This window comes from Sitophilus oryzae, unplaced genomic scaffold (genome assembly GCF_002938485.1).
Source record: "Sitophilus oryzae breed Bouriz unplaced genomic scaffold, Soryzae_2.0 scaffold_980_pilon_pilon, whole genome shotgun sequence".
NCBI classification, from domain to species: domain Eukaryota; kingdom Metazoa; phylum Arthropoda; class Insecta; order Coleoptera; family Curculionidae; genus Sitophilus; species Sitophilus oryzae.
In genome coordinates, this window is record NW_022147617.1 from 2483648 (window position 1) to 2627826 (window position 144179).

The following is a 144179-nucleotide window of genomic DNA, read 5'->3' on the forward strand; positions in this document are numbered from 1 at the left end:
CTATTTTCTTTTTCTACCCTATCTATAAGAGGGTGCATCGTCAAAGCGGTATTATAAGTGAAATCACGACTATACGAAATCACAACGTTATAAAATTTTACAGCATTATCCGGCATAGGGTGGAACATAATAGTGTAAAATTGAAAAATATAAAGCGTCTTTATCTATATTTGTACTTTATCGTGTCATCCTCTTCGTATGAATATAAAACAGATTGCACGAATTTTCTTAGTTTCACAAAAATGTTCCTGCAAGGACGTTATTTTGTCTGTTTCGCATTCTGAGGAAGTCTCTAGACTCTAATAATATACTTAGAATTGCCTTCAAAATAATTCAAATTGTTATTATGGAATATACATACTATACATACTATACCGGGTGCGTCTCAAAAGTGGCTCACCCCTATAACTTTTTTATTTTTTTAGATAAAAAAAACTAGATTTGGTATGTTAGCATATGACATCAATTAGGATTGATTGACGTATTCAACTGTTTTTGGTCACTTCCTGTTTCACCGGAAATCACTACAACTTTTGATTTTTAAATGGCACCCTCCGTATTTTTTTTACTTTATTCGATAGAAAATGACATTCTGAATGACATGAATAGAATGACATAGGTATCATATGTCAACGTTTGACATTCTCGCTTAATAAAAAATTGTATTTAAAAATTCAGTCTAGTCATGGCTATGTTAAAAGCACTAATTCTTCATCAAGGGCCTTGGAAAAATAGATTTGATCGTCTAATGTTTTTAGTGTCTTGCCTTGGCCAGTTAGAAAATGCTCAAATCGTATTTTTAATCAGATCACAATTTTTTCAAATGGAACGAGGGTGGCTCATTAGCATATTTGGAAAAAGATTTTTTACGAATAATTTGATATCTCACACTTGGTATTTCAAGCCAAATTTTCGTTACGAACCGCAAGTTATAATCTCAAATAAACCATATGCAAAAATGTCAAGAGTTGACGTATGATATGTCATTCTATTCAGAGTGATATTTTCTATCGAATTAAGTAAAAAAATACCGGGGTGCCATTTAAAAATCGAAAGTTGTCATTTCCGGTGAAACCGGAAGTGACCGAAAACATTTGAATATGTCAATCAATCCTAATTTATGTCATATACTAACATAGCTCATTTTTTTAACTAAAAAAAAAATAAAAAAAAATATAGGGGTGAGCCACTTTTGAGACGCACCCGGTATATGCTACGGCTAAAATGGATACTTGGCTAGTTTTCAAACTAGCTAGCTATTTTGCAAAAAGCGCTGTTATTTTGTTGGTTAGGTGTTTTTTGGTTAAACGTTTCATTATCATTATTATGAAAAATCAACTTTTGACGAATAACTGTTTTGTCCAATCAACTTTTGGAAGTAAAATTAGTTCTGTTAATCACTCTATGTCGTAAGAAATATACTAACAAAATGCCAGAGTGGTTAACATGTGGTTAAGTCTGATTGCAACCACTCTGGCTTTCTGATGTAACTCGTTGCGTCTTTACGGTTACAATTTTAAGTGAGATATATGAAAGTTTTTATAGACATTTTTAAAACCTCGTGAATAGATAGAAAACTACATCAGCAATCGTAATACATTGAAATTAGAAAATCCAAAAAAATTGACTTCGACCACTCTGGTTTTCAACGGCTCACATATGGGACTTATTGCAAAGATGTGTTAGGAATCGTGCATTGGTGTTCCAAACCAGAGCAGGAGAAGTGGCAACAAATTGACCAAAACGAGAAAGACACCATCTATCAGAAAGAGCTCAAAGAATACAAAATTTTAACTTTGCCCACTAGACCATTTTGATGTGTGTACATGAAAACAAACAATTACAAATTAGTTAAATAAACTTTAGAGTACCCCAATAAGCAAGATATATGTATGTAATGAGATTTATTGCGATCCAACATCGTTCATTGATCATATCGCAGCATCTCAATGACTAAAGAATATAAGGACATGTAATGCCCATATACGGGCTGCAGTAGAATTTGTGACCTTAGAGGCCATTCTTTTGATGGCAAACAATGAGTTATCAATTGGTCACCAGCGACAATTTTAGCGATTTTTAATAGTCTGTGTGTAGAAAACTTTGTATAAACTTTATTACAATGGTGATTAGTTGTTTAGATTTCAAGTGTAAAAGCAGCAAGCGATAAGAAAGAGCCAGGAGTTACGTTTCATAGGTAAATAAACAGTCCACTCCAACTTTTTAGCGTTTTCTTATTGAATTCCCGATAATTATTCTTCAATTTCAATTAACATCTATATGTACTTGATATGTGCTTTACGTCGATACTAGTTTTGTATCTTTTGTTAACACTTTAACACTTTTTTCGTAATTAATTAGTATGATACACCATAGGCGTAGTCAAAACAATTATCAAAAAATATAAATATTGCTTCAAACAGCTAGGTTAAGAAAAATATGTGCCACGGCCCTATTTGGTGACATCGGCACAATTTGCTCTCGGGTGTTATTTGTCCTTGGATTCTTTAGTCACTGCAGCATCTAAACAACAAGGCACGCATCACTCATCTAGGAATTGACACAGAAACACAAAACCACCAAATGTCAAATATTAGTAGAAAAAGTTCACAAAATGAACACCAACATCGTTAAAACCTCCAGCCAACTAATTCAAGATTGTCTTTTATAAACAACCAAACCAAACCCAGTATAGCCTCTACTATTGACGACGAGGCCAGGAAGTTAAGTTTAGTTTAAAATGGTATATTTTAAATAAATAAAATAGAAATATTGAATTTAATTTGTTATTATGTGAAAATTAATTAGTAAATAATTAGGTAAATATTTGCCTAAAAACTAATAACTTAAAATACTAATATCAATGTTTATCATTCCATATTATAGAATAGCATATAGAAAAATCAAATCGATATCTCACTCAAGTTCGACATATAATATACTCCATATATTGAGGACTGTCACTTGCATACTATTTGAAAGGGATTCGGCTATCACTTGACAAGCCATTATATTCAATCGGTCCCCATAAGTAAACAGTTATTGCCCTTTCCGAGACTTGCAAATGGCGTTTTTTAGGGTATCTGTTTATTTAAATGAAGACTCTCTTTTATCCTTATAATATCTGCGTATGTCTGCATATGTTGAATGTTAATAATAACAGAGTAGGGTTTTTTATTATTATTTTTGTTATATATTATGTAGCACATTTTTAAATGTTTTAGAGTTAGTTAGTAATACGTATCTGTTCTCTTTCATTTGTATTTGAATAATCATTTTAGTGGACTATCATTTCATTTTCATGCAGAAAAAGTTCTATAAGTTCTATACTGTTTTTATGTTTGTTTGGTTTGGTTTGGTTTGGTTATACTATAAATTTACTACATACGATCAAAAAAAAAAACAGCGTCAAAGACGGCTGGGCAATGATCCCCTGATTGATCGATGATAGTGTTTGCGAGGTCAAAGGTCAATCTCAAAACGTCATTTACAAAAAATTGACACAAAACTTCTCGAAATTTATCACTAATTATAGAAAGTATATCATTTAACGTACATCATTTAAAAATAATTCTTACTCAATATAAAAATTAAATTTAACCTTTTTAAGGGCAACTAGCAGTAAGCGCAATTAAAAAAAAATAAAGAAAAATGCGCACAAGTAAATGACGTCTACCGACAACAGAAGAATCGTGTCGTGCATGACGGATAATTTTTATTTAAAATGTTAAAAAATATTCGAAAATTATGGCCACTAAAACACCCTAAAAAACGGCAAATTATCAAAATACCGTGCTAATATTCAAGATGCAGAATGTAAAATGTAGAATGAGTGGAAGGGAGGTTAATAACCGCGACCTTCATCTATTGTGTACACCTTTCTTCAGTTATAAATCATCATACAGTCCATAACAGTATATAATAATCATCATACAGTTGTTACCTGTAGTAGGGGGGATAGGGTAATTCCCATCCTCCTATAACAACAAAATGTTCATCCTCCGAGGACTGTGTGGACATCTACCTCCTACGAGGGTATACACCCTTCCATGCTTGGAGTTTAATCCTCCGTACCCTTCATAGTCGAGGAGCTTGTCTCCGGCTGAGGTGGAGGCTGGAGGATCTGACCCATAAGGTGGAGGCTGGAGGATCTGTCTCCATTTTCTCCACCCCTTTAACTTGGCCTTTCCTTAGACCTGATACCGGTGTTGTCCCAAATTAATAGTAATATCTCTCTTTCTCTATTGCTTCTTTGGATTTGAGGTCAATTCCTATTGCGAGCACCTTACTATGGCCCTTGTCCCTCGATTCATGACTCGCTAACTCGTGGTCCTTATATTTCAGTTCTGGCAAAGCTGGTGATACGTCCCTACTTGCCTCCTGGTGTAGGACACCCTGACTTTTTCTCTTCTTGCCTGAGCAGAGGATAGCTGTTCTTCACTCTCCCCTTTTTCGAGGAATGTTTTCCCTTTTGCTTTCTCTGGAGAAAATCCTTCGTGCAGCAGTCGGAGGTATCTCCGTACTACTGCTGTAGGTTAAGCCAACCCACGTAGCATAGGAAGGAAAAAAACCATTGACCACGGAAAATTAACCACTATTTGGTTGAATTTTACTTATACTTAACTTAATAAATTTCTTGTAGGGAATTAAGTGCGAGAAATCTAAAAATGAGGTCGTAAATTAGTTAATAATAACTTAAAATTATGCCTTTGAAAAGTAGCAACGTTGGAGTTAGCTGACATTGTTAAAATCTAGTTACTGATAACATATTGAGGGCATTAAGACTACAGGGATTTAAAGTAGGTTAAATGTTATTTTATTATAACCTCAAATTTGTCTCGGGGGTCGAAGGCATTGTTTGGTTTTCAAGTTAGGTTAAAATTTAGTTGTTAATAACTTTAAATGAGACCTTATTTGGAGGAGTTCAAATTAGGTTGAAAATTTAATTTATTTCAACCTCATAAGCAGGGTTCAGAAGTAGTTAATTAAGACGTAATTTACCTGATTAACTACGTGTAGTTTTTATTCAAAAACTACGTCTTTTCCCGTTCATTAACTACATGAAAACTACGTTAATAAACTATGTATTGATATTATGAATAATTTTCCTTTGTATGATGTGTAATAGAGATAATATGATGTAAATATTATATTTAAAGCCATATTTCTTCTGTTTTCTTAAATACATTATGTGTTGTTAAAGCTTCAACTTATTAAAACCTCACCTCAGACCTTTGATATTTGAAAGTTACATACATAAGTTACATAAACTACACCCTCTACATAAACTACATTAACTACATGTAATGTAGTTTATGTAGTTTTTAAAAGTAACATGTAGTTTTCCGAACCCGGCTCATAAGTCGCTATTATGCTTCAAAGGTAAAAGTAACTTTTAACTTGGAAGAAACTCAGACATACGGTAGGTTAAAAATTACCTTTTTTAATTGCAAATGCGGGATCCCTCTAAGATTTCGCGGGATCAAAGTTGATTTACCGTGCGGGATCTGCGGGATCGACACATTACTACTTGGTAACCGAATCGATCTCGATCAAGATTAAAGCCTCTTCGTTCCGGTCCAATGCGTCGACGCTCGGAACCCGGGGGATTTCCCTTCTGGCTTGACCATTAAAAATAAGTGAAACAAACAGGTTAATTCTTAGTTTTCTTTCTGGCGTATGTGCGTAAGTAAAGAAAAGCGTTTAACTAGTAAACTAGTACTTGTGGACAATTTCGTCAAATAAACTGCCGGACATAATAATCGGGACAAGCAAAATTTTAGGGTAAATTTAAAGTTGAATAACTCTTGAGCTAAAAAAGATTTTGGGATGCAGTTTGGACCAGGTTTTAGATGCATCATTGTAATTAAAATAATTTCGCGCTGTATCTCATTCACAAAGCATAGCACCAAAAATGTCAGTTTTACTAAAAATAGGTAATGTTTCTGAAAATATATTATTCCTTATACTTAGATTCCTTATAGAGTTGATTTCATGATTAATTTTTCATTTTGTAAATCATTATATTTACCTCAATTATTTATATGGAAGTGTTGATTGTTCAAAAAATGTGGTAGTGTTAGTCTGTATATACAGGGTGCTACAAATTCGGGGTACGAGCATTGGTATATCAGTAACCGTAATAGATGCGAACATGGTTAAGTTCGAGCAAAGTTGCCCCGCCTTGGGATGTTCACCAAGATACAATCAAAAAAGTTTTAAAATATTCAAGTATTGCTGAGTTGTTAGGAAAAAAACGATTTTTTTGAAAGACAATTTTATTTTTTCCTGTGGTTACTTTTTAGAAAATCAAAAAACTAATTGCACTTTCTCATAGCCACTTTATCAGGGCTGTCTGATTTCCGTTTTTTTAGATTTTCAAATTAGCTGATGTTTATGAGATACATATTAGTTTTTTTTTGTTTGATTTTTTTAAATACGGACCTGCATTTTTTTTCAGATTTTGAAGAATTCGGTCTCCTGAGTACAATGATATGCCACACTTATTTTTTTTTGTTTCGCACACTATTTATTTAAACTAATTACCGGCTCTATTTTTTAAAATATTTAAACTAGTCATTGTTACAATGACTAGTTTAAATATTTTAAAAAATGTGAATGAAACTTAACAATGACGTGAGATAAAACATTAAACACAGAAAATCAAACACAATAAAATAATAAAAAATAATGTAAAATAAATAATATAAATATAATATAATATAAACAATCAAATAATTTCCCCTGAAGATGGATTGGAAATGGTAGAGCAGTATAATGGCCAGCGAAGTTCCTGGACCTATCGCCAATGGGTAGGGGTGGGAGCATTACTGGACGTCAACATAATACATACATAAAATTGAACGAAAAATAAAGGTTTGCAATAGGGAGGGTGGTAAGTAAATAAACTCTTTCCAACATGTAGAGTATTAGAAACTACCATTAATATTATGCATTTTATTAGATCCTACATTGAGATTTCAAATTCACAAAAAAGTTAGAAATAACATCTTTTAAATTGCTGACTTGGATATTATTTATTTGAATCTTTCAATTGGCTCGATTTTCCTTATTCAATGTTTCTTATTCAAATCTAGAGTCGGACTTGAAATTATTTTAAATAATAATTAAACAGTTTTGTTGTTGTAAAAAGTGTTCAAAAACCAAAAAAAAAATATAAAGCGTGGTATATCGTTGTACTCAGGAAACTAAATTCTTTCAAAACCGTAAATAAAAATGCAGGTCCGTATTTAAAAAAATAAGTTGGCCTATGTATCTCACAAATTATCAGCTAATTTAAAAATCTAACAATAGTATCAGATAGCCCTGATAAAGTGGTTATGAGAATGAGCAATTAGTTTTTTGATTTTCTAAAAAGTAACGACACGAAAAAATTAAATTGATTTTCAAAAAAATTCCGTTTTTCTGAAAAAACTCAGCAATACTTGAAATTCTTCAAACTTTTTTAAAAGCATGTTGGCGAACATCCCAAGGCGCAACTTTGCCCCAATTTAACCATGTTCGTATCTATTAGAGTTTCCGAGATACCAATACCCGTACCTCGAATTTATAGCACCCTGTATTTATAAAATATGAGCCATACAAGAGAGATTAGATTTTTTTACACAATTGCCCAAACAAGTTATTCGAGTCAATTTAATGTATAACTTGTTTTTTTTTTCCTCTGCGGAATCAATAGTCTGATAAAAAGTTCAAATGTCAATCGCCGTTGTTGTGAAAACGATTTCAAATGTTCGGTCATATACATACAAGTTAAAATGCAAGTGAAAAGTGTTTTTTGCGTAAATTTTCTGTTAGCTTGTGTCTATTCTAATTCGAATTTGAATTGTAATTCTTCAGAGAGTATTCCTGGATTAGAATGTAGCAATGAAAATAATACGGACAGCGATGAAATTAATACTGATGTATCTTTGGAACATAAAGACTTCCTTGAAAATATTTCAAATATAACGGATACACAAAGCCTAAGTAAGTTATGTTTGATACTGATATTTATTTTTACTTTATTTTACCAGTTTCCTTTAATTTCTAAAAACTACTATTATCTTTCCACCTATTTTGCATGTCAAATTATTCAAGCAATATAAATTGCCTTCTGTTCATGAAAAAAATAATAAATAATATATTTTGGAAAGCACAGATGCTAATTTTTTTATAATATATAAACAATAATCGCTTCTCAAAGATGATAATCGTTTTGATGCTCTTTCTACATATCGGGTCGTGCATGTGCAAGAGAAAATTCAATGCAAATTTTGAACTGTCGAAATATTGAAATATTGACTCCCCGTTGATTTTACAGCCAAGTCGTAAATACGTGTTTTAAAGGTCTGCATATTCTGAATAATATAAGGTTTTCGAAACCGGGAATTTCAATACCACACGTCTTCTGGTGTATGGGGGGCTAATAATTAATTAATAAGCTGGCGAAATGTAAAAAATGTTGTATTTTAAAATTAAAGTAAATTCACTACTAATAATAAATACTAAATGTCTGCAGTTTATTTTATGACCAATGTTTTGTCCAAATATACTAAGGGCTGGCAAAGGTTAGTCTTGGGTCGAGATTTCCGTATGTAAGAAGAGTACAATGCGTTTATAAGGTACTGAACAAAGAGAGAACAGTAAACACGTTGCCAAACGTATGAAATAAACCGAGAAACTGTGCACATTGCTAGAGACACGGATACGTGGAAGGAGCAGTTTTGTCGCAGCAGATTTGTCGCAGTCGACCGGTTGACCAAATCAGTACCTCTTTCAGTACTTCAGGTTCTAGGGAAAGGTCTACATCATGCGTTCAGCTCATAGACTTAAAATAAAATATAGACTACACTATTTACATCTCAACGCGGACAAACAATCTTTTTTGTACACCTGTTTACTTCTGGGTACAGTCGACCGAGCCTTCCTCATCCAGCCTATGTTGTCACGTCTTTAATATTATCAATATTTCTTTTCTTGTTATACACATATATTGAGATATTAATACTACAGTTTAATAAAGTAGGTTTTAATATTCCATAGATGTATTAAATAGTCCTTATACTACTAAATTATAAGTCGGATACTGTTTAATAAGGATAAGTTCTTTACAATATGACAACACCGATTAGAGGCGAGGGAGCCTATTCATTCATTTATTACCTTGTAGTACGTGTCGCACGTGTGCGGTAAAGCTTTGTTGCCGCTATCTCCCCGGCTGTATTAACGCATTCTCTTAGCTTGTAGTCCTTAAGTGTTTATTTTATTGACTTTTTCTGTTCAGGAACTATAAAATATGGTTCGCCAGTGCCAAATTTGCAAGAAATTTGACTTAAATAATCCATTTAAGTCTTGAAACGACTTTGGACCGGTAGGCAACTCTCAATTTACCCATTGGCAGTCAGTGGCGTTGTTGTAGAAAGGCGCTTATTTAGATAATATTTTAGTAAAATGTAAAATCTGAATTTTTTCTTTTACATTACATTATTTACTTACTTACATTGTAACAAAATCATAATTATAACCCTGTTAATAATTAATAATGTTTTTATTAAAAATATATTCCGGTTTATTTTAAAATTATCTTCAGAATCTAACTACTTTATTCGATAAAAAATGACACTCTGAATAGAATGACATATCATATGTCAACTTTTGACATTGTCGCTTAAAAACATATCCTATTTTAAATTTCAATCCAGTTTTTTTCAATCCACTAAGTTTTAATCAAGGAGCCTTGGAAAAATAGTTTTGATCGTCTAATAGGTTTCGTGTCTTGTCTAGGCCGGTTAAAAGATGTACAAATCGTATTTTTAATCATACATATGTCAATTTTTTCAAATGGAACAAGGGTGACTCATTAGCATATTTGGAAAAAGCATTTTTTTATGAATTAATTGATACCACACACTTGGTATTTCGAGTCAAATTGTCGCTATGAACCGCGTGTTACAATTACAATTAAACCATATGCGAAAATGTCAAAAGTTGACATATGATATATCATTCTATTCAGAGTGTCATTTTCTAAATAAAGTAGAATAAAGTAGAAATATACCGAGGGTGCCGTTTAAAAATTAAAAGTTATATTCATTTCCGGTGAAACAGGAAGTGACCAAAAACAATTGAATGCGTCAATCAATCCTAATTTATTTTATATACTAACATACTAAATCTTGTCTTTTTATTTGAAAATATAAAAAATTATGGGGATGAGCCACTTTTGAGACGCACCCGGTATAATAAAGACAGTACCGAGTTAAATAAATGTAGTTTTTATTTTATCCACTTCCTATCACCTTCCTTGCTTTAATGGAACAGATTTATGTTTTCTCTAATTTACATAATAAGACATCACTTAACCAGAAAAAAAATTACAACAATCATATTTTTTTTTCTGTCCCTGTCGCCGATTCTATTATATCTGTGGAATAGATCCTGTTTTGATTAATATTAGGGGTTGTAAATGTTTGACTAAAATTAATAATTTATTATTAATTTCAAAAATTACCTAATTTTGATTATAAAATTTTTTCTATAACGTGTATTTTATTATTTTTATCCTTTTTGGACTCTAAATTGTTTTTTCTAAACTTTTATTTAAAAAACCTGTCCTAAATCTTAATAAAATATAAAAATGTTTAAATACGATATATTTTTAATTTAATTATAGCTTCATTAAAATAAAAAAATTACCCGGCTATGATACGGAGAGTTCAGGTGTACTTGAGAAACGAAAGACAGTGTTGTGTTCCTCGGCAGTGTCGTCAGGTAACGACCGTTACGACAGAGACAACCTATCTATCGCTCGTGTCGCACTCGTTATAACCTAAAACAATAACACAACTATAACACAACAATAACAAGACAGTGTCTGACCGCATGTTCCAGCTATTTATGAATGAGATGCTCAGTCTATATTTTATTTTAAGTCTATGGTTCAGCTTAATAAATAAGTTCAGCAGAATAAAAAAGTTACACGATTACTGAAAGTTTACGATTAATGATCCGACCTCCAAAATAAAAAAGCTTCAATATCTAGAGTGGTTTTTAACAGGGGCGGATAGAGGAATTTAGGGGGCCCGGGATTTATTTTAGGGGGGGGTCCAAATAAAAAGTAATGTAGAATATGCTTTTTAGAGAGCCTTTTTAACCCAAAAACCTAATATTTAACCCAATTTATAGATTTTAGGGGGGGGCTTAGCCCCATGGGTCCCCCTCTGTATCTGCCACTGGTTCTTAAGTTATGGCGTGTTATGTGTTAAAAAGTTAAATTTTTATATTATCGCGATTACTGACGTTGTCTCGTTATAAAAAAATGGACACACTAACGATCCTTATAATTTAATTTCAGAAGCTCAGAAATATATCTATGATTTTATCTAGTTACCTTTTCGAAAAAAAAGTCTTAAAAGTAAGAGGTTTGCGATCGTGATTTTACTTTACTTGATAGGAAAAGGAAACCATCGCATTTCTCTCACTCCGACTTAATAAGATCCCTATGTGATTTACTTCCACACATATGTAAATACCGACCCAAAAGTAACAGTTGCCAGCACGGTATAGGAAGATTAGGAGCGTTAGTCATTTTCTAATAGAACTATAGCAGCTATAGAAATCATAAAATATAGTAAACTAAAAAAAAACTAAGTTATTCTCATTATGCATCATATGTCGTTTATTATAAATATGTTTGTTATCAAATGTTCAGATTAAGTACAGGATGGGGAATTCCAAACGGATAATTGTAAATAGCAATTAATATAATCTTTCGTATATTAAATTGTCTAATAAAAAATAACGCATTTCATTTATAAGTAAGGCAAAACTAACTAATATATATCAAATACTTTCAAAAAAAAAAAAAAAATATATATATATATATATATATATATATATATATATATATATATATATATATATATATATATATATATATATATATATATATATATATATATATATATATATATATATATATATATATATATATATATATATATATATATATATATATATATACATATATATGTACAGTGTGACCCACTCAGACCGGGCACCCTCCATAAAATCTGTGTTTATAGTCCGATTTTGATGATTTTTTTTTCAAATATAAAGTTTCAAAAAATGTACTTTAGAGCTCAATGTCATGTTATTTCACAAAAAACAAGGCCTACTTAATAAAGTTTTTGTGGTGAAAAATTTGCAAAATCATATTAGCGATTTTTTTTCAAAAAATTTGAGTACACCCCTACATTCGGCATCCCTCAAAACAGTTCTGTACCAAATTTCGTTTAAAAATATTAATTATTAATAATTCTGCAGTTAAATTAAATAATTCCCTATTTTTGCCAATTTAACGATGAGTTATAACGTAACCCTTGAAAAAAACAATCCACAACAATGGGTTTTATTAGCTGTCAATTCTTGCAGCGTAGAATTGAATATTAATTTAATAGCACGCAGAAAAGTGTTGTATCAAGAAATATTATTTGCATTATGGAACAATTAAATATTAGGGATAAAATTGAAATTATTCGTTTAGTGGGTGATAACTATCTTCAAGCAGGAGAAGCTGCCAGAGAATTTAACAACAGACATCCCGACAGACCTGCAGTAAGTAGAAGCACGGTTCAACGAATAAATAGAATTTTTAATGAAACTGGTTGTGTGTTGTAGTGTTCAATAGTTTAGAGATTATTATTATATAAAAAATGTACTCTGAATAACTGTAAACAACAATGTTTATCTTTACGTAATGCGGAAAGGCGAGTTCAGTCAATACATGATAGCCAGCAAGCAAACAGTATTTTATTTTAAACCCCAGAGTTTTCGTGTATTCTACAGTGGCGACGAGGACTAAACCAAACAGATATTGTGATTCGGTTAAAATACAATCAGTAAGTACCTAAAGTTTTAATTGGAAAATTACACCAAATATTTACTATATATTGACCGATTTCGAAAAATAAATTAACACTTTAACTGCCGCGTTAAACACTAGTGACTGACATTTCTTTGGTAAGGAATCGGCCGTGTCAAACGTTCTGGGTTTATTTTACATCGTATTGTATATTAGAATCATTTTCCTGGTTCCTTCAAGTATCAGAGTACATTAATAACAAGACAATGAAAATTTTATTTTATAAAGAAATGGAAATAGGCAGCTAAAATGTTAACAAAAAAAAAATTCTTTTGGTGTTAATTTATAATACTAAGTACATGTGTACATTTAAGCTTAATTTAATACAAATAAAAGAGACTAAGGTCCAAATTAGAGGGACGTAGGTCCAAACAGAGGGACGTAGGTCCAAACAGAGGGACGTAGGTCCAAATCAGAGGGACGTAGGTCCAAATCAGAGGGACGTAGGTCCAAACAGAGGGACGTAGGTCCATATCAGAGGACGTAGGTCCAAATCAGAGGACGTAGGTCCAAGTTAGAGGACGTAGGTCCAAATTAGAGGGATGTAGGTCCAAAACAGAGGGACGTAGGTCCAAAACAGAGGACGTAGGTCCAAATCAGAGGACGTAGGTCCAAATCAGAGGACGTAGGTCCAAATTAGAGGACGTAGGTCCAAATCAGAGGACTTAGGTCCAAATCAGAGGGACGTAGGTCCAAATCAGAGGGACAATAGGTCCAAATTAAAGGGACAGAGGTGCAAATTCGAGTTTCATTTATATGCCATTAAGAGATTAAGTCGAAATTAAATGACAAATATATATCGATAATAGTTAATATTTGGTGTTAAAATGTAAATTAATTAATTAATATGTATACTGTAAATGTATCATAACTAGGTAACAAAGTTATAACAAAAAAGAAAAAAAAAATCAGTAATTATTAATTTTTTTAAGCTTTTTTAAGCCATATTTGAAATAAAGAAATAATAATTGCAAATTGTTTATCTGAACATTAGATTTAGATCATTGTCCTTAATTATTAAAGCGTTAATGTTTATTTATACCTAAGATGTGTATATACGACTCAATCCTATATATATTTTTATTCCAGAAAATTAAAATCGACGATGAATTTATCAAGTCTTTCAACCCTGGAGAATTTTGATTGTGAAGGAGAAATTTCTTCTGTTGCTTTAAGATGGAGAAAATGGAAAAGGGCTTTGAATATATACCTAGAGGCAGCAAGTATCGACAGTCCCGCAAAAAAACGAGCTGTATTATTACATATGGGGGGAATAGGCATTCAAGAAATATACTATAATATTCCTGGGGCACATGTTGAAACTTCCGTTGATGTAGATATTTATGAAGTCGCTGTTCAAAAGTTGGATGAATATTTCGCTCCTAAACAAAGCAAGGTGTTTGAAAGACACATTTTTAGATTATTGAAGCAAGATCAAGGAGAGAAATTCGAGAGATTCCTCATACGCTTAAGACACCAAGCAGAAAAGTGTCAATTCCAGAATTTGGAGGAAAACCTTATCGATCAAATTGTGGAAAAAGGATGCAACTTAGAACTGAGAAAGAAAATATTAGCAGTTGGAGATAGCATGACTTTAGAGATGATTATAAATGAAGCTAATTCCTTAGAATCCGTAACACGACAGCTCGGGGAATTCTCAGGAAATCCAGATACGCTAACCCAGGACATTAATTTATTGCAACATAAGCCATCTGGAAGTCGTCGTGAAGAGGAATTTTGTAGGCGATGCGGTAGCACAAAACATTCTTCTACAAGTTTAAATTGCCCAGCTGTAAATCAAGAATGCGGAAAATGTGGATTTAAAGGACATTTTATGAGCCAATGCAGAACAGCTCCTGGAAAAAGAAAAAATAAAAGGTTAAACGTCATTCCCCAAAAGCGGCAATCCAAATTTAAAAAAGCGAAAATGTCGAACGCACATGCCATTGAAGAAAACTCCGAAGATGAAGGCGACTATGTGTTCCATATCGATCAAGACGACACACTATCATGCAAAATTGGTGGAGTGAACATTGATATGCTCATTGACTCAGGCAGTAAATGTAATTTACTGAGCCTAGATGCCTGGCAATATTTAAAACGTGAGAGAGTTCAAGTCCATAACCAGGTAAAAAATCCAGACAAAATATTTTTAGCCTATGCCAGTAAGGCACCCTTGACTGTCGTGGGATCTTTTGAAGCATTTATTGATGTTGGAAATCAGCCTATTAAAGCCGTATTTTATGTAATAAAAAATGGAAATAAAAATCTACTTGGTAAAAGAACGGCAATAGAGCTAGGTGTTCTAAAAATTGGTTTACATAATGTCAATGCCACAACAAGCCCATTTCCGAAATTTAAGGACACAGTTGTAGATATTCCAATTGACGAAACAATACAGCCGGTAAGTCAGCCATATAGACGAGTACCAATTCCACTGGAAGAAAAAATCAACAGGAAACTTAAGGAACTTATTGATTTAGACATCATTGAGGAAGTGGCAGGATCATCTAAATGGGTATCTCCAATCGTTCCAGTATTAAAGGACAACGGGGAGGTTAGAATCTGCCTTGACATGCGAAGAGCAAATTCAGCTATTATGCGTGAAAATCATCCACTTCCAACGATGGACCAGTTATTACCAAAATTTAGAGGTGCAAAGATATTTTCAAAATTAGATATAAAAAACGCATTCCATCAAATCGAAATTTCACCAGCCTCCCGTCATATTACTACATTTATTAGCAGCAAAGGATTACTACGATATAAAAGACTGATGTTTGGCATATCTTGCGCTCCAGAAATTTTTCAGAAATTATTGGAACGTGTACTTGCCAAATGTGACGGTGTTGTCAATTTCATCGACGATATTTTAATTTTTGGAGCAACTCTAGAAGAACATAATATGAGATTAAATAATGTTTTAACAACTTTAGATCAAAATAACATCCTACTAAATAAAGATAAATGCATGTTTAGATTGAGAAGCGTTGAATTTTTAGGTCATCAGCTCTCAGCAGTAGGTATCAAACCACTAGAGAGCTACATAGAATTAGAATTTAGAATTAGAATGAGTGGGAGGGGGGTTAATCACTTCGACCTTACAGATCCATTGTGTCCCCCTTTCTTGAATCATAACTCATCATACAGTCCCAGGGCTTTGACAAAAGCCAGTATCTGGGACGGTTTTATAGAGGGTAGTTCTCCATCTCCAATATCAGTGGTACCAAAATTCATGGCACGAATGGTTGTCGTCTCGGCGCACTCAGTGATGAGGTGTACTGGTGTTTCCCCATCTTTCCCACAGAATCTGCATTCGCCGTTTCTTCTTAGTTTCAATCTACTGAGGTGTCCATTGAGGAGACAGTGTCCTGTTAAAAACCCCGTGACAATCCGAAGATTGTTCTTACTCAGACCCAGGAAGATCTGTGATTTTTCTTGATCATAAGCCCTCAGAAACTTCTTCGAGTGTCCTAGACCATTGCAAGATTTCCATTCCAGGTTGCGGATGGAATCTTCCAAGTTCTTGAGTTCCGCCTTGAGTTGGTTACCACTTGGAAAGCAGAACGGTAGAGAGCTACATAGGAGCCATAAACACATTTCGAGCACCCAAAACTATTATGGAGATACAAAGTTTTTTGGGGTTGGTAAATTACGTGGGAAAATGGATCCCTAATCTAGCAACGCTGACAGACCCGTTAAGGAAGATACTTAGGTTAAAATTAGGAAAAAATTCCAACATAGAGTCCTACTGGAAGGCTGAACAGCAACATTCGTTCAAAAAACTAAAAGAGACCCTATCCAGCATCAAAACATTGGGCTATTATCATCCAGGTGACAGAACCCAAGTCATAGCTGACGCCAGTCCAGTTGGTCTTGGCTGTGTACTTATCCAATTTGACGAATCTGGTCCTCGAATTATATCATTTGGAAATAAAAGCCTGACAGCTTGTGAGAAGAGATATTGTCAGACGGAAAAAGAAGCTCTTGCGCTGGTATGGTCAGTGGAACATTTCCATATGTACCTATATGGAAAAGAAACATTTGAATTGGTTACAGATCACAAACCACTAGAAGCCATATTTAAACCAACAGCCAAACCGTGTGCGCGCATAGAGAGATGGGTCCTTCGACTACAATGTTACAATTATAAAGTAGTATACCGCCCTGGAAAATTTAATATAGCGGATGTTTTATCCAGACTGCCAAGAATAGAAAATATAAATAAATCATTTGATGAAAATTCTATTTGCCAAATACTAAGCTATTCAAGACCTGTTGCTGTTTCATTATCTGATATCAAGAGAGCTTCAGAAAAAGACCAAGAAATCACCAAAGTAAAAGAAGCAATATTTCAAGATGTTTGGGACCAATCAATTAATCAATATAAAATATTTAGTTCAGAACTGTGTTTTCATGAAGGAATTCTATTAAGAGGTGACAAAATAGTTATACCATCACAACTTAGGCCAAAAGTTATGGAAGCAGCTCACGAAGGTCACCCTGGCATCGTAGCTATGAAGAAACGTTTACGAACGAAAGTGTGGTGGCCTAAAATCGACGCCGACGCGGAAAAACTTGTAAAGGCTTGCAAAGGATGTACGTTGGTTTCAGCGCCGAATAGACCAAATCCAATGAAACGACGGGAACTGCCTTCACAGCCATGGGTAGTTGTTGCCATTGATTTCTTAGGCCCACTTCCAAGTAACGAGTTTATATTCGTCATAGTCGATTATTTTAGCCGTTACAAGGAGATTAAAGTATTAAAAGATATTTCAGCACAAAGCACGATTAGTACATTACAAGAAATTTTCTCTAGGCTAGGGTATCCATCTTGCATTAATGCTGATAATGGCAGGCAGTTTACAAGCATTGAATTTAAAAACTATTGTAAAGAAACCGGTATCGAATTATTTCACACTATACCTTATTGGCCTCAACAAAATGGCGAAGTTGAACGACAAAATCGTGACATACTAAAGAGAATTAAAATTAGCTGTGCTTTAAAACAAAACTGGAAAAGGGATCTTCTCGATTACATGATGATGTACAATAGTACACCGCACAGTATTACCGGTAAATCTCCATCCGAATTGTTTTTTCGAAGATTTTTTAGAGACAAGATTCCTAGCATCAGCGATCTAGAAAACAATAATTTAGACAGTGAAGTTAGAGACAGAGACAAAATATTAAAAGAACAAGGAAAAGAATACGGGGACAGAAAACGAAAGGCAGTAGAAACTAATTTGGAGCCAGGTGACAAAGTTTAAGTGAAAAATTTAATTAAAAGTAATAAAACTTGTCCAAACTTCAATCCAAGTCCGCATACAGTAATAAATATAAATGGAGGTGATATTCAAATTAGGAATGATGAAACAGGTCAAGATTATCGAAGAAATATAATACATTTAAAGAAAATTGAAGGAGAATGGAAAGTCACTAATAAACCAGAACAAAATGATAGTAGTCATGAGCATGACTAGGGAACTATTGAATGAAGTTAAATGTATTGTTTGGATAGTGGGTATTTTGTGATTTAACTTAATTTTATTGTTACAAAATAGTGTAGTCCCTAAGAGATTATTATTAGCATTAAGTTATACTAGTTCGTTGTTTATTGTAAATTAGAATTAGTTAAATTAATATATCTAGGTAATAAGTTATATCGTTTTAGTTATAGGTTGCAGAAGTTATATCTTGTTGCTAATTTTGTTAATGTATTTCAATTTGTTTAAAAGAAGAAGGTGGATGTAGTGTTCAATAGTTTAGAGATTATTATTATATAAAAAATGTACTCTGAATACCTGTAAACAACAATGTTGATCTTTACGTAATGCGGAAAGGCGAGTTCAGTCAATACACGATAGCCAGCAAGCAAACAGTATTTTATTTTAAACCCCAGAGTTTTCGTGTATTCTACATGTGTCAAAATACTTACTAAAAAACAGAAGGCCGGAACATCGAATAAATAGGCGGAATGAGGAAATATTAGAATATTTTCGTAACAATCCTCGTGCAAGCATTAGAGGCGCCAGTGTTGATTTGGATATACCAAGGGAAAATATTAGGAGATGTTTGCGAACTAATAAAGTTAAACCCTTTAAACCAAAGATTTTACACACTTTGGAAAACGGAGATGATGTTAGACGATTAGAATTCTGCTTATGGGCTCAAGCAGAGTATTTAAATAATAGAAATTTCTTAAAAGAAATTTTATTTAGTGATGAGGCAACATTTAGTACAAACGGAGTAGTATCCTCTCAAAATTCGCGATTCTGGGCAGTCGAAAACCCTGAATGGGTGATCAATACAAGAAGACAGTATTCTCAGAAATTAAATGTGTGGTGTGGCATACTTGATGATAGAATCATTGGTCCATATTTTTTTGAGAGAAATTTGAATAGTCCAACGTTTTTGAATTTTCTGATTAATGACTTTTGGGATGCAATACATAATTTACCATGCCAAACCCGTTTGAATTTAAAATTTCAATTGGACGGATCACCTGTGCATAACGCGGCAGTTGTCAGGGAATGGTTAAATGAAAATTTTGAAAATAAGTGGATAGGTCGAAATAGCCCGCTAATTGAGTGGCCACCGAGATCCCCGGACCTAACACCCCTTGATTTCTTTCTTTGGGGTTTCTTAAAGCAACAAGTTTACAAGTCTAGACCTCAATCTGTAGATGAATTACGTATTAGAATTACAGAGGCTTCTGCAAATATTACACCACAGCAGCTTAGGAATGTAACTGTTAATCTAAGAAAAGATGCGACAAATGTATTGAACTGAATGGAGGGCTGGTAGAAGCAACTAGAATTATTTGAATATGTTTAACTTATTATTCGGTTATTGTGTTGCTTGTAGTATTTTTATCATTGTTTGTAATAAAACTCGTTGTCGTGGATTGTTTTTTCAAAGGGTTACTTGATAACTCATCGTTAAATTGGCAAAAATAGGGAATTATTTAATTTAACTACAGAATTATTAATAATTAATATTTTTAAACGAAATTTGGTACAGAACTGTTTTGGGGATACCGAACGTAGGGGTGTACTCAAATTTTTGAAAAAAAAATCGCTAATATGATTTTGCAAATTTTTCACCACAAAAACTTTATTAAGTAGGCCTTGTTTTTTGTGAAATAACATGACATTGAGCCCTAAAGTACATTTTTTGAAACTTTATATTTGAAAAAAAAATCATCAAAATCGGACTATAAACACAGATTTTATGGAGGGTGCCCGGTCTTGAGTGGGTCACACTGTATATCCTTTAAAATAAGTGAAAACTGGAAAATTACAAATCATGTTCCAAATTGACTAATATAATCTATTTTCTGAATTTAATATACCTAATACAGAATGATTCATTTTATATTAATTTAAACTAACGCAATATTTTTAAACTTTTCTTTTCGTTTCATACACCGCGCCACTCCGATTAGTAATTAATATACCATAAAACAAAATTATAGAAACATTAGGTCAATTTTAATTTCATTGTTGTTTTTCCTTCATTGATTCTGTTTCATTGCACTTTGTTGTTTCATTTGTTAGATAACAAATAATAATTTATAAAAACAAATAATATAATTTATGGTTATATTGCAAATATTATAAATATTTCCTCGAATTACAACTCGATTTAAGTTCGATCCATCCCAAGTACAGATTTCTACAGTTCAGATTTAATAGTTCTACATTTGATAATAATGACAAAATATTGTTTTAATTCGAAATTAAATTAAGTATTGTATAACAAAAGAAAATCCAACCTCTGAATTTGTTATAGGATTCGCTACTCCTTGTGAAACTCCAAATCTAGAGATAACCTATTGTGTTGAAATATCAAAATGTCCAGTTCTTCAAAATGTGCGTAAAAGTAAGAAATACGCTGCTTATATTGAAGCATCACGTTGTGGACCAAAACTGGAAAATCAGAATGACTTCAAAGTTTGCTGTGGCCGATTCAACAACTTCAGAAATGTTAGCAACTCGATTGGTATAATTTTATAGTTTTATTATTTTAGGTAGATATTAAATATACAAGTTTCTCGATGCCTTAGTTGCAAATATAGTCAAACTTTCGAAAATTGTTTTTGTTATTTATCGAGACTTTCGCTGAAAAAAACACATGAAAAATTATGTAAACATAAATAAGTTATATTAGCCTTAAAATTTTCAAATATTTCAAAATATTATTGTTTTGTATATAATTAAAATCTTCTTCTAAGAGATGCGACTTCATCTAGGAGATGCGAGACCTTGTCGTTAGTGGGGAAGCCCCTAGTCAGTTGCTAGGGGAAATTCCCTCAGGCACTTTGGGCCCAGCCAAAGTGCCTGAAGCTGCACTTTGGCTGGGCCTAAGGAGCATCTCATTGTCTTGTCCCTGGCTGTAGCGTCTCGTCGTGGCCATGGAATTGCATCAAGAGGTATAACGATGCTGAATGGGACTATCCTGTCCATCATACCAGTCAGCCTCTACTGTCTGTGGTCATATCTGGGTCTTGGCTTAACCGCCTGGACCAAGAGGACCAAACCTCACCAAAAACCTAAATCCTACGATGATGGCGGTCTAAGGGATGCATGGCCAAACAGGAGACTAGCCTTTCCTGGTCTCAACCTTCCGGGCACCAAGAGGCACCCCACTGTATTTACCTTTAACTTCTACAGGTGGGGCTCTGTAGAAGTGGACCGACCCAACCCAACCAACCCTAACCCTAGCTACTCGTGGGAACACTCTGAGATTAAACATAAAAAACACCACCGGTGAAACTGTGGGCAAACCCCTAGCAACACTGGGAGCATTGTGAATGCAAGTCCAAAGGGACCCAATCCCAAAGGACCAATCCCAAGGAAAACTATAGGAGAGGCGGTTGACATTTGCATGAGACCAGCCTCCACAAGCGGCACACAAGCTACCGTTTTATCTACCAGGATGAACCAGGCGGCTTAGACGATTTGCCGAGAGTCGGTCTGGCGGAGTAGAGGTACGGAGATACCTCCGACTGCTCCAGGATTTGATCCAAAGGAAGCAAAAGCGAAAACACTCCACGAAAAAAGGAGGAGTAAAGGAAACAAGAAACAGCCTGGCGCATCTCCACTAACGGACAAGAGAGGGAGCGAGAATCTTTCACCTCTGCTCCGGCAAAGAGAGAAAAAGCCAGGATAGAAAGCCGTCCAACACCGGGAGGAAAGCAAGGGCGTATCACCAGCTTTGCCGCCATTGCTGGACAAGTAAAAATAGCGGTGCTGCCAACGGATTACCCAGAGGTTGCACTGACAATCTAACCTAACCTACCAGCAACCGGCTCTAGAAGAGGCCATCAAGACGAAGTAGTAGCGATCGGATTGCAACACAACGGTCCACAAAAGTCAGCTGCATTTTGCGGGGGTACACTTTCGGGTGGGCATGCTTCTCATAGATTGTGTATCTCAAGAATGGGTGTATTGTTTGCGAGGGAAACGGCACCTAAGCTTAAGAATTAGCAAGGGCCGGAACTGGTTTTAGTGAAGGGAGAAAACATCACAAAAAAGGCGAACAACACGGTCTTTCTGCCGAGGAGCAAGGGGAAAGACATCACCTCATAACTTAACCTAACAGAACACCGATTTATGGACATCGAGTTGGCGAGTCATCAACTCGAGGGAGGTTAGTGGTTAGTACATGGTTAGTCCCTCAAAATAGGAATTGACCTCAAATCCAAGGAGGCAATAGAGGAAGGGGGATATATCCTCTATTATAGATTCGGGACAACACCGGTATCAGGTCTAAGGATAGACCAAGTTATAGAGGTGGAGAAAATAGAGACAGATCCTCCAGCCTCTACCTTACGGATACCGCAGCCAGAATCAATCCTCGACTGTAAAGAATACGGAGAGTCAAACCCCAACCGTGGAAGGGTTAACCTCAGAGGAAGAACAACTGTTGTCAGAGGAGGATGGGAAATACCCTGTCCCCCTACAGGAAAGTCATCATGTATGATGGGTATATCATCATGGGTATGATCACCATGTATTATACATATGATTATAACCCATGATGATACATGATGATTATAACCCATTCTACATTCTACATATAATTAAAATAGATTACATTAAAATAAAAATTATTTCAATTGAATAATGCAACAAATCTTTCATTCGTAAGAAGATCATCATTTGATCACATTTGATACCAAAAAAATGTTTAAAATGGAAGGCAGTTGATATTAACAGCCTATACGGTGCGAAATTCAAAAATGATACAAATTCAAACAATCATACAGTAGTTCAAATGTAAAATTCAGCAAAAAATCAGTGAATCTTTACAATTACTTATAAGAGCTCACATTCCGTGTCTTGCTAACATTACAATAGTAAAAGTTCTAGTCGCGTTGATAGTCTTTTGAGATTTTGTAAATGGTACTCTCATTAGAGACTGCTAACAATTACTGGTAAAAATTGATATTTTTTTTAAATGTTACTATTAATTCAATGCATAATTGTTAGCATTTCCTAGTGATTGTTGTCCTTTACTGGATTTTAGACTTTCACTGAAACATATACTATACAATTATTATTGTTATAATATATATATACATATAGCCTGTTTAAAATATTAAAGAAAGTAAAATCAATAGATATTTTACAGTATAGAATTTTTTGTATGTAGATAATAGCATATTTCCAAAACCATGTGGAGTTCAAAAAATTATTATGAGAGGACGAATCTATGGTGGCACAACAGCTGCTTTAAAAGAATATCCCTGGATGGCAAGAATCCTGCATAAAAATTCTAGGGGTCGTAAAACGTATGGATGTGCTGGGTTTTTGATACACGCTAGAATTGTTGTTACTGCAGCACACTGCATACAAACCCCCACTAGAAAAATTAGAGGAGAGCCGTAAGTTCATATTGGAATTTATATATTTTATTTAAGTTGGTTGCGTATTGTCACAGACTAACTTAATAACTATAAGTTTAACCTTCCCCACCACTTTATTTCATGAGTTACAGAAAAATACTTTATAATATAAAAAATACAAATTTTCCAAAGATTAAAATAGTAATACCTATTTAAAATTTTGTGTCTCTGAATTGGCCATTACAGATGCGTCCCCCAGTAGATACCCATACAGCACATCAAATCACATTTACGATGTGTTTACATTACTAGATGTAGACACAGGGTGACACAATAATTCCCCCGATGTAAATATGCTACGTTTACATATTGTAGTTCAACACGTATGCACAAAGGTTAAATGTCCGCCTCACAATGTAGCCACAGTATAGCATTTACGTATACACAAAGTAAGCGATACACAGTGTGCCGTAGGGTACACAGTGCTTGTGTATTACGTTTAAACTCTGTACACATTGCAGTTGTGACTACCGCGTGTATACGTATGCATTTTGCTTCGTATCACATCTTATAGCTAGATAAAATCGTATCACATCTTATAGCCAGATAAAACTATTTCTTATGAACGAATTTAGGAAATAATACAAGTTTTGATGCCTAACTTTTCGTTCTTTTTGAGAAATATTTATTCAATGATACCAATTATATCTTTTTAGAACGAAAATTAGGAAGGCAAAACTTTGTATTTTCCAAAAGTATCTCGATCGTAAATTCAAGAGAAGTAGCCTTAAAATTGTTCCATTTTTGTTTTGTATTAAATGTACCATTTTTCTTCCATAAAATGGATTAAGTGGTTAAAAATAAAATTTTTATATTTCTTTATATCATGGAACGCAATAGCGCAAATAACACAATAATAATTATTATTTACACTGCAGAAACCAGAAGTAAGAAAACACTGTAAAAGAACAGAATTTGTATCAAAATGTATTAAAAATATAAGTACCGAGTATAACAACATACTAAAATGATAAACACTGGTATATATCGCCACGATCTGTTGGACCTCGTTTAGTCATTTTTTTCTCTTCTTTACCCTCCAAGCAGTTGGTTTGTAAGAATACTCATTCATCGAGATTAACAATCTCAGATTGACAACCTCACCCTTAAATTTTATATGAAACTGATTATTGAATATTAAACATACCTGTATATTGAGCCATCAATAACTTACCGAATATCAGTGTAAGAAGTTCTTTGAAGTGTTTAAATCTTTCTTTCTCTGGTCCATTTAGATTTTTATTATTTCCAAATTAAAAACAATTATATTGCAGAGCTAATTTCGTTATCATTATACGAGAATATTTCGAGTTTTTATTCATTGGAGTCAAAATTTGGTAAATTGGGTATCGAGTTCGAGTAAGGGAAGAGTCGCTGCTATAATATTAATAATACTCTTAGGAAGGTGTAACAAGGTAATTAAAAACTTGTGCTTACCTTAAAATCTCTTTTAAACTACACAAACAGAACATTTATATAGAGCTTCCGAATGATAAAACAATAATGGCTGCTAACACATACCACTCCTAGAAAGGAGAAAGGAGAGAGAACACATAAGATACACTTGGTCGGTGTGTCTACGCTGAGGCTATCCGCGCGTGTGCACACCTTCATTTCATGCTAGAATGTAGACACAACAGTACACTAATACAAAGTGTCTATATAGAAGTTTATATTATGTGTATACGTCACATTTTTACAAGGTGTGTACTATAGGTAGTTGTGCCTATAGTAACGTAGTACGAAGTATCACACATACATACATTGTATGTCTCATATACCGACGTCAGATTTCATCATTTTAATAATTATTTGTTACGTTACAAAAAACTCTTTAGAATCTTGAGTGCATACGGTATACAACTAGACAACACTGTATCACACAATTCTATCAATATAAACCTGCGTGTATCTCATATGTATATGTTAGAACTAGATGAACACTTAGGTTCACTTTAACATATTTGGTTTCTCATGTGTCTCCCTTGTAGAAACGTAATTTCATTTGAACGTGCTGTATGGGTATATCTTTACTTGTTGATTGATACACTTGAAAAGAATTCGATTTCTATTGACCGATTTACTTAGTAGAATTTATTCCCTAAAGTTATCCGATAAGTACTTTTTTAGAAACAGCTAGCGTCAAGAATATATAATGCATTTGAGACTGAATAGGCTTTTCTAGCTATAATAACTACTTTAGGACTGTACCTGAAATTAAGATAAGGATATTAAGACCAACTAAATTTCAATAATACTTAGACGACACTATTTTTGATTTTCTGACAACTCTATTTTATGATTTTTACGCCTAATAAATTTCCTTTTTCAAAACTAGATGTTTCTCCATAAAAGTTATTTTATTTGCAATGGAAACCATAATTTTAGTTAATTTACATAGCTTATAAAAAAATAAATTTTATCATAAAGAATGTTTATAATACCATAATTATTTTAGGTATGCTGTTGTTCTTGGAGAGCATGACATAACAACAAAAATAGACTGTACACCCCGAAACATTACATGTGCCGATCCTCTACAACAAAGTCGCATTTCCAATGTTATCGTTCATCCGAAATATGATGAAAATTCAACCAATCATTACAACGATATAGCTTTAATTCAAGTAAAGAAATCATTCAAATTCACAGGTACATATCGAGTGAGCTTTGTTATAGAACGCATTAAAATACTTTTTCTTTGTCTTTTACAGATTATGTTCAACCATTATGTCTTCATACCTCCTCGGACACAACTATCAACAAATATTACATTAGTGGCTGGGGGAAAACAGCTACCGGTATGCATTGGTAATTTTAAAGTTTTCCTTACAAAATATTTATTTAAATGTTGTTCTAAAAATAAATATTTATTATACAATAAATAAATAAATAGGTACACCCAAAACTAAGGTCAGTGGCCCAGTTAACGCCATATTAAAGTTTGACCCTCCGTAGTTTCTTAAATATTCTTCAAAATAATTTCAATTTTGGTAATTGTTTTCTCTAGGTATATTATAAGACATGGTTAGTTAATTTTTGTTTGTTTTCTCTAAGAATTTAAATTGGCGAAAAAAAATATATTCGGTTGCAACACCTTGTCCCAAATAACGCCAGTTGTAATTTCGATCAAGCAAAGCACACCAGAAGGTTAAAGAAGTTTTGTTTTTCTTACATTTCAGAATAAAAAAGGTATAATACCTACTCATCTTAAAAATTCAATAACACGAGTTAATAAACTAACAAACTTATTTAAAATAAACAAATGAAAAGTTATCCTCTTTAGATAGGCATACACATTTCTCGTGAATGTAACAGTTGCATACAAGACAAAGACGCATGTCGAGGACATGGTCTTCTTCATAAATAAAGCCAACTTTCTTGGATACTTTTTTTTAATTTATTTCCGTATAGCTCCTAACAACGCCAGTGGAATATTTTTTCACTGGCGTTATTAGGTGCATATGATTTAAAAAGATCTGTTAGGGATAAGTTTCCCCTTTATATCGTAGTTTTAATGAAACTTAAAACTATGATACAGTAACGTTGCGAACTTACCAGAGGGTACCGTTATGTTACCAAACCGAATTTTAAAGGTTATTAAATAGAAATAATCTTACATTGAAAACCGCATTTTTCACGTTATTTTTACCGGCAATATAATGCAACAAACATAGCGGCGTATCTCTTGAGTATAAAAAAAATATTTATATATTTGGTTGTTTTCTCTGATATCAATCTACAAATTGTGATGTACTGTTTTTTACAATTTTACTAGAATCGCCAAAAATGGCGGATGGCGTAATTGGGAACCTGGCGTTAATTGGATCACTATTACTCATTAACAAAGGAAAGGTTTTGAAAAATGTGATCAATGTAAATGTAAAATATTATAATCATCACAAAAGCAAGGTAAAACCGTTTTTTTTTTAAATTTGTTCTAGAGGAAGCAAGCTCAGTAAAACTTAAACTCGATTTGCCACCTGTTGATAAGGCTGTGTGCTACGATAAACTTTTAACTCTCAATTTGGAAATTGATGAAACTCAGATATGTGCCGGTGGTGAAGATGGTAAAGATAGCTGCACTGGAGATTCTGGAGGACCACTTATGATCAGAGATAACGGTGGGTATGATTCCTATATTTTGCAATTATAAAATAAATACAGGGTGGCGCCTCTCATACGCCGCGGAGGCTCCAAGGAGAACGGGAGTTTATATCGAACAGAAATTTTCGGAGCATATGTAGGTTAATTCAGAGCATTTTTTAAAAATATAGGGAGTTCTACAGGGTGTCCCCAAAAAAAGTTACATATCAAAGTTATGTTTTTTGTAATGGAACATCCTATATATTAATTGATTTTCGGATTCTGAGAGAAAAATAAAGGTGAGTTTTATAAGAGAAGTGTATGACTAAAATGTTAGGTTTTTGACATATTTAACATTTTCTAGAAATAAAGAACAATTTTTAAATTGCAATAAAAGCTACCTAAATTGGAATTTACCCGGCATAGTCTAATATGTAGTTAAATTAACTATTGTACTACTAAATCAAATTAAAACTTGATCCAAAAAGTTATACAGGGTGAGACAAAATTATTATTGAACATTAGTCACCTTTAAAAGCATGTTACTCTTTTATTTTAAACGGAACACCCAGTATATTATTCCGATATTCAATGGAGAATTCATGTCTCTTCAAAATACTACTAAGGTTGCCTACCCCTCAAATAAAGATTTTCCTAGATATTTTTATTTACATGATTTGATCTGAGTAGATCTTTATTATTTGATAAAATCTAGGTGGCTGTGATATGTCTGACGTTACTTCAATATAGCTGTCTAATAAATCCAACTTTAACAACTAGTTATCATTTTGTCTCAGTAAAAACAAAAAAATTTCTCAGAAATTTGCCAAAAATGCAAACTTATCCTACATCAGAAATAATTGACATGATTCTATTAGTCGGTGAATGCAGTGAGTATTCACCAATTAATAAAATACTTAAATGCTCGTGATTTTATCTAGTCTGTTTTTTTAAGGCGATATGTTACAGACAGTGTTTACAAAACTCGACCAACTATTGTCGACAACATGAGAGAAATGATTGTAGCTGCTTTTCGAGGTAGAACTCCACATATGCCTTTTAAAATGAAAAGACAATCATTTTATGCAGTTAACAGGAAAGGAAGCATTTTGAGCATTTGATTTCATCTAGCTAATTTTTGTCACATAATTATAGGTTTATATCTAGTTTTAATTCTGTAATAATTAAAATATGTTTTAAACGTGTATCTTTTTATTACCATTGAGTATTTTAATATACAATTTTTAATTTGTGTTAAATTAACAAAAGGTATATCGCACAGCCACTTAGATGTTTTCAAATAATAAAGATCTACTGGCGCAAAATCATAAAAATTACAATATCTAGGAAAATTTTTGTCTGAGGGGTAGGCAACCTTAATAATATTTTGAAGATATATAAATTCCCTATTGAACACCGGAAAAATATACTGGGTGTTCCATTTAAAATAAAGGAGTAACTTGCCTTTTAAAGTGACTAATGTTCCATATTAATTTTGTCTCACCCTGTATAACTTTTCGGGTCAAATTTCAATTTGGTTTAATATACAATGGTTACTGTAGTTAAATATCAGAATATACAAGGTCAACTAAAATTTAGGTAGCTGTTATCGAAATTTAAAATTTACTCTTCGTTTTCACAAAATGTGAAATATGTCAAAATCCTTAGATTTTAGGTATATGCTTCTTTAACAAAACTCACCTTTATTTTTTTCCTAGAATCCGAAAATTAATTAATATATTGGGTGTTCCATTAGAAAAAACACAACTTTGATGTGTACCTTTTTTTGGGGACACTCTGTATAATTCTATATATTTTTAAAAAATGCTTTCAGTTAACCTACATATGCTGCCAAATTTTCATTTCGATATCAACTACTGTTCTCCATGGAGCTTCTGCGGCGTATGAGAGGCGCCACCCTGTACATACCTTGTCGTCCATCGGAACACGGAACGTAAAATATCAAATATTATCTCCCCAGATGATTTTATGTAAAAGTTGTATTAGACTTTTTTGAAGAGGTGTGAAAGTTGTGTTTTCGTCTAAAATTTCGTATTATTTGGAATACGCATCTAAAAGATATTTGCAAAAATCCTTCAAATTACTAAAAATATGTATGGTCCAGAGAAAGCTACAATAATTAAAATACCAGCAAAAATGTGATTTTGTGATGGTCAAATTCGATGTCACATTTTGTTTTCTAACATAATCCATGATGTATACATTGTTAATGTGTAAATTTTTAATGTATAGTTCATATAAAATAAATTTTTAGTCATGTGATTAAGCTTGACCAGCACAGCGTTGCCCACTTTTACATATTTTCTTTTAATCAAAATATTTTGGGAAACAAAAATAAATTAATTATAAATATACAAATATACATATGCGTACGAGTGTACGTATTTTATAGCTCTCGCTCTAAGTAGAGTTTGTAGTGAATTGAGTGAAAGTGCGCCATTTGGTATGTTTTTGTGCGGAGTACAAATTAATCAATCATTCGGACATTTATCTTTCATATCAGCGATTTGTGAATAACAGAAACAATACCGAAATTATTATAAGTGAATTAACACAAAAAAAATAATACGTAAATACACGAGTAAGGCACTGATTGTAAACACACGAGTAAGGCACTGAACAGCCGTAAGCAAGTTGACACGATATCTACAGATTTCCCCAAGGCTTTTGATCATATTGATCATCATATCCTATATTTGATCAACGTTTATGTCTATTTTTCCAGTCTTATCTTTCTAGTCGCTTTCTTTTTGTAGAGCATAGAGGATATGTATCTGCTTCATTTGAAGCTACTAGTGGAGTGCCTCAAGGCAGCAACCTGGCCCCATTATTATTTTTATTATTTATTAACGATATCACTCTTCGACTGAGCAGTAATGCTTTGCTTTACGCTGACGTCTTGAAACTTTTTAGAACTGTTGATACAACAAATGATTGTATGGAGTTGCAAAGGGATCTGAATGTGTTACAGGAGTGGTGTCTGACCAAGAGATTGTCGCTAAATATAAATAAATGTAAAGTTCTGTCATTCACGCTTAAAAGAAATCAGATTATTGCAATCTCTAGTATTGGATCGTGTTGATTTATTTGAAGACCTGGGTGTATACTTCGATGGTAAACTAAGTTTTAACATTCATGTGCGCAATATCGGGAAATCTTCACTGTCTATACTTGGATTTATATTTAGAACATGTAAGAATTTTTGTAACATCCAGTCTCTCAATACTTTATTGATATATATTTTGCTTATATTCGATCTAGGCTCGAATACGGATGTATAGAAGAAGAAGAAGGAGAAATTTAGGTTTCAAGCCGGCATCAGCATCAAAGGCTATTTAGCGGCGTTTCACCTGCTATTTTAGTACGGTACAATATTTGACGTTTATAAACAGATTGTATATGTTAAGAGTACAGACATTGATTTCGTACAAATAAAAAGTAAATGGTACGGACAACATAGAATAAATCAATAAAACGTAAAAATGTATACAGTTGAATTAGTAATTGGTTGCTTTAAACCAACGAATGTATAATGTGGAACCCCTTCTATACTGAATATATCAGTGCACTCGAAGGTGTCCAACAAAGATTTCTTAAATACCTAACCTTTAAAATCGATGGCACTTACCCTGCTCGTGGTTACGATAACAACTTATTATTGCAAAGGTTCCAGTGTCAAACTTTAGCATAAAGACGAGCTTACCTATATATGTTTAATGTTTTTATTTAAATTGGTTAGGAATTTTATTAATAGGCATGTTTCATGTTTTTCAATTTCCACGTAATTATGCAGATTTCAACCTAATTAGTGCTTGCTACTTAGCCTTTTTTATATAAAACTTAATATTAGGCCAAAAAATGGGGTAAAAGTTTGAATTTCACACTTAAGCGCGCTGTGATAACGTATGTAGCCCTCGCCAATATGATTGGCTGGTTTTCGTCTCGAAATAAACTTGGTAAATTTTATAATGTTGGCAGCATTGCTGTTTATTCAATGTCAACATGATATTGTTTACAATTTTTAATTTGATTTTAAATTAAATTTGCATTTAAACTATTTTCAATAATGTTAATAAATTAATTGTTCCATTGTTGGATAACATTTACCAGCAACTGCATAAAATGTTTTTGTACGCGCCGAAAAAGATGGAAAATCATAAATGCTGTTTTTCAGAAAACTTCTCTTAAGCTATGAATGTGATTTCAAAGCATTTGAAAGTAAGTTTATACCTATTATGATTCATTTGTTAAATCATTAATGGCCTGTTTTTTACATGTGGAAGAAGGTGGGGGAAAACTAATTTGAGAAAAATGTAATTCCTGATAACTAGATTAATAGTATTTCCGGAAAATCACAGTTATGGTATAAAACAGGTATGTACGCTACAATCTGATCATGAAAATTACGTCTACTATCTGACTGAAAGTACGTCTACTATCTGACTCTAAACTCTGAAAAGTTAGAGAACATGAACAAGGCAATTAGAAAAATTGTATTGGCATTAAGAATCTTAATAAATACGTTCATGGTTAAGTTATTTCAGAAGACTATTAATAAAATACATTGTATAGACAAAATAAGGCTCTAATGCAGTGCCTTTTTACATAAAATCAAGTAAATATTTTATTTTAAAGTTTTGTTATTAAATGTATTAATATATGATCAATAATGTTTATTATATATGCATAAAATATTATTTTTTAAGAGTATTATATAAATCTATCAGGAAGATTCGAAGGAAACATACATTGTGTATTACCATAAAGTTAAAAATTAAAATGTATTACATTTTAATACATATATACACATAAATTTATTAAATTAAAAGGCAAGTAAATATAAAGTGTTTTAATTACAATATTGTAATAATTTGCATTTTGATGGTGATGACACTTACTGAATATCAGCGCAGTCAATTTACAATTAACCCGCTACAAGATTATAAAATATAAATATTATGAGAAGACAAGAATGGCAATAAAAGTTGCTAGAAAGTAAGATGTTATCTTCCTTCATTCTACATTAATCATAGCCATGGTATCTTTCTTGATTTTATTTGTTATGTATGACATATGTTTACATGCTGCCTAAAATTAAAATACAAATAGATAAATAAAAACATATACATATATTTACCTACATATTTAGTTATAATTCAAAAATCACCAGGTATGCACAACTTAAAAATTTAGTTCCCTCCACTTTCTGTACACTTTTATTATTGCAGTCACATAATGTTTAGGTGTACTTTTTGTTTGATTGTACAGAAGCCCTCTTTTTATTGAACGTATCCAATCGAACTGTTATCGTTATGATTCACTCTATGCTTTATAAATAATGGTTTTATTACGTTTAAATAACTTCTTCAAGAAAAAAAATCTCACCTTGATATTTTGACTTCTTTATTTCAGCACTTAAGTATTTTAAATAGTGTATATAAAAATTGTCCACCATATATTCCGTCAACATTCAAAAATTATCCGAAAAAGTTTTTTCATAGTTTTGAGCCATTTAGATAAAATTAAAAGTTATAACCAAGAAAATTTACCGCTGAACCAAAGCTGAACTGAAAAGCACGAAGAAAAATAATAACAAAATCCAAAAAGGCTGCGCCCGATACGCATGAGCCAAGCTATCAGTCATACCAACATATGATATGAAACTTCCCGTTCTACGATCTGAAACGTGATTGGTGAAGGCTATGTACGTCACGACTCAACCAGGAATGTTCAAGTCCGTCATTGAAATTATAATTTAATTTCTAAAAAAATATCATGGAATTTTTCCTAATTTCCTATGTATTGTAAGTAATGAAGACTTAATCTATGCAATACAATGATTTATTTGCGAATTTATATTTTTTGGAACATGCCTATTGCGAGACATTACTGAGTGATGTAAATATTCGAGTACCGTCAGTGACAACCAGAAATAAGGAATTTTTCTACCTATCCAACAATCTCTTGTTAAGACAGCCACTCTACCATATGTCATTTTCAATAAATTATCCACTGATTTGGACATTTTCCATATGATACTCGTGCAGTACCGCTCGAAGATCGTAAGACGGCTTTATTTTTAAATTCTTGTTACTTTCCTAATATATTCTACGTAATTCCTTTTATATAAATTTGTTTGAATTTTTTAACTTAATTTTCTATTGTATTACTAATATTTTCTAATCTTAGATTATTCCTTAACTTTATTTTGTATTTTCTATTATATAAGGTGTGACTGTAGTATATGTAATTCTTAGCTGTTATCTTAGCTTATCAATTGTTACTTTGTTTATTATATGTCTAATAAATGGGTAGATATACCTGTTAGACTGTATGCTAAATAAATAAATAAATAAATAAATTTTCTGCGAAAAACTAAAACCAAAGAGGCTCTAGCAAAAATGTAATAAGGCTTGTTTTTCATTTTTGCAATATATTGAAATAATAGCAAAAGTTAAGTATGCCAGAGCAGAAACTATTAAGGAACCTAGTGACCATAGACTTATTAGTCGTGATTCTCATTCACAATTTACAGTCTCATCTCTCATCACAATATTTTTGGTGGTATTTTAATTGTAGCTTTTTCTGGGCCCTTTTATAAATTTTACTAATTTAAAGGTAGATTTTTGCAAATAACTTTTAAATGACTATTCCGAATGAAACTAAATTCTAGACAAAATTACAACTTTAACGCCTCTTCAAAAAAGTCTAATAAAACTTTTGCATAACATTATCTGGGGAGATAATATTTGACCTTTTCAAAATTTACATAGGATTTCCTGTGTCCCGTCTTCCGATGCACCACGTGGTATAAAAAATATTTTGAATTTTCTGAATACTTCAATTAAGTTAACAGGGAACGGTAAAAATAATAATTTTAATTTGTTCTTATATTAATTTAAATATATTTATTTCAGATTCTATTCACTACGCGGCCGGTATTGTAAGTTATGGAATAGGATGTGGATTAAAAAATTGGCCTGGTATATATACGAATGTTACAAGTTTTGTTGGCTGGATTAAAACAGAAATGTTAAAAATGACTTTATCTGATAGACAAGCTAGAATTCTCAAAAAGCAACAAAAGAAGCACGAAGAAAAAAATGAGCGAGCGAATCTCTAGGGTCTAATAATACTATAGTTTATAGGATTACCTCATTTATATTTTAATGTATATTAGTATATAATTATTTCGATATATTAATCAAATTACTGATACTAATAACTACCCTTAAATTATTTTAAATAGAACATGTGGAAATTCTGTATCACAGGATTATTATTAAAAAAAGTAATTTAGTTATTAGTGATTCATTAAAAAATATTTAAACTGTGTAAAAAAGAGTAAAATAATTAAAAAATATATATTTTAGTAACGTATAAAAAATTTATATCTTATGAAAATATGGTCCAATATAAACATCTAATCTATACAAAACATAATGTAAAAATAAAAGAAAACTTCTATTGTATGTCATTATATTAACGCAGACTTCAATATTTGAAATTTTCCCAAGTACTCAGTCAATTTGAATACAATTTTCTTTTTCATACCATGATTATCATATAATATGAACATAATAAGACTGTCATAAAGACTAAGGGCAAAAACATAGTGGAGCAATTCAGTTCTCCACGCTACTTGCCGTCTTGTTGAAGTGCCAATTTTTGAAATTGTTACTGAAATTGGATTTGAGTTCTGATAGTCAGTGATTCTAGTTTGAGGTAAAAATAACTATATAATATATAATAGCTCCCGTATATAGCGTTTAACGCCTTGGGAGTAGCAAGGTACAGTTTGCTATACTAGAGCCGTTCGGTATACAAGAAAGGTAATGTGGCTAGCACTACGCTTCAACCGCCTATTATTACCTCAGGATTGTGAATCCCAAGTACTCATTTAAGGCTGAGTCGACTTCGGTACCCAAACTATTTTTATTTTAATAGAAATAGTCGGCTGATGAAATGGCGGGTGTGGGATTCGACCCCACTACCTTGAGATTGGTAGACGAGAGACGTGTGTTAAGTTAGCACAACCACTTTAAAAAAAATGTATGAAACTATGTGGAATAATTGCCGTAAATTAGCCGTAAATTTGCCGTGAAAACGAAAAATTTGCCGCTCTTCGCTAAGTATGTTAAATCGATGGTTGTGCTAAGTTAATATTAAGTTAGCACAACCACCATTGGAAATCAGTGAAAGAACATAGTTAGGAATTTTCTAGTATAGCAGGAATTTGCCGTTTTTTTGCCGTTCTTAGATACAATTAAAAAAATATCCTCCTATCATTCCCTATCCCCCTGCAACAAAAAATGTACTAGCGTCAAGGTCACATATTAAGTTAGCGCAACCATTCCAGTAAACGTTAAGTAAAATGTCTGAAATTAGGAGGAACAATTGCCGTAAATTAGCCGTAAATATACCATGCAAACGAAAAATTTGCCTCTCTATTATTTGTTTACAAAATCGATAATTAACGTAAACAATAACGTTAAATTAGTGCTATTTTTCTTAAAATTCACTAAATGGGATCAATAATAACTTTTTAGTACAAAAGGAATATGCCGTAAATAAGCCGTGAAATCGAAAAATTTGCCGCTCTTTTATTTCTTTATAAAATCTACAGGGTGATTCAGGCTTCCGAAAAAGCTCTATGTTAGGTTTTTGGTTTGTGAATTTCATTTCATTTATTTATATAATATGGGGGCATATCCAATGGTAACGCATATTTTGAAAATATTTTTGTCAGCATACAGGGTGATTCAAACATATTTTCAAACCAAAGTTGTATATTTTTAAATGGGATACTGTATATTTTTTTAGCTCAGTGAATTTGCCACTAAATTTCTGTTTCAAAATACCCCAATTTCATATACTATACCTAATGGTTTTGAAATATAACCGTTTTTAAACTAAATTTATTGATTATTTAAAGTTCTCTGAAAATTCTAAATTCGAAGAATTTAAAAAAAAAAATTAACAGGAAGTACTGAATAATAGTGTCTTCTTCAAAATTCGGTCTTCCAGAATTTGCAATCTTGTTTGATATATACAAGGCGAGTCAAAATTAAATGTTGTATTTTCATCTACTATTTTAAATGGAACACCCTGTATTTTGTGTCATAATCGAAATAAAAGAGCGGCAAATTTTTTGATTTCACGGCTTGTTTACGGCATATTCCTGTTGTACTATAAAGTCATTATTGATACCATTTAGTGAATTTTAAGAAAAATCGCGCTAATTTAACTTTATCGATTACGTTAATTAAAAAAAAATATCGATTTTATAAACAAATAATAGAGCGGCAAATTTTTCGATAGCATGGTGTATTTACGGCTAATTTACGGCAATTGTTCCACCTAATTTCAGGCATTTTACTTAACGTTTACTGGAATGGTTGTGCTAACTTAATATATGACCTTGACGCTATTACATTTTTTGTTGCAGGGGTATAAATAATTTTCTTATTGAATATCGATTTTCGGCATTAATAAAACAAAAAGATACCTTGTTCGATTATGATACAAAATACAGGGTGTTCCATTTAAAATAGTAGATAAAAATACAACATTTAGTTTTGACTCGCTCTGTATATATCAAACAAGATTACAAATTTTGGTAGACCGAATTTTGAAGAAGACATTATTATACAGTACTTCCCGTTAAACTTTTTTAAAATTCTTCGAATTTATAATTTTCAGACGGCTTTAAATAAGCAGTAAATTTAGTTTAAAAACGGTTATATTTCAAAAAAAAAAAAAATATATATATATATATATATATATATATATATATATATATATATATATATATATATATATTTATATTTATATTTTACTTAACGTTTACTGGAATGGTTGTGCTAACTTAATATGTGACCTTGACGCTATTACATTTTTTGTTGCAGGGGGATAGGGAATGATCGGAGGATATTTTTTTTAATTGTATCTAAGAACGGCAAAAAAAAACGCAAATTCCTGCTATACTATAAAATTCGTAACTATGTTGTTACACTAATTTCCAATGGTGGTTGTGCTAACTTAATATTAACTTAGCACAACCATCGATTTAACATACTTAGCGAAGAGCGGCAAATTTTTCGTTTTCACGGCAAATTTACGGCTAATTTACGGCAATTATTCCACATAGTTTAATACATTTTTTTTAAAGTGGTTGTGCTAACTTAACACACGTAGACGAGAGCCTGTACCTCTACGCCACCGGGCACCGGTATAAATAACTGCTTTCTGCAAAAAAAAAGACTGAAACATATATGTTGTAGTCTTCTGTAGTTCGTCTTCTTTTTGTTGATGATGATGGGATTTGTGACGCTGATTTTGTTTATCAGAAAACAGTCAACTGAGTCCATATTGACGCAAATATTAGAGCATAATTAATAATCAACTTTTGTACAAACCGAAAACGCATACAACAAACTAAGCAGCCAACTCGGGTTCCACATGTGCTCAAGAAATTACGATCGGTAGCTCGCAATGTGGGTCCAAAGCTGCAAGCTCACAGAAAACTTTTTCCTTTTCTTCTTCCTTCTTTTTTTTTATTTAAATCATTTTAATGACTAAAAATCGAATTACTTAAAGTCACATTTCGAAAGCTGTCTTAAGGCTTAAAATTTAATTCATTTTCAAAATGATTTGTGATTTAAGTTTTTATTCCTAAATAGAAAAAGACTTAGTCATTAAAAAAAGTTTTAGATATTTTTAAAGATTTAGCTTATAAGTCTTTTTTACATTGATAACTTAAATCTTCTAAACGATTTAATTCTTTTTAGAAAACATTTAAGTCAGAGTTTTTTACATAACAGCATTTCCTTTTGAACTTACATAAAATTTTAAATTTTAAAAATTTATTTTTAAAATTACTATTACTAATTTATGTTCTTGATCCTTACATTTTTTTAGTGTTAATTGTTTTTAGTTATTCTGAAAATAAAATCATTTTATTTTAAGTGGTTTCATTCTCATCTGTACCTACAATAAATTAATATCTAATATACTGGGTGGTCCAAACTGTATTCCAAACTTCGGCAGCCTATTCTGCAGATAAAAATAAGTAAAAAAGTTCGTATAAATGTATGTCCTAAAATGTTTAGTTTTAGAGGGTGTAGAAGTTTCATTTTTATTTCGATTAAATAATTTCTGAAGTAACGTTAATATTTGGATGAAAATTCGTGTCTGGGAGTTTTTTGACATGACGAATTTGATTTTGATGTCAATATGACCCGTACTAATAGAGGGCGCCATCTACAAGTATTTTAACTGATTTGAAGCGTAGTAACTTTTTGTCCGTACCAGTATAAAACTACCGACGAAAAAAATACACATCTCTGTGACTTTTCACGCAAAAAATATCTCTTTGTAAAAATCGCTACGAGCAACCGTTCTCAAGATATTTAGAATGGAAATAGTCAATACCTACATATGTTATTATTGAAGAAAAATGAACTTGTGTTGAGTAGATAAAAGAATAAATTTGGGAAATTTTTATTTTTTTTTAATTAATGGTAAGTTTTTCTGCAAACAATTATGATAAAACAGTTTTTATTGAACTTTTGGCACAAAAACATTTCATATTTATAATTTCAGTCTAATAACTATTTAGTCAACATGTTTAATTTATGTCAATGATGACAGGTATTGATAATTTCGATTTCAAACATCTTGAAAATTATTACTCTTAGCGATTTTTACCAAGAGATCTTTTTTACGTAAAAAACGTCGTAAATATCTATTTTTTACTCAGTCGTTTTATACAGGTACGGACGAAAAGTTATTACTCTTCAAACCAGTTAAAAAATATGTAGGTGGCGTTCTCTACTAGTAGGAGTCATATTGACATAAAAATTAAATTTTTCATGTCAAAAAACTACCAGACACCAATTTTCATCCAAATATTGACGTTACTTTAGAAATTATTTGGAAAAAATTGAAATAAAAATGAAACTTCTACACCCTGTATCTCCGAAACAAAGCATTTTAGGACATACATTTATACGAACTTTTTTACTTATTTTTATCTGCCGAATATGTTTTGGACCACCCTATAGATATTAAGAAAATCGGTAATCGGTAATATAAGAAAATTAATGTTAACATTTAAAAAATAGGTACTTAAACTGAATTCCGGTTGTCTTGTCGTGAGGGTAATTATATATATGTCCGGTTCTACAGCGTGATCCGCCTTCCGGTTCCTTGCCGCGATTGCCTTCTGTCCATCCAGTCATCGGCTTGTAAATTGCGCAATGACATTGCCTTTGTTACCCCCTTTAACCATGTCTCTCGGGGTCTTCCTCGTTTTCTTTTTTAAGTTGGGATCCATTTCATTATATTCTTTGGTAGCCTTTCTTCTCCCATTCTGTTTACATGCCCATACCAGATTAATTGTTTTTTTTTTAATTTCCTCTATGATGGTTATCTCTTTCTTCGTTATTCTTCTTATTTTTTCATTTCGCACTTTTTCCAATTTTGATTTTCTTGCCGATCTTCTGAGGAAGTCCATTTCAGTTGCTAAAAGCTTTCCTTCCATGGACTTCCTCATCTGCCATACTTAAGCGCCATAAGTAAGTGTGCTCTTAACTATGTGTCATATATGCGGGTTTTTGTTGTGGTATTTATATTTTTTTGCCAAAGAATAGAATTTAGTGCCCCTGTAATATTTCTGGCTTTGTTGATTCTATTATTGATGGTATTGTCGCTGTTTCCATTATTATGTATGTTAGTACCTAGGTATGTGAATTCTGTACATGATTTTATTTTGTTTCCGTTTTCCATTTCTAGGTCTTGTCCTTTGTTGCCCACGCATAGATATTCTGTCTTTTTAAAATTTATTTGTAAACCCCATCTATCATACTCCTCATTTAATTTTCTAAACATGTACTCAATGTCATCTACATCTCGGGCCAGTATTACTTGATCGTCGGCGTAGTGAATGGTATATATTGTTTTATTTTCGAGTGGTATGCCCATTCCACTACATTTTCGTCTCCATTGTTCCAGTGCTGCAATAAAATTGGAGATAGACCACATCCTTGTCGGAGGCCCTTACTTATATTAAATGATGTTGTGACTTCGGCTCCAATTTTAACTCGTGCTAGCGGGTTCTTGTAGATTTCCTTTATTGCTTTTATTAGGGTAATATTTATTGGTGACCGGTCGAGTACGTGAAAAAGTTGTTTTATTGGGATAGAATCATAGGCTTTGGTTAGGTCTACAAAAATCATGTGTATCTCTCCACCTATAGCTAACACTTTCTCACTTAGTTGTGTTATGCAGAAAATATTATCTACCGTTAAGCGACCGGCTCTGAAACCCGACTGCTCTTCTCTCTGGTACAAATCATAATCATTTGTTATTAATGTGCTAAGTATTTTGCCATAGAGTCTATACAATGAACAGTTAACAGAAATACCTCTATAATTCTCACATATGTTAATTGCGTCTTTTTTATGTATTGGAGTTATCCATCCTTCGTTCCATTCTTGTGGTATTTGTTGACCATTGATACAATTTTCAAAGAGCGTTTTAATACTATTGTGAAGTTTCGGTGTGCCACATTTTATTAATTCATTGGGGATTTCTCCTGGGCCGGCTGATATTTTATTTTTAAGTTGGGTAATTGCCGTTTTTAATTGATCTAATTCGATGTTAATTTTTTCACCTTCTAATAATGGTAGTTCTTCTGGTTGTAATTTATATTCATCTCTGTGTTCATTTAACATTTTTTCGAAATATTCCTTCCAGCTATCTTTCGCAATTACATTAAGTTTTAGCTTGGTCTTCTTATTATTTCGAATGGAATTTATGAATTTCCACTTTCCACGATTCTGATGTTCTTCTTCCTATGTAGCTTTCTAACTCTTGGCATCGTTTTTCCCATTGGTTAAAGGGTAATTATACTGATTTAATTCATTTTACTGATATAACTTGCAGATCATCATGATTTAAGTCAAAACTATAGCCTTAAGTCAAAACTATATAAATAACGTTATATTGAGTTCAGTCTTTACAAAAATGACTTGATTTGAAATAAAATGGATTTAAGTCAAAGACAAAACTTAAATCATTTAAAGAACACACGGGAAAAACGATGAGTGTTCAAAAACGATAAATGTTAAGTAAAGCGTTGTTTAATTCCCATTACGCACGGACTTTTATTGTTTTTCCCATTTTTAAATGCCTGTTTCTGTGACCGCTATCGATATTCCCATTTATTTGGGTACCGAAAGGTATATATTTTTAAGAAGGAAAATATTGTTCATTATAACCAAATTAGCAAAAATGGACTTTCGTCGTTTTCCCGTTCATTTGAACTTTATATTGAAATTGACTTAAGATTTAAATCATTTTCATTTTAGAAATGACTTAAGACTTTAAACTTAAAGAACTTAAAAAGACTTAAGATTTAAGTTTAATACTGATAGCTCTGTGTGGACCAATGAAATGTAGAGTGTCAGGCAGCAGCTTGGCACAAAAACATAAAATGCAGTAAGACGATTGGCTCCAATTTGTTTTGATGCATAAATTTGTAAAAGAATGTTTCAGTATCGCCAGTTTTGTAGCGTGCCGACCTGAACTGTTCAACCATGTTTTTACATAAATCATCGATATAAGGCAAGGAACCTTTAGAACCACCAAATATTAGCATACTCCATAAGCCACTTCGTAAAAGATATGGCAGAAATTTAATATTAATAAAAGTTGTTAATAGCGTACATTTAAGTCGCATATTTTAAATATTATTTTCCAGTTTATATAGAATAACAAACAGTAGGATACTATTTTTTAAATAAAGTCACAAATATATGAAGGCAAAAATTAAATTAAGTGTTTGTTAATTTTTTACCCAACTATTTAAAAATAAAAGACCAACTATATTTGCACAATGAATTACACTATCCTATTATAACGAATTACTTTTTTTAACAATTAATTAGATATCAATAACAACAAAACCTATAATTAACCGTTCTGTTTTCCAAGCGGGAACCAACTGAAAGCGGAACTGAAGAATCTGGAAGACTCCATCTGTAACCTGAAATGGGTGTCCTCCAACGGTCTAAGATACTCGAAAAAGTTTCTCAGAACTTACGACTTACGACCGAGAAAAATCAAATTTGTTTTTTGATTTAAGTAAAAACAATCTTCGGATTGTCAGGAGGTTTCTAACAGGACACTGTCTCCCCAACGAACACCTAAGTAGGCTGAAGCTGAGAAACAACGGCAAATGCAGATTCTGTGGGGAAAATGCAATAGCAAAATATAACCAAATAGCCACCGCTAGAAAAATATTTGACTAACAATCGACCACCATCAATTGTTATTTCTCCTTCTGCCACGAGTGTCGGCTGCTAACTTACATTTAGACTTAACTAATGTCGAACAACTGTGTAACTTACATCTACCACTTAACAACCAGATGAAAGAGACTGTTGACGTCATTACGGCATCGGCATTTCGTTGCACATTGTTTTTGGTAATTCTCATTTATTTGAAGTTATAATTTTATTAAATGATTCGATCAATGTCAAAATTAAAAAACCTTTTTGCTAGCAAACAAAATTCAATTTTTACGAGAGTTGACTTTTATATTCTGCATATTGAGGTGGAAAAAACAGTAGTTAACTTTTAAATACTATCGTTTTTCGAAGTATTCTCCACGAAAAGAAATGCATTTTTGCATTAGCTGAAACCAATTTTGCAAGCAGTTATTCCACTCGTGCCTTCAAAATTCCGTTTTTGGGGACTGCATCTTCTGGGTACTGGAACTTTTGACGACGCAGTTCATTCTTAATTTTTGCCAGATCAACGGCAGATGCCTAACCACGCCAGATCTGTCATGCACAGGGTAATTCACTATCAGCAGTATATAAGCCAGACGCATAGTCCTGAAAACCAGAAGCTAATCGAAAAGCTAAAAGCAAACAAGGTTTTGCGATTACCGCTAGATGCAACAGCTACAAAATATAGCTTTAACAATAAATATAAAATAACCATACCAGGAAGAGGCAGATGACATGGCTAAACAAGGCTCATCAATGGCATTCATAGGCCCAGAACCCTTCTGTAACATTGCGAATGACCTCATGACCTCACCAGTGCAGAGACAGGCGAAAAAGTTCATAATAAAATATTCGCCAAAATTCACAGCAGACCTGACAAACAAAGACAGAAAATCAGTCAATAATGTAGTGGGTCTAGTAACAGGGATTGTAAGTGGATTGACGGACGAAGCCATGTGCAGGTTCTGTTTAGACAATGTTTTTTACACATTTAACACATTTTATGTTGGCAAATGTGCGGTTCTCGGTAATAGATAATGATAGAGCATTGAGACAGAGAGCTACATGGAGCTACATGAATCTCCAAATTGCTAGACTTTTTGAAAATGATAGGACTGGAGACTGTAACCTATGGATCAGAAGAGGACCACAATAGTTCTGAAAAGGTCAATCAATGTGGATCAGGTTCATCGATAAACCACCAAGTCGAAGTCTCTCTCTATTAATATTAATTTTAAAAAGATTTCTAGTAAGTATGAAACAGTAACGACGAGTTTGAATATGATTTAATAATATTATTTGATCAAAAATTTTTTTTGTTACGATTCTATCGGTTGTACCTTATGTCATGTGGCCGGAATATTTCCATTCAAGGCTCTATGTTCATTACTCTGCGGACTATGTCCACCGTACCCAAAATAGCTGCTCTAATACATTGACTTATGATATTTTCTGGTAGTTTCAGCCCCTTTAAGTTCTTCTCAAAATAAATGTGAACCAAGCAATTGTTTGAAATGATGAGTGGTATTACTCGGGGTATTTTTAGATTATAGGTGTGTCTCATATCGAAAGCCAAGTACTTGATACTTCGAAATTTTTTACCTTGCAGTTTTGACTACGTTGTGATCTAGTGGTACAGCTACGTCGATTAAGTAGGTCTTCTTTTCGTTTTATCTATCATACAATGTCCGCCTTATTATGAACTACTGATCTGTCTGTCCTGATCTTGCCTTTTCTCAAAGTTCCCTCAGCTGTTCCTAAACCGATGGAACTTCCGTTGGAATATGGGAAGCAAGGTTCAAGGAAGAGTAGCCTCGGTCAATCTCGCATATTGCTCGATGAACGAAAGTATCGCTTTACATAAAATATGTTACTAGTTTGTTATTTTGTCTGTTGTATGCTCTTTCAACATTGATAAGTCCTCTCCCTCCATGGATCCTGGGGAGTTAAAACCTGATTTCTGAAGACGACTAATGGTGTAATCTGAACTATGATAGTGTTCTCCTAGTAGCTCTGTCTATTTCCTGCAGCTCTGTTCAAGACTCCGTATGTCTGCGTCAAGACAGGAATTGCCCATCCAGTGACTGCTGCAATCTTCTGTCTGCCCGGTACGTATGTTTTACCGATATATTTTTTTTCACGATTCTATCGATTGTACCTTATGACGTGTCGCCGGAAAATTTCCATTCAAGGCTACATGTTCATGACTCTGCGGACTATGTTCACCGTACTCAAAATATCTGCTTTAATACATTGACTTATAATATTTTCTGATAGCTTCAGCTCCTTTAAGTTCTTCTCAAATCAATGTGAACCAGTGAGTATTACTCGGGTTGCTTTTCGATGATAGGTTTGCCTCATATCGCAAGCCAAGTCTTGATACTTTCTTGATACTTTCTTCTTGATACGTCTTTGACTACGTTGTGATTTAGTGGCACAGCTACGTCGATTAAGTAGGCTTTCTTTTCGTTTTTATCTATCCAAACAATGTCCGGCTTATTATGAATTACCTACTGAACTGTCTATCTGTATTTGCGTATTCCGGTACATTATATAATGTTCGTTTTCCTCTAATTCTTGTAGCCTGTATTCATAATATTTTTTTTCAGGGTTCTTGATTTTTAGGTACTTTAGCATTTCCAGGTGAATAATCTTTGCTATGTTGTCGTGTCTTTCCGTGTAGTGGACTGACTGAGCTCTGACAAACTCTACATTTGTCAGTTGGTATGTTTTGTTTTAAAATATACCTCCTATACGCTCTAGTGCTAACCACTTGATCTTGTATTGCACATATGAAGCCCTAGGTTTCTCCCATGAGGTTAATGTTTGTAAGGAATTGTATAGATCCACTTTTATCAATTCCTTCTGCCCGGCTTTCGTTGGCATACCTTCCATGCAGAGCCTTTCCTTGAAGTCCCCTCAGCTGTTCCTGAACCTATGGAACTTCCGTTGGGATATGTGAAGCCAGGTTCAAGGAAGAGTAGCCTCGGTCAATCTCGCATATTGCTCGATGAAGGTAAGTATCCCTTTGCAAAAATAGGTTGCTTGTTTATTATTTTGTCTGTTGCATGCTCTTTCAACATTGATAAATCCTCTCCCTCCATGGATCCTGATTTCTGAAGAAGACTGATGGTGCAATTGAATTGTGATGGTGTTCTCCTAGTAGCTCTGTTTATTTTCTGCAGCTCTGTTTTGGACCATTTCAAGACTCCGTATGTGTGCGCCAGGACAGGAATTACCCATCTATTGACTGCTGCAATCTTCTGTCTGCCGGGTGAGTATGTTTTACAAACTGTTTTCACTCTCTTTAGGTAAGTATTTTTTATTCTGGTCTTCATTTCCTTATCCTTGATCTGCCCCGTTTGTAACATTCCAAGATATTTGTATGCAGATGTTTTGGCTCCATATGGATTGATTTGCTGAAACGGGATACCAATTCCAACAGACTTTGAAGCTGCTCGGGGTTATTTGCATATACCTTAAGTTCGTCCATGTACATAAGATGATTTAGTACTACTTTGTTTCGCTTGGTGATCTTATAGCCTAGGTTACTGTTTGAAAGTATTTTATTCAAGGGGTTTAATGCCAAACAAAACCAGACCGGACTCAGGCTGTCGCCCTGGAATATACCTCGGTTCATCTTTATGGTTCTCGTTTCTTATGTTTGTTCTGGTCCAGCCACAATTAGTTTTGTATTCCATAGTGTCATTGCATGACTGAGAAACTCTGTAATTTTTGGATTAATCTTATAAATTTCCAAAACCTTTTTAAACCAAGAATGAGGAACAGAGTCATATGCTTTCTTATAGTCGATCCAAGTAGCTGACATATGCCTCTGTTTATCTTGGACCTGCCGTCCTACAACATTGTCTATCACCAGAAGTTCTTAACAGCCTTTTGATCCTCGACGGCGTCCATTCTGTTCGATAGCTATTATGTTATTTTTACCAATACGTTATTAAAAAAGAAATAGCTATTATGTTATTTTACCGTAGCTATTTTGTTATTATACCGATAATATTTTTTTTTCTCAGCTTATAGCCGGTTTTAGCGACTAGTCGGGATAATTCTTATCAACGACCTAATCGCGGTTCAACACAGTGCGAACGATAGAACAGGTAGAAAGAATTGTGGACTTCTGCATGGTAGAGATAATTCTTTCCGGGTTGTGAAGTTGGAGTTTTTTAAGGCTTTGAACAAGGTTTACGTCTACTAGGCCGTTACAGGTAAGTATTATTGGTAATATAAAAGTCTTGCTCAAATGGTATATAGCTTTTAGTTCTTGCGCCAGTGCCAGTGCTTCATATTTTGTGATTTTCTCTTTTCTTGCATTTTTAATATTTTCGTCTAGTAGTATTGTGATATCCAGCAGGTAAGCATGTTTTTGTTTTTTTTTATAGAAGACTACTATATCAGGTCTATAATGCTGCACAGTACGATCTGTGATAATGTCAGTATTCCAGTATACTTTTAAGTTAAGTTGGATGGATATCTTCCGTGCAAGGCTTTCCCTTTCCACTCTTCGGTTAGTTCCTCAGCACCCCTAGTACCTGCAGGTAATCTTTGATCTGCTAAGTTTAAAGGAGATGGTCATTTGATTGGTCAAAGTAATGCTGCAGACTTCTGATGTGCTTTTCATGCATAGCAATGAGACTGATAATTCCTCTTCAACCTTTGTCCCTTGGCATGTAGAGTCTAATGGTTGAAGCATGGGGGTGGTGCATTCGGTGCCTTGTCATTGATGTCCTGACTTTCCTGTCTCTCTAAATTTGCTAGTCTCTACTCCAAGTCGGTTTGTGACCATTTTAGAACTCCGAATGTATTAAGAATTACAGGTGCTGCCCACACATTGATAGCAGCTATTTTATTCTTCGCATGAAGCCCTGTTCCCAAGACTTTACAAACCCTCTTCATAAATGCATCCTCCGCAGTCTTCTATATTACTCCATCATCAATTTTTAGAGCTTGATGGATATCAAGATATTTGTAGGTTTCACCCAGATGTAACGGCGAGAATGTTATTTCGTTAGTTAAAATAATCTCGTTAAATTTTTGGATTTTCCCTTTTTTACAGTGACTACTGCAAGAATGCACATTTTTCCATACCGAATGCTATATGAACAGCTTGGCTAAAGGATGCTACAAGTTCCATTTGCCCTTTAAGTTGTTCTGGGTTGCTCGTGTAACATTTTAAATCATCCATGTAAAGCAAGTGAGAAATCTTTACTTGGGGATTGTTCTTCACAGCCTAGCCGTATTTCCTAGACTTAAGCATGAAACTTAGTGGGTTTATATAGCGCTATATAATTTTATTATTGCAGTTTTATTTTGTTTGACTTAAATGTGGTATCAATATTCAACATATTGTTTTGATTTATTTTTGGCTTTTGATCAAATATAATATTAACGGTACTATTTTTTATGAAAGTTTGTTATTATTACGCGTATCATACTAAGAATGTCTATACATTTTATTTACAAATAGTTAGTAAATGCAATTTAGAATTATCCGTTTTCATGAGAAATATTTACCGAAGAACAATATTGCATATTATTATAAACAAAATTCAAGGTTCCAGATAATATCTGACCTCATGTGGACGCGTGTAATAAAAAATCCATTTCTATGAATCCATTGAGATTATTTTTACATTTCATATATATATTTTTACATTTCATATATATTTAATAGCTTAAAATATTTTAAGCTATTAAAATGTTTTATACCTTCATTACTTCTCCCAGTAATATTAGTCTGTTTCTGTTTATTTTTAACTTTACAGTAACTGTTTTCCTATTGTAGCATTTGATTTATTCAATAGGTCTGGCATACATACACATCAAATGATGACGTAAGTAGCGATTTGAAATAATTGCTATATTATCTTAACTTGTTTGTGTTTCATATGTAAAACATACAGAAAGAATATTATATTGTGGAGTAGCGAGTAATCAAAATTTGTAATGGAAATACCAAACTACTAAATACATACTAAACGTAAGAAAATAAAAAGCAGAGAACCAGTCTTTCAGGGTGTCGGTTTAAAATAAAAGTGTATGTTTCTTAGTATGTTCTTTGTGTTATTGTTGAAATGATGTACCTAATTCTTTTATTTGGTATATTCTGTTCTGTTAACGCACGTGAGTATCTTTAAAATATAAATATACTTTTCAAAATAACATTTTTTTAATCTAAAAAGTAATGAAATCAAAATTGGGAAAATGAAAATTAAATAGATGATTAATAATGCACCAATTTGAATAAAAATGTCGTTGAAAAATAGTTTCCCCCGATTTTCCAGATTAAGAATAATTATTGATTAAAAAAAACATAGGTATGACTTGTCGAAGAGACCAAACTACAAGGTCTCTTCACCTATTTCTGTAAACATAATAAGTTAAGTCTTTGAATTATACAGTCATTAAGAATAATTTTCTTCACAAATTAAGTGTTAGAAGGAATAGGAATAAAAACGTTTATTAAAAATTTACATATACCGAGGGTTTCTCAAAAATGGCTCACCCCTGTAACTTTTCTATTTTTTATATAAATAAACTCGATTTGGTACGTTAGTAGTTATATGACATAAATCAGGCTTGATTGACGTATTCAATTGTTTTAAATCAATTTTTGTTTCACCGGAAATGACTACAACTTTTGATGCATCCTCGGTATTTTTTTTACTTTATTTGATAGAAAACGACCTCTGACTAGAATGTCATATCATATGTCAACTTTTTGCATACCCGCTTAAAAAAATGTTTTTTAAACTTCAATCTAGAATTCCATGGTTAAAAACTCTAATTTTTAATCAAGGACCCTTGGAAAAGTAGATTTGATCATCTAATATTTTTCGTGTTTTGTCCTGACCGGTTAAAAGATCACAAATCGTATTTTTAATCATAACTCAAAATTTTTCGAATGGAACGAAGGTGGCTCATTAGCATATTTTAAAAAGATTTTTTTACTAATAATTTGGTACCACAGACTTGATATTTCGAGTCAAATTGTGGTTACATTTATGGCACATGGCACTCTAAATTGAAATATAAAATTCCATATTTTATTAACCAAAAATGTCGAAAGTTGACATATAAAATATGTCATTCTATTCAGGATGTCATTTTGTATAAAAAAAATAAAGAAAAAATGCTGAGGGTGTCATTTAAAAATCAAAAGTTGTAGTCATTTTCGAAACAGGAAGCGACCGAAAACAATTGAATACGTCAATTAATCATAATTTATGTCATGTAACTAAATCTCGTTTTTAGATAAAAAATAAAAAAAAGTTATAGGGGTGGGCCAATTTTGAGAAACATACGGTAATCATTATAATCTATTACTAATTCCATAAATATGCCAAATATTTGGTAAATATTAATTTAATTGAGGATAAACTGTGTGTAAGTAACGATTAAAAAATAAAACACTAAATCACCCAATAGACCAAAACACTTTTACTTTTACACTGGACGCGCGTTTCGCTAACCATGTTAGCATCATCAGCAGATGATTATAAATTAAAATACAATCTACAATTGGAGCGTTTATGTACTCGCTCAGTGGGCACAGAGTGGGCGTGGCAAGATCTAGCCAACCGAGTCAGAACCCCCCGAGCGTAATAGTTAGATTTCCGCAACTAGAGTAGTAGGAACAAAGAACTTGAAGGAATTGGACCATTGTCTCTGTTCATACTATCTTTACATTTATTAATTCTGATGCTTTCATATGCATCTAATTGTAATTTGAGACTTGTTTAAGTAATTTTAAGCTATTAGGATCTATACAATGTTCTTTATCAACAATATGTTCGGCAACGCAAGATTTATCAGGTCTACCATATCTTATCTGAGCTAAATGTTCTTTAAATCTAGTTAAATATTGATCTTCTAGATTGCCCAACATATTGCTGATTACAGTCTTTACAAGAAATTTCATAAATACCCGACCTTTCCAGTAGAGGTATTTTATCCTTTGGATTGCCTAATAATTATTGTATTTTATTATTAGCACTATACACAAGTTTAAATAACAGTCTTAATAACTTAAAATTACTTAAACAAGTCTCAAATTACAGGCAATTAGATGCATATGAAAGCATCAGAATTAATAAATGTAAAGATAGTATGAACAGAGACAACGGTCCAATTCTTTCAAGTTCTTTGTTCCTACTACTCTAGTGGCGGAAATCTAACTGTTACACTTAGTGTGTTCTGACTCGGTTGGCTAGATCTTGCCACGCCCACTCTGTGCCCACTGAGCGAGTACATAAACGCTCCAATTGTAGATTGTATTTTAGTTTATAATCATCTGCTGATGATGCTAACATGGTTAGCGAAACGCGCGTCCAGTGTAAAAGTAAAAGTGTTTTGGTGTATTGTGGTGATTTAGTGTTTTATTTTGCTGTGTAACACCAAAGGTTCCAACCCTCAACTGTAATATAAGTAATTATTACTTAGAAATAGCGACTGTATGTACAGACTGTCTCGTGTGATTTGCAGGATTTCTCGTTTATGAGTTTAAAGATGGATTCAAAGATGCGATTTTCACATAACTATACTTCTTTATGAAAATAACTATGCTACACAGATTTGTCCTAGCCCTCTTAATTCCTGAAATACAGGGAAAATTAAAAATGTTGCATTTTTCGACATCCTTTGTATCTCGGTTGTTGAAAAATTCATCGACAGGGTAAAAACTGAGTCTCATGGAGTTTTTTTTACGTATACAGAAAAAAACAATAAGGTATTTTTTTTAACAATAGTCTTATTATTGAGAGCAAACCCATTCATACAAACAGTGCAGTTAACAGAAATATTATAATCATTTTAATTTAAATATAGACATATTGTTAAAACTGAAAACATTTTATTATTCGACATAGAACAAAACATATTCAGCAAATAAAAAATACTCATTTATGGTAAACTGGTTCCTAATGTAATGTAACTAATAGTTAAAGCTTCTAATATTACATATTTTGCAGGGACATTTTATTATTATTTTTGCAAGTAGAGATGCTTTTTTTCTATCAAAGAGTTGCTTACATACAACGATTAGACATATAGTTTAGCACATTTTACCTTACAACGAATCAATTATTTAACGGTCATGTAAAATATAACGCAGGTTTACACCGAACGCAGTAAATTTTGTTCAATGATATGCTATCGTTCGCCCAACGCTTGTATTGTTTATACGACTATATCACAAATTAATTATACTTAAAAAGTTAAAAAATGTAATAAAATGCATTTTTTATCAAAAATAAGTATAGAATATATTATATTATTAGAAAGGCTCTTGACCAGGCAAATATAATAAAAAATAATATACAACATGTCCGATTTAAAAAATCAAAAATTTGAGTCATATTTTCGAAATAACAGCTACCAGCGAAAAACTAGTTACTCTACTGTTTTTTACGTAAAAGACCCTACAGGGCTCAGTTTTTCGATTATTTATAAGATAACTAAGATACGAAGAAGATCGAAAAACGCAAAATTTTTAAATTCGCCCTGTATTTCAGAAACCGAAGGGGTTAAGTCAAATCTGTGTAGCATCTTTAGTTTATACAGGGTCCGGCAATAGTGCGTCGGGCATCTGTAGCTCCTAGAATAAAAAACTTGGGAATTTTGTTTAACTGCAAACCTAAAGTATGTACTAGGATGTATTTCAGAAAAATATTTTAACTTCTATAGGGTGGTTCAAAAAAAGAGAAAAAAATGCAAAAATTTTTTGCATTTAGAGTATTTCAAAATTTTTGACGGTTTCGCAGATATTCCCGGTTTTGTATTTCATATGGCATTTCCTACAGTAAATTTTTATCAAAGCCACCCAATGATTTTTCTCTCGTATTTTACCATTGAAAGCGCCATATGAAATAATACTGCGTGTATCCGGAAAACTACTAAAAATTTTGAAATACTTTAAATACAAAAAATGTTCATTTTTTAATTCTCCATCAAATAAAAAATAATATACATACGAGTATATATATGTTCTATTTAAAAAAAAAACAAAAAAAATTATTTTATATTTTTGAAAGTTTGGCGTAAAATATTGAACATCCTGTATGATTTACGATTACCATACTTATAGCAAAGTAAGAACAGACCATCTAAAGTAAATATCTAATATAGTTTTGATTTCAGAACAGTTCTTGTATTTTTAATATTTTTTTTAAGAAGGGTTGAAAAATACATATTTTTTGATTTATTTTTTAATATCTCTGAAACTATCGAAACAGATTTACTCATATCTTAGGATTATGTAAAATGATCTGAAAGGAAGCCAAAAATGCAATAATATACAGGGTGTTCCATTTAAAAAAAATTATCCAGATCCACTCACACTTTTTTGAGCCACCCTGTAGAAGTTAAAATATTTTCCGGAAATACATCCTGGTACATACTTTAGGTCTGCACTTCACTCAACTAAAGTTTTTTATTCTAGGAGCTACAGATCCCCGATGCACCACTATTGCCGGACCCTGTATACTAGCCCTGGTCACTTTATTTCCGTGGTCTGTACTTTAATGCATACGACAGAGATAAATATATATAGTTGACAGACCGAGAGACAAAACAAAAAGCGGCATATAGTGTTGCCGGTTCGTACGAGAAATAAAATGATAAACGAAGATAATATATCTAAGCTATTTAATAATGCTCATTTCTGTTAGAAAATTGTTTAAAAATCTATTACAGCTGTAGTAAAATGGTAGTGTACTAAGCTACAAACTAATTGTGAAAAAAAAAGTTCCAGTCCTAGATGAAATATTTTTCGTAAACACCGGTGCGGTTTGAAATTTTGATTCAAAATCCAGCAATACCGAATAGAAGAAATGTATCACCTGGGGTTATATAGTCAAAGGTATCAACCTAGCTTTTATGACTTTTTAATACATTTCATTTTTCATTTAAGCTGTCTACGTCACTGTCTTACACGTTAAAATCCAGACCACGCAGTTTCTTAATATCTACTTTTGTTATAATCTTTATCACTTCGCTAATTTAAATAATAATTTTAGAAAACGTTGGTGGCTTCTGCAGGACACCTTCAGGAGAATCGGCGAAATGTATCAACATCTACCAATGTAATTCTATTCTTGTTCTTTTACGTTTGCCCTCAAGAACTAGTGATCAAGTGCAATTTCTTCGAGACTCTCAGTATGTATGGAATTTTGGAATAAAATAAAAAATAATATTTTATAAAAAAAATGTCAGTAACCTTATATTAATAATATATTACAATTTGTTCGTAACAACAAATGTAGTTAACATGCCAAAGGTATCTTACTTGTACTTCTTTACCTACATTTACATCTATGGCCACTCTACCCCTTCCGTAGCATTGAACTAAATAAATGTTGTGCTTCTTTAACATTTTAAAACAGCAAAAAATTTTACTTTAATTAAAATTCTATCAATAATAGCATCAAAGAATGAAATCGAAATTATATTATAGAAACGCGTTTTGATGCAACTATATTTTCAGTTTTTTTTTATTTTCTCTCATAAGGTCTGGAAATTTGGAAAAGAATAAATGGGATTATAAACTACTCAAAACAATTATCGCATATTTTCTAAAAAAAAATATTAATTTGAAAAACAAGACACTTTGAATTCCCTGACTTACGATTTTAAATATTATGGATACTGTGAAGGGAAATTTGATACAATAAGCCTACGTGCTGATCTGTAATTTTTAGTCGGCCGACTATTTATTTGCAAAAGTGAAAACAATACACACTTATGAAGTCGATCGGCCGACTATTCGATTGCATGTGAGCGCGGCTCCATAAGGACATATTGGTTACAAATATGCAACCAAAAATTCGGCCGATTACAGCGCATAGCCTAAGGTATAGCCTAATGTAAATATTGGGCCGATCGGCTCCATAAGAATGGATTGTTTTCATTTTTGCAAATAAATAGTCGGCCGACTAAAAATTACATGTCAGTGCGTACCTTAATTATCCTAAAAAAACTCACAAGAGAAAGGTAGAAAAATGCATGCTTCATTTAGAAATATGTAATAATTACTTTTATTCCAAATTAATATGCTATAATTGCTTTGAGTAGTGTATTATGGGGGAGCAAAATTTTTATAAAGAATGTGTTTTTCTCAAAATATCAATATTAAAAATGTTCTTCCTCTTGTAAAGACAATCTGGGGACATACAGTAGATGGCAAGTATCAGAGATGGTAAGAATCTAATGCAGTGCACTTTTAATATAATTATTTCTTTTGAAAATGTATACATTTAGTACATAAAGATAACTTACTTAAATTTATTACTGCTATTCTAGATGTGGAAGTGGTGCCAATGGAGCACCTCTAGTGTGTTGTGGATCGAGTTCAGCACTAGTCAAGACTACTCTTCCAGAAGAAAATATACCTTATAAAGCAAATTCTTTAATTCCAGATAGAACATCATGCGGAATTCAGGTAAAATTTCCATATAATATATCGAAAATGAAAATTCATTTATAAAGAAAATTTAATATATTTAAATCAAAGAAGCATCAGCCACATATAAGAATTTTACGCCAATAGTATTGGCTTAAAATTCTTACTACATTCATAAAGTAAAAAAAATGAATGTATATTATACAGGGTGGGTCTGAAATATGTGCAAATGTTTTAGGGACTGTATATTTCGACGGGTTTCTGAGGTGAAATTCTCGAGATGCTCTGAATTAATTTTATCTGAAGACTTACTTTTCCCTTATTTTGTTATAAATATTAATTGGTTTTCTGTAAATTTAGGTTTTTAATTATAGAAAAAATATTATCGGGTTATATAAATTTTAAATTGTGTATGCTAACGGCACATACACGCACAAGGACACCTGGGAAATGGCAATCGATGATAATTTTGGCTCTAGACGTAGTTTACTAGAAATTGATATAAAACTTGTCAAAAATTAACACTAATTATAGAAATATTGAAAACGGATAGATCGTTTCCAGACACGCAATTTTATTTCCAAAAAAAACATTTTTCTCGAATTTTAAACTGCACCATTTTTTTTTTAAATTTGGTACTTTTCGAAAAAAAAATAATTTTTCAATTTTTAGTTAAAGTTTTTTTAATTTTTAGTTAAAAAACATAATATAATGATATTATGGCAACATAGATAGTAGATTAAATTTGCAAAAAAGAAAACCCAAACAAATCCATTGGTTCTCAAAATATGAGCAAATTTTTTATTTTTTATTTTCAAAGTAAAATGATTAGGTTATTTTGGACTTATTTGAAAAACGCTAAAGAGAAAATATGTTTTTTTTATCGCGATCTACCAGCCCTGAAAATATTTGCACTTATTTAAAATTCATCATGTACATATAAAGATTTTTAGGAAAGACAAACAGAAGAATAATAATTAAGGAGTCATAGTTAATGGTAATTATTGTAAGTTTAAAAAAATAATTTTAATTTTATATAAAATCCATTAAAACTATTCTAGAGTCTGAAACGACTCCAAGAGCTCTTGCTTATCAGTGGCTCTTATTGAATATCAGTGGCTAACACAAATCAGGACATCATATTAAATCGAGAAAATCCCGTAGATATAGTTTAACAATGGATGTGAAATATCATTAGTGACTGTATTGTTAACAATTCAACTGTCTGACTGTAATTAAAGAAAAAATTATGGATACACCCATTATTATCTGAGAGATACCAAAAAAACTAAAAGAATTTCGGACTTTCATTGTCTTTATTTATTTTGCTTACACAACGAAAAAGATGTATCACTGACCGTTATCAAGTGTGAACTAAACTAAATCCTAAAACAACTGAGTTTATATACTGGAGTCGAGCATTCATCACTGAATTACTTGGGTGCAGTCCAGCATGAGGTGCTCCACTAAGAATACCTGCATTGGTGCGTTATATGAGTGGTTGCCATATTACTGAAATTTCCATATTTGGATTGCTAATTGCTAAAGATTTTCTTATTGTTAGAAATGAATAGGGACTCTTTAAATTTGCGCTTTTTGGATGGGGTTCTTTGTTGACAACCCCGGCTTCCGACCATATTATGTTGTGGTACTTGGACCATACGTGATTTGCAATGCCCGACTTCATTGTTTCACCTTTTTATGTATGTTTTTTTTATGTTCGTCAAGTCGTACATGTAGAGGATTTGTCTCTCCAATATACGACTCACCACACTCGCAAGTTACCTGGTAGATGGATGCACTCTTCTTCTTGATTTGGTAATTCCGGTTTTGTTCTTCTTAGAGCCTGATCTTCTCAGGTGTTCCTGCTGGGGTTGTCCTCAAAGATCCTCATTGAAAAAATAACAGTAAATTAGACGAGAAGCCATTTTTATACAAACAACAATATCATACTGCGGACAATCTGGCGCTTGACTGCATCCCACTTTTTTATAGAAGAATGGATTATTCTAGTATTTAAGCTCAGTAATTTTAGAATTTAGATTAGTTTATACCTGAGTATGGTACACATCTCACCGTAACGTTGTGTTCGAATCTCTTTTAGTATCAGTATCATTAACTTTGTATTTTGCAGACAAATTCGCGTATATTTGGTGGCGAGCAGACAGATTTAGATGAATATCCCTGGATGGCAATTTTTCAGTATCAAAATATAAGAGGTGAAAAGAAGTACGGTTGCGCAGGAAGTCTAATTAATTCGAGATACGTTTTAACTGCAGGCCATTGCGTCACTGGTCCGGTATTGACTAAACTTGGACAACTGTAAGTTACACTGAGAGATAATATTATAGGGTCAAGTGGGGGTATAAAAATGAGGCACGCTACAAGGGTGTTTTGTAGGCCGTTCAACGCCGATACAACTTTTAATCGGCATTAAACGGCGTTTTAAAAATTTTGCTAAAAGAGAAAAGAAAGTCAGTAGATCACAAATTTATTTTAGAAAAATATTCCAGTGATAACACATATCGTCGGCTTTATAACAAAAAGGCTGTGATTTTTGGCAATTTCGAGATACTAACTTCATGACATGCCCAATGGGCCATTTTTTAGCATGGAAAACTGGCTGTAACTCAATATTATACCTTATTAATTTTATAATAATTTAAAAAAATTCCCTATCATAAATCTTCTTCTTAAAGTGCCTATCCTCTTTGGATGTTGGCTATCACATTGATCCATATTACTTTGTTCACTGCCGTTCTGAACAAAGCTGTTGGCGTCAATCCGGTCCATGTTCGTAGATTTAGCAGCCACGATATTCGTCTGCGTCCCGCTGATATTCTGCGTTCTATTTTCCCCTGCAGTATGAGTTGGAGTATCGCAGGATCGGAGATTTCTCGTTCCGCATGATGTGTCCGAAGTATTCCAGTTTTCTACGTTTGACATTCACTAGAAACTTCAACTCCTTGTTGATGCGGTGTAGTACAGTCTCATTTGACACGCGATGCACCCACGAAATGCTAAGCATGCGCCGATAGCACCACATCTCAAATGCCTCCACACGCTTGCATGATGCGTCGGTAAGGGTATAGGCCTCTGCTCCATACAGAAGGGCTGAGAGCACGTAGCATCTTAGGATTCTGAGTGCGGACGTTGAGGGACAGGTTGCATAGTATATTTCGCATTTTGTTAAATGTCCCTCTCGCGATTTCGATTCGGTGTTTTATTTCGCGAGAGTGGTCCCAGTCTTTAGTCAGGGTGCAGCCCAGGTATGCAACTGTCTCGGCCGCTGGGAGAACGATGTTGTTAGCAGTGAACTGGAAGTTGTTGATGTAGTTCTTGCTAATGATCAACGTTTGAGTCTTCTTGCAGTTCATCTTCATTCCGTATCTGCTGCATGTATTCGCTACACGATCTATAAGCCTTTGGAGACCTTCAGTGGTATCGGCCAACAGAACGGTATCATCTACACATCTCAAATTGTTTACTATTTCTCCGTTTATTACCAGCTCATCCTCTGTGCCATCCAGTGCCTCTCTAAATAGATGTTCCGAGTACACATTGAATAGCAGAGGCGACAATATACAGCCCTGTCGCACTCCCCTCCTTACACTAAACTATTTTGAAGTTTCCTTCTCGATTCGAACCATGGCCTTTTGTTGACGATAAAGTTTTGCTATTATCCCTGTATCTCTATCGTCTATTCCTGATTCCTGTAAAATCGAGATGAGTTTGTCATGCTGGACTTTATCAAAGGCCTTTTCGAAGTATATGAAGCACGCAAAGACATCTACATTGACGTCGCCTACTCGTTGGATTAGGACTTGTATTGAAAACAAGAAATTTATGTAGGAGTGGGGGTATTTCATTCTTCCCGTCCTTTTTCTTGATTTTTGTCAAATGTTAAAACGTTTAACAAAACAACCCTAAAAATCGCCCACCCTCATCCACAAAATATTGGGACACCTGTATAGTCAGCATGTTGATTTTATAATAATAATGACATGTATTGACTATTTCCATTCCAAATATCTGGAGAACGGTTGCTCTTAGCGATTTTTACTAAGAGACCTTTTTTACGTAAAAAATGACGAAAATGTATATTTTTTCTATCAGTAATTTTATACAGGTACGGACGAAAAATTATTACTCTTCAAAACAGTTAAAAAATATATGTAGCCCCCTACAAGTAGGAGTCATAACACATCGAAATTAAATTTCTCATGTCAAAAAACACCAAGACACCAAATTTTACACAAATATCAACTTTAGTTCAGAAATTATTTGAAAAAAATCGAAATAAAAATGAAACTTGGCCGAAGACTATAATCACAATTTATTGTTACTATAATCCATGTATAATAGTTGAATCATTATAATTATTAGCTATAAAGTTGTGTAGAATATGCTGTAGAAATACTGCTATTATAGATAAACTCATTTTGGCACAAAATTTATATGTGCATTTGCTGCTTCAAGACATGGGTACACAGGGTTTTCTGTATAATGACACGCTAGTGTAGTGAACATGCGAGATCTGCGAAACTGTTAAAAATGTTGAAATACTCTGAATACAAAAAATCTTTATTTTTTGATTCTCCATCCAATAAAAGAAAAATATACAGAGTGTTCCATTTAAAAAAAAACGAAGAAAAATTATTTTATATTTTAGAGAGTTTGCAGAGTCCCTTTCTGAAGCCGAACTGATTTTCACCTATGTTTTCATCGAGCTTCCTATATATATACGTGTTTGGATGATATTAAGGAGGATTTTTAGGACGTGGCTGTACTGTGAACGTGTTATCCTGTGATCAGAGCATTTGGTCGCGCTTGCCTTCTTGGGAAGCGGTATAAATATTGATAGCAGCCAGTCGTTTGGGATTGGACCACCTGTATAAATTTTGTTGAATAGGGTGGTCAGTAGTTGAACTTGTTCCGAGTCAAGCAGTTTAAGAACTTCTCCGTTTATCTGATCCGATCCGGAAGTCTTGTTGTTTTTCAGACATTTGATAGCTGCTTCCACTTCTTCCTGTGTAATGGTGGGCCCTATATTGCCAGTTCCTTCAGTTATGTCGTCACTATTTTCGTTTCCGAAGAGCTCCTCCATATACTGTCTCCATCTTGAGAGTTTTTTTATCTGTTTCTGTAATGATGCCATCGTCCGTGTCTAGGATTACTCCTCCACCCCACTCTCGATGTCCTCTGGTTGCTGCCTTTATTTTCTTACGTAAGTTGAAGCTGTCATGTTTTGCTTGTAACATTTCGATTTCTACACATCTTTTCTGAAGCCATCGTTCCTAAGCCTCCTTGATTGCTTTCAAGACTTGTCTATGCGTTTCCTTGTATTTTTGGTTATCTTTGTTTCGGTGTTGCCTTCTTTCCTCCATAAGTCTCAGAATATTATCAGTCGTCCATTCTTTTCTTTTCACTGTCTTATCGGGCCTCAGTTCCCTCTTCGTTATGGAAGTTACGGATGTTCTTATTTTCTTCCACAGCTCTTCTACTTCTGTTTCAGGATTGCTCTCCTCGGAGATACTTCTCAGTTCGTTATTTATTATATTCTTTGTTCGTTGTAGTATATTTTCTTGTTGAAGTTTTCGTACGTCAAGTCGCTTCGAGGGCATTTTTTTGACTATTTTCTTTAATCGGAGTCTGATTCGAGCTAGTAGCAAGTTATGGTCTGTTGGTATGTCTGCGCCTGGATAGGTTTTACAGGACGTGACGGAGTTGCGGTATTTTCTGTTTATCATCACAAAATTAATTTAATTTCTCACGATTCTGTGGTTACAGTCAGCCGGAGATTTCCAAGTGTATAGTCTTCTTGGGGGTAGTTTGAAGAAGGTATTCATAATTGTAAAATCTGTTTGTTGGTAAAATTCTTTTAAGCGTTCTCCCCTCTCATTTCTCACTCCCAATCCGTAATTTAAAACTACGTTCTCGACTATTCCTTGTCCAATCTTGGCATTCATGTCACCCAAAATTATGTTGATTTCTTCTTTTGTTGTGTTTTGAGGCGCTTCGTAGACTTCTTCTATTTCTTGTTCACTGCTTTCTGCCGTCGGTGCATATACCTGTATGACATTTAAGTCGAATGGTTTCGTTCTGATTTTGATTAGCGCAACTCTACTCGAAACCGAATCCCTTTACTGCTTTATTGGTTTGTTTGCTGAGGACTATTGCTACCCCATTTCTGTTTCTGGGAGTAGTATCTCCAGAGAAATATATGTGGTGTTAATCTATAACGCAGTTGCCCGAGTTTAGCCATCTTGTCTTACTACATCCTAGAATGTCAATTTGGAGCCGTTTCATTTCCTTCACTATATTTGCCGCTTTCCCGGCTTGGTACATGCGTTGCACGTTCCACGTACCAATTCTTTTCTCTTTGTTTATCTTGAAGATATCGTTAATGGACCGGGGGATTCTTAGCACCGTCTCCCCACCTAAGGGGTGCCCGGGACTGAGGGCCATAGTTTTATTTTCTTTTTCCATTGTGATATCTTGGGGAATATGAGTAAGTCAGGTAGTTTGCCGTAGCTTTCCCGACTGTATAGAATTTAGCCGCCCCTAACATGGAGAACAGACGCTGTTCTCCATATCTGGCTATCCTCATTCAGTTTCGCCCGCAGGTGGATGCAGTTACCAGGGTGTGGCACGTGGAGCCATGAATGAGAATTGGGTGCCCTGCGAGGGCTAGTCATCGCCGGCCAGACGCCGAAAATATCGTTGCTTGCCACCGCCCTTGATGAAAGGTACACCTGTACAGCGCAACCCCTACACCCTAAATGCTGTCCTATGCTAAATACTAGAACCAAAACTTTTGGTACTAGTATTTCCCTTTTCGTCATAAATCCGACGATATGCACGTCTCTGATGAATACTACACATTTTTAGCATTACGATAGAGCTACCAACCATCCTCTATTCCAGAGGACAGTCCTCTTTTTCTCTCACGTATTGAAAAATTCTTCTTTTTTATATACCAAACTGAAAATCTAAAAAAATATTCATCTATCGCCACAATGCTTCAAAAAATTGTTAGCCTGTGTCTTTCGCTACTCCAATACGTTTGTACAGAAAAGAAAATGAAGAAATGTTTATGTACAAGAAATATTTGAGGAAGCGATAAACATGTTTAACTCCACAAGTTGTTAATTTGTTTATTACTCGCGGCAAGAGCTGTTGAAATATGGCAACCTCGGCCCGCTCGTTGATAGACGACGCGAGGGGCCGAGTCGGCAGAAAACCCTATAAGTGCATGCGTTCTCAATAGGCAGTATTGCCATTCTGTTCCCCTATAAGTAACTGTCCAGTTAACAACCTGCATGTATACTTACTCTTAGCTTATGTTTTGAAAAAAAAGTTTTGTTGAAAATGGTTTGTTTTATTTTAACAAGTTTTGAGTATAAATATTTTTAAGAAAGTAAGAAAAGCTAACAATCGCATACAGTTGACATACCTTTTTGGTAAATTCTAGACATTTGGGCGAGGTTTTAAAAGTTTCGCCTGTATCTGGTTTTTACGCTCTCGTCCTATATTTTTTATTTTGAAAGTTGGCAACCCTATTTTAAGATAGGTTGCACTTATAGTAACTTTACCCTAAAAATTTCATTCGAATCGCCAAGGCCGCCATTACACTATCAAATCTCTCTGTCAAAGATCTTTGATAAAAATATTTGATGAAAAATTTGACAGTGTTAATAATATTTTATAAAATCACACATATTACACTCTCAAATTCTTTGACAAAATAAAATCTTTGTATACATTTGGAAATTATAATAAATCGAAAAGAAATTAATACTTTAACCCCCCGTAGCTAGGAAACGAAGAAGAATTGGATCTGAGATCTGAGAATCGAAGCAGAATCGGATGTTCATATGAAAAATAAAAATATTGTTTTTATATGGGGATTCTCCTCACAAGAGATGGCACATGTTTTTTGAAACACCCTGTATGTTTAATTTATATTCTTCTTGTCTTATATTTATTTCAGCACTTATGGGACGAATTTTTGGGATACATATGTTCTGTCATTTTTACACTTTTTAAACATGAGACTTTTTTGAAATAGTTTCGTTACCGTCAAATGCCTTTTATAGAAGAAATACTTTACTTTTGTGGAGGGTGTATACTTTACTTTTGTGGTGTTTTCATCACATGTACATTTTCTTGGCAGTAGTTGGCATCAGTCTTACGGCAGTTAGCTATAGTTATATTATGGTAAACATAGTCAGTCTTCTTCGCCGTCATTGGCAGTACATGTACAGTACGTCTGTCCGTTCTTTAGCTACGGGGTATCCGTGAGAGGGGAAACGATATTCTCTCGATGTTTTTCGTAAAAAATTAGACGACGCGTCCCATCCATAAAAATTTGACAAATTTGCCAATAGCCAATAATTTTATTGGCTTGAGTGGGCGGAATGATAATTTTATCATTTGAGTGGGCGGAGCGATTTGCGGTGACTCCTCAAGTCGACGTATAAAATATATTGTTGTTTATTTAAATGTTTTTTGTCCGCATTCCTTTCATAGACACAGATCCAGCAGACGTACTGTACAGGGTGGGTCAAATTGGACGTTTTTAAAAGGAAATACCCTTTTCTGTAGAAGATAGATGAAAACTAATATCGGTGTCTGGAGCTCAATTCTTATCAAAAATAATATGATGGTTAAAACCGCATATCGATATCTATTACCGTTTCGGAGTTACGGGGTGTTTTTCAAAAATGTGCATTTTTAACAAATCGCTGTAACCTTTTTCTATGGAAAATTTTGTATTTCTGTGAAAACATTTTCAAAGCACCTTTTTACGTAGAATTTAATGGTTTCAGTATAATTTTTTTAAAATTAATAATTTAAAAATTACCCACAAAAATTTGATTTTTATATGAGACACCCCGTATATTTTTAGTTCATTGCAAATAATTTAAAATTATATTTCCAAAAATATAGCACACTTGCTATTTTGCTCGATTCCTCTTCGAGATATGACGGGACCGTTTTTGAATATTTCTCGTGGAATTAATTAACTCAGTGGAAGTGAAAGATACCCTCGCATAACCGCAAGTACTTCTAATTCTTGTCTAGATTATACGACCAATTTAAAAATAAGAACCTTTATTATTCCGCTAATAAAAAAAAAATTATAGGCTCTAAGTCCGGCGGCGTCGACGGCCAACAGCTGGGATCTTGGTTAGGTATTCAATTACTCTCAAAATTGGCTGCAAAAATTTGCTGATAACTTCAGCATTCTGATGTGGTGCCTCGTCTTGTTGGAAAAATATGTTTTCAAGTTCCACTGAGAGCAGATCATCAATAAGGGGTCCAAAGCCTACTAGTTAAAAGTGACTACAACAAAATATCAAGTATGCTATATTTTTGGAAAGGTAATTTTAAGTTCTTTTCAACTAATTAAAAATATGCAGGGTGTCCCAAATAATAAATCAATTTTTCTGTTGATAAGTCTTAAATTAATAATTTAAAAAAAAAATATACTTGAACCATTAAATTCTATATAAAAAGATGTTTTGAAAATCTTTTACAAAAATACAAAATTTTCCATAGCAAAAAAGTTACAGCGATTTTCTAAAAATGCACATTTTTGAAAAACACCCCGAAACTCCGAAACGGTAACAGATATCGAAGTGCGGTTTTCACCATCATGTTTTTGATAAAAATTGAGCTCCAGACATCGATATTAGTTTTAGTCTTTCTATTAGAAAAAGGTGTTTCCCTTTAAAAGCGTCCAATTTGACCCACCCTGTACATTCTTTACCCAAGTAGCACGACTTTTGTACTAAACGGTTGTAACTAAGAAAAAATTAAAAGTTTTAAAAATGTCTTTTTTTACACCACTTGATCCTATTTCTAAAAAGTATAATGTTGCCTATTTACTGAAATTTCTGCAAAAAAATTAAATTATTTAGTATAACCACGATAATTTACTTCACATTTAATAAACACAAAAGCCAAAGCAATAAGACTCGGTCTCAACATTACGAGATTATTTTTATAAAATTTCATATTTAATAGTTTGTTTACTAAATCCAGTAGCGGATCTTCAATAAGTGCACATTGCGTGTGAACTCTCAAATATAATGCCATTAATGCCATTTCTTAAAAAAAACAATTAGAATTTTATCATTCGTCATTTTTTCTATTTATAAAAATGACTCGTCATAGACTTGAAACTCTCAACACTAAAACATTGGCGGATTCGGACTGATCCTAGGAACTATATTATATTATATGACGATAAATTTAATAATTAATATAAATTTTTAATAGTAATTTTCTTTAGATTGGCGATTTGATAGGCAAAGAAGAGTCTTTTTTTTGGTCATGTGAAAATATTTATCTAAGTTTGTGCGCCCCCAAAATCAGATTAAAACCTATATTTTTAATGATTTTACATATTTCGTATTTTTAGTGTGAATGTCCGTTTAGGTGAATGGGATACGGATAGTCCAAATAGAGATTGTCGAGAAATTAATGGAAAACAGATATGTAACGATCCCGAAATAAACGTAGGCGTAGACGAAATAATACCTTACCCAAGATATAATCCAGATGACAATGACAAATCTCATGATATTGCATTAATAAGACTGCAGAGACCAGTTCAATTTACAAGTAATTATGCAAAATATTTATTCGATATATTTTGCGATATTATATACTTGTAGATATTCTTAACATATTTGACATATACCATACTTACAAAAAAGACGACATCAAAAATGGCTGGGAAATGAAAATCGGTGATAATTTTGGCAAGGTCAAGCCTTAGATATCATTTACGTGGCCTGTAATCTTCTAATTTTTTTTAATGGCGATAACATAGTACATGGCGATTACTACCTTAAGAGTGTTGTATTTTATTTTTATATTTAGTAAAAATTATTTTTAAATAGTTTAATTAGTTTAAAATTCTAAAAAATTTCTATCCTTTTTTAATCTTTCTATAATTAATGTTAATTTTTGACAAGTTTTATGTCAGCATTTAGTAAATGACGTCTAGAGACTGACACCACCAAAATTATCATAGATTATCATTTCCAGCCGTCCTTGACGCTGTTTCTTTTCGATCATACGGTATTTAAGCTATCCAATTTACTTTTTTTTACTTTCAGAGTATATATTTCCGATTTGTTTACCTCTGCCCAATGAAGGATCGGTTATAAATGACAGCTTAATAGTAGCAGGTTGGGGGAAAACTGAGTATGGAAGAAACAGCAATTTAAAACTTAAATTAGAAGTTCCATTTACCGATAAAACTTCATGTGCCTCATTATTTAGAACATATAATATAAATATTGGCAATGGTCAAATTTGTGCTGGAGGTGCAGATGGAAAAGACTCATGTACAGGTATATCCAAAAAGTATAAAGTTTTTATACTCTCAATTTTTACGGAATTAAATTTTTTGTGTCATTTAACCCTTAAAGTAATTAGATGAAATAATAGATGTAATTAGTAATAATTACTCTCTGATGATCTCTGATCATCGGGAAAACTGATAATCATCGGAGAGAGTAAATATTTGAACTTCGACATAAATATTTGTCGATTAGATACACGGAATACCTATATATTTAAGTAAAACAGGTACAAATTATACCTAGCCATAGTGATCAGTTAGTATAAAGAAGTTATTGATAAAATTATAGCTTTGTTCGGGTTCTTGTTATTACCGTTTCTGAACCGCCCTAGAACTCTGCAGCGCATGCGCAAATGAAATAATGTCTTCATATTTCCTTCTGCGCATACGCATCACAGTTCTAGGACGGTTCAGAATCGGTAATAAGAGAAACCGGAATTAAGCTTATATAAGAGTTTCTTGCCTTGAACTGCTAATATAGAAATTAATTCCACACTGTGTTCGTCATAATGTGGATCGACCTGCTCTCAATACCGGTTTCGGAGCCCTATTCCATCATCAGGTGAGCTTGGGTCGATTCCACAAAATGATAAACATAGCGCAGAGTATATAAATACGACTTGTCGGAAAGTAGCGGTTAGGTTAGGTCAGGTTGGTGTATAAATTTTCTACATCAAAACTGACAAATTTATCTGAAGGATCTAATTCTACGTTCTTAAGTATACCTACAAGGTGTTTAGAATTCTTATAAAATGAGGAAGTTTTTCCTACCAATATGGTTGGACAATTTGAAGGAGAAATTTATTTAAGCTGCTAGTTGGTGAATCTCTTGAAGTAGTGATAGGTTTAAGTAACACACCACCTTTTTGAATTATTGATAATCTATAAAGGTGTAGAGGATTACTATGATCTGGTGTTGTTCTAATATCGTCAGGGATAAAATTCTTAAATTCCTATAAAACTTGTTAGTTTTTCTCTTTTTTTATTTGGTTTGGATATTACATAGTACGCAGTTTCGATGGTAAACTGGCATTTTACGAATGACGCCCGCAAGACTTTTCTGAAGAATCCAAAAATTGAATCATATACAAGTAAAGTTAGAATACAAGTAAAGTTAGAATATATTAGTTACTTAAAATAAGAAAGTTGGTATTGGAAGGTCTTGGCCACTGTTGCATGACACATTCTGTAGATATATATTTTTTGTTAATAAAGATGCGCTACTAAATATATCAATCAACGCTGTAATGTACTTTTCTGTAAATACAGAAAATTAATAACGATACAGGTATACAACATTAATAGTGACCTCTCCGATGATTATCAGAATAACCTAAACAAAAGTTGGTTTCTGGAAAACATTATTTAATTGTAACATGCAACCTATTTTAAATTTGACTCTGATTTGGTAAGGTTCTTAATTAACTCTTTGACTAAGGTGAATGGGACCTGATTGATTTCTATTAGTATTGTTTGAATGGTATTAAAATTAGTATTATTTGAATTTTATTTTACTCGTGAATGGGACGATGATTTCTATTAGTATTATTTAATGGGATATTTATACTCCGTTAGTTTTCAAACTTGTCACCCATATATCGTTTGGATTAACACAAGATACTGCGAAAGTTCTTTCTGTGCTGAACATTTTTACAATGATGGTTTATCAGCTAAATACCCTTATACGGTTACGTCAAATATATTTAACAACAATGTATTGAGAAATTAAAATTAGTTCATCAAATTAAAAACTTAATTAACATTGGTTTATCAAATGCAAAAATGCAAAGTCACAACAAAAGTATTTAAGGCTCATTTTGCTTCATGGGGCAACTTCATGGCGGAAAAATATCACAAATCAACAGTTTATTCGTGTCTTTATTTTCCAAAAATATTTAGTCTCTGAGTTTATATTAAGATTTCATTATTATTTTGTTACATTTTAGGAGATAGTGGTGGACCATTGATGAGGACGTTTCCCAATGACCAATTTCGATGGTATATAGAAGGAATTGTATCGTTCGGTATGAGATGCGGTACAGAAGGATGGCCTGCTGTCTATACAAGAGTTGCTGAATATGTAGCATGGGTTCATCGGACTGTCAGACAATGACAAAATTAAAAGAAATAACGTTAATTTTATCAATATTATTTTTGTCAAAATGAATAATCATGTGTTGTTTTAAAATAAACATACTAGAGATTTATTAAAATTACTTTCAGACATGTGAAACACAAAATGAGTATTTTTATATTCATATTTTTTGTACTCATAAATACGTGAATTTTATAACCTGATTAGGTAATTATATATTTTTTATTGTTTATCATCTTTATACATGATTAGGTAATGAATCTACTAGTATACATATTTTGGTATGGGCACATAATTATACAAGACGAAAATATATCTAACTGTATAATTCATCAGACAATTTAACTCTAACGACTAGTGCTCACCTAAATTACTTATGCAAAAAGATCAATAATGTTCCTATTACTTTAAACTGAATAAAATCTTCAGAATTACCCAACCTCTTTTTTTCCTCAAATGCATTTTATAGATATTCCCATATTAGGGTGAAGAAATGTCATTATGAAAATTACGCAGAGCTATTGAAATATTCAAAGTACCTAACCTCGATCGGATTAAAATATTACAATAATTGCTGAGACGCTTCTCTCAGCTTTATGGAAAAAAATACAATAGTATGCAGACAGAATATAATGGATATGTCAAACAGGCCCTCCAGATTTGAAGCATTGAAGATAATAATTTTCCTCCAACTTACACACATCGTGGTTTGATATTATATACGATATCATGTTTTTATACTCACGATATCATGCTTTTTTAACCACAGTGGCAACGGCCCAGCTACTTCGAAACACCGGTTCCCATTAGAACACCAAAGTGAAGCGACGTAAGGCGATACTAGTGGATGGACGGTGACCGGTTTGAAACTCTGTATTGTGCTGTTGTCCAAAAAAAGGCAAAAGTGTAAAATCTATTGACACACACTGCTCATTCATGCCGGTTCGAGGCCGGATGAGATCGGATATCTCGTGAGTAAGAGTCGATTTAGACACCTGCCAAGTCGGTAGGCCATTGACCATGATATGGCCGAGGACCGCGGTTCGGATACCGCGTAAACAAAGTAGGCCCCGTCCAGATTAGCCCTGGCAGCAAAAAGGAGACGTTAACTGAAATCTTTACTTTACTTTACTTTTTTTTAACCAGAGCAGAACAATACGAGGAACTATTCTGGTGAGAGATGACTTAAATTGGATTTAGCTATAAAATATGAAACATTTTCTATAACTCTATTTATTTAGATTTCAAGCCCTTGAATATTGCACCAAAAATGGGACAAATTGTATTTTGCCGCCATGACACTACTTCATTAAATTTTATTTCATCAAAAATGTTTACAGATTAATGCACAACGATGTTGGTTTCTACTGCATTACCAATATACAGGGTGGTCCAAACTGTGTTCCGGAAACTTCGGCAGCATATGCTGCGCATAAAAATAAGTAACAAAGTTCGTATAAACTTATGTCCGAAAATGCTTCGTTCCGGAAATACAGGCTGTAGAAGTTTCATTTTTATTTCGATTTTTTAGAAATAATTTTTGAACTAATGTCGACATTTGGATGAGAATTGATATCTGTTTTTTTAACATAAGAAATTTGATTCCCTTTTCCATATGACTCTTTCTACGGAAAATCTTAAAGGAAGTGGGGGTACCGCAACACCTTATTTCACTTATCATCCCGTTGTATCAGCACACAACAGGATCAGTTAGAATACTGGATTCAGTTTCAAAGGAATTTTCCCTCGAACAAGGAGTGAGACAGCGGTTTATATTGTCTCCGCAATTATTTAACATATACGGAGAATACATAATGAGAAGGTCGCTAGAAACATGGGAAGGAGGCATTTTAATAAATGGCCAAAAAATAAATAATCTACGCTTCACAGTGATACAGCACTACTCGCTAGCAGTCAATCAATTCAAGAGTTAATCAATTTAGTAAATAGGGTAGAAAACAAAAGCATTCGGCTCGGTCTGGAACTAAATACGCAAAAAAACAAAATCATGATAGTTGATAGGCAACATAACAACCATCCAAATATAAGTCATATCGACCGCTTTGAAGTCGTTAAGTCATACGTATACCTGGGATCACTATTGACAAATACAGGCACATCGGAAGAAGAGGTGAAGCGTAGGTGCAACATGGCAAAGGTAGCTGTTGGGAGACTGACCAAGATCTGGTAAGACCGCCAGATTTCAAGAGCCACCAAAAACCGTCTAGAAACTGTTTGGTACTCCCAATATTGACGTATGGCTGCGAATCGTGGACTCTCAGGCAGGCGGAACGTAAGAAGATCGATGAGATGTATTGTTATAGACGTATGCTCCGTATCCCATGGACTGAACGCCGTACAAACGTTTCCATTATAAATGAACTTAATATTACTAACAGGCTTTCCTGTAAAATCCGACTAAAACAACTAAAATATTTTGGACATATAATGAGGAAAAGTCCGGACAATATGGAAAGACTCATAATTCAAGGCAAGGTAAAGGGACGTAGACCACGTGGCCGCTCTCCAACTCGATGGATAGATCAGATCACGACTAGCTGTAGCAAGCCAATGCACGATGTCTTCGAGATGACAAAAGACAGAGGCGCATGGAGAAAAATCATCCATGATGTTACGCTGACCACTACACTCCCTAATGGGGGTCAGGACTGAAGAGAGAGAGAGAGAGAGATGACTCTTTCTTGTAGGAGGGGCCTACATGCTTTTTAACTGTTTTGAAGAGTAATAACTTTTCGTCCGTCCCTATATTACACAACTGAGTGAAAAAATATACATTTACGACGTTTTCTACGTAAAAAAAGTCTAAAAATGTCTCTTGGTAAAAATCGCTGCGAGAAACCGTTCTCAAGATATTTGGATTCTTATTAATCAATACTTGGCCATCAATGACAAAAATTAAACATGTTCACTAGATAGATTGTTTGTATAAGTTAATAATTTTCGTAACGTTCTGATAGCAAAGGTTCAACAGAAGCTGGTTTAAAACCTAACTGTAAAGTTTTTGCGTAATTTTTGAAAAGTTGTATTTCCGTTAAAACGAGTTGATGCTAAAGGTTCTACTACTGTTAATAAAGTTTTTGCCATTTAGAAAATTGACATGCATTGATTATTTTAAATACGAAGATTTATCTATAATAGTTATTTGTTATAATTTTTACCAAGACACCTTTTATGTAAAAATGACGAGAAAAACTATATTTGTACTTAAATAAATTTAATATTAACTAGAGTTGGGCCTTACCTTGCATACCCTTTATTTTTAAATCAATTAATGTTTTAAAATCGCGAAATTTCTAGAAAACTTACAGTTAGGTTTTAAAAGAGCTTCAGTTGAATCTATCATACTAAAATATCTGGAAATTTATTCGTTCAGTCAAATATCTTTCTAGCGAAAATCTTTAAATTTTGTTAGTAACGACATGTATTGATTATTCTGAATTCTATCAACAGTAAAGAAAGGAAGAAACAGTACGTCAGGCGTGAACGATACGGGGTACTCAGACTGGTCATTGAAGGTAAAATTGAGGGTAGGACATCAGTGGGGAGAAGGCAAAACTCCTGGCATAAGGGCCTACGTAGTTGGTTCAAAAGAATATCTATTGAAATATTTAGAGGTGCAGTTTCACGCACCATCATCATAGCCAGTTGGATCGTCTAGCTCCGAAGGGAGACGGCGACCTAAGAGAAGAAGATACCTACCTATAAAAAGTAAATTAATTTTGTGTGGCGACCTAAATATTGACTTTTTCAGTGTCTGTGCAACCAAGGAGTCTCTCCAGTCCATTTTTCATTCTTTTGGTATACTCATGCATGTTGACTCACCAACTAGAATAACTAAAACTGGCTCTAGCACTATAGACTATTTCGTGTCGTCTTTTGACCCGGAATTCGTTGACTGTAGAGTTGTTGTACCCTCACTTAGGTTTCTCTGATCATGAGGCAGTATTGACAACGTGTTTGCCACAATCCAAATGCAAAACGCCCTAGCGCAAATTGGGCCGTATTTTTTCGGATAAAAATTTTCTAAATTTTTACCACCTATGTCTAACAACTGAGTGGGTTGTCCTCTCGGCTGACGTCTATTCCGAATTTTCTAGATTTATAAATACCTTGTCTAATCTGGCGTGCAAGGCGTTTCCTCTTAGGCCTATAAAAATTAAGCAAGGTATACCTTGGTCTACGATACAGGCTTGAGTATATCTGCAAAGAACATGCGCTCATATCTCACCTTAAAAAATTCAGCCACAGCGTTTTCTTTCATAATTACGTAAAACTTTATAGAAGGGTTTATCGTAAGACTATAAAAGCTGCCAAGGACATTTATTATAATGGGAGGCTAGCCAAATCCGGTAATGTTGCTAAGGAGACTTGGGCTATTGTAAATGACTTAAGGAATAAGACTTCTTCGTCTGGCACAGTCTTTAATTCACCTGAAGATATAAACACATACTTTGTTAATGTGGCTAAAAATTTAGTGAATACCATAACTCCTTCCCATGCTTCACTTTCATATCTCCCTAACGCAAATGAGAATTTACACAGTTTCTTCTTCACGCCCGTAGCATTAGATGAACTCCGTAGTACAATTAAAATTATTAAAAATAAATCCTCATCTGGGACTGATGGGCTTACTCTCAAAATGTTCTCTGAACTTCCGGAATGCACCTTAATCTATCTTACTACTTTAATTAACGAGTCATTCCAAAAAGGAGTTTTTGCAAACTGCCTTAAAAGAGCAATAATTATTCGTCTGCATAAAGAAGGAGATAAAGATCAAGCTTCGAACTATCGCCCATTTGATCTCCTGCCCACATTATCTAAGATCATTGAAAGATTGGTTAAAAAAAGGCTTCTATCTTTTCTCCTTAAATATAAAGTACTTTCTACCCATCAATTTGGATTTCTAAGTAACAGTTGCACAAATGATGCTATGTTCGACCTTTTTAATAATGTATACTCTAGCCTGAATAACCATCACTCTACAGCTACAATTTTCTGTGATTTCTCTAAGGCTTTCGACTGTGTAAATAATAATATCTTAATTAACAAATTGCAATACTATGGATTCAGGGGAGTGCCGCGCGAATTGGCTCTAAGTCATATCTTGGCAACAGATTGTGAGGATTGATACGTCTATGTCTTCTTGTAAGCCTATAGAATGTGGTGTCCCTCAGGGTTCAGTACTTGGCCCTATTTTGTTTCTGGTGTTTATTAACGACATTGCAAATTTAGACATTAGCGGTAAAATCTACCTCTTTGCGGACGATACTAGTTTCACTTGGAGCGGCCCAGATGTTACGGCACTATATAATACTATATCCAGTGACTTACGCACCATTAAATCTTGGTGCGATTCTAATCTCCTATGCCTCAACCTTTCAAAAACTAAAGTTTTGTCATATAAAAGTACTATACCACCTTTTGTACTTAATAACATCGCTATTGACGTCGTGGGACTTGTTGTAGACAAGTCGTTAAAATGGGACTTGCACATCAAAGCTTTATCAAAGAAACTAAGCGCTGCTTATTTTGCGCTAAGATCAGTTTCTAAGGAACTTAACTCATCAACATCTAGAATGGTCTATTATGCCCTTTTTGAGTCGCATCTTCGTTATGCCCTACCATTCTGGGGTACTTGGTGCGCGACAAAATTTGATCGTATTTTCAAACTTCAAAAGAGCAGTTCGACACTTATTGGGACTGAAGAGTAGAACTCACCCCCAGAATTTTTTTAAAAATTTCAAAATACTGACTCTTCCTTCCTTATTCATTTTTGAATCCGTTTGCCTAATCCGCAAGCACATATCTGCTATTCCGGAAAGGCCTTCTCACAACTATCCACTTCGGAATGCGGAGCACGATATTGATCTGCCAACCCCGAGCTCAGAACTAGTTAAGGGCTCAATACTGTACAATGCCAAGAAAATGTACAATCATTTGCCTTTGAATATAAAGTCACTCTCATTCTTTTACGATGTTTCAAAAACATGTTCCTTATAAAAAATATTCTAAAAAATATTGTTATTTTATTATAAAAAATAAAATAACAATATTTCATAACCAAAATTTCATAACCGATAATGAAGGACTAAAGGTATAACCGATAATGAAGGTCGCAGACTTGTCTATATCCGTTTCTATGTACACGCTGGTTTATGCTGACAGTAGTGAAGATTCAATTTTGACAAACATTGCAGATTGATACATGGTTGCCAAATCAGCTAGTAAATTACCCGAAATTTAAGCCTCGTTTTCATGCATCCCTTTTTAGATGGACTCGAAAAGTAATGATTTGGCGGTCTGTGGCCCTTACGTTAAGTTAATGTATTGCTATAGCTTTAGCAATCAAAACACGCGTGTTTAGTGCGTGAAATTAGTGCTTTGATTTGGTTTTGTTTTGATTTGGTTTGGTTTTGCTTTGGTTTGGTTTGTATTGCTTTTGTTTCAGTCTTTGTTTTTTTTTTGTTTTTTTGTTTGATTAATGCGCGTCACAGACATTCAGTGGAAACGTCAAATATGTGTTAAATAGTTCCAAAATTAAATTAAAATATTTTGAAATTCCGTGCATATTCCGCATTTTTTCTTGTCTAAAATAATTAATTTTTTTTTGTGGAGGAAAAAAATCTGCAAACCACCATAAGTGGTACTGTCGGGATGGTTGAGGTACCATACCGACTAAAAAAACCTCCGCAAACCGCTTTGAGTATCTCCCCGAGGAACTACCTTTCGGTATTAGGGGGGGGGTACATTAAACGCATTTTTACTTTCCAAACCTTTTGGCGGCTTCGTTTTCTTTTGCAAATATCAGCACGTCCATATATTCACGGACTGCTTTCCAGTTCTCATTTGACTTAAGCATTGGTGGATCCAAGTTGATGTAAGTTAGTTCCTCTGTTACTACTCTCTATTAATTTTTTTTTGTTCATAGGTCCATTTTTGCACTCTAGGATTGTGTGCTGTATCGTTATCGTGGTCACCGTAGAAAAAGTACCGTAGTAAAAATCACCGTAGTAAAATCTTAATCGTAGGTGCATTTTGGACTATCGGTAAGTTTCATTTTATATAAATAATTCCCGTAGCATCCATGTCCTGATCATAGCATAGCTAACTTCATACTTAGCTGTGTCATAGCGTAGCTAACTTCTCCATGGTTCCGATTTATCCACTTTTTTATATGTGGTATAAGTTGTCTTGTCTAATGTGCTTTCCCGTCTATGTTGTGTTTCCCTCTGTTACTCCATGCGTTCAAAATTATTTCTCTGTTATTCTCTCGCGATCTATCCAGATACGCCTTTCTCTGCATTCTCTCTTGTATTAGAAGGTCTATTGCTATCATGGAAGTAATTAGTTCTGCAGCGTTAGGGATCGGCAAGACAAGAAATCTTGTCTTGACAAGCACTTTCTTGTCTTGTCTTGAAACATTTTCAAGAATTAAAAAAAATCTTGTCTTGACCATTTCTTGAGAGTTGATTTCTTGTCTTGATTCAAGAAATCTTGAAATTTCTTGATATCTTGAGAAAAGGGGAACCCCCGTTTAAAATTCGTTTATTAAAGGGGAACCCCCTGTTTAAAAGTCGCAGTGAGATTGGTTAATGTGATGTTTATGCTTTATGCGTAAAATCGAGGGTCAGGCATCTAATTTTCAAAAAATTCAAAAACTTTGGCCCATTATACTACAGTAGCCAAAATCATCAGATTTAAATAATTTTGTTAATTATTATTATTATTATCTAACATTAAAATGAGCGACTGTGATGGTTCGTTGAGCAGCAAATCTGAGCCATTCGTAATTGAATCTGGTTCAGAATACCTACCACCTCAGACACCTGGACGAAGAAGTTTAATTAGTGACTTTGACAGTAGTGACGGTGATAATGCTACTACAGATAAAAACAGTCAAAACAACAATGATAAAAGCTACTCTACTTCAGTGGCGTACATTAAAATGTATTATTTTTTTATTTTAAAAGTTTTACATTAATACAAAAAATCTGTATGCCACTGAAGTAGACCCGCTTTGCAAAGTTTTTTTTTATTCCTAGGCCATTACATATCCAAAAAATTATAAAAAAAACATTTAAAATTTAAAAATGTATTTGACATTAAAAAGATTCCAATTTAATTTGGCCCACAGTATGCCAACTTTGGACATCCGATTTTGGACGTACTTGTGTCAACTTTGGACATTGGACATCCGGCAAAGTGCCGCTTCGTACAAATGTTTTTAGCTTAATAATTTTTTTATCCATCAATTTAATGGATATTCATATAATATACAAATACCTAAGTGAGTATTTCTTTTTTAATTTATATTTTCAAGAAATTTCAAGATTTTCTTGATTTCTTGTCAAAAAATCTTGATTTTGAGAAGTAATTTCTTGTCTGGTCTTGAAAATCAAAAATCATTTCTTGTCTTGATCTTGTCTTGAAATCAAGACAAGATCAAGAAGTTGTCAAGAAAATGACGACCCCTATGCAGCATCTCCTGATATAATGTGGTACCCTTGACATATTCGCAGCGCCAATCTCCTTTGAACTATTCTTAATCTTTCCCGTTCTTCGTCACTTCAACGGATTCTCCCCAAACTTCTACAGCATATAGTATATAGCAATATGGTAGACGTCTGAACGGCGGTCAACATTTTGCGCTTGGTTTCTCCCATAATGGATCAGTTCGACATAAGCTTTGATAGCAGCATATATTGCCTCTTTACTTTTACTGCTACCATGCGTATGCGCTTAGCGGGAAGTGCGGGATCATTATGAGCACTTCTTATCTACCACCTTATCTACCACTTCTTATATCTTGATCCATGTGATATTCTCACTTTTGGGAAATAATCGCATCGCTTTTTGCAACTGCGTCTTTTTATCAATCGCACGTCTGACCTTTATTTTCTTGGTTATGATCTTGTATGCCTGTCCCTAAATGTCCTCTTCCAAATTGTCTAGCATGTCTCTTCATAACTGCTCTTGTAGCATTTACCAATTTTGGTCAAAATATGTGTGTTCATTTTACAATAAACGATGTTATTAGTTTGTCCTATTTCATTCAAACTTTTGTGATTTTAGGCTTCTGATTAAACCTGTCTGATATAGATAGAAGATACAGAAAATATATTTTCCATAGTAAAAATTATTACTAATAATAATTCCCTATTATTAAATACTAAACTACAAATGGAACTATAAAGAAGAATAAGAAATAATATTGATTAATAACTTTTATAACTTTACCTTGATTTACGAAACATGTTGATATAAACATCTAGGGAAAACCGATAAAAACATATAGGAATACCCAACAAGTTATTCTAAAAATGTATTTATTAGTAAGTATATTTCTATAAAATAATTATTATGTATGTGCATGAATAATCAAATGAATATCTCTAAAACTGCCATTTAAGAAATACGTAGGTACATTAGAAAAATACATTTAAAATAAGAACATAGCTTCATGTAATTTTGTTCATTATTATCGCAAATACTTCATTCATTTAGTGTTAAGTCTGTAAAACTTGAAATTACTATAAAAATAAATGCCACAATTATTTATCAAATAGAAACCTTGGAAAAACCAGAATAAACATTTAACAAACGAGTTATTAGTCATAGACTTCGTAGTCAACTGATCCAACTGTATGTTTTTAGAAATATTTAAAGCAAAACAATCATCATCGTAAAAATTACAAGCACATTTTTTATTTATAAAATATTAGTGTTATACTTTTAAAAAATATTATTATTGTATATTTGGGGTATTTTCTAGAACAAATCTGGTAAGTAGTGACATTTATTTCCTGACAGCACATAAATAATGAAAACATAATGTCTAAATCTTAAAACTCATTGGAATTAAATCAAATTTTAAAAATGGTTTTTAGTTTGTTCGCGCTGGTTCAACGTTCATGACCAATATAATTAATATGCGATTTATTGTGACAATTTTCACCTACATTCTTCTCCTGCGAAAATTTAATTATGTCGGTGAGTACAATTAACATATTATTTATCAGGATTAAAGTTGATAGGAGTAATTTTTTTTGTATTTTAATTTTCGTTTGGTTTTGTTTAATCTTTAACCTTCTTTGAATTTTGTTATTGAAACACGGAGTAAACAAAACGGTGTAGAAATTTGTTAGGGTTAATAGTGCCAATAAGAAGTAGTGTGTATTGATACCAATTTTTTAGAAAATAATATTTTTATAAAATTGATAAGTAACATTATAATATAAAATTAAATATACCGCATGATAGAAAAAAACGCCGTCCAATGACGATTAATGATATGCCTGGAAATTACGATCAATGATATGATGTATATTATTTTAGTTTTTAGTAAAGAAACCTTTGACGGTTATACCTACAGCATTGGTTGTGGCATTGGTATCTCGGTAACCGTAATAGATAGAACGTACATACGTACGAATATGGTTAAATTGGGGCAAAGTTGCGCTTTGGGATGTTCCCCAAAATGTCAAGGATTGCTGAGTTTTTTGGAAAAAACTGATTTTTTTGAAAATCAATTTTATTTTTTCCTGTCGTTACTTTTTAGAAAATCAAAAAACTAGTTGCACGTTCTATAGCCACTTTATTAGGGCTATCTGATAGTATTTTTGGATTTTCAAATTAGCTTATAATTTTTGAGATACAGAGGCGAAATTACTTTTTTTAAATACGGACCTGCATTTTTTATTTCAGATTTTGAAAGAACTCGGTCTCGTGAGTACAATGATATGCCACACTTATTTTTTTTTGTTTTGGAATTTGAACACAATTTATTTAAACTAATTTCAAGTCCGGCTCTGTTTTTCTTAATATTTAATCTATTCATGCAGAACATTAGAAACTAGTTTGTAGTTTAATTACTGATTAATTTTGTAATTAGTTTTTTGATTTTCTAAAAACTAACGACAGGAAATAATAAAATTGATTTTCAACAAAATCAGTTTTTTCCAAAAAACTCAGCAAATCTTTAAAATTTTTAAAACTTATTTGATGGCATTTTGATGAACATTCCAATACGGGGGGCAACTTTGCCCCAATTTAACTATGTTCGTATCTATTACGGTTACCGAGATACCAATGCTCGTACCTCGAATTTGTAGCACCCTGTATAGGTATAAGAAACGCAACAATCAGAGTAAAAAAATGAAAAGCATATTCTGCGAAAACTACTGATTTGGACATCCGTAAAATCCAATTTATAATATATGTAAATTACTTATTTATTCGTGTATATCTTTCGACCACAAACTACGATATATCCGGGTGCGTCTCAAAGGTAGCTCACCCTTACTTATTATCATTACTTTTTTATTTTTTCAGATAAAATAACGAGACTTGGTTCGTTAGTATATGACACAAATCTGGATTGATTGACGTATTCAATTGTTTTTGGTCACTTCCTGTTTTAGCGGAAATGACTACAACTTTTGATTTTTAAATGGTACCCTTGATATTTTTTACTTTATTCGATAGAAAATGACATTCTTAATAGAATGACGTATCATATGTCAACTTCTGACATTCTCACTTAATAAAAAGTTGTATAATTTGATAATCTCAATCTAGAATGTTCATTGTAGGCTATGTTAAAAACACCAATTTTTAATCAAGGAGTCTTGGAAAAATAGATTGTATCGTCTAAAGTTTTTAGTTTTTGTCCTGGCCAATTAGAAAATGCTCAAATCGTATTGTGAATCATATCTCAATTTTTTTCAGATGGAATGAGGGTGTCTCATTAGCATATTTGAAAATGCATTTTTTAGGAATAATTTGATATCGCACACTTGGTATTTTGAGTCAAATTTTCGTTACAAACCGCAAGTTATAATTTCAAATAAACCATATGTGAAAATGTCAAAAATTCATTCTATTCAGAGTGTTTGGTTAGGTGTTCTTTTCTATCGAACAAATTAAAAAAAAATACCGATGGTGCCATTTAAAAATCAAAAGTTGTAGTAATTTCCGGTGAAACAGGAAGTGACCGAAAACAACTAAATACGTCAATCAATCCTAATTTATCATATACTAACATACCATCTCATTTTTTTAACTGAAAAAATAAAAAAGTTATAGGGGTGAGCCACTTTTGAGGCGAACCCGGTATAAAATAATTTATGAACAAATAATTTAACTATACAGGGTGGTCCGAACTGTATTCCAGAAACTTCGGCAGCATATTCTGCAGATAAAAAGAAGTTAAAAACTTCTTATAAATGTATGTCCTAAAATGTTTAGTTTCGGAGATACAGGGTGTAGAAGTTTCATTTTTATTTCGATTTTTTCCAAATAATTCCTGAAGTAACGTCAACATTTGGATGAAAATTGGTATCGTTTTTTGACATGAGAAATTTGATTTTGAAGTCATTATGATTCCTATTTGTAGGGGGCGCCACCTACATGTGTTTTAACTGTTTTAAACAGTAATAACTTTTTGTCCGTACCTGTAGAGAACTACTGAGTGAAAAAATATATATTTTCGTAATTTTTTACGTAAAACACAGCTTTTGGTAAAAATAGTTATGAGCAACCCTTCTCGAGATATTTAAAATGGAAGTAGTCAATACATGTCATTATTGACAAAAAATAAATATGTTGAGTATTAGATAGTTATTTGACTGGTAGGGTGCCCGGTGGCGTAGAGGTACAGGCTCTCGTCTACCAATCTCAAGGTAGGGGATATTACGAAGGAAGGGATATTACGAAGGTTTTTTAAGAGTTTTTTCCTCCGATTCTACGGATCTGATTTAAGTAACCAACATATTTATTAAAGTAAAGCACGTCAGCATTGCCTCTATACTCCCAATGCATGTGTGAGCAAAAGCGGAACATGCAGTCCTCGCCCGGTCAATAAAAGAGCTACATAGGGCAAACATCGGCCCCCCTGTTCACAGGGTTCGCTTAGGTGGTTGAGTGCTTCGTCAGAATAACAACATACCATCTTATCATGTTATTTTATTTATTGTATATATTGTATATAGCACCTTTTTATTGTATTTAAGGAGACATTCTCAATAAATGCTTTGAAACATGAAAACTTGAATCTCAAGGTAGTGGGTTCGATTCCCACACCCGGCATTGCATTAGCCGACTATTTTTATTAAAATAAAAATAGTTTGGGTACCTAGGTCGACTCAGCCTTAAATGAGTACTTGGGATTCACAATCCTAAGGTAATAATAGGCTGTTGAAGCGTAGTGCTAGCCACATTACCTTCCTTGTATACCGAACGGCTCTAGTATGGCAAGCTGTACCTTGCTACTGCCAAGGCGTTAAACGCTATATACGGGAGCTATTATTATTATTTGCCTGGTATGATAAATTTGGGAAATTTTTATTTTTTTAAATTAATTATAAAATTTTCATCGAAAAAAATGATAATTGATGATTTGGCACAAAAACATTTAAAATTTACAATTTAAGTCTATTAACTATTTCAATATGTTTAATTTATGTTAATAATGACAGGTATTGATAATTTTGATTTCAAATATCTCGAGAACTATTACTCGTAGCGATTTTTATTAAGAGACTTTTTTTACGTTAAAAACGTCGTAAATGTATAATTTTTTACTTAGTAGTTTTATACAGGTACGGATGAAAAGTTATTACTCTTCAAACCAGTAAAAAATATGTAGGTGGCGCCCTCTACAAGTAGAGTCATATTGACATCAAAATCAAATTTCTTATATCAAAAACTCCCAGACGCCAAATTTCATTCAAATATTGACGTAACTTCAGAAATTATGGGAAAAAATCGAAATAAAAAAAAAACCCTGTAAAGGGTGTAGAAGTTTCATTTTCATTAAGGTATAAGAACTTTTTTACTAATTTTTATCTGCAGAATATTCTGGCGAAGTTTCCGGAATACAGTTCGGACCACCGTGTATAGTATGTTCATTTTCAGGAAGTGTATCATAATATAGAATTTATGTGAGGAGAATTAAAGCTTCATTCAGAACCTCGCAATTAGTGGTTTCAATCAACGAAAAAGTATGTTCCTCTAATTTGAATGAAAGCATTCACAACGTCACAATAATTAGTGGTAGAAATTTTCAATTAGTGGAAAAAGTTACCAAATTTTTAACTTTACCACTAATAACACTTCAAAATTTGCTAGAAATGTCATTTTGGCCATTGATTATTATCATACGTCAAGAGAAAATATGGTTGGAAATCAAAAGTTTATTGTTTTATATGCTAAATATTAAGAACTCTCTATGAATACAACTGATTAGCGCAAGCTGTTGCTAGTTGCTAGGATATTCTATCAATTTTAATTGTATTTTTTAGACGTTGTGAATGATTGTAAACTAAAAAGTATAAAGTGTAATTGAAACCACTAATTTATTCCACTAACTGCGAGGTTCTGAATGAAGCTTAAAAACAAAAAAATCATCATAAATTATATTAATTTGAAAAATAAGTAATTAAATTTTACAGGAAAATATTACAAGAATATTAATAGCTTAATAAATTATTACCTACGGTCAGTATATACAGGGTGGCGCACCTCATTTGCCTCGGTTGTATACGAAAACGGAAAGATGTAGAAACAAAATATTTTATGGGTATACGTAGGAAGGCAATGTGCATAATTTAAAATTATTTTGAAATGTACAGGGTGTGTCAGAACTAAGATCCATACCAAAGTTATATTTTTTCTTATGGAACACCCTGTATTTTATTTGATTTTTGGATTCTTGGGCATAAAATAAGGCATTTATTATAAGGCTTTAATATGTTTAAATGCTTTGGTTTTTGAGATATTTAAAGATATTTAAATATGCATGTTATATTAAAAACATTTGTCAACACCCTGTAAATTGCTTGTCAGAGTAATCTCAGTCATAGTGCTGACTTTGAAGCCAGTGAAATAAACTTTACTAAAAAAATGTATTGCTTTCTTAAATGTATACAGGGGTATCAAAAATTGATGGTCTATTTTAAATATTTAGTTTACATAAAAACTTCGTTATTTTAAATACAACACTATGTATTTTTTTGAGTCGAAGCAAGTCGAAGCAGATTTAAATGCTCTTTCAAACTATATTGGGGTTTCCTATACCTATCTGGCTCAGATTTTAAATAAAAAGCGATTTTTTAATAAAATGTCAATCAAGGTGGCTGGTGTCGCCATGGCAATTTGCTAGTGACAGTTAGTAGTTCTCAAAATCGACATTAGTTTATGGACTTTATTTAACGGTTTACTTTTATTTAATTTACCTACAATAGTTTAATAAGTAAATATTTATTATTTTATCAAGAAAAATAAAGAAGTTGTTCTTTGATTTATATTACGATGACTTGTAGATATATTGGATTTTCTATAAAAGAGCCAATTAAGGCAAATTTATTTTCTTCACTTCCAATAACAGGTTGCTGCTTAATAGGTTTTTCATATACCACACTATCAGCTCTGCGAAATAGGAAAAGTAGTTTTTCAAAGGAAGAAAATTCCTATTTGGATATTGGCCTATTTGGATATCTTTGGGCATAAACCCTTCAGGCCAACAAGCAATTGTCCTCACAAAATAAGATCACTAGTAACGTATCGATAACGTATATCGATTGGCGGAATATCATTTATTTATTTTAAAAGCCGTATACAAAAGGGTAGACAAAAGATCGTGACTAAATCAGTATAGATAAATCATGTATATGATTATATCATAAATATATTTTTTTTTGCAAAATATATATATATTAGAAATCGTGAATTTGTTAAATTTTCCTGCATATTTTAGAAAACTTTTTAGAACTGCCATACCTTTTAGAACTGCCATACCGCAAATTTACCCACAGTATAATTGTTTCTTAACCTACCATGCTTATACGGCTTTATAAGTCTATGATTACGACACTAAAAGCATGGATGCAAATACAGAAAAAAAACAGGTGGCTCGCAAAATTATTTAAAAATAAATCAATTTCTTTTTAAAATTTCAAACTTGAATAACTCGGTTATTTTGGATAACGGTAAAGAGAAAATATGTTTCTTTTATCGAGATCTACCAGCTCTGAAAATATTTGCACTTATCTTACCCTGTAGAGTAATATCGGGCTTTTGATAACTGTCTACCGCTGATTGAGCCACGATTTTTTTGTCTGCCCTTTTGCATACTGCTTTTGAAAAAAATAAACATGACATTCCACAAATCGGCACACATGTATGGGATGATTTTTGTATGGGAAAAAAATTCCTATTTGGATATTGGCCTATTTGGATATCTTTGGGCATAAACCCTTCAGGCCAACAAGCAATTGTCCTCACAAAATAAGATCACTAGTAACGTATCCATTCCTTCCGCCAGCAGACACTGCTTCATTTTTCTTGATAAAATAATAAATACTTACTTATTAACCTTATTGTAGGTAAATTAAATAAAAATAAGCTGTTATAAATTTAAATAAAGTCCACAAACTAATATCGATTTTGAAAATAGCTAATAAGTGTCACTAGAAAATTCCCATGGCAACACCAGCCATCTTGATTAAAAATTTTATTGAAAAATCGCTTTTTATTTAAAATCTGAGCCAGATAGGTATAGGAAACCCCAATATAGTTTGAAAGAGCATTTAAATCTGCTTCGACTTATTCAAAAAAATACATAGTGTTGTATTAACGTAATTAGTAAAATAACGAAGTTTTTATGTAAAATAAATATTTAAAATAGACCAGCAATTTTTGATACCCCTGTATACATTTAAGGAAGCAAAATTTTTTTTTAGTAAAGTTTATTTCACTGGCTTCAAAGTCAGCACAAGAATTAACTCTGAAAAGTAATGTACAGGGTGTTGACAAACATTTTTATTATAGCATGCATATTTAAATATCTTTAAATATCTCAAAAACTAAAGCTTTTAAACATATTAAACTCTTATAATAAATTCCTTATTTTATGTCCAAAAATCCAAAAAGTGAAATAAAATACCGGGTGTTCCATAAGAAAAAATATAACTTTGGTATGGATCTTCGTTCTCACACACCCTGTACATTTCAAACTAATTTTAAATTATGCACATTACCTTTCTACATATACCCATAAAATATTTTGTTTCTACATCTTTCCGTTTTCGTATAATCAACCGAGGCGAATGAGGTGCGCCACCCTGTATTATAGGGCTATGTTTTAAATGCCGAACGATACTATTGGAATCAATCTACAGGGTGTCCGAATATTCCGTAGACATAGAACTACTGCGTATTTTTGGAATTAAAATAAATTCATTGGACACAATTTACCTCTATACAAAAGTGCTTCGTTTGTCCGTTAGAGTGCATTAGCGATCTTTAAAAATAAACACATTTTTTAAGATATTTTAAGGACCGATATACCGATTTGAATGATATACATATTTGACATTTTCTCCTAAAAAAAAGAAAAACATTTTATTTTAAATATCAATCTAGAGAGTAATGGCTGTATTAAAAGCACTATTTTTTTTATCAAGGAGCCTTGGTAAAATTGATTTGATCGTCTAATGTTTTTCGTGTCTTGTCTTGGTCAGTTAAAATATGCTCAAATCGTATTTTAATCATATCTCGATTTTTTAAAATTGAACGAATGTGGTTCGTTAGCATATTTGGAAAAAGCATTTTTTACGATTCAGAAACAATAATTTACTATTATTTTTTAAATGTATTATTTTTTTAATATACATAGTACCGTATGGTCGAATAAAAACGGCGTCAGTGATGGCTATCAAATGAAGATCACTGTCATTTTATATGTAAAATTGTATGGGAAATGTCATCGATCGTCATTTCCACGCCAACTGGACGCCATTTTTTTTTCGATCATACGGTATTATGTAACCTAAAACACATCAGTAGCTCACAATTCGCCAGCATTACCACCGAAATAGTCTAAGAGCTGGCTACATAAAAAAACCTTATCATCGTTTACATGGCTAATTTTTCTTGTGAAGTATCCTTTTGTGAAGCCATTATGAAATAGTCATGTCTGCCAGCGCGATCCCGGGGCTTAAAGCGGGGGCGGCCAATTGAAAGGGTAAAATTTTGACACTAAAAATATTATAAGGTACACGAGTTATAATTGCGAAAATAGCTTTTATTTGTTACTAAGAAATGTGGAAAATTGTTGGCAGACATTTTTCTCACTTCAGACATTTTTCTCGTCGCTAAAGTGCCGGCAGAAAACGCGAAAGAAAAAAATTTGAAAAAAATATCGCATACATGCATGCCGATTGGCGGAATATCATTTATTTATTTTAAAAGCCGTATACAAAAGGGTAGACAAAAGATCGTGACTAAATCAGTATAGATAAATCATGTATATGATTATATCATAAATATATCTTTTTTGCAAAATATAAATTAGAAATCGTGCATTTTTTAAATTTTCCTGCATATTTTAGAAAACTTTTTAGAACTGCCATACCCTTTACTGCCATAACTTTTTAGAACTGCCATTCTTTTTAGAACTGCCATACCGCAAATTTACCCACAGTATAATTGTTTCTTAACCTACCATGCTTATACGGCTTTATATGTCTATGATTACGACACTAAAAGCATGGATGCAAATACAGAAAAAAAAACAGGTGGCTCACAAAATTATTTAAAAATAAATCAATTTCTTTTTTAAAATTTCAAACTCGAATAATTCGGTTATTTTGGATAACGGTAAAGAGAAAATATGTTTCTTTTATCGACATCTACCAGCTCTGAAAATATTTTCACTTATTACTTACCCTGTAGAGTAATATCGGGCTTTTGATAACTGTCTACCGCTGATTGAGCCACGATTTTTTTGTCTGCCCTTTTGCATACGGCTTTTTGAAAAAAATATACATGACATTCCACAAATCGGCACACATGTATGGGATGATTTTTTTTTGTCAAAATGTCATGCCTCTTTCGCGTTGCCTGCCGGGATTTTAGCCACGAGAAAAATGTATGCCAACAATTTTCCACGTTTCTTAATGATAAATAAAAGCTATTTTCGCAATTATAACTCTTGTATCTTATAATATTTTTAGTGTCAAAATTTCACCCTTTCGATTGGCCGCCCCCGCTTTAAGCTTCGGGATCGCGCTGGCAGACATGACTATTTCATAATGGCTACATAAAAGGGTACTTCACAAGAAAAATTAGCCATGTAACGATGATAAGGTTTTTTATGTAGCCAGCTCTTCGTCTAAAAGACCACTGCGGAGGTACCAACACATTACTCGCTGCAATCACCTTGGCCAGGAGAAAACAATAAACAGAGGATATTACTGTGGGGGCTGTAATAAGACAGAAAAACGAAATTATCGGGCAAAACCTCGCAGTAACACTAGCCATGGAAACATGACTAAAATATGACTACTTAGTGTTTCTGCCGGAAAAAAAGGGAAGCAAACGAGGCACGAGGCACCATTTGTAATAACATTACACTTAGGCATAAAGCAATGCCTAAGTGTCTACGGGTAGTCATATTTTAGTCTGTGGGTTTTGCCCGATAATTTCGTTTTTCTTTTTATTACAGTTCCCACAATAAAATCCTTTGTTTATAGTATCATGTATATTAAATAAAGTAGTATGTCGGTTTTGATATTTTAATTAAGTACCAAAAAATATAAAGCGAAATAAATTATTAGAAAAAATTATTTATTTAAGCAAATAACTTACAAGTGTGATTTAAATGAACGCATCTCGTATAAAATTTATAATATCACAATATAGTGTACTAAAAGTAATACTTAAAAAATCATTATATTGTATTTCGTAAACGCTAATTGAACAAAAATCCTGCAATGAAATGAAATGTGTTTGTACAGATTTGGAATTTGCCATTTCATTTAGCATACATATGTATAGGTTCGGAAACAACGGGCAAAAGTTCGGAAACAAAATATATAGAGTATTTTGTCAGTTTTATTTTATATATAGAATGTTTTTAGTAGATGTCAAAGTTTCCGAGATATAATCGAAAAAAGAAATGATAAAATTGTCATTTAACCCCTCCCTCCTCCTCGAGCTCATCAGCTCATCTATGGGATTTTTTCACAAATATATCAATCCAATAGATTTAAGACTAGTGTAAAACTGTGTGTGGAAATTCCTACCGCCCGCCCGCCGCGCCGATGGGATTTTTTTTAACTAATTCGACTATGGTAAAAATACTTTTGGAATTATTGTAGTCTAATTATAAATGATAATAGCTAGTGCCAATGTTTTAGGTACTTTAAATTAATCATATAATACATTTTAGCAACCAACTCTTGTGTAACATTAAGAGATACGATAGGAAATTGCACTAGAAGAGAACACTGTGATTTGACCTTCAATCCTGTCATCTTTAATGAATCAGTTTGTGGATATGATGTTGACGGTGCCAATTTTTACTGTTGCGAAACTACACTTTATCGACCCGTAGCTAACTTTAGAGGAGCTGTGGAAGAAGAGGAACAAATTAGCCCTATACTAATGCAGAATCTTACACCAGACACGAGTCCTATATCACCTAGTCCAGTACCAGACCATACAGCAGAAAATATAAATACACAAACAGGTGGGTTTCAGCAACAAGTTTCTATTAAAAATGATATTTTTTTGCTAATTTTAACAGCACAATTTAAACCAAGGTTAGAAACATGTGCGTTAAATAAGTACGATTTTTAATGATTTGTAAAACCTAACAAAAAAAAGTTTATGTTTGTATGGTTCCGTTTTTTTTAATTTATTTTTATTAAACTTTATTTATTTAATTTTTTCTAAATGTCGATACAATGTAGCGCAATTCAAACAAAATTGACTAGCCATAGAAAATGACATTTGAATCGGAATTAAGTTCTCAGAATATATGTAAATTTATTTGGACTAAGTTTTAAAATAATATAAGATTTTCACATTCAAATCTTACATAAAGACAATAAATCAAAAGTGAAAATACAGGGCGAATGAGGAATAATTCACACTTTTTGAATAAAACGTTTACATGAATTTCTCTATCAATACATTCCATAGACTTACTTAAATACCTAAAAATTTTCTAAAAAAAATAAAAATTAACACATTTTATGAACACAACAAAATAATATTAACTAAACAAAACTAGAAAACGTTATTTTTACTACATCACAAGCAAATAAAAATTAATACGTAGCCAAGAGTCATAATTCTAGATTTTTCTGTAATTTCTGTAATAAAAATGCGTTGGTAATATGTGAATGGGAAAACTAAAAAAAACAACAAAAGAGTGAAAGAAAAGCAACCAAAACACGCGCTTGTTTAAACCAAAATATCAATCAAACAGATAAAAAGGAAAAAAAAACAGCCAAACCAACCCGACCATACCCTAACCAATCCATACAAAACCAACCAATACAAAACCAAACCAAACCAAACCAACTCAATCCGAGCCAAACACAAACCAAAAAAATGAAAACACGCTTACAGCGTGTTTTCTTTGCTTTGGTGGGTTACAGCTTACAGCGTATTTTTATTGCTAGAGCCAATTTGATAAACTAAAGTAGTCTAATTCGTATTAAAAAAAACATTAAACAATTTTGGAAAATCGATTTTGCTTATTTCGTAATATGTTGTAGCGCTGAATGTGTACTTTACAAAAACGGTATCGTTTTTGAGATTCACACCTTTTGTTCCAGAGATATTTGGTGTTAAATGTTTCGAAAAACAGAAAAAAATATTTCTTTTGTAGATTTTCTCAAATAACTCGAAATCTGTTAGAGATATCGGAAAACGATTTTCAGCATTCAATTCTACATAAAATGAACTATCAGTGGGTATATTTTAGTTGCGATCTGAGAGATTTCGGTTTTTGACAAAATCGACAGGGGGTACCGAGGAATGTTTTCGAAAATTTTTGGAAAAACGATTTTGCTTATTTCGTAATATGTTGTAGCGCTGAATGTGTACTTTACAAAAACGGTATCGTTTTTGAGATTCACACCTTTTGTTCCAGAGATATTTGGTGTTAAATGTTTCGAAAAACAAAAAAATATTTCTTTTGTAGATTTTCTCAAATAACTCGAAATCTGTTAGAGATATCGGAAAACGATTTTCAGCATTCAATTCTACATAAAATGAACTATCAGTGGGTATATTTTAGTTGCGATCTGAGAGATTTCGGTTTTTGACAAAATCGACAGGGGGGTACCGAGGAATGTTTTCGAAAAAATTTGGAAAATCGATTTTGCTTATTTCGTAATATGTTGTAGCGCTGAATGTGTACTTTACAAAAACGGTATCGTTTTTGAGATTCACACCTTTTGTTCCAGAGATATTTGGTGTTAAATGTTTTGAAAAACAGAAAGAAATATTTCTTAAAATAAAGGCGAACACTGTGATGTCATTTTTTTCCTAAAAAAAAGATGCATGAAATTCTGGATAATTTACTAGCTCATCTGACAACCATGTATCAATTCGCAAAATTTGTCAAAACTCGACCTTCACTACTGACAGCGTAAACATAGAAACGGATATAAACAAGTCCGCGACTCTTTTATTATCGGTTTTGAAATTTGCCCAGGAATTTGCTATAAAAATAAAATAACAACATTTTTAAGAAAGTTTTTATGTGAAACGTGTTTTTCCGCATCAGATTTTAGTCAAAGAATCCAAGAAGTTCATTTTAAGGTAACGTAAACTTTCTTTTCTAAGGAAAATCGTGTGTCAGGATAGTTCACCGAAGCCTCGAAAAACATATTTTACCTGCTTTACATGATGGCGCTAGGGAAAATCAGGAAGTTTGGTACAAAATGGATGGCTGCCCGGCACATAGTACTCTGGTTGTTCGGGAATATTTAGACAATAGTTTTAACGGAAATGTTATTGGCCTAAATCATACAGTAAATTGGCCAGCAAGGTCTCCTGATATTTCGCCAAATGATTTCTTTCTCCGGGGCCATTTAAAAAACAGGATATACAAGGATAAAAAATACCCAAATCTAGATGAGTTAAAAAATTCTATTTCTGCCGAATGCAATAGAATTTCAGTTTACCAACTAGCCAACTACCAACTATTTAAGAAGAGAATTTTATGATCGCCTGGGTTATTGTCTAGCAGTCGATCGAGGAATATTTGAACATCTTGTTAAATCCTAAAGTTCTAACAATTTAATAGTACCTAAATTAATAAGTTATTGAATATTGTAATAATACTATAATGAACCTTGTAATTGATTACTTTATTTTACTTTAATTCGTATTAATTTATATTTATAAATACATCTTTAAGATTTCCGATGTAGGAATGAGTTTTTCAATAATAATAAAGCACTAAATAGGTAAATTTCTGAAATGACAACTTCATTTGACAGTTATCTTTTACCTGGACTGGTGTTCATGAGTAAATACAGGGCCATAAGAAAGGAGAAATATTTAAAAAGAAATCGGCGATAACTCGTAAACGAGCTAATCAAAAATATCTAAAGTTATTCTTTTGAATGTGGGTTTTAGTGCTCTTCAATAAACCTAAATAGAATTATTCTCTAAAATAATTAGGGAAGTCAATAATTGACCCCATTAAAATTTACATGGGATTTCCTATGTCCCGTCCGACGATGCAACACCCGGTATATCAAGAACGTTGCAATTTCGACATAAAATTATTTCATGAGACTGACCTGAATTTTCTTCGTAAAATCCGAAAACCCACTAACCCAACAATATGGTAAAAAATAATTCCGATGCAACCAGTCGATTTAGAGGAGTCACGCTGTACAATATTTATTATAAAAAATTCATTGATCATTGAAAATCTTTGAAGATTTTTATTGTAATTAGTTTTTATCTGTTGTATAAATCAAATACTTAACACATTAAACTTTATAAAAAAAATTAAAGAGAAGTTTCCGCTAAATCTCTGGAGAATGGTTACTCGCTTGACTGAACTTTTCATTTCATTTTCGCTTCAGTAATTAGGGTCAGAAATATAAGGTCGACCCTTCACAGAAACCATATAATAAGCCTTGATCGTATCTATTCATATTTATAGTAGTAAAAATTCTACGGATCATTTCTTCCTTTAATTGATATATTTTTTATTAATTTATATTTTACATATTACGACTAGTAACTTAAGGACATCGATAATATTGTTAAGGATTTGGAAGGATTTCCAGAAATCTTATTAGTTATACATTTTTGTAATATAAAACTGGGAGAAATAATCTGAAATCTATGTTTATTCGATTTAGATACAAAAAAATACCGTATGATCGAATAAAAACGGCGTCAGCGATGGCTATGAAATGAAGATCGCTGTCATTTTATATGAAAATTTATATGGGAAATGTCATCGATCGTCATTTCCAAGCCAACTGGACGCCGTTTTTATTCGATCATACGGTATCTACATATATAAAATGCTAATGTTTATCTGTGTCGTCTCTACTGAAGTAACGACTTGCTCTAGAAAGTTGCTTTGTTACTAAAAGATAGCTAATTGGCTCTTCAAAAAACTCTCGTCGCCGAATTTTTTGTTTTTTATTTAATTAAACAAAAAATAAAAAGTTTTTTCCTGATGTCGCATGTCGTGGCGGCTTCAACTAGTACAAAATAAGTCTCTACGTACATAAAAGTTTTTTTCATCCAGTTTTCACGCATGTACTTCAAGAGATCAGATAAAATTTAAACTTTACCGACTTAGGGAAGACTGGTAACATTATCATAATATCGAGGCCGGAGAGATCAGATATATCGTTAGTAAAAGTCGATTTAGACACTCGTCAAGTCGATAGGCCCTTGATAATGTATGGCTGAAGACCGTAGTTCAGATTCCACGTAAACAGAGATACACACCACATACATACTGTCATTACTCGCTGACGCGTATTCGACACACATAAGAAGATGGTCACGCAAGGCGATTTCTTTCATGAGCTTTTCTGTGACTGAAAAGCCCGATACGTGATGTTATCTGCCTACCGCACTCCAGACATTCAAAAATCCCATTGCTTTGTTGCCTCTTTACTTTTTGGTTGTCGCTGTTAACTGAGTTTACAATTCTTCTCCATTGAGTTCTATTGTGAGCTGCTTCGTCCCACTCATTCTGCATGTTAATCTCCTTTAAGTTTTCGTGGAAAATGTACCTTTTCAGTTGTCCACCCGGCCTCCTCTTACCGTCTACAAGCTCACCGCAAAGCAGAGATTTTGGTATGCGGTTTTCTTGCACTCTGCAGACGCGACCAGCCCATTTTGTAACTATGACTTCAAGACTCTCGCAGTTAGCTTTTTAAAGGACCGATACGTTTGAGACATGATGGAACCACCGGATTCTTAAGAGTAGTTTAAGGTGTGTCTGTTGCAACTTGTTCAATGCGTTCATGTGTTGGTGGTGCGGCACCCAGGTTTCGCTCCCATATAACATGGTGGGGATTATAATTGCTCGGTACACTGCAAGTTTCGTTTTTGTACTCAAGTCATGATTGTAGAATACCCTGTCTTTTAGTTTCCAGAATGCTCTTGAGGCGCTGCTAATCCTGTGCTGAATTTCAGAATCAATATTGGCTGTTTCCGAAATCAAACTGCCGAGGTAATTGAATTCTGTCACATATTCCAATAGTTCTTCTCAGATTTTTCTAGCATTGTTGTGATCTTCCGGGGGAGTGCACGCATGATGTTGGTTTTGTCGATGTTTAGCTTAAGGCCCATAAGTTTAGTCTTAGAGTTTGTACAGCGGGATCTTTCATTAGGAGATTCCAGACATTGTCGTTGGTGGAGAAGCTCCTAGTCAGGTTCTAGGAGAAACCTCCTCTGGCACGTTAATTGGGTCTAAGGAGCATCTCATTATCTGGTCCCTGGCTATAGTTTCGTGGCCAGGGAATTGCACTAAGATGTATAACAATGCGGGATAGTACTACCCTCTCAATCATACCAGGCACCTCTACTGTCTGTGGTCATGTATCACGGGCAGAAGGTGTGGGAGGTCTTGGCTTAACCGCCAGGACCAAAGAGAGGACCTCATCAACCTGACTAAAAACCTAAATCCTACGATATCGGGACCAGATCAAAGGGATGCGTAGCTAGACAGAAGACACTCTACTGGTCTCAAACTTGGGGCACCAGAGTGCAACCCATTGTATTCTCGTCTCCCTTACTTGTACATGCGGGGCTCTGTAGAAGTGGACCGACTAACCCTTGCATCAACTCGAGGAAGGAGGGCCAGAGTCAGGTCCTCACAATAGGAATTAACCTCAAATCCAAGGAGGCAATAGAGAAAGAGAGATATATCCTCTATTATAGATCCAGGACTAGGAGAGATCAAGTTAAAGAGGTTTGATAAAGTAGATAAAGTAGAAAAAGGTAAAATTCTAATTGGTTAACAATAGTCTTCACTTGATGCGATTCTACTCACAGACCGCAGCTGAAACACGCAGAAAGATCTATGTTTTTTTTTCAATAAAAATACCAAAACTTTAACAACAATATCAATTCTTACCTTTCTAACGCACAGACCGCAGCTGAAACACGCAGAAAGATCTATGTTTTTTTTTCAATAAAAATACCAAAACTGTAACAACAATATCAATTCTTACCTTTCTAACGCTGTAACGGCAAAAAAGGCTCGCCGTGATCTCTTTCCTGTTCAAAATAATAGAGTAGAGATTGCTGATTCTGACTATTTAGTGTGTTTTGCGTTTTAACGAAAATTGCATTTAACTAAACAAAACGGATGTCGTCGGTATACAAGAGAAAGTGACCAAGTCCAAACTTTCGTGAATTTTATCTTTTAACAAAATGATATTTAAAACGTCACATATTTTTACAAAAAGAACTTTATGATCAACTCCACTTTTTGTACATAAACTCCACAATATCATATTACATAATAATTGTTCATACAAATCCATATGTAAAAAAACAAAAAAATACACGTGAATAAAGCACTTGTTAATAATGGACTTGGTCGTTTACTCTTTGCCAACGATATTTAATTTCATATTTGTCAAAGAATAAAATTGAAAATGACTAATATCAGATTTGCAAAAAAAAAGACATGAAAAGTCCATTTTTTCAGCCAGTTCGTTTACTTGATACGTGCTGCCTTTTTATAACCAAAATATGAGATTATAAGAAAAAGGAAAAAGAACCCTTCAAAAATTAAATGTTTTTTTATTAGTAAACTAGTGCTATATGAAAGAACTCATATTCGTTTTCAATGCAGATTTTTAAGGGTAGTTTCCGCTAAATCCCTAGGGAAGAGTAAGTTCGCTTCACTGAACTTTTAATTTCATTCTCGCTTCAATAATTAGGGTCAGATATAAATCACAGCAACCCTTAACGGAAACTTAGTTAAAATAAGTTATGTATATACTGATCATACTATCTATTCATATGCACACGAGAGATTTTATGAAACATTTGCCAAAAATTTGACGCATTATTTCTTGATTTAAGTTGTAATTTGTATAATTTCATATAAAGTTCATATCAAATAAACGTATAGTCACGTGACTAAGCTTGACCGGCACAGCGATGCTCACTTTTACATATTTTATTTTAATCCAAATATTTTAGGAAAAAAAATTAAATTAATTATAAATATATAAACAGTTATTATTTACATTAACAAAACTCACCTCCTTAACAGCACTTAAATTCTAATAAAGTTGCGATGAGTTTTTTACGGCTATTAAGCTATTTTGTACACTTTGAGGTTCTCGCACACTAAAGATGTTTCAAAAAGAACAATGTCCGACTGCGTGGTCTGTTAGTAAACATTTTTAAGCTTAAAGTATCATAACACTTTATTTAAACCAAAAACTCGTAATACAAAACTAAAGTGTCAAAACGAATGACAACGTCAGGAAATAAATAAATAAGTGTGGAAATTTGACATTTTTAACAGCAGAGCTGCCACCTGAATCCCCAGCGGAAAATTTAATTCCAGTTAGTAAGTCCGGCGCCAAATATGTCCATGATTGACAACAATGAATAATTTAAAAATCGCGCTGTCGATTACGTAACTAAAAGTTTAATTGGTAGCAAATATATAAAGTAGAATATCATTTGAATAGCTGTAATAGTTATTACATATTTTGAAAGTTTTCCATTGAAACACATTATCATTTAACATCTGATACCAACTTTCCAATACCTGAACGAAAGTCAGGCTAACGGTAGATTACCTAGTATTAACTGTAGCCATACGGCTTCGGGAAGTGACTACACATTATCTATGGAGCCGCCTTTCTTGTGCTTTAATAATCTTACAAATAATGTTAAATCTTACATTAAGTTGCTATTATCAGTATAGTTTTGTTTCAGAAAAAGAAGATCTGTGTTTAACTCCAAATGGTGAACAAGCTCGCTGTATTCCAATCTTCAAATGTCTGTCGTTCACAAAGATATTGGCATTAAAGCAATTTAATCCAAATCAAGTTAGATTTCTGAGAGAATCGAAGTGCGGCTCCAATTTGACGACGCCTTTAGTCTGTTGCGGTCCTGAAGTGAATTACAAAAGTGTTGTTGAAGATGCTGTAACTAATTTTACTCCAAATAATTTGATTCCAGAAGAATGTGGCCTTCAGGTAATTTATATTTTCTATTCAAATTGTAAGAAAGAGAAAGGAAGAAAATTATTGTCTAATAATTACTTTAATCTGTAAGAGACTGTGTGGTGCAAAAGCAGGCATGTCAATTTTTGACCCAATTCGATTTTTTTCCTAGAATTATACTCTTTAGTATAGTCTCTAGGGCGGGCTTGCATGAGATTTATGTAAAATATCTTGTTATGTAACACACTATAAACGAATAAATAGTATAAATAATATAAATAATGCCTTTATTGTCAAAAAATTTTACAATTTGTAGACAAAGGTAAAGTAAACAAACAAAAGAGAATACAAAACAAGTATACAAATTACATTGTCAGTATTATTGTTTAAAATAAACATTTATAAATGTTTACAATGTCAAAGAATAAAAAATAAAAGTAAGATTCAAAAATATTTAGTAAGTTTATAGTAAATATAGTAATAGCAAAAGCTAATAAAGTGAAAAAAAGTTAATAGAGTGAAAAAAATAGAAATATGCATACAAAAGTGTATATAAATATATTAAAAAAATAAAATCCTTTAATACTACGAGATCTAAAAACAAACTACAGCAGTACAGGCTAACAAAAAAATAGGCGTAAAAGATGCTTAGTGACTGCTTCAAATATTCGAGCGCTTTATCAGTGGCCTCGTGTAGGGTCTTGTCAGAAACGCTAAATTTTCTGAACGGGTATTCTTTAATTATATGTGTACTGTTTGGAATAAATTGCCACAGTCGCATGATTGTGGTCTGCATGAAAATCGGCTCTGACACAATTCTTTCCGATATTTATCTAAAGTGATCCCATGAATCCAAATATGATCTCCGTTTACCCCATCACCTGCCGATTTTAGGGGTGACCCCCATAGATATTTTTACTGCTTTTTGGTACTTTATTGGAACCAAAAAGGATTATTTTGGTTTCTAAATTATTTTTTCTGAGGTACTCTGAAACATTTGAAATAGGCGATAGGCTTTGCTACAGAGGAGGGTTGGTTTTGATTTAATATGGTATTCCCAGTTGCTTACTCTGTTGATATGATGGATACGTACCAGAACATCACCAGAATCCTTGATAAAATCAGTTATCATGACTATAACTGGAAACTTTGCGCTGAATTAATGTTGTTCTACTCACGCGCCAGCAATCAGGCTTCACAAAGTATTACAGTTTTGGTACAGATTGGAACCTTTGGTGTTACAGCAGCCAAATAAAACACTAATTTTCGCCAAACACTTTACTTTTCACACTGGACATGCGTTATCAGTCATCATCTGCTAATGATGCTCATATTGTTAATGAAACGTGCTTTCAGTGTGAAAAGTAAAGCATTTTGATGTATTGGGTGAACTAATATTTTATTTTACTGTTCACAAAATTTTGATACCTCCTTTGTGAATGGGACAGCCTAGCCCGTGACAAACATTACATACTTACATATCGTGACAAACATACATACATTTTTTTTAAAATATTTACTTGTCGTCTTTGCGCATCAAACTCGGGTTGATCAAACCGTTTGTTAAAGTATTAGTGTGCGAACACAGTGCAAGCAGGTTTGCCGCTTACTGGTAGTCAGCGCCAATCTGGGCACCTATTCTTGACATTGTTCGCAACTGCGTATACGCATCACGTGTATTGTTATAAACAGGGTATCCCAGATATAAGTGCAAGTATTTTAAAGGGTGGTAGATCTCGATAAAAGAAACATATTTTCTCTTTATCGTTATTCAATTAAGTCCAAAATAATGGAGTTCTTTTACTTTGAAAATTTCCAAAAAAAAATTATTTTTTGCTAAAATTTTGAGAACTTTCTTCTTCATGTGCCTTCTCCGCATCGGATGTTGGCGACCATCAATTGGAATTCCTCCCTGTCTTGAGCCAAACGAATAATTGCACTGGCCTCTCCTATATTAAACCACTGGCGCAAATTCCGCAACCAGGAAAACCGTTTACGCCCGATGCCTCGTCGTCCTTCAATCTTTCCCTCAACGATCAGCTGTAGGAAACTATATTTGTTATTTCGAAAAATATGACCAAAATATGCTGCTTTCCGTCGTTTTATTGTAGTCAATAGTTCTTGGTCCTTACACATTCTTTCCAATACTTCGAGATTTGTTTGAGAACCACTGGATCTTTTCTAGATTTTCTTTCTTGTAAATTTAATCTACTACCTATGTTGCCATATTATCAAGAAATTATTTTTTTTAAATAAAAACTAAAAAAAATTGCAAAAAAATTTCAAAAATATTTTCAAAAAATTCCGAATTTTCAAAAAAAAAATATTTAGAAAAAAACCTCATAGGCGTGTTTCTGAGGTTGAACTATACTACCAGTTAAGTTAAAATACTTGCACTTATTTCTGGGACACCCTGTATATGGTTACATAGTAGCGCCGCGCCGCGCCGCCTCGCGCTTATAACCTTGAAAAATTAAAGCGTGTTAACAAATCGGCTAGTTCACAGTGAAAGCAGGCAGGCACCGTCAACCAGCGTTCATCGGCGTTCTCGCTTTTACCGGAACGAAAATTTATTTATTTCTGCTTTTGCACGCGCCGACGGCACACAGGGTATTAAGAATTAAAAGTTGGACAAAATTATGTTTTATGAATTTTTGCTTTTTGCTAGTAATATTAATTATTAATTAGAGGAGAGGTTGCTAATATGGAACCCCATTTTGTTTTTCCTACACAATATTTTTTCCTCTACTTCCACCGATCAAATAGGGCCATTCTGTGCAAAACCAAGCAATTGGATGAGGATGCTAGAACAAGAAAGTAATTTGTATATTATAGACGATATTTGAGCGAGGATGGGTGTTAATAGGGTAAAGACTATTTCCTTTAAGAATCTATTTAAATCAATGTTTTTTTTGGCAGTGGCAAATATTGGCAAGATTTTAGTGCATATTCTACTAATAGGATACTAATTTCCATGCGGAATATTGCCGAATAGTCTTACACCTTATAAAAATGCCACTGATTTTTTAAATATAAAACATAAAAAAATAGAATAGAAGGAAACGTTTCAAAATAAAAATATGGCATAAAACAGAACAAAGCAAACAAACAAAGCTGGCTCTGTATCCATCATGACAGTTATTATGAACAATTTGCAAAAAAAGCACTACAAACAATTCCACTATTTTTATAATCTTAGAAATATTCAGAATACACTTACTTTTATGGGTTATCAGATAATTCATACTTTTAACTGAAATATATTATTTATTTGATAGTCAATTTAAGACTTAAAAAAGCTAATAACTAATAAACGTGCTTACATTTAGTATTTATAGATTTGTATTCAGTTAAGATAAAAAATGAAAATAAAAAAAATATCTCTCTCTTGTTATCAGATAATTCATACTTTTAACTGAAATATATTATTTATTTGATAGTCAATTTAAGACTTAAAAAAGCTAATAACTAATAAACGTGCTTATATTTAGTATTTATAGATTTGTATTCAGTTAAGATAAAAAATGAAAATAAAAAAAATATCACTTTTGGCCAGGTTTATAGACCAAATACACCTATGTGCGGCCCCGGCGAGGCGGGCGCGGCGTTTGAATATGGTTTGGTTAGGTTAGGTTAGTTAATCAGGTAAATTTCCTCTTAATTATCTACTTCCGAATCCTTCTCGCATCTCCGAAATAGCCATATACAATACACGTGATGCATATACGCAAAGTTACGCATCTGTGTATTGTTATATGGCTTTTTAGGAGATGCGAGATGCGAGCGATATTTGAAGATGCGAGTTGTCAAGAATAGGTCCCCAGAGACGGCGCTGGTTGCCGGAAAGCAGAAACCTGCCTCCACTATGTTCGTACCCTTAGACAAGACAGGTGTCGCATTTCAAATTTCATAAATTAAATTTCCTCGTGTTAGTCAGGTTAAAATCAAAAAAGTTTTTATGGGTCCCAAAGTTGGATAACGTTTCCAAAATTCGACGTTTATTAAGCACCTGATTCGAAAAGAAAAACGAGCTTGGTCTGCATTCCAAAACCTGTGTAAGAATTTTTGAGTAACTACAAATTAGATGATTATGTCGTTAAGAGCGAGGAATTGCTGTTAGCCTATAAAGCCATGGGATATAATATATCGCTGAAAGTGCACTTTCTTCGCTCGCACATGAACTTCTCTAAAAATTTAGGACCAATCTCGGAAGAAGACGTGAAACAGTTTCCTCAAGACATCGCTAAGCTGGAGAAGATATTTTGAATGAAGTGGAATGCAAACATGTTAGCGGAGTACTACTGGTTTTTGAGACGAGAGTCTTGTACCTCAAGGTATAAAAGACCAGCAAGCAGTAAATAAAGGTACTGCTCTTGTTATTCATTATTGTCTACAGCTAAAATAATTCTTTTCGCTCTTTCAAATTAAATTCATGATCATAAAACGATTATTATTATCGAAAAAGAAACAGCCCCAGAGCACCCAGAGTTCCCAACTGGAAAAGGAGTACGACAGGGAGACGTGATATACCTAAAGCTGTTTACAGCAACACTAGAAGGAATCTTTCGTCAACTAGACTGGACCAAAAAAGGATCAAAAATAGATGGAGAATATCTTAATTATCTAAGATTCGCTGATAACATAGTCGTAATAGCCAATTAGTCCTGAAGAACTGCAAACTACGAACACAAATTAACGAACTAAATACAGCCCGCTATAAAGTGGGTCTCAAAATGAATTTAGCAAAAACTACACTAATATACAGGGTGGTCCGAACTGTATTCCGGACATGTTCTTTAGATAAAAATAAGTAAAAAAGTTCGTATAAATGTATGTCTTAAAATGCTTACTTTCAGAGATACAGGGTGCAGAAGTTTCGTTTTTATTTCGATTTTTTCCAAATAATTGCTGAAGTAACGTCAATATTTGGATTAAAAATGGTGTTTGGGAGTTTTTTGACATGAGAAATTTGATTTTGGTGTCAATATGACTCCTACTAGTAGAGGGCGCCACCTACATGCCTTTTAACTATTTTGAAGAGTAATAACTTTTTGTCCGTACCTGTATAAAACTACCGAGCGAAAAAATATACATCTCTGTGACTTTTTTACGTAAAAAATATCTCTTTGTAAAAATCGCTACGAGCAATCGTTCTTAAGATATTTAGAATGGAAATAGGTAATACATGTCATTATTGACAAAGAATAAACACGTTGCGTTGAGTAGATTATTTCTGTGAAATAACAAATTTAGGAAATTTTTATTTTTTTTAATTAATCATAAAATTTTCTGCATAAAATGATGATAAAACAGTTTCTGTTGGACTTTTGGCCCAAAAACATTTCAAATTTATGATTTCAGTCTAATAACTATTAAGTCAACGCATGTTAATAATTTATGTCAATGATGACCGGTATTGATAATTTCGATTCCAAATATCTGGAAAACCATTACTCGTAGCGATTTTTACCAAGAAACCTTTTTCACGTAAAAACGTCGTAAATGTATATTTTTTTACTCAGTAGTTTTATACAGCTACGGACGAAAAGTTATTACCCTTCAAACCAGTTAAAAAATATGTAGGTAGCGCCCTCTACAAGTAGGAGTCATATTGACATCAAAATCAAATTTCTCATATCAAAAAACTCCCTGGCACCAATATTCATCCAAATATATTGACGTTACTTCATAAATTATTTGGAACAAATCGAAATAAAAATGAAATTTCTACACCCTGTATTTCCGAAACTAAGCATTTTAGGACATATATTTATACGAACTTTTTTACTTATTTTTAATTGCAGAATATGCCGCCGAAGTTTCCAGAATACAATTCGGACCACCTTGTATAACGAACTAGTGGAAAGAAAAGATATTTTAATAATTAACACAACACTGGAAATAGTAGAGTAATATAGTAGTAGAGTAGTATATTTGGGACAACTAATACACAACTCGGGATCTGTACTACCAGAAACCAACAGAAGGATTAAGTTAGCATGGAGTACGTATGGAAGAAACTCAATCATATTCAAATCTAGACTGCCACTCTATCTAAAGAAGAAAACATTCAACCAATATGTAGTACCAGTCATGACCTATGCGAAAGCTGGACACTTAAAACGTACATCATAAGGAAACTGCAGGTCGCACAATTGAATCAAATATGCTGGGAATAACCAAGAGAGACCGTATAAGAATAGAGTGGATATGACGAAAGACTCAAGTAATAGATCTCATCCACAGAGTCGAATCCCTCAAATGGCAAAGGGCAGGACACCAAGAAGAAGGGACAACTAAACCAAGAAGAAGGTACCACAAAAATGACAGAATAGTACCCACAAGGAATTAAGAGACCTAGAAGAAGACTGAACCTGAGATGGGACCATTATATTAGGAAATTAGCAGGAATAAATAGGGCCCGCATAGCAAACAATAGACAACCAATGGACCCAACTACAAAGATAGTATCTAAATATGCGAGGGAGACTACACCATAATTGGAAATGGTTGAATAAGCTGAAAATGATGATGATGATGATTATCGAAAAGTGACACTTTTAGAGATGTGAGTGACACAAAAATAGAGATTAAAATAATCGTGGAAGAATTCGGGAACTATATTTGTATTCAGGACGTTTACATAATGGTCGTGATCGGAAAGTTCCGATCCTGGATAATGCCAATTTTGTATGAGCTGTATTTACAAAAATTCTCTGTGTAACCTCTTACACTACCCACTACTAAATCTCTATTTTCTACTACTAAATATTTATTTCTATTTTTAGTTAGCAAGCCGAATATTTGGTGGAGTTGATTCGGAATCTTCGGAATTTCCTTGGCTGGCGTTATTGGAATTTGAGGAGCTAGATGGATCCAAAAACTTTTTATGTACTGGTGCTCTTATATCATCACGTTACGTTTTGACGGCTGCCCACTGCGTTGCAGGAAGAAATGTTTTACAAGGAACAAAGCTGTAAGTTGGGAATAGGAAATTTACCTACACAATGCAGTACAAAAATTTGAAAGATATGGCAACAGTATTGCCGAGTTGTTTGTTCCGCAATCAATTTAGGTATCATATCCAATCTATACTAATATACATATAAAATCCTTAAGTGACTGACATACTGATTAATCACTATCCTACTCAAACCACTCAACGTAAGAAGCTCAATTTTGGCATACAGGTTGATTCTAAGGTGTAGAGGTTCGATAAGAAGGGATTTTTCGAAATTTCAGTTCCAAGAGGGTGAAACCATCCCTCAAATATTACAATATCTTTTATTTAAAAAACGGTCAAGTTTCCGAAAAAACGCTTAAACACGTATATTTTATTTTGTTTTTTTACATATTTTAAATTTTTTTAAAAATGTATACAGGGTGTTTCGAAAAATCTGGTCATTGATTAATCACGATCATGCTTAAAGCACTTGACGTAAAAAGCTGATTTTTGGATAACAGATTGACTTTGGGTTTTAGAGGTTCGATAAGAAGGAATTTTTCGAAACTCGAATTCTAAGGGGGTGAAACTATCCCTCAAATATTAAAATATTTTTTATTTAAAAACCGGTTAGTTTTTCGGAAAAACTCTTAAAAACGTATGTTTTAAAAAAAACTCTTAAAAACGTATATTTTATTTTGTTGTTTTACATATTTTAAGATTTTTTATAAATTTATACAGGGTGTTTCATAAAATATGACCATTGAGTAATCACGATTCTGCTTAAACTGCTTGACGTTTAAAGCTGATTTTTGGCAAACGGATTGACTCTGGGGTGTAGAGGTTCGATAAGGAGGGGTTTCTCGAATCTCAAATTCCAAGAGGGTGAAAACGCCCCTCAAATATTACAATATTTGGTATTTAAAAAACGGTTAGTCTTTCGGGAAAACGCTTGGACAAGCATAATTTATTTGCTTTTTTATATATTTTGAAATTTTTAAAAAATCATACAGGGTGTTCCAAAAAGTTGGCAATTTCTTAACCACGATTCTGCTTAAACTGCTTGACGTAAAAAGCTTATTTTTGGCAAACGGATTTTTCGTCAAATTCCAACGAGATGAAACTACCCCTCAGATATTACCTAGTTATATAATAATATCGCAATATTGTTTTTTTCTCATGCTGATATAAATGTGAGAAAATTTTATCGAGTTTGTATGTTAATGGAAATTCTTGCTTTGCTTTATCATCACCATTACAAATGATTAATTCGACGCGAACGAAGTCGCAGGTACACGCTAGCATCATATAAAATTACTTTGGCAAATATCATGTGTCAACTGCTATAACGGAATTTCTCAACAAGGGCTTTAAATATACAGGATGGCGCACCTCATTCGCCTCGGTTGATTATACGAAAACGGAAAGATGTAGGAACAAAATATTTTATGGGTATATGTAGAGACAATGTACATAATTTAAAATTATTTTGAAATGTACAAGGTGTGTCAGAACTAAGATCCATACCAAAGTTATATCTTTTCTAATGGAACACCCGGTTTTTATTAAATTTTTGGATTCTTGGACATAAAATAAGGCATTTATTATAAGGGTTTAATATGTCTAAAAGCTTTGGTTTTTGAGATATTTAAAAATATTTAAATATGCATGCTATAATAAAAAGGTTTGTCAACACCTTCTATATTACTTTTCAGAGTTAATTCTGGTGCTGACTCTCAAGCCAGAGAAATAAACTTTACTAAAAAATTTGATTGCTTCCTTAAATGTATACAGTGGTATCAAAAATTGCTGGTCTATTTTAACTATTTATTTTACATAAAAACTTCCTTATTTCAAATGCAATACCCTGTATTTTTTTAAATAAATCGAAGCAGATTTAAATACTCTTTCAAACTATAGGGTTTCCTATACCTATCTGGCTCAGATTTTGAATAAAAAACGATTTTTCAATAAAACTGTAATCACGATGGCTGGTGTCGCCATGGCAATTTTCTAATGACATTTAGTAGCTATTTTAAAATCGACATTAGTTTATGGGCTTTATTTAAATTTAAAACAGGTTAGGTCGATTTTTTTTGTGTGTTAATATAAAATCTAGTGTTTAAGAATTTATTTATATTTTTTTATTATTTGTCAAGGGTTAAGTGGCAGAGCACCGTATGGTGAACTTCCCCTTGATGTTTCTAAGATTGTTAGTAAGAATGAGCGTGTTTATTTTTTTATACTTTTTTATTGATTTGTATTATTTTTATATATATCTTGTTTATAAATATTATTTTCTATTGTAATCTCTGACAATCTGTGAAATAAAGGCATTATTATTATTATTAAAAATATATCCAAATAGGAACATTCCTGATAAGCGTTCCTTTAAAAAACTACGTTTCCTATTTCGCAGAGCTGATGAAAAGCCTATTAGGCAGAAACCTGTCGTTGGAAGTGAAGAAAATGAATTTACCTTAATTGGTTCTTTTATAGAAAATCCAATATATCTACAACTCATCGTAATAGAAATCAAAGAACTGCTTGTTTATTTTTCTTGACAAAATAATAAATGCTTACTTATTAAACTGTTGTAGGTAAATTAAATAAAAAGTAAACTCTTATAAATTTAAATAAAGTCCATAAACTAATTTCGATTTTAAAAATAGCTACTAAGTGTCACTAGAAAATTGCCATGGCGACACCAGCCATCTTGATTGCTATTTTATTTAAAAATCGCTTTTTATTCAAAATCTGAGCTAGATAGGTATAGGAAACCCTAATATAGTTTGAAAGAGTATTTAAATCTTCTTCGATTTATTTAAAAAATACAGGGTGTTGCATTTGAAATAACGAAGTTTTTATGTAAAATAAATAGTTAAAATAGACCAGCAATTTTTGATACCCCTGTATACATTTAAGAGAGTTTATTTTTTTTTATTTTTCTTAAACTTTTAAATTATATCATATATATTTTTTTTCCTTTCTTGGGTATGAGGTTTTAATTGAAAATATAGAAGAATGATATCTTCTATATAGACTGGTGGTAGCAAGGCGGTTGCGGCTTCAAGAATAAAGTGCCTGAGAAAGCCCACCATGATGAGGCGAAACGTCGCATAATAAAAAAAAAGTTTCCATTTTCAATTAAAACCTCATACCCAAGAAAGAAAAAAAAATATATGATATACATTTAAGGAAGGAATCAAATTTTTTAGTATAGTTTATTTCTCTGGCTTAAAAGTCAGCACCAGAATTAATTCTGAAAAGTAATGTAGAAGGTGTTGACAAACCTTTTTATCATAGCATGCATATTTAAATATTTTTAAATATCTCAAAAACCAAATCTTTTAGACATATTAAACCCTTATAATAAATGCCTTATTTTATGTCCAAGAATCCAAAAATTAAATTAAATACCGAGTGTTCCATAAGAAAAAATATAACTTTGGTATGGATCTTAGTTCTGACATACCCTGTACGTTTCAAAATAATTTTATATTATGCGCTTTGTCTCTCTACATATACCCATACTGTTTGACCAGCGGTCTGATCTAAAGCTACGGAAGGAATGCGAGAAAAAAAAATCGATATTGCCACGTTTATCTATAAAATTGCAAAATTGCCAGACATGAACTATAAATTTAATATATTTTTATTATATATAATGTGTTTAGCATATGTTCTGACGTATATTACTAAGGAATTTTAACGTAGTTCATATTGTTCGATATGTTTTATTTAATAACTTATTTCTTTCATTCTGTATATCTGCTTATTATGAAAGTTGAAGATTTTTCAACGATATCATTGGCAAACCGGCATCGCCGCGCATGGTCGCCTATTCATCGAACATGATTGGCGAGAGTACGTCACAGGATTTGTTACCACGCGGTTGCCATGTCTTTTACGCCTTTCCTATTCGCTTGCTTTATGCCCAACTTCACGATCTCTTCTGAAAAGAGTAGGAATATTGAATACTATTGAAATATCCAGTGGCGGTGTCATTTTTTTGATCATTATTACTTTATTTCATTATTTTATACCGGTTATCCTAAACTTTATTCCTATATTTTTTGTATATTTGATAGTTCAGTTGTGTTTTATTGTTTTGTTATCTTGTTATAATGTTTTTCGTTCGTAGTTTTTAATTATTAATATCAAGTTTGATCGTATATTTGTGTTTTAAAATGAATAAATTTGTTAAGGGTAAGACACTACATAGTCAGACAAGAGAAATAATAGCTAATTTATATAAGTAAGTTAATAATAACGTGGAAGAAATATCATTTGGTTTATTTCCTTGTGTTCATAATAGGGTTTGCGATGAAGAAGCTACAGAGAGTTCGCTTAAGTTGCTGCTTAAACGTAAACTTGTTAAAAACACAGAAGTTAAAAAAAGGCTTAAAACTAACCCCGATAAAATGATATCCAGCTCTGGAAAGAAACGACCACGTGAGACTGCTGTCGAAAAGCTCGACGACTTTTTCGAAGTGGTCAGGAATTTGATAAATAGATTTTATCTCGAATTCAAACTCGTCCTCACAATTAGAAAGCTTTTGCAAAAATTGCAGGAAGAATCGAATTTTCCTTTTGCAGGGAAACGCTTAGGGAGTTATTAAAATCAAATGATTTTTTTTGGCGTAAATGTCAAAATAACAGATAAATATTAATGGAGCGGCCCATTATATTACAGAGAGGGATATAAATATATACGCGAAATTCGAAAATATAGCCAAGTATTATCTATTTGGATGAAACATATGGGTATACAATGACCTAACCTTTAAAAACTGCTGGCGGAGCGATACCATATCTGGTGTAATAGGCAATATTGGATCTACTGGTGAGTAAAATTATGTTTTGTTTGCGCTTCCAAAGTTAACTATTTTTAAGATTTTTTTTGCTGGAAATAGTTATATCTAAAATTATGTATTATAGAAAAAAATATAGTTAGTACAGATATATAAATAAATATATCTCAAGACTCAGTCTTGATCATCTGCTGATGGCAGACATGGTTAGCGAAACGTGCGTCCAGTATAAAATTAAAAGTGTTTTGGTGTATTGTACTGATTTAGTGTTTTATTTTGCTGTGTAACACCAAAGGTTCCAACCCCCAGCTGTAATTATTTCTTCTATTATATTAACAACACAATAATAAAATGATTCAAAATATTTACGGGAGAAATAAAAGCTTTTAGTGTTTATCTGCTAACTCAACAGTAACGATTCAAACAGCATAAAGTTTTTTGAAAAAAATTATTAATCTGAGTATTATATTTATGACATTATTATACACATTATTTTCATATAACACCGTACGCCCATGCCTATTTTATGAATGAAATTGGGCGTGTTTTGTTTACAACTGCGTTCCCCTGCCGATACCCCGTAGCTACAGATCCGTTGGTCACACTTTATAAAATATTTTGTTTCGTATAATCAACCGAGGCGAATGAGGTGCACCACCCTGTATATGAATAGTACAGAATCCGGCTGCAGAAGCATTACGCTCATTACGTAGTTAATCAAAATCTGTTTTTTACATGACTAAGGGAATGCAATTTTATCAGCGTGCCAATCAGCAAGTTGCCGCCAATATGTTTAATTAAAATAGTATTAATTGATTTTGGAGACGACATAACGTTCTTAACGTAACTTGATAATTTATATACCAAATTAAAACCATTTTTATCCTTTGTATAATGTTACAAGGTTGGCTATGAAAAAGTTGCCGCAAATATGGGATGCTACGCTTAAAACAGTAAGAAAAACTTTATACGGATCCGGCAATTATGCGTCGGGCATATGTAGCTCCTGTAATAACAAAACTTAGGAATTTTGAATAAGTGTCTACCTAAAATATGTATTAGGATGTATTTCAGGAAAATATTTTAACTTCTACAAGGTGGCCAATATAAAGTGTGAGTGGATATGAAGTATGAGAGGAGTGAAAAGGCGAAAAACTTTTACATAGAAATTGTTTCGAGACATATTTTTTCCGATTGTGAGAAAAAAATGGTATAGTTATGAAAACAATAGTTTTGATGGCGTTATATTGGCAAAACTTTGACTTGTAGTAGTTGCTGAATCCGTAACAGCAGAGAAATACTACGGTAATCGCAAAACATTTTCCGATGCACGTCATCAATCATACCGACATTGACACTAAAGCCTATAAACCTGACTAAATGAAATGTTGGCAAAAATGTTTAAAAAAATACTACTTATCAGTGGCGGATACAGAGGGGGGGGGCATGAGGCCAAGGCCCCCCCTAAAATCTATAAATTTGGTTAAATATTAGGCTTTTTGGTTAAAAATGGCGCCCTAAAAGGCATATTCTACATTACTTTTTATTTGGGCCCCCTCTAAAATAAATGCCTATATCCGCCGCTGCTCTTATACTACTACTTTATATACTTATAAACCAAAGTATTGTAACAGATATTTTATATAGATTAAAACTGCACAAATTAGTTTAAACCGAATTTTATTATCGCTATGTTGGTCACATTACGCGTTCATTACGCATTTCATTATCGTGTTCAGCAATGTCGTCGTTTATTATTTGACAATTAGTATAATGTCAGTCATTATTTTGTATAATGTCGTGTTGTTGTTGTTGAATCTTTGTGAGTAATTCTCGTTTTTTGCCTATTTTCATAGCCTTTTTTTTTAATTGTATACTTTTAAGCACAAACAGTTCTTTTAAGAACTAAACTGTCGAGTTTTGTATTGCATTTTTTTAAATTGTGTGTTGAGCATTTAAAGAGTCGAAGAAAAGAGCTTGTAGCTTCCCTTATAAACTATTTTGAATGATAACGTGACAATAAAGGTGTTTTATTACCCTTGATTGCAGTCAGAGGAATAAGTTTGATTGGTAAGCACATTGTACGATTTTCAAAGTTATTTCTATGTTAGTTTTTAGTAAATTCTGCGATTATTAGCTTGTACATTAATGGTACCCTGTAACTTGTTGTTACCACTTGTGGTGTAAGTTTTACATCATTAAATAAAAAAATAACCCATAATAACTCTTAGAACAATCTTCTTAATGGACTATACCTATAATAAATACTCGTAATACGTTGAGGAAGAAATAGAAAATATATACCTTAATAGATCCTAGGTCCTTTTTGTATATAGTCCGCCAAGTTTATATTTTCATTCTCTATTTTCTTATGAATGATGGTATGAAATCAGCATTGAGTTTGAAAAACCCTGTGCAAATAATTTAGAATATAGTACATAATAGAATACTGACAGCAACAATGTTATTGAATTTTCTGTAATTTTTTAATTCTCGTAGAAATCTTCCTTACATCAATGGGCAATAAATATGCTACATATTTTTAAATCATTTTTCTAAAATTTGATATAGTTTATAGTCAAATTTTACAGAGTATCAATGGTCTAGTTTACAAATATTGTAAGTACAAAAATGTATGTTTTGAGTTACCTATATGAACTTTAAAGTTTATAAGTTTGCCAAAATTTACTTTCTTGATTATGCTTAAGTACTTAACACAAGTGGAACAAATTTGAATATTTTACTTGTCTTAAGAAAATTTTTGCCTAAATTATTCGTTTGCTGGAAAATGCACTTACCACATTTGCGTACTACACCATCGATATACTTCCTTATAAAAATTCATAAGAAATACTAGTTCATTAAAATATTTTCTTTTATAGAATTAATATACGATTAGGGGAATGGGACATAAAAAGTGCCGATAAAAACTGTACAGGGACAGATGATTTGAAGATATGTAATCCAATGAAAATCAACGTGGGAATAGAGTCAATACACGTCCATCCAAATTATAACGTAACTGAACGTTACAATGACATTAGTTTAATAAAACTGAATACAACAATTATATATAATGGTAAACAGAAAAACATTTTGATTTATCAATTTATAATTTAATGATTGTGTTTAGATTTAATTAGTCCGATATGTCTTCCCAAAAAGGATAGCTACATTTTCCCAGGTGAACGGTTAACTGTTTCTGGATGGGGTCTGAAAAGTTACAGCGAACTAGCCACAACAAAACAAAAAGTAGAGCTGCCGGTTGTAGCAACGTCGGAGTGTTCGATAGCGTTTCAAAAAGTTATGAAAATTAAAAAACAATTCTGCGCCGGAGGCGAATCTGGAAAGGATGCTTGTGCTGGTAAAGTTTATTCACTTTATATATTATATTATTTAACTGTTTTTTAAATATTTACTACAAAGAAGGAAATACTAAATAAATGCTTATTTTTAAAATGCCATACGAGTGTTACACAGATTTGACCAGTTTTTCATGATTGTTATATCTTATGTAGTTTCAATATACAAGCGCTTACTTTCGAATTTGAACAACCGAATTTGAAATGAAGGGATTTATGACACTGACAGTTGCGTCAGTCATTACAAAAGTAATTTTAATTTTCTGTCATTTTCTGGATGGCATCTGTCGAAATCTTTACACAAACAACTCCTTAGACAAACTTAAACAAACAGACAAACCTTAGACAAGACAACCTTAGACTCGTTGGACAAACATTTACCTTGTTAAAATGAAAAGTGACAGACATTGAAATATTTTTTTACTACAAAACTAAATACTTCAATTCATATACAGTATGTACCCGGATTGTATTTACAACAGGAGAAACTTTTTTATTATTGACATTTTGGCTTGTTCTAAAATGGTCAAAATAAAACATAGAAATATGGTTGAATTTTTCCTATGAAGTCCTAAAAATGAGAAGGCCTTTCTATGGTAATATAATTTTGATTTCATTCTTTGATAGATATGGTTCTTATTAATTAATTAACTTATTAACTTATTTGATTAATATCATGTTTTTTGCTTTTGTTAAAGTATCACATTTTCAGATAGCTATTATCACCCTTTCCGTAGCGTTGAATTAGATTCTCAAAGAAATTTAATTGTTAAGTTAAAACAGCAAAAAATATGACGCTAATTATTATTATTATTCTATTATGGGAAATGTCATCGATCGTCATTTCCAGGCCAACTCGACGCTGTTTTTTTTCGATCATACTTTCTCTTTCTTGAGAAAAATAATTTATAAGCTGAGGAATAAGCTCTTGTTCGTTTTGATTAAACCTTTGAGACATTTTTGCAATACAAAAATTTGAATTTTGTTTTACACCAACATCCAAATTTTAATTTTGACATTGATCGATGTCCGTCAATAAAATTATAACCCCAAATCAAATGACAGTGACAATTACTAAAAGGAAATTTTGACATTGATCGATGTCCGCCAATGAAATTATAACTCCAATTCAAATGACTATGATAATTACAAAAAAGAATATGCAGTGACTTACGAATTGTTGTAATGGCATCACCAATGTCTTTCATCTGGTTGACAAGTAATTGAGAGAGTTCGACAATATATGACGTGACGGTAAACGATGGCTAAACCATAAAATTAACTAGAAAGAAGTGTCAACTCTGAGTTAAATCGTGAAAACACGATACGCTACCGAAAGCCTTCGTTGTCGTCTGGAGAACTAATTTTGAATTGACAGGTTGACATGATGGCTTCATTTTTATTTCCGTTTCCGGTTATTCAATGGCGGGCACCTCTTTCAGTTTAAATGTATTTTGTACTCTTTATTATCATAAATAAAACAAAATAAAAATTTATTCAAACATATTTATTTGAGATATGAGACAACGTGACTAAATAAATATAAAAAAAGAATTGAATGATTTCTATATCAATTACTTAATTATATGCTGTTTTAACGTAATTTAGTAAGGTATAAGCATGAATTACAGTAATTTGTAAATAAATACAGGTATTCACAGCCTTCAGAAACAGAAACCGGGGGCAGGAATATTAAAACGGGGGCCTTATACCAAACCAAACCAAACCTGAAAACAGAAAAACACATTTTTTTATACTAAAATTAACAATGTAAAAATAGGTCCCTAAAAATATCAATATAGGTATAAAATATAAATATACTATTTAAAAAAAATCTCCATTATTCCCAAAGAGACCTGGTTTATAAATCCAAAAGAAGTAAAAAGAGACTTTTAATCGGATAACAATCAGATTGTATCAGACAAATTTATTGTATTATTGACAATAAATGGCACATACTGGAAATAACTAATGTTGGCTATAGTTAAAAATCATCTTACCTTGCTGTAAATTGATTCCATTTTCAAAAAAAATCGCCGATCATAAACATATAACAAAATTTTCTTGCATCTAAAAAATATAGAAATAGTGTTTATTTACTACTTATTTTTAATATACATGGGACATACCTAGTACTGCAGAAACGTCTTTTTCTCCAAGATTTTTCATGTAATATATATTTTATATGCTTTATTACCTTTATATTTATAAATTTCAACCGGAATATCAAATTGAATTTGCAAAACAAAACTAAACGGAGATAATTAAAATGGCGTCAAAATTTTTTCGATTTGTTCTAGATCAAATCTGTCAATTCTAAACTGTGAAGTTAGACAATAGTTAGACAGAAACATTGTTGTCCTTGTCTAAGCGGCCATACTTGTCGTCAGGTGATGACAGGAATGACACTAATGACTGTTTTCAATTTTCCTATTTCACTGTCACCCAGGGGCCGGAAAGTGAAATAGCAAAAGCGGTTCCACCGTTTCCACGGAAATTTAAAATAAAATAGTTCCAGCCTCGGGCGCTAGGTGGTAGTGCAATTAATTTTTAGTTTAAGAAGTTGCTACTAGTTATTGCCAGGTGGCGTTCAATCAGATTTTTTTTGTAGTTTCCATAGTTTCCAACGGCCATTGTCATACTATTGTCAAATTCTCAAAAAATATTGTCGTTGTCATAGCGCCATAGTCATAATCAAAGGTCATAATATTATCAAAAATGATTATCAAAACGTTTTTCAAACTATAATTTGTTATATGTGTTTTTATTAGACAATTCCTTTTGTTTGTGGCCCTAAAAATATAATATAAGTCTTTTATTTTTGCCATCATTTAAGTACCTATTTATATTTACTCCATTTACAAAACTTTGGGCGTATTACGTTGGTCTTGTTTTATTATAATAAACGATGTTTAAATATTTGACATATAAATAAAAACTTTAAATAATAAATAATATTTACACATGTTTGGCTTTAATTTTATTTAATAATTGTATAAATTATACTGTTAAATCTTATTTTTTACACATCACAACGATACTTGTTATTAGTATTGTTGAATTTGTGTAAAAAATAAGATTTAATAATCAAATTTAATTATTTTAGAGCAAAATTCAATAAATACGCTCATTTAAAAAGCCCGCGCTTCGATCCATTTAAAACAAGCCCTACTCAATAGATGGCGCCACTTTTGTAGGACCATTTTTCAGTATGGCAGAGTCCATTCTTTTTCTAGCTAGGTATATTCTTTGCTGTCACCCCCCTGGGCTAAACATTCTATACAAACGTATTTCAATATTATAGCATTTCAAAATTATATTTTTATTTCAGGAGATAGTGGCGCTCCTCTAATGAAACTGTCAACCGAAAAAATTCCGCGTTGGTCGATAGAAGGTATTGTTTCGTTTGGAATTGGCTGTGGATTGTCGGGCCGATACGGAGTGTACACGAAAGTATCAGAATATTTGGAATGGATCCATAATACCGTAAAATGAAGAGAAATAGAAGCCGAATCAAAAGAATATAAAGACTGTGATTATATTAGATATTTTAAGAAATATTTGTAAATGTATACGTATAATAAACGATTTTATTATTTAGCAGACTGTACTTCGTCTCCGCCCTTGAAAATCTGCATCGCTACCAGAGTAATCAATAAACGTAATGGCCTTGAACTTGGATCAAGGGCGGAAGCGGTTAGAGACGGGATTATAGAGCATGCGAATAGAGTACGTGCAACTGCACTCGAATTCCACCCTTATGCACAATAATTGCTTGGCGCATACATTAATAACACGCAACTACACCATATCAAATCGAATTTTGGCAAAAACAGCGTCCCCCTCATGTGTATGTGAATGTGTTGGTCGCATATATGTATATATGGAATTTTTATTAAGCTTTAAAAAATATTCGTTGTTGCTCTTATATACAGGGTAGCGCACCTCATTCGCCTCGGTTGATTATACGAAAACCGAAAGATGTAGAAACAAAATTTTTATGGGTATATGTAGGGAGGTAATATGCATAATTTAAAATTATTTTCAAATGTACAGGGTGTGTCAGAACTAAGATCCATACCAAAGTTATGTTTTTTTTATGGAACACCCTGTATATTATTTAATTTTTGAATTCTTCAGCATAAAATAAGGGTTTATTATGTTTGAATGCTTTGGTTTTTGAGATATTTAAAGATATTTAAATATGCAGGCTATAATAAAAAAGTTTGTCAACACCCTGTGCAAATACAGGGGTATCAAAAATTGCTGGGCCATTTTAAATATTTATTTTACATAAAAACTTCGTTATTTCAAATAATACAACACTATGTATTTTTTAAATAAGTCGAAGCATATTTAAATGGTCTTTCAAACTATATTAGGGTTTCCTATACTTCTTGTATAGATTTCTTGGGAAGCTGATGCGAATTAAGTAAAAATTTGAACACGTAGTTTGAGGAACAACATTTTAATCCAACCAGTTTTTTGAACACGTTGGAGTCTCGGTGCGTTGATGACTAGTGTTTTTATAATTTAAATTAAATGGTAAGTATATTATATTAATTATGTTTATATGTAATTTCAGTAAATATAAAGTTATATTATAAAATCAACTCTCTTAGAAAATACCGTTTCAACAATTTCACATGGGTCGCGTATGATCCGTCCGGATGAGCTATATTGAAAAACCATACGCGCGGACGCTCCGCGCTTAAGGTCCGCTCCATCTGAAAGCGCCGTGAGATTCTTCTAGACAAGACGAGATGGGTATCTTACATACTTAACTTCTGTTTTGTAACCTTCTATTAATAAATCTATCTAATAAATATTATAATTATGAATACGTGTTTTATTTAGTTTATTAATATTTACTAACGATTTGTGAATTTACAAAAGTAATTGTAATATACTATTACGCCAATAGTTTGTAAATTCACTATAATAAAATGCTTTAATTGTTGTTAATGTGTAGTAGATAATAATAGTACAAGAAGTTGGCGATTTTAAATGATAAATTTTCAATGAATAAGTAAGTTTACTATGAGATAAAATTTTTTTAAATAAATTCACAAAGAATATTGGTGAATTTATAAAGGTACAACACATTTATATACCTAAGTACATGCCACAAATTAGCCATACAGAGAGTTTACAAACGAGTTATAAGCCCCCGGTTACATTGGACGCGGGTCCGTGCGTTTTTTATACGTGCGAACTCTGATGGAATTTACTCGCACGACTATTTTATTTTAGTGGTTACATTAGATGCGCGTTCATGGTGTCCTGTGTGTCGAGTTTGTCAAAACGGACGCCACTACTTTGATGCTGTCTGAGGATTTAATGTTAAAATAACTACTTATGAACAGAAGAAAATGTTGGGTAAATGATTTATATGCAAGTAAAGGGGAAGAAAATGAATATTATGTAAAATATTTGGTGAATTAAAACAGCAACCGGTCAAGTTTTTTGAGTATTTTAGAATGTTTCCAGCAACATTAATATATCCTAAATAAAAATAAACCTGGTATTCAAAAATATTCAAAATTTTTGGTATTTTATATTCAGATGTATTGGGCCCAGAGATATAAAATTTCGAACGCTCGGACGTGCACGTATTAAAAAAACAAACTAGTTTGTTTTGATCCGACCAACGGAAATTGACGTACGTGCACGGACGCGCAAACTTGCGATGCAATGTAACCGTCTGCGTAGATACCATTTGTTTGTTTTTTGCTGCGTGCACGTCCGAGCACGTACGACCAAAAAAACGTACGGACACGTATCCAATGTAACCACGGGCCAAAACTAAAAAACGGATGGTAAATTTACTAAAATAATCTGTGACAAGAAATAACCCTCGATATTGTTGTTCACAAATTAATTTTTTGAGTGTGTCAAAAATATGAATTATTAAAATTAAATAACATAAGATATCGTTTATAAAACAAATTCGTAATGTAGTTATATTTTATCTGATATACATAGTGCAAACGTATTATTCACTTTTTGTAGGTAGTTTTAGTAAGTCTTTCATTCGGTAAGTAGAAAGTTGCCAATTAAAATTACAAAAAATATTCTGTTGTATGAATATTTAGTAGTTAAATCGTCTAAAGTTACTTAGGTTGAGGTTACATTAGTGGGCATATGCTTATAATGAATGAGATAATTTCAATTTAATGATATAACATTTGCTAGAAATATTTTTAGCCAATCAAATACGTTTTGATCTTAAAAACAAAAAATAATATATCAATTTTAACAATACACTAAACATTAATTTATTATTTCTTTCCACAAATTATTATAGTAAATTTACCATCCGCTTTTTAGTTTTACAACTCGTTTGTAAAATCGTTGTATGGCTTATTTGTGGCATGTATGTAAATATGTTATAATATATCTTTATATTCACCAATATTCAATATTCCTTGTCAATTTATTTAAAAATGTGTATCTCATAGTAAATTACTTATTCGTTGTAAATTTATCTTTTAAAATTGCCAACTTCTTGTAATATTACTATAGAGGAACAACAAATTAAAACAGTTTATTGTTGTGAATTTACAATTACTTTTGTAAATTCACAAAGCGTAGGTAAATATTAATAAATTTAATAAAACACGTGTTTATAATAATTATAACATTTATTATAAAGGTTAATAAAAAGTCTCAAAATAGAACTTATGTATGTAAGATACTCATTGCCATCTATTCTGTTCTAGAAGAACCTTACTGAAATTCTGTGCATATGACCAAAATAGGAACAAAACTGCCATTAGATACAAAATAAAAAACATGCAAGAAAAAGGTATCTAATCAAAACACTTAACAGCTTAGAGAGACTATTGATGTATAGAGTTCTCTACTCTGGTCCTCTATTAAATTTGTCCTCCGAAACACAGCCTGAATTTACATAAAAAATCGCTAAAATTAAAATGCAGATAATTATAATAAATGAAGATTGTGTTTTCTAAGAGAGCTGGTTTTATATTTACAGAAACTACATATAAACATAATAATTAATATAATATACTTACCCTGAAATTATAAAAACACTAAAAAATACACGCAGTAAGACTACCACCTGTTCCAAAAATTGCTGATTTACAGTGTGCTTCGTTTTTCCTCGTTTTCAATCTATTACTTAATACGCATATCAGTTTCACAAGAAGTCACGTGACGTGGCGTCATTTTTTACTAAATATATTAAGATAAATTTTGTGAATATGTCTCTCGATATGTCTAGAGAGATTTGTATGGTTTTACACAATTGTATTTCTGATTTAAATTTAATTTTTAAACTCACAAACACCATTGTGAAAATAATATCGTTTAGTAATAATGATTTATAAACTATTTTTCTGTGAAAGTGTGCAATAATATCTTATTTTTACAAATTTCTTATTAAAAATACTCTAATGTATCAATATTTTTTTTTGTAAAATTACTTATATTTTTTTTCAGTGTATGATAGATGAAAAAAAAATAAATTGGCGCCGGGAGGCACGTATAGCCGCCCATACTAAAATATGTTAATATCTCGAAAACTGCGACTTTGACTGATTTTGATGTTATTACAAATTTTGTTGGCTACTGTAATTTTGAAGTTACGATTTTTTTAATTTTTTAACACCCTCCCATACCCCCTTACCAACCCCCTACCCCCACCAACAACTAATGGCCAGATTTTCGGGTGCCACAGTATTTTTGTGCCAAAATTGGTTAAAATCGGTTCAGCGGTTTTTGAGTTATCGTGTTACAGACGGACAGACAGACAGACAGACACCATGAAAATATTTTGTATTTAGGTCATTTATGATCCAAGTAACTCATTTTGAGTGAAATTAAAAAAACTTTTTTTTTGCCGATCCTAAGAGCCTACCATACCTATTGGTATGGTCGGCTAATAAATGTCAAAACTTATATTCTACAAAAATATTTTAATTTAATTCACACATCTTTTGTAAGTACTTCTTATTGTTCTAAAATGGATACCTCTATAGATATTTTATCTAATATTATCAACGTAAAATAATAATAAAAATAAATATATACTGAGTAATTTCTATTTCAAATTAAAGCAACATACATATCACAGTTTTATGCTAGAGCCAAATCTAGAATACTTCACATTGCCTTTATTGTCAACTTCGGTGTATACATGATTTAATGTGGTAGTTTTATTTAACTTAGCCCATTCCCTAATTATTTCTTTTCCCACAGGAGCCATTAACGTATGATTCGTATTATTAAATACGTGTTTCTTATTTTCAGCAGTCTCTCCAGCTCCTTGATGTTTAAGTTCTTTTATGTCTTCTAACATGTCCGTAATTGTAGGTGCTCTTTCTTTCTGTTTATTTATCACTTGACTTGCGTTTCTAATTTTTTCGAAAATGGCATATTTTCTATCATCATGTGCGCGTAAAACTTTATTTCTTTTCATTGAAAAATAAATAACTTCTAAAATGCCATGGCTTCGTAGTAGATAATCTCTTTGCGCCATACCTTTTAACCTCTCTTTTTCTTCTGACTCATTGATTGGCTGGGGATCAAATGAATTTCTATGGGCTACAGACTTCGTCATGACAGATGACACGGGCGAAATGATTTTGCTACTCCTTGATACAGATCTACTAGTAGTAGACTGCGATAACGATTGTGACCGTGAATCGTGCTTAATCGTTGGAGGTATTCTTTTAGCTGCTTCTAGCTTAGCTTTAAGCTGCATTTCATCTCTTAATGCATTTTGAGCCGCTTCTCGAGCTCTACTAGAAGCAGTATCGCAATACAAAGTATTTTGTCCCTGATCAAAATATTTTCCATATGCATGTTCCGAGTTGCCAGATGGATACACTAACCTAAATCCTCCTTTATTAGAAACTTCGTTTTTGAAATATTCTGCAAAACACTTTACATCGGTCGCTGATTGATATTCTTTTTCTTTGTGGCCGTGAAGTAGTCGCTCTCTTATTCTTTTTCTGTCTTCTCGCATTATTCTTCTTTTGTTACATCGTTCTAAATTCATCATAGCAAACATATCGCTTAATAGAGCTTCTTTGACTTCAGAATCTAATATAGTATCTGTATGAAAACTTGGAGAGTGATTTACTTCTAATATCAACGGATTCATCTTCTTATCCAACATAATATCGATTCCTAGAAGTTCGCAACAAGCAGGAAATACATCATGATTTGGGAAACAGGCCAAATAACTATGTTTCAATACTGGATATGCGCTTAGTACTGTTTTAATTATCACATCATCGATTTTACACCAAAGTGTATCGATGTCGTAATTTAGGCTTCTCATATAACTATTGAACCAGGAAAGTTTTCTTTTGCTTCCCGAACCATCTAGTTCTTGGTTGTAGGTTCTACTATGTTTATTTACTGCATAATTAGTCAAATGCATAAAAACATTCGTAATATTTACACCATTAGGTTCTTTATACTCACTGGTTGCAAAACGCACTAAACCTTCTTTATAAATATAAATCCTGAGGGGCTCACAACTTGTTATCAAAGTATAAACTCTTAAATCGAACTTGTATCCATCAATTAAACAGGGTTTTGAAATATACACTTGACATATTCCCCTATCAGAAGGTCTAATTTCTTTTAGCGATTTAGTTATAATTATGCCCCTACCTTGACTACCAGCGTCGGGTTTTAATATAAACGTTTTGTTTTTACGAAGTTTAGCGTAAGTTATAGCTTCACCTAAGTCGGCAGGAAAGCACCACGTTTTAGGAAAGAAATTGTAGTCACGTGGAAAGAGTCTTTGCATTCGATTTAAATTACGGGCTAGGAGATCTTTTCTACATATTTCTAGCATTCCTGGAAAATGGTTAATCTTTTGGAATCTTTTCATATCTTTGCATCTCTCCACTGTTATAGATAGATCAGTCCAATACAAATTCCAGTTTTCACCCTCCGACACTTCTTTATATTCAAATTTCTGGGCCACTTTTCGTATAATTTCATATCTGCAATGAGTAAGGCACACGGAAACGACTTTTTTCTTTTTCTTAGGCAATTCTACATCATTCTTCTTATTACTTAAAAGAGGTAATTTATTTTGAATCGTTTTAACATTTGCTTTTTTTCTGTTTTCAACATCTGTTGACCAGTTTGATAAATCACTCTGCTCATTTATAGGAATACTTGTTGTAGAGTCACTGGCCATATGTTTTTCAAATTATGTGTTTTGAATTCTATACGTAAAATAATTTCTCGATGACATTGTCATTATTTGATGTCAAACTATTTTATGTCATGCTGAAAAAATATATAGCAGTAGAGTTAAAAGTGCCACTAATGATTTCCAAGTATTGTTTCAATTAAATTATAATCGTAGTACAACCAAAAGACCCAGAAAAGTTAAATCAATAGGAATATTTTTTGAAAAAATTCAGATATTAATAAAACAATATGAATTCTAGCAAAAAAATTATCGGGATTATTAATATTATGGAGAAATAAAGAATGGTATTTTTCTAAAAAAAAATAATTTTCTAAAAAAAATTATTTTTTCTAAAAAATAATTTTCGCTTGATCTTCTTTTTCTTGGAGTGCCATACTCTATATAGAGCGTCGGCTACCTCTCGCATGTACCTGTAATGTGTGTCATCAGTGTTTCACAAGTACACTGGACCTACAGTTTATCGCCGAATCCAAACGGCACTATTTGAGAGGCTGTACAAGGCAAATATACTCAAGGTGGTTTGCCATTGCCTTGCTTGAGGTGGCGGCTCGTTGGTCGCTCTATTTAAATAAATAAATATTTTTCTTTAAATAAATAAAGCGACCGTAGTGGCTGGGGATCGAACCCAGTACCTTCCGCTCCGCAGATCGATACACTACCGCTGGAGCTACGGCCGGCCATACCTACAAATAAAATGGGCCAAAATGGGCTATTAAAAAATGTACGTTCATATAGTAGTCGGTAAAGTTATACATAAATGCTTATCACTTCTTAGAAGTAATTAGAATTAAATAAGTTTACAGTGGGCTTATTTCCCTGTCCTTACATAGCCTAAGAGCAGAGGACATATTTAGAGAACATATTTTAGGCAAGCAAGAATAACTAAAAGTGTATAGTTTATTAACTGGTGAACCCAGAATCCTAAGTCTGGCTGGGGGGTTGGGGGTATTTCGCTACTGCGCAACCCATAACATTTGCAAAAAAATAAATCCAAAAAACATTCTTTAGGCAACTTGAAATTTATTTATTCTTAAATTTTAGCATCTATTTAACCTAGAAATAAGTATGCCAGACTTTTTTTTTTCGGGTTTAGAGTGTAACCCGATCATTCCAAATATGTTTAATTATTATACCTGGAAAACATACTTTAGGCATTCTAAATTTTTTACAGCGTGTTTATTAGATGATATTAAAAAATATGTGTTAATTGCTAAACGAATTCAATGGGATTTAATACTTGCCTGACGCGAATAAAGATTTTAAATGAGCGCGATAAGAAAGTCTTATGAGTATCTATAGTTTAAGAGCTGGCTACATAAAAAACCTTATCATCGTTACATAGCTAATTTTTTGTGTGAAGTATCCTTTTATGTAGCCATTATGAAATAGTCATGTCTGCCAGCGCGATCCCGGGGCTTAAAGCGAACTAAAAATATTATAAGATACATGAGTTATAATTGCGAAAATAGCTTTTATTTGTTATTAAGAAAAGTGGAAAATTGTTGGCAGATATTTTTCTAGTCGCTAAAATGCCGACAGACAACGCGAAAGAGGTATGAAATTTTAAAAATTATTAAAAAATGAAATTTGAAGAATGACAAAAATTATGGCATATTTGGATGCCGATTAGTGAAATATCATATTTATTTATTTTAAAAGCCGTATGCAAAAGGACAGACAAAAAGATCGTGGCTCAATCAGCTGCAGACAGTTATCAAAAGCGCGATATTTCTCTAGCGCTTTATCCAGGGAACGCTACTGGTCGCCTCATCCATTTAAGTATAGATAAATCATATAATATACGATTATTTTATAAATATATATATTTTTATTATTTCAATAACGATTTTTTTGTCTGCCCTTTTGCACACATACGGCTTTTTAAATTAATTAACAAGAAACATGACATTCCACCAACCGACATGCATGTATGCGATGATTTTCTTTTGTCAAAATTCTATGCCCCTTTCGCGTTGTCTGCCGGCATTTCAGCCACGAGAAAAATGTCTGTCAACAATTTTACACGTTTTCTAATAATAAATAAAAGCTATTTGGCAATTATAACTCGTGTACCTTATAAAATTTTTAGTGTCAAAATTTCACCCTTTCGATTGGCCGCCCCCGCTTTAAGCCCCGGGATCGCGCTGGCAGACATGACTATTTCATAATGGCTACACAAAAGGATACTTCACACAAAAAATTAGCCATGTAACGATGAAAAGGTATTTTATGTAGCCAGCTCTCGGTCTACTATAAGCGCGAGAAAGAAAGTTTATTGAGACCCGTCGGCAGCCGATGCGGCTGACGTAACAGCATTTTGGAGTCGTAAAAATTAAAAAAAACTAACTAATATTGAATAGATAAAAAGAAACATTTTTTAATAAAAATGTGTGATTGAAATCCTTTCAATAAGAAGACTTTTTAATTTAAGTATTTTGTATCTGAAAGAATAAAAAGATGAATAATTATTTAAAAATTAGCATAATACAAAATATATTTTTTTCAAACGTCACAAAAGTATAATTATTATTATACTTTTGTGACATATATTATTTCACACTTTTATTATAATTATTTATGACACTTATAACGTATAATTATTATGACACTTTTGTGACATATTATTAATTTATGTGACCTGATTGACAATATAAAAAAAGTCATTTTAACGCCTAAGCATAAAAGTAAAGCACTTTTACTTACTTTTGAATCTACATATTTAGAAAGATTAACAATGGTACTTTAATAAAATACCAGAATACTTATTTTTTTTTAGCACTGTACAGGGTGGGTCAAATTCGACGCTTTTAAATGGAAACACCCGTTTCTATAGGAGATAGACAAAAACTAATATCGGGGTCTGGAGCTCAATTTTTGTCACAAACATGATGGTGAAAACTGCACCGTTACCGTTTCGGAGTTACGGGGTGTTTTTCAAAAACGTGCATTTTTAACAAGTCTCTGTAACTTTTTTGCTATGGAAAATTTTGTATTTTTATGAAAACATTTCCGAAGCACCTTTTTACGTAGAATTTAATGGTTTAAGTATATTTCTTTTAAATTAATAATTTAAGAATTATCAACAAAAAAAAATATTTTTTATATGGGACACCCTGTATATTTTTAAGTTATTGAAAATAATTTAAAATTACCCTTCCAAAAATATAACACACTTGATATTTTGCTCGATTCCTCTTCGAGATATAGAGTATATAAAAATTCGCCCGATTTAAATAAGTAGGCTTTGAACGGCACCGACTGTAATGCAAAAAATTCTAGCTGTGAGCATCAATTAAAACGAAAATAATATTTGCTATGAGAGATGCAGAATTTTATAACAATTTAAACTATATTTAACCAACATCAACACATTTAAACTATATCTAACAACAATAAAAACAAATAGCAAACCAAGACACAAAATTTTGCTAAGGTGTTCGACAGCAGCGACCGTCTTCTGTTATGGACAGACGGGGCAGTTTTTGAACATTTCTCGCGGAATTCTGTAACTCAGTGGGGGAGAAATATACCCTCTCATAACTACTAAGTATTTCTAATTCTTGTCTAGATTATACGGAAGAATAAGTAACCCTTTATTCTTCGGCAAATATATCCATAGGATTAAATCCTTGGGCACTAAGTCAGGCGGCCTCGATGGCCAACGGCTGGGATCTTGGGATCAAAAATCCTGGGATCAAAAATTTGCTGATAGCTTCAGCGTTCAGAGGCGGTGCGTCGTCTTGCTGGAAAAATATGTTTTCGAGTTCCATTAAGGGCATATCATTAATAAGGGGTCCAAAGCATCCTAGTTAAAAGTGGCGAACTTTTAAAAATTCTGTATTTCGAAAGAGATTATAACAAAATATCAAGTGTGCTATATATTTTGGAAAGGTAATTTTAAATTCTTTTCAGTTAATCAAAAATATAGAGGGTTTCCCAAATAAAAAATCAATTTTTCTGTTGATAACTCTTAAATTATTAATTTTAAAAAGATTATACTTAAACAATTAAATTCTACGTAAAAAGGTGCTTTGGAAATGTTTTTATAGAAATACAAAATTTTCCATAGCAAAAAAGTTACAGCGATTTGTTAAAAATGCACATTTCAGAAAAACACCCCGTAACTCCGAAGCGGTAACAGATATCGATGTGCGGTTTTCACCATCATGTTTTTGATGAAAATTGAGCTCCAGACATCGATATTAGTTTTCGTCTATCTCCTATAGAAAATGGTGTTTCCATTTAAAAGCGTCGAATTTGACCCACCCTGTACATGGTACCCTTTTGTCGGGACTATGTTTTCTGGTAAAACCACTTCTTTAAATTTTAAACCACGGCGCAGTTTTAAAAATTCTTTGCATTTTAGTAGTCTGCCTTCATCAACAACAATAACTTTGTCACTAGTAACTTTTTACAAATTACACAACTTAAATGTTTTTTATCCATTGTGATTTAGTAGTTAGTAGCGAAATTAGTAGTTACTAAAATATTTATTTGCAGTAATTATTCTAAACTATTTACACTATGCACATCAATATTTTATTTATAAATACATATTTGTACGTGGTAACTGAATTCCAACAAAATAATCTCTGAATTAAAAGCCTGCAAATAATTGAAATGAAACCGAAAAAAAGTCTGGCATACTTATTTCTAGGTGAAATAGATGCTAAAATTTAAGAATAAACAAATTTCAAGTTGCCTAAAGAATGTTTTTTGGATTTATTTTTTTGCAAATGTTATGGGTTGCGCAGTAGCAAAATACTCCCAACCCCCCAGCCAGACTTAGGATTCTGGGTTCACAAGTTATTAAACTTTATTTTTTTTTGTTATTCTAACTTGCCTAAAATATGTTCTCTAAATATGTCGCCAGCTCTCCGGCTAACAGGTTTTGTTATACAAATATATTGCTAGTGTGTTTGACATGTTTTAACATAGAAAGGAATACAGTTGATATATAACGGCGTGCAAGTGATAAGCAAAGAATAAACACCTTGGAGATGTGGCTAGGTATATCGACGGCTGCTGCGAATACCATGGACGGCTCATAGAACAAGTATTTCCATTATGGAAAAACTAAAAATTGAGACACGTCTGGTTAGCGAATTAAATCAATCAATCCTCCGACATGTCGCCATATTGACTCTGATGAAGATCAAGAAGAAATACTGCTTCATCGACTCCTCCATGTGCGAAGAAGGAGAAGGTTGAAAACCGACCAATTGATGATATTCGTTATGACCAAGTGGGTCATCTACCACTTTTTGATCAAGGATGGAGCAAGATGCAAAAATGGAAGCTGTTTAAAAAAAACTCATTTTCCCTCCAGCAAATGTAATATTCATCTATGCATAAATCGTGAACACAACTGTTTTGTTAGTTTTCATTGCAAATAAAGCTTTTTTATTACCCGGATTTTTTTTACATAAGTTGTGTCATCATGTTCGTTAAAACGAACATCGATTTTTTTGAAAAAAATTTTTTTTTCCAGTATCTAAATATTTTTAAAAATCTTTAAAAAAAATTAAGTAAGTTAAAAATGGTAAATAAAAATTTTTATCTCTTTAAAAAAACTCGTGACTGAAAGGGTTAATTTGAGAAAAAATACTTAAAATATTGAATTAAAAATACAAATATTCAGGGTGGCGCACCTCATTCGCCTCGGTTGATTATACGAAAACGGAAAGATGTAGAAACAAAATATTTTATGGGTATATGTGGGGTAGCAATCTGCACAATTTAAAATTATTTTGAAATATACAGGGTGTTTTAGAACTAAGATCCATACCAAAGTTGTATTTTTTCTTGTGGAACACCCGGTATTTTATTTCATTTTTGGTTTCCTCTGCCCAAAAAAAACATTTATTATAAGGGTTTAACATTTTTAAAATGTTTGGTTTTTGAGATATCTAAAGATATTTAAATTTGCATGCTACAATAGAATAGGTTATTAACACCTTGTACATTACTTTGCAGAATTAATTCTTGTGCTGAGTTTAAAGGTAGAGAAATAAACTTTACTGAAAATGGTATTGCTTCCTTAAATTTATACAGGGATATTAAAAATTGCTAATCTATTTTAAGGATATATTTTATATAAAAACTTCGTTATTTCAAATACAACACCCTGTTTTTTTTAAATAAATCGAAGCAGATTTAAATGTTCTTTCAAACTATATTAGGGTTTCCTATACCTATCTAGCTCAGATTTTGAATAAAAAGCGATTTTTAAATAAAATCGCAATCAAGATGGCTGGTGTCGCCATGGCAATTTTCTAGTGACAGTTAGTAACTATTTTTAAAGTCGATATTAGTTTATGGACATTATTATTTATAATTTATAACCGTTTACTTAGATTTGCCTACAATAGTTTAATAAGTAAGTATTCATTAGTTTATAAAGAAAAATAAAGCAGTATCAGCTGGCGGAACGAATTGATATGTTACTAGTGATTTTATTTTGTGAGGAAAATTGCTTCTTGTCCTCAAGGACTTATGCTCAAGGATATCCAAATAGGAATCTTCCCGAAAAGCGTTCATTTGAAAAACTACATGTCTTATTTCGCAGAGCTGGTAGTGTGGTTTATAAAAAACCTATTAGACAGAAACCTGTCATTGGAAGTGAAGAAAATGAATTTGTCGTAATTGGCTCTTTTATAGAAAATCCATATATCTACAAGGTATCGTAAAATAAATCAAAGAACTGCTTCATTTTTCTTGATAGAATAATAAATACATATTTAATAAATATTATTTATCAAACTATTGTAGGTAAATTAAATATAAATTTACAGGTATAAATTTAAATAGGTCTATAAAGTAATTTCGATTTTGAAAATAGCTACTAACTGTCATCAGAAACTTGCCATGACGACACTACCCTTCTTAGTTGCAATTTTTTTGAAAAATTGATCTTTAATCAAAATCTGAGCTAGATAGGTATAGGAAACCCTAATATAGTTTGAAAAAACGTTTGAATCTGCTTCGATTTATTTAAAAAATACAGGCTGTTGTATACGAAATAACAAAATTTTTATGTAAAATAAATGCTTAAAAGAGGTCAGCAATTTTTAATACCCCTGTATAAATTTCAGGAAGCAATAACATTTTTCAGTAAAGTTTATTTCTCTGCCTTTAATACAAGAATGAATTCTGAAAAGTAATGTACAGCGTGTTAATAATTTATTCTATTGTAGCTTGCAAATTTAAATATCATTAAATATCTCAAAAACCAAAGGTATTAAACATATTTAACACTTATAATAAATGCCTTTTTTTGGACTCAAGAATCCAAAAATTAAATAAAATACCCGGTGTTCCATAAAAAAAAATATAACTTTGATATGGATCTTAGCTCTGAAACACTGTATATTTCAAAATAATTTTAAATTGTGCACATTGCCTCCCCACATACACAGCGTGTACCAGCGACTTCGTTCGCGTCGAATTAATCATTTGTGATGGTGATGATAAAGCAAAGCAAGAATTTCCATTAACATACAAACTGGATAAAATTTTCTCACATTTATGTCAGCATGAGAAAAAACAATATGGCGATATTATTATATAACTTTTCACCCCCACCAAAAACTAATGGTCAGATTCTCGGGTGCCACAGTATTTTTGAGCCAAATTTGGTTAAAATCGGTTTAGCGGTTTTTGAGTTATCGTGTTACAGACGGACAGACACCATGAAAATATTTTGTATTTAAGGTCATTTATGACCCAAATAACTCATTTTGAGTGAAATTAAAAAAACTTTTTTTTTGCCGATCTTAATAGCCTACCATACCTATTGGTATGGCTAAAAATGGCATGTTATAAAGTCTGCACCAAAAGATAGGGTAAATTTTTTCTGTTAAAAAATGACGTTATAGAATCCAGAGCTATTACAGGTATGGCATGAAATGAAAGCCTTGTGTAACAAAAAAAATGCAGACTTTGGCCCAAATTCCCAAAAATAAATATATATTGTTTTAAAAAGCGAAAATCAAAACAATTCCTTTATTTTTTAATTTAGTCTTTTATCCATATGGATTTAAAATTTACTTAGCTACCTACGAAAGTTTAAAATTTTTACTTCGTTGTGCAACAAACTGATTTTTGTTTACTCGAAACAATCTTTTATTGAAAAACTTTTTTTCTTCGACATTACTTAAATTCGTTTAACTCAATAGGAGTTAATAGTGAAGTAGGTAATATATGAGAGACCCTCCTCCTCATTTCTGTGATTTTCCCTCCTTGTACCGTTATTCTACGGCATTGAACTCTTAGCTTATAGGGACGTACAGAAATATCGATATACTACTTTTCGATATTTCATTATATTAAAAATGTCTATCTATTTAGATAATAACTATCGATCCATATATAACAAGTCGATTCATTCCTACTTTTTCTTCAAAGAGGGGGTGATATAGAGAAACGAAGATATTCTTATCCCCACTTATTTCTACCCCCACTATATCAATATCCAATCATATATAGTAAAATATCCAAAAGTAAGTATTAGTTCAGAATGACCGACGAAAATAATTTACAAACCCTCTCTCAACAGACGAGTTTTACTGTTCAACACCAATCTATACTTAGTGTATTACAATCTCCTCCTAGGGAAGAAGAAGAATCTAGAACCTGCGAACAAAATACAAAAGAAAATGTAGAGGAAATTAAGCGACAGTTTTGTGCTATTTGTCAAGACATGGTTGATTGCTACGAAACTTGTGTGCCAAATACATGTTCACACTTTTTTTGCTTAAACTGTATATTAACATGGAATGATGTACATTATGATGCAAAAATGACAACTAAGTGTCCACTATGTGGTTTACATTATAAATATTTAGTGCAGTTTCGAAAAGATATAATTAGATATTACTTTGTCCAGAGTATAAAAAGGGGATTAAAATAAATGTGACTATAAATATTTGCAGTTTTATTTCACATCATGTAAAAATTCTATTGATTTGACAGATAATATCATTTAAAAAAAGTTCTAGAGATCCAGAGATCCAATGTTTCCATCAATAAAATATTTCATTTAATTCTAAACACACATTAGAAAACAACAACACAACCAGTTTAATATATTATTATTAAATATAACCACATTTTATCGATATTTCAAATCATTGCTCATCTCTAATATAAAATTTAAAAAAGAAAACCAGTACCGCGAAGACATATAGGTTCAACGATCTCAGGGTCAACCTGTTAGCTTTGGAAGCAGACCTGCCAGACCTGAAAACAGACCAGTTGCTTGGTGTGCTTGCTTGCAAAAGACGTTCAGTCAGTTAAAAACGATTAGTCAGTTAAAGTTAAGATTAGGTTAGAAGTCGTTGAAAGTTAATATCTATAGTTTTGGTAAGTTATAGTTTTACATATTAATCTAATAAAATTAAGACTTTCTATTCAAAAACTTGTCCAGTTCTTAATTATATTTTTACACAAATAATATTCTTCAAAATTTAACTCGTTATTAATATTAAAATAGCATTATAAAAACACCCAGGTAAATAGATTAACAAAAGATAGATAAAAATAGTCAGTAAATCACTATGGACAAATAAACAATACAAAAACACAACTAAACATTAACTACAGTAAAATTAAAATAGACAAACTATACAAACAAACAGATAAACCACAAAACAGACAACAAAGACGCTAAGAAAACTGTCTGTTTAAATAATTTAATTCACATAAATAGTAAAAAAATATAACCAACAAACACTCAACAATAAAAATAAACAAACAACACGGCTAACAAACAGATAAACCACAAAACAGACAACAAACACACTACCAAAACTGACTGTCTAAATTTAATTCATCATGGATACATGAACAGTAACTAGAGTAAAATTAAAAAAATAGACAAACTCACCGCTAACAAACAGATAAACCACAAAACAGACAACAAACACACTACCAAAACTGACTGTCTAAATTTAATTCATCATGGATACATGAACAGTAACTAGAGTAAAATTAAAAAAATTGACAAACTATACAAACAAACAGATAAACCACAAAACAGACAACAAACACACTACCAAAACTGACTGTCTAAATTTAATTCACCATGGATACATGAACAGTAACTAGAGTAAAATTAAAAAATAGACAAACTACACCGCTAACAAACAGATAAACCACAAAACAGACAACAAACACACTACCAAAACTGACTGTCTAAATTTAATTCATCATGGATACATGAACAGTAACTAGAGTAAAATTAAAAAATAGACAAACTATACAAACAAACAGATAAACCACAAAACAGACAACAAACACACTACCAAAACTGACTGTCTAAATTTAATTCATCATGGATACATGAACAGTAACTAGAGTAAAATTAAAAAATAGACAAACTACACCGCTAACAAACAGATAAACCACAAAACAGACAACAAACACACTACCAAAACTGACTGTCTAAATTTAATTCATCATGGATACATGAACAGTAACTAGAGTAAAATTAAAAAATAGACAAACTACACCGCTAACAAACAGATAAACCACAAAACAGACAACAAACACACTACCAAAACTGACTGTCTAAATTTAATTCATCATGGATACATGAACAGTAACTAGAGTAAAATTAAAAAAATAGACAAACTACACCAACAAACACAAAATCACAAAACCAACTAACTGCCCAATATAATATACAATTTCCAAATTTCTTTCATGATTAGGTCATAGATACAACATAATAATATTTTAATAATATAAGTTAAAACATAGAATTCTTTTGTAGAACTGAAATATCAACATATTCAATTGTACATCTTGTGTTAAATCTTTTAATCGTAAAGATAATCTATTACGCCATATGAGGACTGCCTGTAGCAAGTCAAGTTTTTTCAACCGATGGCTTGGAAAGTCTGCTGAAAAAAGGGTAAGACTTTTTCTCACTGTTTTACAATGTTAGTCTTATAAATATTTTCTTTTATAGAGAGATTTTTGTAAAAAAATCGGGAATCGCATGACAAAAGATCGATTTTCTGCAGAATCGATTTAAATTGAACATCCTTAGTCACGAACCAACTATAAAAGAACCTGCTTTTACCGCCAGACTGCAACAATATTTCTCACTACGATTGAGCTTGCAAGGTGTTTGTGTGGTTTCGTGTTTTAATAATTCTCGACTGTTTACAGGTAAATATTTTTTACCTTCTTCTTTCCAAAATTTATTCATAACCTTTTAAATATTCAAATATACAACATAATCTTATATTACAGAATTAAATCGAAACATGTTCACATGTTCATCTTGTCAAAAAGCGTTCAGTCGTAAAGATAATTTAACTCGTCACTTAAAGAATGCGTGCAAAAAGTCTTCTTTTCTAAACCGTTTTTTGGGGAGGTCAGCAGCTGAAGAAAAAAGTAAGACATTCCCATTGTATAATTTTATAAACTAACAAAATAATTTCATTTATAGAAAAATATTGTTCAGAATGTAAAGAACATATTTTACAAAATTTGTGGGTTGGTCATCTGCGTTCAAACAGTCACAAAAACAACTGTAAAACGTTGGAGGAAAAAGGAATTCAAGTAATAAAATCAGCTTTCAAGGAAAGGATAATATCCTACAGATTATCTACCGAAGAAAATATTTTAAATGTTAAAAACTATTTTAAAATATTGGAACAAAAGATTCTACGGGTGTTTGACAATCAACTGAAAAAACATACTTGTATTAAAATCAATATAGAACTTTTTGGATATTACTATAACCCCAGTAGCGATAATCATGATGTCAAATCGTTCAACACTCCATTTAAAGTAATTTGTAACAGCAGTGCAACAAAGGATTTGATAGAAGATTTTTTAACAATTATTGACAACAAGGCTGATGAATTCGCAGAAAGGGACTCTGGTAAGTGTTATATTTTTAATATAAATGTAACATAATACATTAATTTTATTTTTTGTTTCAGGATGGATTTTACTAAATCTTCTTTTTTTGGAAATTAACATCAACAAATTCAACCCTTTGAGAGCATCATCATTTATTGAACTTCCTCCTGTAATAGTACGACGTCAAGCTGTCGTCAACATAAGAAATAACGATGACTACTGCTTCGCATGGTCCGTAGTTGCAGCCCTTCATCCTCCAACAGGTGTTGATTTTCAAACATCATCATACCCACACTATTCAACAGTTTTGAACACTACAGGTATTGATTTTCCAATATCATTAAAAGACATTAAAAATTTTGAAAATCAAAACAATATTTCTATCAATGTGTACGGTTTAGAAAAATATTATAATAAAATTTCTAATAATGAAGAATATGAAATAATTGGTCCTCTACATTTTTCTAGTGATAGAAAAAATATTCATGTTAATTTGTTACTAATAAATGATGATGATGGAAATTTTCATTATTGCTACATTTCCGATCTTTCTAAATTAATTTCTAAACAACTTAGTAAACACAATGGAAGAAAATATTTGTGTGAAGGATGTCTTCAATACTTTGATACAGAACAAAAATTACAGTATCATAATAGTTATGATTGTGATCATGTTAGAATTAATTTACCTTCTAAAGAATTATTTAAAGACAAATATGGAAATGTAGCATATGAAAACACATTAAAATATATAAATTATCAAAAGCAAATGAAAGTTCCTTTTATAGTATATGCAGATTTTGAATGTATTTTAAAACCTTTGAATGAGAATTATGATGTAGAAAATCCAAATAATTCATATACATTAAAAAAATTTGAACATATTCCATACTCTTTTGCGTATTACATCAAATGTTCATTTGATGATGAATATTCTAAGTTTGAAAAATATAGAGGTTTGAATAGCGAACAAGTTTTTATAAATTATCTAGAACGAGATGTATTAAATTTATATCACACTTTTCTAAAAAATCCTAAAAAGATGAATACTTTATCCGAATTAGAACAAACTACACATAATAATTCCACAAACTGTCATATTTGTGAAAAACCGCTTTTAGGGGATAAAGTTGCCGATCATTGTCACATTACAGGCAACTATAGAGGGCCGGCTCACTCTTTATGTAATATAAATTTTAAAATTCCTAATTTTATTCCAGTTATAATGCACAACTTACGTAATTACGACAGCCACCTATTTATAAAGACTATGTGTTCAAATAAAGAACAACTATCAGTAATTGCCCAAAATAAAGAGAAATATATTTCTTTTGAAAAACACATTCTCGTAGATAATTATTTTGATCAACATACAAAAAATTTAAAAAAAAGAAATTTATCATTGAGATTTATCGACTCCTTTCAATTCTTATCATTTTCTTTATCTAATTTAGCAGATACTTTAAAAGATGAGCAATGTAAAGAAATAAAAAAGATTTTCGAAGATGAGGAACAATTTAAACTTATTCGTCAAAAAGGTGTATTTCCATATAGTTATATTGACAGTTTTGAAAAATTAGAGGAAACTGCTTTACCTAAAAAAGATCAGTTTTTTAATAGTTTAACAGATGAACATATTACTGATGAGGAATACCAAAGAGCTCTTAAAGTTTGGGATCTTTTCGAATGTGAAAGTATAGGAAATTATTCAGACATATATTTGCTATCAGATACTTTACTTTTAGCTGATATTTTCGAAAATTTTCGAAAAACATGTTTGTCAACATATAAACTAGATCCTGCACACTTCTACACATTTCCCGGCTTATCATGGGAAGCGTGTTTACGCTATACAGGCATCGAACTGGAATTATTAACAGATCCGGATATGTTGCATTTTTTCAAAAATAGCGTTCGTGGTGGGGTAAGTTCATGCATAACACGGAAATCAGAGGCAAACAATCCTTTTCTATCAAATTTTGATGCAACAAAACCTAATAAATATATAATGTACTATGATGCAACAAATTTATATGGTTTTGCTATGTCCCAATATCTGCCAACAGGTGATTTTGTATGGCTAACCGAAAAAGAAATAAAAAATCTAGATATTTTTTCAATTTCTAATACATCTAGCAAAGGATATGTTCTAGAGGTTGATCTGGAATATCCTGAAAGTCTCCACGACACTCATAATGATTTTCCTTTTTGCCCTGAAAATTATAAACCACCTAATTCAAAATCTACAAAATTAATACCAAATTTAAACAATAAGTCAAAATATGTAATTCATTACCAATTATTAAAACAATGTCTACAAAATGGACTTAAGATTTCTAAAATTCATAGAGTTATACAATTTTCACAATCTGCTTGGTTAAAAAAATTTATAGACTTAAATACCACACTACGAAATCAATCGAAAAATGAATTTGATCGCCACACATACAAATTAGCAAATAATAGTATATATGGAAAAACAATGGAAAATGTGGATAGGAGAGTCGATGTAAGACTTGTTACCGAATGGGAAAAAAATAAAAGAAAAGATGGAGCTGAAAATTTAATAGCAAAGCCATATTTCAAGGACTTAACAATTTTCTCAGAAAACTTAGTCGCTATTCAAATGAAAAAAATACTAGTTACTTATAATAAACCAATATACGTTGGATTTTGTATTTTAGACATATCAAAAACTGTCATGTACGATTTTTTTTATAATTTTTTAAAACCTTTGTATAAAGATAACGTATCTCTTTTGTATACTGATACAGATTCTTTTATTCTGGAAGTGACAACAGAAAATGTTTACCATGATATGCATAGAAATATTCATAAATTTGACACTTCCAATTATTTGCCAAATAATATTCATAATATGCCTATAACAGAATCAGTGGTTGGTAAATTTAAGGATGAATATGCTGCTGAACCCATTGTAGCTTTCTATGGTACCGGAGCAAAAGCTTACTGTGTAAAAACCGAAAATGGTTTATTAAAGAAAGCTAAAGGTATAAGAAAATATGCTATTAAAAATCAGTTGCATTTTATCCACTATAAAGATGTAGTAGAAAATAATTCTAAAATTTTTTGCTCCATGTATGTTTTTCGTTCTAGACTACATTCAATTTTTACTGAATTAATACATAAAATTGCTTTGAATTCTGAAGATAATAAAAGATATCAAATTGCTTGGGGTCATCATGATATTTCATTTTACCAGTGGAATGATGATCATCCAGACCTCAGCATATTTTTTAAATAATATTTAATTTTATATTATTTGTTTAATTTAAACATTTAAACATTTAATATGATTCACTCTGATTGTATTTAGATCCATTTAAAAAAAAATATTTACCTGTAAACAGTTGGAAACAAAGTCAAACATAAAAGCACAAATCTGATTACACAAACACCTTACACGTTTGAAATATCGTTGCAGTCTAATATATATTTATTAATATTAATTTATTATTCCCTTTAGAACTTATCATAATTTATAGGGGATATTAGTTATAGAGTTAGAGGAACAATTATATTTTTTAAATAATATTTAATTTAATATTATTTCTTTAATTTAAACATTTAAACATTTAATATGATTCACTCTGATTGTATTTAGATCCATTTAAAAAAAAATATTTACCTGTAAACAGTTGAAAACAAAGTCAAACACAAAAGCACAAATCTGGTCACACGAACACCTTACACGTTTGAAATATCGTATATATTTATTAATATTAATTTATTATTCCTTTAGAACTTATCATAATGTATACATATTAGTTATAGAGTTAGAGGAACAATTATATTTTATGTATTTTAGTTTTATATGTTAAATGGAATTTAGAATGTAGTGACTAATTTAATTATTTTATATGTTAGATTAATTCTGATTTTAGTTGTTGTAATTTTAATTAATAATATACTTTTATATGAGTTAATGCATTTTTAATGAAAAATATACCTACTTAAAGAATACGCCTTTGACAATATTTCATTCCTTATTAACATTTCTTAAGATGTGTTTGGAAAGTTTTGATAAAGATATTGATGATGTTACTTATAAAACCTACGAAAATCGACTTTCTACTTTTAAAAACTGGAATGGAAAATTGGAACCTGAGGTATTAGCAGGAGCAGGCTTTTATTATATTTCATATAGTGATGTATGCAAATGTTACTATTGTGGAACTGAAATTTATGAATGGTTCTATGATGACTGTCCTGTCGAAGAGCATCACAAAATTTCTCCATTATGTAATTTAAACGAATGTTTATGGTTAAGCCAATACAAAAAAATAAGAAACAAAAATTCAAAAAATCTAATAATTCACTGGAACGTGTAATTTTGATGATATTATTATTCATTAATTTACATCTTTTTTTTAACATATATTTCTTATGCTATTAAGTATTTATATTCATCTATAGAAAAGATATTGTCAAATATCATTTGGTAACCATCTTGATTGGAAGTAAATTGTAGTTAAATAAATTTTTAATAAAATATTTACTTTCCTTCAATGGCTCATCAAACCCATTTTATTCTCCTTTATTTCATATTTCAAAATGTTATTTATGTTCATTATCCCCCCACTGTAACCCGTTGTGAAATATGTTTTTCCAATGAAACAAACATTACACTTGATAAAAATTGTCAGTTTATGAAAGTTGGTTTAATCAATAATAATACGCTTAGTTTTATATATCCCATAAACAAAGGAGAAAATGTTAGTAGGTTTTTTAAAATTTTATATCATTATTCCAATCAAACCATTTTTGATACTAATTGGATTGAAAGATCCGAATTAAAATATACATATTTTCAAAATGAATCATTCAACTATACTAAATTTATTAATGAAAAAAATAATGGATATAACATTTTTAATATCGTTAATCTCTTTTTAACTTTTACTATATTTTTGTATATTACAATTTTAATTATCTTTTTTTATTATAAATTTCAAACAGGAAATTTATACTTTCATTAATTAATTTCATTTAAAAGATTGTTGTGAATAGACAATAAGCAATGCGCATGAGTTGACGATATCAATAGGTGGGGGTATGAATTGGTAGGGGTTCGAATATTAAAGTAAGAGGAGAACTTAATATTATTTAGTTCATTCACCATGTCTTCTAAAAATTTTGAAAATCTTTTAAATTCAAAAATTTTCTTTTTGAATAAATCTTCGTCAAAGTTTGTTATTGTTGGTATAAGTAATCAAGATTTTTCACCGAAAATTATAATCGGTGGAAAAAATGGGTTTTCTGTAACTCTAAGTGAAGAAAGTTGGAATAGTTTTTGCAGTCATCGGGGAGTTATTGAAAACTACTTCTGCTTTCCCCAGCAAATTAACGAACCCATGTTGAATATAGACAACTTTAAATTATATTTTGAGAAAGTCAACAGTCTTCCTGTTATAAAAATTAAAGAAGAATATTCAAGATATATATATTTGGGATACGAGTCTATAGAAACATTATGGCGATTAAAGGAAGTTGTGGATTACAGAATTTCTATTATAAAGAAACAAGAATTTTCACTTTACTTTAATGTATTCCAAACCAGCATTTCAATTCAGGAAGGTGATCCTATTGATAATATTTATCGCATTTTGCAACCCAATCAAAATCCCATCAGTGAAAATGTGTCAACTATGTTGGAGTTCCTGATACTGTACCCGGAGGAATTGGAAAAAAGGTTAAAGAGGAATGAACACAAAAGAAAATATTATGAAGAAATCGGTGACTTTTCAGGAAGAGAAAAATAAACTTTATGTGTTAGTGCAGTGGAATTTTGCTTATAAACAAGCACGAAAATGTGAATTTAGAACTTATTATTTAGATAGACTTCGTTTTGAAAAACGAATTAATAATTGTAAGCTTATTCTTGATCCAATACTAAGCAAAGAACACAGAACTAAAATGTATTTAACACGATTTGCTAATACTTGTATTTAACCAAATATTAAATAAAACTATATTATATTAATTAGTGCTTTATTTTATTTTAAGTTACATAAAACAACTATACAACATCATTTTTATTAATCCATGTATTAAACTTTTTATCAATCCTAACCATTTTACATAAACTTTGTTTCCTTTTCTTCTTAGAATTTTTTCAACAAGGTATACATCAGGGAGTGTTTTGCTTTTTCTGTAACTCCTGTTCATAAATCCACCCTGAATTTCCTCATTTCTTTCATCTTCAATTATATATGTTCTGGGATTTGTCATCTTAACTTTTTTAATTCTAAATATTTCATTTGACCAATTTGGAGTGTAACCTTTGGAAAACGCCTCACGATACTTGCTAATACGCACATGATCTCCAACTTTAAATTTAGCAAGTTTTGAATCTACTGTTTTAGCATGAGTAAAGATTGATCTTAAAATCTTCTTTTCATTTTGTTTATTTACTTGGTTTGGTTTCATTGCAATTGTTGAATGTTTGGTGTTGTTGTAATCCTTAACGATATCTTGTAAAATATTAAGCCATCTATAATTTCCTTGCAAACTAAACATTTTCCACATTCTGGTTTTTAATGTTCGGTTTACTCTTTCAACTACACTTGCTTTTAAATTGGAAAACGTACTATAATGATTAATTTTAAATCGTTCCATCAGTTTTTGGAAATGTTGGTTGAAAAATTCTGTACCCCTATCCGTTTGCAAATTTTGTGGGTTGGTTTTTAAAGTATGTAATATGGTTTTCATTGCTGCGGCAACATCCTTACCAGATTTTGTTTTTACAGGTTCTGCCCAAACATATTTTGAAAACACATTTATAACAACTAAAATATATCTATAACCCCTGTTAAATTTGGAATATGGTTGCATTTCTACTAGATCTGCCTGTAAAAGATCATTTAGTCCTTTAACAATTACCCTTCTTCGCATAAATTTTTTTCTAGCAGGTTTATGTAACTCATTAACTACTTGTTCCTTAATGGTTGTCATACTTTTGAAATTTTACCAAAAGATATTTAGTTTTGATAGTAGTTGTCCACAAAGCTTTTATACATCTCTGTCCATTCTTTTAATTTTTGTATTTGTTCATCCTTATTAGTTTCAATCAAAATTTCATTAATTTTAATTATTTCTTTGACTAGGTTATCTAGATATTCTTTAACTGTTGTTAATAGAAAATCTTTTCTTTTATTTGCAGAATTTTCTACTTCCGTTTCTATTTTTGTTAGTTCTTCATGCAATATTTTAGAGATAGTATATATATTTTGTGAAAGATTTTCTATATATTGTCTAATCTCTAAAGATACAACAGATAATTTTTTACCATTAAGAGTATCCTTTATAAGTTTACTCTTAGATGAAACAATATTATCAATATCATTTCTTAGATGTTTAATTCTTTCTTTTTGATTTTTAATTATCACTTCTCTAATTTGAGTGTTCATGGTCTTATCAATTTCATCAATATCAGCATTAATTTTTTATTTTCTTCTTTTACATACTCTTTCAACGATTCTAGACTTGCATAAAGTTCATCCAATTTTAAATTGAACTTCTCTAAACTGGATTTTATTGTAGAAATTTCACTTTTACTTTTATTTCTATCTTCACTTTCCAAATTTTTTTCTGATTTTAATTTTGTAATTTCAGCTAATGTATTATTAAATTGCTGTCTTAGATCTTGTAGTTCTTCTATGTCTTTTTTATGGTTAACTAAGTGCATATTTAATGCTGTCGCTGTAATTTTTTCAGTTCTGTCAATTTTATCATGAACATTCTTAAAATAAGCTACTTCTTGATTAACTCTTTCGTAAACGTTGTTTGTGAAATCTTCAAATTTTGTTTTAATGTCATTTTGAAGATTTCTTTTGATTGATTCAATTTGTGATGTATCGTTAATGGAATCTTTAATTTGTTCTATTTCTGTTTTTAAATTATTAATTGTTTTTATATTATCATTAAATTGTATAATTTTATCTTCATGTTTTGTAATTTTTTCATCAAAAAACTTAATTTTCTTTGCAAAATTATTATTGTTTGATTCATTTTCACTTAATCTCTTGTTTGTGTTGTCTATATTACCTTGAAAATGTTCAATTACTTTATTTTCAATATAGTTTACATCTGTCTTAAACCTATATAAAATTTTATTTTCAACATTTGATAAGATTGTGTTTTCCAAGGTTGTTGTATTTACAATGTTACGTTTAGAAATATGACAACCAAATTTATCAACAGACATGGTTTGATATTGGTCAACAATTGATTTGTTTATAACTATCAATTCTTATTTATAGTATAACTTTAGCCTCTCTTAATTCCTCAATTATAGATAATATTTCATTGTTGTGGGCTGTATTGCCAGCATCTGTAGATGCTAGTAAAAGACGAAGTCGATCTACAAGTTCATTTATATTATCCCAATACACATAATCTGTATTTGATTTATTTATTTTTAAAGTTAAACCTTTCCCTTTCTGGACAGCCGTCGTTCTACTAGTTCTAAATGGTGCTTTCGGTTTAGCAAAAGCTTCAGTCAACCTTTCCAATGGTGTTATTGTTTTAGTTTTTGTAATACCCTTTCGTTGCAAGTAAGGTCCAATTATTGTTACATATTTGTGTGAACTATTTCCTTGCACTTGCTCGTTGGGATCAAAATTTCTACGATATGCATTAGTTCTTTTTAATATGTCCATATAATTTTCTAAATCATCATTTTTGTATCCAACAGGTTCTTTTTTAAAAAGTAATTCATATAAACCAACCGTTCCGGGATATTTTATACCTTCCACATGAATATTTTTACCAATTATTTCCACAGGTTTTTGTGTTAAACCCAAAAAAAATTTATCTCTTTCGAGATCATGTACTATTCCATAATTATGATCAAACTTAGACTTTGTATCTCTCACACCTTCATCTATATATGTTCTTGGTAATTCGTGGAAAGCATTCAACCAATCATCATATCCCGAACTCCCAACATATGTTTGAATAGTTTGTCTTGTCTCTTCTAATATATCTGATAAATTTCTATTTTCTGAATGGTTAAATTGTGAAGGAAATGTTTCTGCAATAATACTTGTTTCTTGTATATTGGGAATCTGACTTATAGATTCTGTTGATCTGTTAAAAAATGATGGAGTTTCAGGTGGTAATATAGGAGTTTTGCCAGTTTTCGGAGTTATTTTAACTTTTGTAGGTGTTGAAGTTTTAAAATATTCTTCTTGTAAGTCAACAGGTTCTTCTTTTATGTGTAAATGTTCCGATTTTCCAATAGCTGAGACTAGTTCTTGTATAGGTTGTGTTATTGGTTTGTAAGTTTGTTCTAACTCTGCTTGTGTTGTAGATGCTGCTGATTT

At 32.1% G+C, this 144179-nt stretch overlaps 5 protein-coding genes and 2 long non-coding RNA genes across 9 annotated transcripts; 6 read left to right on the forward strand and 1 right to left on the reverse strand.

The window, feature by feature from the left end:
• Positions 1 to 7719: 7719 nt before the first annotated feature.
• LOC115891315 (phenoloxidase-activating factor 1-like) lies at positions 7720 to 35324 on the forward strand. The gene is made up of 7 exons (XM_030911762.1): positions 7720 to 7989; positions 20720 to 20929; positions 23585 to 23816; positions 26296 to 26489; positions 26552 to 26638; positions 27782 to 27961; positions 34862 to 35324. Exons 1-7 carry the CDS (start codon positions 7779 to 7781, stop codon positions 35065 to 35067), a joined length of 1320 nt encoding a protein of 439 aa, XP_030767622.1. The 5' UTR covers positions 7720 to 7778; the 3' UTR covers positions 35068 to 35324.
• A 13657-nt stretch (positions 35325 to 48981) lies between these two features.
• On the forward strand, positions 48982 to 69564 carry LOC115891316 (phenoloxidase-activating factor 3-like). The gene is made up of 8 exons (XM_030911764.1): positions 48982 to 49092; positions 49162 to 49381; positions 54274 to 54412; positions 55556 to 55694; positions 57790 to 57977; positions 66085 to 66287; positions 66788 to 67024; positions 68982 to 69564. The coding sequence occupies exons 2-8, from the start codon at positions 49333 to 49335 to the stop codon at positions 69146 to 69148; spliced, it is 1122 nt and encodes a 373-aa protein (XP_030767624.1). The 5' UTR covers positions 48982 to 49092; positions 49162 to 49332; the 3' UTR covers positions 69149 to 69564.
• LOC115891317 lies at positions 56561 to 56909 on the forward strand. Its single transcript, XR_004051807.1, has 2 exons — positions 56561 to 56661; positions 56717 to 56909. It is a non-coding gene; the product is annotated as an uncharacterized LOC115891317 (long non-coding RNA).
• A 9244-nt stretch (positions 69565 to 78808) lies between the features above and the next one.
• Positions 78809 to 116351, forward strand: LOC115891274 (phenoloxidase-activating factor 3-like). The gene is made up of 8 exons (XM_030911717.1): positions 78809 to 78933; positions 79039 to 79141; positions 89382 to 89681; positions 97403 to 97665; positions 104421 to 104608; positions 112272 to 112468; positions 112523 to 112753; positions 116083 to 116351. The coding sequence occupies exons 2-8, from the start codon at positions 79063 to 79065 to the stop codon at positions 116244 to 116246; spliced, it is 1422 nt and encodes a 473-aa protein (XP_030767577.1). The 5' UTR covers positions 78809 to 78933; positions 79039 to 79062; the 3' UTR covers positions 116247 to 116351.
• Positions 116352 to 120801: 4450 nt separating this feature from the next.
• Positions 120802 to 123000, reverse strand: LOC115891296 (tubulin polyglutamylase ttll6-like). Its single transcript, XM_030911741.1, has one exon. The coding sequence runs from the start codon at positions 122935 to 122937 to the stop codon at positions 120844 to 120846; it is 2094 nt and encodes a 697-aa protein (XP_030767601.1). The 5' UTR covers positions 122938 to 123000; the 3' UTR covers positions 120802 to 120843.
• An 8170-nt stretch (positions 123001 to 131170) lies between these two features.
• Positions 131171 to 131581, forward strand: LOC115891271. The gene is made up of 2 exons (XR_004051787.1): positions 131171 to 131456; positions 131513 to 131581. It is a non-coding gene; the product is annotated as an uncharacterized LOC115891271 (long non-coding RNA).
• A 363-nt stretch (positions 131582 to 131944) lies between these two features.
• Positions 131945 to 139140, forward strand: LOC115891272. 3 transcript variants are annotated; one of them, XM_030911713.1, is made up of 7 exons: positions 131945 to 132318; positions 133730 to 133870; positions 133928 to 134130; positions 134215 to 134358; positions 134414 to 134851; positions 134913 to 138093; positions 138382 to 139140. In XM_030911713.1, exons 4-7 carry the CDS (start codon positions 134229 to 134231, stop codon positions 138383 to 138385), a joined length of 3753 nt encoding a protein of 1250 aa, XP_030767573.1. In that variant the 5' UTR covers positions 131945 to 132318; positions 133730 to 133870; positions 133928 to 134130; positions 134215 to 134228; the 3' UTR covers positions 138386 to 139140. The 3 variants fall into 3 exon arrangements, with proteins under 3 accessions (XP_030767573.1, XP_030767575.1, XP_030767574.1); XM_030911715.1 differs by having other exon boundaries at positions 133928 to 134358; XM_030911714.1 differs by lacking the exon at positions 131945 to 132318 and having other exon boundaries at positions 132848 to 133870.
• Positions 139141 to 144179: the final 5039 nt, after the last annotated feature.

Excerpts from the sequence above, each read along its gene's own strand:
- LOC115891315 (XM_030911762.1), top strand. The coding sequence starts at position 7,779 with ATGCAAGTGAAAAGTGTTTTTTGCGTAAATTTTCTGTTAGCTTGTGTC. Across the intron at positions 7,990-20,719 it reads AACGGATACACAAAGCCTAA|GATTCGCTACTCCTTGTGAA; the intron begins GTAAGTTATGTT and ends AATTTGTTATAG. Across the intron at positions 27,962-34,861 it reads ACTTATGATCAGAGATAACG|ATTCTATTCACTACGCGGCC; the intron begins GTGGGTATGATT and ends TATTTATTTCAG.
- LOC115891316 (XM_030911764.1), top strand. The coding sequence starts at position 49,333 with ATGATGTACCTAATTCTTTTATTTGGTATATTCTGTTCTGTTAACGCA. Across the intron at positions 54,413-55,555 it reads CAATTTCTTCGAGACTCTCA|ATGTGGAAGTGGTGCCAATG; the intron begins GTATGTATGGAA and ends CTGCTATTCTAG. Across the intron at positions 55,695-57,789 it reads GAACATCATGCGGAATTCAG|ACAAATTCGCGTATATTTGG; the intron begins GTAAAATTTCCA and ends TGTATTTTGCAG.
- LOC115891274 (XM_030911717.1), top strand. The coding sequence starts at position 79,063 with ATGACCAATATAATTAATATGCGATTTATTGTGACAATTTTCACCTAC. Across the intron at positions 79,142-89,381 it reads GCGAAAATTTAATTATGTCG|CAACCAACTCTTGTGTAACA; the intron begins GTGAGTACAATT and ends AATACATTTTAG. Across the intron at positions 112,754-116,082 it reads TGGAAAGGATGCTTGTGCTG|GAGATAGTGGCGCTCCTCTA; the intron begins GTAAAGTTTATT and ends TTTTTATTTCAG.
- LOC115891296 (XM_030911741.1), bottom strand. The coding sequence starts at position 122,937 with ATGGCCAGTGACTCTACAACAAGTATTCCTATAAATGAGCAGAGTGAT.
- LOC115891272 (XM_030911715.1), top strand. The coding sequence starts at position 134,229 with ATGTTCACATGTTCATCTTGTCAAAAAGCGTTCAGTCGTAAAGATAAT. Across the intron at positions 134,359-134,413 it reads GTCAGCAGCTGAAGAAAAAA|AAAAATATTGTTCAGAATGT; the intron begins GTAAGACATTCC and ends TTTCATTTATAG. Across the intron at positions 134,852-134,912 it reads ATTCGCAGAAAGGGACTCTG|GATGGATTTTACTAAATCTT; the intron begins GTAAGTGTTATA and ends TTTTTGTTTCAG.